Genomic DNA, 144,179 nt, shown 5'->3' with positions numbered 1-144,179 from the left:
GAGGTATCACCTCACACCTAGCAGATTGGCTAACATAACAGCTGTGGAAAGCAATGAATGCTGGAGGAGATGTGGCAAAGTGGGGACACTAATTCATTGCTGGTGGAGTTGTGAACTGATCCAATCATTCTGGAGGGCAATTTGGAACTATGCCCAAAGGGCGACAAAAGACTGTCTGCCCTTTGATCCAGCCATAGCACTGCTGGGTCTGTACCCCAAAGAGATAATAAGGGAAAAGACTTGTGCAAGAATATTCATAGCTGCGCTCTTTGTGGTGGAAAATGAGGGGATGCCCATCAATTGGGGAATGGCTGAACAAATTGTGGTCTATGTTGGTGATGGAATACTATTGTGCTAAAAGGAATAATAAAGTGGAGGAATTCCATGGAGACTGGAACGACCTCCAGGAAGTGATGCAGAGCGAGAGGAGCAGAACCAGGAGAACATTGTACACAGAGACTAATACACTGTGGTATAATCGAACATAATGGACTTCTCCATTAGTGGCAGTGTAATGTCCCTGAACAATCTTCAGGGATCTAGGAGAAAAAACACTATTCATAAGCAGAGGATAAACTGTGGCAGTAGAAACACCGAGGAAAAACAACTGCCTGACTAGAGCAGTTGAGGGGACATGACAGAGGAGAGACTCTAAATGAACACTCTAATGCAAATATTAACAACATGGCAATGGGTTCGAATCAAGAACACATGTGATACCCAGTGGAATCACGTGTAGGCTATGGGGGGTGGGGGGGAGGAAAAGAAAATGACCTTTGTCTTTAATAAATAATGCTTGGAAATGATCAAATAAAATATTATAAAATTAAAAAAAAAGAAATAAGCAAATGTAATTAATTTTTCCCACCCAAGTTCATGGATTCCCTGAAATCAATGCACAAATCCTTTCTGGGTCCATGGACCCCAGTTTAAGAACCTCAGCTCTGTAGATAAAGTTCATTATAGGAAGCTTGTTCTATTCATGGGACTCGACTCATTGTAAATAGGTTTTTCCATCTGTTTAGTGGTCATCTTCCCTGCTACATCTTAGAATCCCTAGATCTCTTTAAAGGAAGTACCTCCTATTTTAGACCTTTCCTGACTCCTTCAGTTGTTGGGGTTCTCCCACCTCATTGCTTTGCCTTTACTTTATATAATTTTTGGTATTACTTCTCTGTATAAATGTTTCCATATTGTTTCTTTCTAGTAGAATGCAAGCTCCTTGATCACAAGGTTTTGTTTTGTTTTTTTCATTTTTGTCTTTGATTCCCAGTACCTAGCATGGCATATAGGAGGTTCTTTAAAATGTTTGTATGTTGTGTTTTCCTCTTTCAAATGAAATGGAAGTGATTTTCTAGGTGGGAAGAATTAAAGTGTGTATGGTTGAGAATTTGGGGATAGACTTTGCTAAGCTCAGTGGTAGAACTAATTTCATTCAGTCTCTCAACTGGTCTTGGATTCCACAATCACTGATAATTCTTAAGACTGATGTAAAGGTTTCAATCAGCAAATGAAACTATATTCCATGGCTCATGTGTTTCCAAGACTAACGACTTTCCTGATTCTGACTTGTGATAAGAGCTATCTTAGACAGAGAACTGGAAGAAGAAAAAAGAAACTGCCCATAGCTCTCTCTAATATCATTGGACAAAAAGGGGTCCTTTGCAATGCTGTGATTCTGATACTAAATCAACTGAGTAGGCAGGATGACAGGGCACCTAGCAATTACCAAGACCTACATAGCCCAGGTAAGAATGAGTCACCTATGTCTGAGGGAGGAATGCTACTGAAAGGACCTCTCAGCTTCCAGTAATTGCTTTGCAAGCATCCTAGGCTTAGGTAAATATGTACTTCTCTCTATAGGGTTTTCTAAAGAGCTCCTCACTCAAACAAGGCCCATTGTAGCCGACTGAAAGCCTGAATTCCCTATAAGGGGACTCCTGTGTTATAGGAACAATGATTAGGATTCAAAGGGCTGAATGGGTCAACAAAACTTAGGCAAGAAGTCATTCCAGGACTGAAGAGATTATGGAAGCAAGAAATTAAGAGAGAAATGGAGACTTCCATTCATATTCCTTTTTCTTTCCCTCAGTGCCCTCACTCTCTTTCCTTTTCCAATCAGTTGCAAAGTCCTACTGATTCTATTTCAATGTTTATCACTTGTTTCTCTTCCCTCTTTTCCATTCCCTTTGCAACTACTCTAGTCTAGGACCTCATCTCTTCTTGCCTAGATGATTACAGTGGCTTCCTAATTGTTTTGTGTTTTGTTTTGCCTCTGTTTCAGCCATTCTTTAGCCCATCCTTCATCACATCATTCTTCTATTCAAAACTCTTTGGAGGCTCAAATTCCCTGCCCAAGGAAGTGCACATTCTTCCTCCTGGTAAGAGAAAAACAACAACAACAAAAACAGCTGTTGTCAAGATTGGTTTGGGTGGGGGCGCCAATGCCTTGTTCCCCAATGTCTCCCTTTAATAACATCATAATGAGATGAGAGATGAGTCTCACACTGGAGGTGAATTCTCTAAGCTTTTCATGGAATGAGGTAATGGTGCCCTATAATCCAAGAAAAGCTCGGATGGCAACAAAGGAATGGATGAAAAATAGGAAAAGAAACAAGCAGTTAGCTCACATGCTATAAAAACAGTATCCTAAATGGGAGGAATACCTTTCTCCTAAAATCAGGGAACCTGGACTCAAAGCCTATCTCTGATGCAACCTTTTGGGTGTTGGATAAACCACTAACCTCTTTGTGCTTCTGTAAATTGAGGGGTGAGACTAGATGGGCCTCTGGGCTCCAACTCTCAGCTCTACATCTGTGACCTTGGTCGTTCCCTCCCTCCACCCCTCCAGTATTAAATTCTTTGTGGAAATTATACAGTGAATGCTTCCAACTTCCTCATATAGCAGGGAGGGGGCAGGGATTATGTGAAACGAGGAAACAGTGACAGAGAAGTTTGCTGACATGCCTGAAGTGGCAGACACAGAGGCAGGTTGCCTAACTTTTAGCCTACTAGAGCATCCTAGCTATAACCAGTCAATGAGGTCAGCACCCTGGGTTCCATGAGTGTGGGAAGAGACATCCACCACTGAGGGTGTTTGAATGACCTATTACACTTCAGGACAGCTCTAATTGATAGGAAAGTTCTTGTTATCAAGCCTAAATTTTCTCTTTGAATTTCTATTCAATGCTATTTTCTATCCAATCTTAAATTACTCTCTGCCCCTTAGTAGCCAAAAAGAACAAGTCTAATCCCTCTTCCACATGGTAGTCCTTGACCACATATCTAAGCCTGGGTCTTCTCTTCTTTAATTTAGACATTCCCATTTCCTTCAGAGAAACTTCTGATGGCATGGATTCAAGGCTCTTCATCCCACTGATGGTTCTCTTCCAGATGCTCTCTAAATTACCATCCCCTTCATTTTACAATTGAGGAAACTCAAGCAAAGGAAAGTGAACTGCTAAGGTTTCACAACTGATAATCAAACTCAATCCTCTAATACTTCTCATTCTCTTGTATCATAATTATTTGTCCTTTTTGTTCCCCCTTTCCCCTTTAGGTTGTAAAGTCCTCAAAAGCTAGGTTTATGGAATATCTACTAGATCTCTGTTTTCCCCAGGACTGAGAACAATGTCTTGGCACTTAACAATATTTGATGAAATGAATTTAACTATGTGTCTCATTGCCTTCCTACAATATTGTTGTTTTCCATTCCTAATTCTCAATTGTGACCTATAGTTCTTCCTAATATTCCTTTTTTAAAACCCTTACCTTCTGCCTTAGAATCAATACTGAGTTCTAAAGCTGGAGTGTTAAGATAATGGGGTTTAAGTGACTTGCCCAGGGTCACACAGCTAAGAAGTATCTGAGGCCAAATTTGAACCCAGGACCTCCCTTCCCTGAGCCACCTAGCCTGCCATCATTAAGTTTTGAAACTAATGCATCCCTCTGATTACCTCAGGATTCCTCTGGATAGATAGATGATAGCTAGCTAGACATCTAGGCAGCTTGGTGGCACAGTGGATAGAGTGCCAGCCCCAGAATCAGGAAGACTAATTTTCCTGAATTCAAATCTGGCCTCAGGTACTTACTAGCTGTGTGACCCTAGGCAAGTCACTTCATCCCATTTGTCTCAGTTCCTTATCTGTAAAAGGAGCTGGAAAAAAAATGACAAAACAAACCACTCCAGTATTTGTGCCCAAAAGAACCCAAATAGGGTGATGAAGAGTTAGACACAACTGAAAAATGACTGAACCAAGCTAGCTAACTAGAAAGATAGAGCATTTATTTATTAAGTGTTTAGTATATGCCAGTTATTCTGGTAAGTGCTACATACAATGAAGCAAGATTGTCTCTGGCCTCAAGGAGCTTACATCCTAAAGGTGGTGGTGGTGGTGGTGGAGGAGGAGGAGCAGGAGGTTTGGGAGGAGGAGGAAGAGGAGGAAGAGAAGATAGAGATAACGCATAAAGGGGAGCTAGAAAGGATTGGAGGACATCCAGATGATGAACAGGGAGCAAGCAATGTAATATGGAGATAGCCAGGAGTTGGTTTGGAGTCTCACCTAAGATTTAGAGTGGAGTCTAAGCTTTATAAGTCAGAGAAGTAGGTAGATGATGGCCAGAGAACAAGCCACATAATACAGAAATGGAGATCTTGTTTTAAATAGTATCCTAAGCACATTTCACAGGATGAATCATAAAAATCTTAGAGCTAGAAAGGACCTCAAAGGTTTCTAATTAAACTTTTTCCTTTTAGAGGTAAGGAAACAACCTTGAGGGGTTGAAGAGGCTTGCTTTAAGGTAACACAGTGAGTAAAATAGTGGACCTAGAATACAAATCTTTTGTGATTCCTGAGTCTAATTCATTCTTCACTACCCTAGAAGTAAATTTTAGGATCATTTTCAGCTGTTATAGGTACCATGAGTTCTCACTGTTTCTGCTTGTGGTCCTCTAAAACACTCTTGCTGAACAGTCTCTTTTGTAAACATTCCTTAAGAAATCTGAACACAACAAAAGCCTAAATACAGGTTTTTGGGGTAAGAAATCATTATTTGGTAAAAATTATTGGGACAACTGGGAAGAAGTTTGGCAGAAAGTAGGCATAGACCAATATCTTAAATCATTCACTAAGATAAGATCAAAATGTATACATGATCTAGACTTAAAAGGAGATATAATTAAACAGAAAACATATTACCTATCAGATTTATGGATAGGAGAAGAATTTAAGAGTCAACAAGACATGGAGAGTATTGTGGGATATAAAATGAATAATTTTGAGTATATTAAATTGATGGTGTTTTACAAATAAAACAAGATCAAAAGGAAAGCAGAAAACTGGGGCGAAATTTTATAGACAACGTCTTGGATAGAGGTCTTATACCTAAAACATATAGAGAACTTTGTGAAATTTATAAAAACAAGAGCTATTCCCAATTGATAAATGGGCTAAAATACGAATAGACAATTTTCATATAGGTATATGAAAATATACTCTAAGTCATTACTGGCTAGAGAAATGCAAACCAAAACAATTCTGAGATATCATATCACACCCATCAGATTGACCAATATGACAAATGTTGGAGGGGTGTGGAAAAATGGGGACACTAATACACTGTTGGTGGAGCTGTGAACTGATCTGATCATTTTGGAGAACAATTTGGAATTACACCCAGAGTTATAAAACTGAATATCTTTAGACTCAACTGAGTCTGTTTCTTGAGGAGATCAGGGAAAAAAGGAAAAGAACCTAAATGTCTCCAAATATTTATAGTAGTTCTCTTTGTGTTGGTAAAGAACAGGAAACTGATATGTTCATCAATTGGGGAATAACTAAACAAATTGTGGTATATGATTGTGATGGAATACTACTGCACCACAAGAAACAATGAGCAGATTGAATTTTTTTAAACTTGGAAAGAGGAGGCAGCTGGGTAGCTCAGTGGATTGAGAGCTAGCCCTAGAGACTGGAGGTCCTAGGTTCAAATCTGGCCTCAGACACTTCCCAGCTGTGTGTCCCTGGGCAAGTCACTTGACCCCCATTGCCTAGCCCTTACCATTCTTCTGCCTTGGAGCCAATACACAGTATTGACTCCAAGATGGAAGGTAAGGGTTTAAAAAAAAAACTTGGAAGGAACTACATGGATTAAAACCAAGAGAACATTATATACAATTACAAATGTAATACTTGAAAAATAATTTGTGAATGTTACTTTCAAAGAATGAACTGAAAAATGGAAACATGAAAGATATATAAATATGTATATATGTGTGTGTGTGTGTGTAAGCATCTGATGATGCTTTCTATGATGCAGGGATGAGACGGAGGGACTGAGACATGTAAAAAAAAAAGAAATCGGGACACCATGGGACAGTTATTTTTGATGATATATTTCTTACCAATGATAAAATTGATGTCAATGAATTTAATGAATTTTAACCTCATATTGGCCACAGCAAAATTTTCTTCAAAGATTTCCAGTGGTTGCTGGTCATTTTTAGTATCGTAGCAAATCTATAATCTGAAAAAGATGCTGGAAGTTGTAGATGAATTGACTTATCCTGACACTCCAGGGTCAGTTCTTTTAGCTTGATTATATACTCAGAAACCAGTGGGCAACCTTGTATTTTTCAAGACCCCTGTGAAAAGACAGGACTACAGTAAGCACTAGGTTTGCAGGCTTTGATGTTGATTTTAATAAAACTGTGCAGAAATCTATGTGTCTGTGGCTCATCCTTTGGGTAGTGGAAAATGAACATTTGGATCAGTGGTCAAAAGACTACTATGACTGTAACCTCTGAACCTCAATGCATCTGTAATCTGGATCACCTCTGAGGTCTCTTACATCTGTCTACATCTATGTCCCTATATACTGACTTCATTTTACATTCAAATATAAATTTAATATAAGCTCCGTGAGGGCAGGGACTGTTGTCTTTGTAGCCTAAGTACCTAGAATATTTTCTTGTGTGTTTTTGGTCCAAGTCTATGATTTTATTGGTTTAAAGAACTTTTGGTGTAGATTTTCCTTCCATCCATGCAGACCAACATCCTGTCTGCAACTGCAAGTCTCAGAGCCTCTTTGGGAATTGAGAGTTAAGAGAATTACAATGGACATGTAACTAGCATAGGCAGCACTTGCATCCAAATTTTCTTGATTCCAATGCCAACCAGGCTACCCTTCATTTTATAAACCAAGTAGGTGCTTAGAAAATGATTATTATATTGAAGCCATGGTTTCTGTACAGGTGACTCCCTGCCTTATCTACCCTAAATTTTCAGTGTGAACATTTTATACACCAGAAATCAACAAAGCTATAAATGAGGGCTTGATCTGTTGTTTTGTTTGCCTATTGTCTAGATTTAAGAAAGTGTCAGTAATGCAGATTAAACTGAAAAGCTCATCTGGGCTACTTCCTCCACACTCCTCCCCCCACCCCTTCAGGGAGCTAGTTGTTAAACATTTACCATTCCATTTCTGGAGTCAGAGAATTCACCATGGAGCAATGCCAGTTACTGAAAAACTTAAGTGAGACCACAATTGAATTTGTGGGATCTTAAACATGAAGGTTGATTCTTTTAGTATTTTCCCCCCCTGAAATATAAAATAATCTGGGGTAAATTTTATCTTAGTTAACTACTGCCTATTTAGTTTATCACCACTTTATAGTTACCAAGCAATTTTCTTCCCTGGTGCTCCAGGTACTTTATAGATATTTATCTCATTTCTTCTTATAATGGCATCCCTATTAGGTAAGAAGAGAGAAAGGCACTATTTTCCCCATCTTACAGATAAACCAAGGCATAGGTGGGTGGTGCTGAGTGGAACTGAGACTAGAACATCAGCCTGATTCTCTGCACCTTGCAATAATAATCTGGAGCCCAAGTTATCACCCAAATAAAATGCAAGAATAATTTTAAACAGCTATTTCTAAGACCTCAAATATTAAGGATAAAAAGACATTCCTTAGGCTTGATCTAGGGGAGCAATGGTATAGACCCAAGAAACAATCAAAGGTAAAACTGATCAAGGGACATCCTTTAGCAGGAGCAGATTAGAAGGGATCTAAGTAATATCTGGAAAGATCTCCTAGCACCCAAAAGGATTCCTCTGCTTTCTCTAATTGTACAGACTTGAAGAAACAACAGAGTTAGACCCAATAGGCACTGGGGTGGGGGGGTGGGGCCTGGGAAGGATGGGAGAGACCCACAAATATCTTTTTGTCCAGTCTCTCATTCGACACCTGGGGTGTGTCCATATTCTTTATATTACTCTAATGAAGGGTTGGGCTATTGGCGGTATTTTTTTTTTTTATGAGCTGCTGATTTGCATAGATAAATACCATGATTGTAATGTGGGAACCAAATGGTAGTATATTATGCAAAAAAGCATCAGGAGAGATGAGATTATGAAATGGATCGTTGCTTCAGGCCTGCTGCATCAGCATGGGAACTAGGCTGCCTCTGAGTGTCAAGGATCACTAACCTGGGCCAGGAGGCTCATGACTGTACCTACGTGTTCATCTAATGACAGTACGTCTTCATACAAGAAATGCTTGTTGGACTCTTTTCTTGTTTTCCATCCAGAATCTCCATAGGAAGTCAGATTGACGGCGGGGTTTCACTCTGTGCTGCCCTCCCCAGCCCTTCCCTTTCTCATGGGGTACAACCACATCGGTGGTGGTCTTCATGGTGCCTTTCCCGCTTCTGCTCAAAAGCTACTGAGTGTTCCTGCTGCTGCTGCTGCAGCTTCGGGCGGAGGTCCTGCCTCTGGGTTTGACTGGGTCGAATACAAATTTATGTTATCCAATCTCAACGGACAGTCAGCATGGCACAGTGAGCGTGCCTCCGCCGGAGCCTGGCGTTGAATCCTAGGCAAGTCCCAGGGACCCCCTGATCCACAGTTTTGCTTTCTGAGATTTCAATTATCCGGGGTTAGCCTCAAAGTCCTGGAGGTCCACCTCTGAGAAGGCAGTCTGCCCCACTCCCCCCATCCTAGGACTTTCTTCTGTTTTTATTTTCCTTTTTAACTTTCACTTTCACAGGGCTTTTTGTTGGCTGCTTGGTTGGTTGGTTGGTTGGTTGGTTGGTTGGTTGGTTGGTTGGTTGGTTGGTTGGGTTTTTTGGGAGAGCGGTGGGAGGCTGTGGTGCACTAAAGCCCAGGTGTAAGAGCCAAGAGAGAAGATATAGAGGGTCAGTAGGTATTGACTTATACTGCTTTCAGCCATCTGCATTAGGGCTTGGAAACTATCCCCCACAGACCCTACTGTGCATTAGAAAACTGGGGAAGCTAGGTGCTATAGTGAAAAGAGCCTTAAGTCTAGAGTCAGGAAGATGGGGGTTCAAATCTGACTTTAGATACTTACTGGCTGTTGCCCTGGACAAGACAGTCAAAACTGTTTGCCTCAGTTTCTTTCATTGTAAAAAGAGCTGGAGAAGGAAATGGCAAACTCTAAGAAAACTCCAGATGGAATCATGAAGAGTCAGATGTCACTGAATAACAACAACTCTAGAAAACTATCTAAGATGATATTATTATATTACTAATAAGTATTCCCCCACTAATAAAATAATGTTATAAATAAACACATATTATAATATTACTATAAAGAATATGTTATATAGTAATCCCCACTAATATTATAGTTAATGTTTATATGTTTATATATTAACAAACCTATATGCCAATCACTATACTAAGTCCTTTATAATTATTTTATTTAATTTATAATTATTATCTTAGAGGCCAGTGCTTTATTTTTTCCTGAAAAAGAGGCAATCTCCTTTGAGATCCCTATTTTCCCTTCCATTTTATCTCAAAACTCTTGAAATCAACTCATGTTCTTTCTTCCTTTACTCCAATCTCTGATAAAGTAGTGTCTCTGTTCCTCACCAAAGGCAACCTTTCTAAATATACACTTGATTCCATTTATTCTTTCCCATCTACACCAACATGTTGTGCCAAAAATCTTCACCTCTCTTACCTTTGATCTCTCCCTGCCTATTAGCTCCTTCCCTGCTGCCTATATCACACTCAGGTCTCCCCATTCCTTTAAAAAATCCTTCACTTAGGAATTAAAGTAGGCAATGAGGAGACTAAACTATCACTCTTTGCAGATGATATGATGATATACTTAGAGAATCCTAGAAAATAAACTAAGAATCTAGTGGAAATAATTATTTGCAAAGTTGTAGGATACAAAATAAACCCACACCAATCCTCAGCATTTCTGTATATTTCCAACAAAAATCAGGAGCAATAATTAGGAAGAGAAATTCCATTTAAAATCACTCTAGACAATATAAAATATTTGAGACTCTATCTGCCCAGACAAACACAGGAATTAGATGAACACAATTACAAAACACAATCCACACAAATAAAACTATATCTAAACAATTGGAAAAACATTAATTGCTCATGGGTAGGATGAGCTAATATAATAAAAATTACAATTCTACCTAAATTAATTTACTTATTCAGTGCCATTCCTATCAAACTACCAAAAAACTATCTTACAGTTAGAAAAAATAATAACAAAGTTCATTTGGAAGAACAAAAGATCAAGAATATAAAGTGAAGGGGGCAGCTGGGTAGCTCAGTGGTTTGAGAGCCAGGTCTAGAGATGGGAGGTCTTAGGTTCAAATCTGGCCTCAGACACTCCCTATCTGTGTGACCCTGGGCAAGTCACTTAACCCCCATTGCCTAGCCGTTACCACTCTTCTGTCTTGGGACCAATATATAGTATTGGTCCCAAGACAGAAGGTAAAGGATTATTAAAAAAAAAAAAGAATATAAAGTGAATTAATGGGAAAAAAAAACATGAAGCATGGTGGTCTAGCAGTACCAGACCTTAAACTGTACTATAAAGCAGTGGTCATCAAAACAATCTGGTACTGACTAAGAAATAGAAGGGTAGATCAATGGAATAGTCCAGGGGTAAATAACCTCAGCAATCCTGTGTTCAAAATAAACCCAAAGATCCCAGCTTTGGGGATAAGAACCCACTATTTGACAAAACCTGCTGGGAAAATTGGAAAACAGTATAGCAAAAATTTGGCTTAAATCAGGATCTCACACCGTATACCATGATAAGTTCAAAATGGATATATGATTTAAACATAAAAAGTGATATTATAAGTAAATTAGGTGAACAAGGAATAGTATGGCCATCAGATCTTTGCAGAAGGAAAGAATTTAAGACCAAGCAAGAGATAGAGGACATTACAAGATATAAAATAAATAATTTTGATCATATTAAATAAAAAGGTTTGGTCTAAACAAAACCAATGCAACTGAAATTAGGAGGGAAGAAACAAACCAGAAAAAAAAATTTTTTTTAACAGAATTTTCTGACAAAGGTCTAATTTCTCAAATATTCAAAGAATGAAGTCAAATTTATAAGAAATCAATTCATTCCCCAACTGACAAAGGGACAAGGGATATGAATAGGTAGTTTTCAGATAAATAAATCAAAACTATCAATCATATGAAAAAATATTCTAAATCTCTCCTGATTAGAGAAATGCAAATCAAAACCACTCTGTGGTACCACTTTAAACCTAGCAGAATGGCTAATGTTACAATAAAGGAAAATAATAAGTGTTTCTAGGAGATTGGCAAAATGGGGACAGTAATGCATTACTGGTGGAGTTGTGAATTGACTCAACCATTCTGGAAGGCAATTTGGAATCAAGCTCAAAAGGTTTTAAAGAATATATGTCCTTTGATGCAGCAATACCACTACTAGATTTGTATCCCAAAGAGATTTAAAAAATGCGAAAGGTTCTGTTTGTACAAAAATATTTATATCTGCACTTTTCATGGTGGCAAAAATTGGAAAATGAGGGGATGTCCCTCAATTGGGGAATGCTTGAACAAATTGTGGTGTATGTTGGTGATGGAATACTACTGTGCTATAAGGAATAATGAATTGATGGATTTCTATAAAAACTGGAAAGACCTCCATGAACTGATGCAGAGTGAAATAAGCAGAACCAAGAGAACATTATACACAGTAACTGTAACATTGTGGGATGATCAAATGTAATTGATTTTGCCACTAAAAGCAATGATCCAGGACAACTCTGAGAGACTTATGAGAAAGAATGCTATCCACATCTAGAGAAAGAACTATGGGAGTAGAAATCCAGAAGAAAACATATGATTTATCACTAGTTTATATGGGTTATATAATTTGGGGTTTGGGGTTTTAAAAGATTACTCCATTACAAAAATGAATAATGTAGAAATAGGATCTAATTGATAATATATATATATAACTCAGTGGAATTGCTTGTCAATTCTGGGAGAGGGGAAGTGAAAAGGGGAGGGAGATAAGAATCATGTAACCATGTAAAAAAATTAAAAACAAAAATTAAAAAAAATCCTTCACTTCATTTTACTATGCTTTTCAAACTAATTATATATTTTCTCCCTTTCAAAACCCAAAGTCCTTGAAAAAGTAGATAACATACATTTGCATTGTTCATTTCCTCTCCTCTCTCTCATTCACTTTTCTCTTCCTTCCTTCCTATCAACATTATGTATTGATTCTAAGGGAGAAGAGCTCTAAGGGCTTGGCAATGAGAGTTAAATTGACTAGCTTAGCATCACACAGCTAAGAAGTATCTGAGATCAGATTTGAACCCAGAACCTCCTGTCTCTAGGCCTGATTCTCAATCCATTGAGCCACCTAGCTACCCTTTATTCACTCACTTTTCAATTTCTTATTATGGCATCTTCATCATTCAACAGAAATTGCTCTCTTCAAAGTTACCGATCATGTCTTAATTTATCATATTCAAATACTCTTTCTCAGTCTTCAACTTTCTTCACTTCTCTGAAGCATTTGACACCATTAACCACCCTCTCCTCCAATGTATACTTTCTTCTTTGTGTTTACGTGATACAATATGTATATTGTATCCACTATAACACAACATATATATATATATGTTTGTTTCTAAAAAGCACTGAGCTAGGCAAAATCAAGAAATGAAAACCACAGGGTATATGAGGAAAATGGGGTTAGGGATGCAATCCTCAAAAACTTTGTCAGTGACACACATAAAAAAATGCTAACCTTATAAAAATGGTAGCACAGTTTTATAGATGTTAAATGACACTGTGTTAAGAAACAGAGAAAAACTATAGTAAGGAATGGCTTAGCTAGGGGTAAGAGGGTGATTTTGGAAGGCCACAATTCTGTCATAAAGGGATGGAAGCATAGTGCATCTGATGTGAACCAGTCCCGCTTTGCCCATAGTTCCTAATGTGCCAGAAGATAAGACAATAAATATGGCATTTTACCTTGAAAAAGACCTGAAATTTTTTTTTGTAGAAGTGGATATCAGAAGAATAGCACCACGTAAGTTTTGGGGAAGTGGTACTGTTTTCTGCATTCTTATGATAAAATCCAACATAAGCAGATTCAAAAATCTGAGTTATGCACAAATTGTTCCCTAGTATATCAAGCACATTAGAACACGCATTTTAAAACAAGCATTCTTGCAAAACTGACTTTACTTCTCTTTCTTGGTTCTCCTCTTGTATGGCTGCTCCTTCCCAGTCTTCTTTATGAGATCATCATCCATGTCCTACCATCCACATATGCATGGGTATGCCCCAAGACTGTCTTGGTTTCTCTCTTTACACTTTGTCTTAGGGATCTTATCAGCTTCTGTTGATTCTTCTTTTATCTCTTTGCTGATAATTCCCAGAGAGGAGATTAATAATTCTGCTCTTTCCTGAACTCTATTGCTACATCCCCAATTTGATGCCCCAAAGGCACCTCAACCTCAACATATCCAAAATAGAAGTCCATCTCTTTCTTCTAATACTCATTTCCAAAATACCCTTTTTTTTCCTTTTCTTTTTTTAAATTTTATTTAATTAGTCAATTTAGAACATTATTCCTTGGTTACAAGAATCATATTCATTCCCTCCCTTTTCCCACTCCTTCCCATAGCAGACACAATTCCACTGGGTATTTACATGTGTCCTTGATCAGAACCTATTTCCATGTTGTTGATGTTTGCACTAGGGGCGATCATTTAGAGTCTACATCCCCAAATATCCCCCTCAACCCATGTAGTCAAACAGTTGTTTTTCTTTGGTGTTTCTACTCCCACAGGGTTTCCTCTGAATGTGGATAGTGTTCTTTCTTGTAAATCCCTCCAAGTTGTTCAGGATCACTGCACTGCTACTAATGGAGAAGTCCATTACATTGGATTGCACAACAGTGTATCCGTCTCTGTGTACAATGTTCTCCTGGTTCTGCTCCTCTCACTCTGCATCAATTCCTGGAGGTCATTCCAGTTCACATGGAATTCCTCCAGTTCATTATTTCTTTGAGCAAAATAGTATTCCATCACCAACATATACCACAATTTGTTTAGCCATTCCCCAATTGGAGAGGATCCCCTCATTTTCCAATTTTTTGCCACCACAAAGATCACAGCTATAAATATTTTTGTACAAGTCTTTTTCCTTATTTTCTCTTTGGGGTATAAACCCAGCAGTGCTATGGCCAGATCAAAGGGCAGGCAGCCTTTTAGTGCCCTTTGGGCATAGTTCCAAATTGCCCTTCAGAATGGTAGGATCAATTCACAACTCCAGCAGCAATGCATTAATGTACCAACTTTGCCACATCCCCATCAGCATTCATTACTTTCCTTTGTTGTCATGTGTAAATCTTGAAATTTCTCAGACTTGTGAATGTTAAAAATTTTCCCCAATGGGGAATTCTCAATTGGAACAATTCCCTACTGGGAACATTCCCCATTTTGACTGTGAGAACTCACCAGGATCAGAAATGGGAGGACCTCTACTCCACCTGTACTTAAGACTGCTTTAGGGGAGAAAACTTCTTGCTAAACAATGAAAGTACTTAGAACCATACTTATAATGAGGCAAGGAGTTCTTTGAGCCATGCCTGTTTTTAGAATTGATACAATGGGATGCTAGGAACCTATAAAGGTCAGGCAACTTGTAAACTTGCCAGGAGCAAAGAGGTGAAAACTTATTCAGAGGTTTTTCTCTTGAGGGGATTAGTCGACTCAGCTGTGTTTTCTCTGGTTCAGACTTACTCAGAGGTTTTCTCCTAAAGGGATTAGTTTACCCAGCAGTGTTTTTAGAATGGGTTCTCCTTTGGAAAACTGTGATTGGTAGATGGAAGAACTTAGGGGACATGACATAGGAGAAAACCCCCTATATAAGAAAGAGATTCTCTTGAGAAGGGATCTCTGATGAGGATTGCTTGGGAAGAATCTCTTGAGAGAGGCTCTGGAGAAGGGAAGCTCTTGGAGGACAATCTCTAAGGAGGTGTAGCTGGAGCTCCTCTGAGGGGACTCTGTCCCTCTGGAGGCTCTGGAGAGAGGCCCTTTGGAACAGTCTCTGGCTGGATCTCTCTTTGAGGAGGACTCTGGCTGGAACTCTCTCTCTGGTGAAATCAGCTGAATTGGAGCTGGCCTGGTGTCACTAGAATCCTTGCTTAGACAGACCTTGTGGTGAGTGATAAAAGACTGACTGACTGATCTCTCTCTCTTAAGACTCAGGTCTAGGCCATGTTGGCTTAAGGCCCTTCATACTTTTTTTTTTCTCTCTCTCTCTTTCTTTGATTACTCATTGTATTATTAATTAAATTCTCTATAAAACCCCCCAAAAACGGTCACTATTTTACTCACTACAGTTTACAACCTCAACTCTTTTAACTGCCACAGTTTATGGCATACAACTATTTAAAATGTTACACGTTAGCCAATCTGCTAGGTCTGAGGTGATACCTCAGAGTTGTTTTGATTTGCATTTCTCTGATTATAAGAGATTTAGAACACTTTTTCATGTGCTTATTAATAGTTTTCATTTCTTTATCTGAAAACTGCCTATTCATGTCCCTTACCCATTTATTAATTGGGGAATGGCTTGATTTTTTTTTTTGTATAATTGATTTAGTTCTTTATAAATTTGAGTAATTAGACCTTTGTCAGAGGTTTTTGTTATGAAGATTTCCCCCCAATTTGTTGTTTCCCTTATAATTTTGGTTGCATTGGTTTTGTTTGTACAAAACCTTTTTAATTTAATGTAATCAAAATTATTTATTTTACATTTTGTTATTTTTTCTAACTCTTGCTTGGTCTTAACATTTTTCCTTTCCCATAGATCTGACATGTATACTATTCTGTGTTCACCTAATTTATTATAGTTTCCTTCTTTATATTCAAGTCATTCACCCATTCTGAGTTTATCTTGGTGTAGGGTATGAGATGTTGATCCAAACCTAATCTCTCCCATACTGCCTTCCAATTTTCCCAGCAGTTTTTATCAAATAGTGGATTTTTGTCCCCAAAGCTGGGGTCTTTGGATTTATCATAGATTGTCTTGCTGAGGTCACTTACCCCAAGACTATTCTACTGATCTTCTTTTCTGTCTCTTAGCCAGTACCATATTGTTTTGATGACCACTGCTTTATAGTACAGTTTGAGATCTGGAACTACAAGGCCCCCTTCCTTCACATTTGTTTTTTATGATTTTCCTGGTTATCCTTGATGTTTTGTTCTTCCAAATGAACTTTGTTATGGTTTTTTCTAATTCAGTAAAAAATGGTTTTTGGTAGTTCAATGGGTATGACACTAAATAAGTAAATAAGTTTGGATAGGATGGTAATTTTTATTATGTTAGCTCATCCTACCCATGAGCAGTTAATGTTTTTCCAATTGTTTAGATCTAGTTTTAATTGTGTGGAAAGTGTTTTGTAGTTGTGTTCATATAGTTCCTGTGTTTGTCTTGGCAGATAGATTCCTAAGTATTTTATATTGTCTAGGCCAAAATACCCTTTTTCTTTAGAGGGTACTTCCACATCTTTTCTGTCAGTTGCTAAAAAGCATAAATGTGACCATGCCATCAAGCAGCTCTCATTGGCTCTCGTATAAAAAACATTTCAAGCTCTTTACAATCTGGCTTCAACTCATGCTTTCCCCCCAGGTTTATTATATACATCACTGCCTTCCATACATTCTTTAGGTTAGCCAAATAGCCCAATTTAGCTTACTTGTTAATTCTTATACATGATGTTCCATCTCCAGTTATGCTTCTGGCTCTTTGGGGTCATTCTCCTAACTCAAATTTGCAGTTGGAGATTGGGGTCTACAGAAGGGCAGTTACTATTTCCTTTCAAGGTTTTTGGACTAATCCTGAAAGGCTAGGTTTCTAGGACTATCATCCATAAGCCCCTATCAATGTGCTGCCTACCAGCGATCAGCCAGTAGACAATTGGTTTTTAGCAGAGGCATTTAGCAAGGTGGTATAGTGAGGATCATGGGTATAAATATTATCTCTGCAAGGCTGGAGCATATTCTTCTATAAAAATAAGGCACAGGCATATGGAAAAAATAGTGTACTATAAATATTTTTATACAAGTAGTTCCTTTCCTCTTTTTTATTGTCTCTGTGGTATACAGATCACTAGAGGTATTACTGAATCAAAGGATAAGCAGTTTTATTGTCCTTTGGGGAGAGTTCCAAGTTGCTCCCCCACCCGCAGAATGGTTGTCAGTTCAGAGTTGTGAACCTCCAACAATGCCTTAATGTCCTAATTTTGTCATATCCCCTCCATCATTTACCACTTTCCTTTACTGCCACATTGGCCAATCTGATAGGTGTGAGGTAGTAACTCAGTATTGTTTTTAATTTACATTCAAATGTAAATTAAATTAAATTAAATTAAGAGTGATTTGGAACATTTTTATATGATTATGGCTTTTATTTCTTCATCTGAAAATTGCTTGTTCATATCTTTTGACCATTTGTCAATTTGATTCTGTTTTTTAAAAAAATTCTTTTCTTCTTTAGATTTATGTGCCTCTTTTCCCAGATGACCAATTATGCTTTTTAAAGCTATTTTCTGTTTGTATTATTTTAATTTCTTTTCCCCATTTTTCTTAAACCTCTCTTATTTGATTTTTTAATTTCTTTTTGAGTTCCTCTGGCACCTGAGACCAATTCCCATTTTATTTTGAAGTTTTGCATGTAGTTGCTTGGATTTCAGCATCCCTTATTGACTCTGTGCCTTTTCCTTTGTCTCCATAGAAATTTTCTGTGGTTAGGTGTATCTTTTGCTATTTGTTCATTTTCCCAGCCTTTTTTTTTTGCCTGTGGACTGGGAGTTCTGAAAGCTGCTGATTCTGTCTCCTCTGTTGATGGCTTGTTTTGCCCTGGAGCTAAGGACTTCACCACAGAGCAGGCTTGAAAGAGTCAAGCACTGGGGGGGGGGGGGGGGGAAGGGACTTCCAGGCCTCACTGTGAACTGGTGCCAGTGCTTGGAACTTTAAGGGGGGGGATATGAGGTGCTTTATTGTTGGTATAGGCAGGGTCCCAGGATCCTGAGGTTGGCATATAACCAGGCTTGGAACCTGGTGCAGTAGGAAGGAGGGTGGTCTACCAGCACTCCTTTGTGTGCAGTTTTGCTTCTGGTTTCCCCTTATCCTGTGAAAAAAATCTCTCTCTGTCCACATTTTATGTTGTGTTCAGCAGGAGAAACTCCATACTCCATCTTGCTGGTCATTTTTTACTTCTGTTGTTTTGAGGAGCTTTTTAAAGATTGGTTTGGAAGGATTCTCAGAGTGGTTTTAGCTTTTGCTGCTATGAAATCTTGGCTCTGCCCCCATATCTCCTTTATACTTGGAATACTCTTCCTCCTTATTTCTCCATCTTAGAATACCTAGCTTCCTTCTAAATCTAGCTTAAGTACCACTTCCTACATGACCCCTTTCCTGGTCCCCTGAGAGGCTATTTCTTGTCCCTGAATAAAGGACAACTGGGGGCTCAGTGGATAGAGTGCTGCATCTGAAATCAGGAAGACCCAAGTTTAAATCCACAGTTGTGTAGCCCTTGAAAAGTAATTTAATCTCTGTTTGCCTCAATTTCTTCTTCTGTAAAATGAAGATAATGAGAACACCTTCCTCCCAGGGTTGTTGTGAAGATCAAATGAGATGATAATCATAAAATTATTGTAATGTAAAATTGTAAAAAAAATAATCACATAGTAAATATAATATAAATGTTTAGTCCCTTCCCTTTCCTTCCCATATATTCACATCATATCATGACAATACACACACACACACACACACACACACACACACACACACTTTTTATCTTGATAGAATGTCAGTTCTTTGAAAGCAGGACTAGTTCATTTTCTTTTAAATTCCTAAGTGCTGAGCTCCAAAGAACCTTAATCTGTCAAGTTTATTACAGTTAAGGAAACCAAGGCACAGAGAGAGGTTAACTTGTAAGGGTTATGACACACCTAGTAAGTGTGTGTATCTAAAGCTGGGGTTTGAACCTAGTTCTTCCTAACTCCAAGTATAGTACCTTTTCTACATTACCATTTATTGAGAGTAAAATTGCAATAGTTAACTGTTAAATATTAACTGTCCACAAAATAAACAGTTTTGGATTCTCTGGGAAAGACACAATGGCTCTGGAACCAGGCAAAGAGATCAAAGGGAAACCTAGGCTTCTGCATAGGAAACAGTTTAAAGAGAGAAAATTCAGCAAAAAGTTAGGTACCAAGAAAAATCTGTTTGGACAATGGCTTGGGGATCTGAGAGGTAGCATAAAGTAATGGACGTGACTGAACTTGGAGTCAGAAAGACTGCTTCAAGACCTGATTCTATCTGACTGCTTAACCCTGAAAAAAAAATAAATCACTTAACCTTTTAATGCCCCAGGCAACTCTTTAAGACTATCTCTATCAATTGCAGAACAATCTAGCTAAATTGGAAGGGGGAAATTCTTCCAGGAATTCTCTCTGTCAATGAAATCATTGGTCCAGACAAAAATGAATAATGACTGTTATCTTTGCCTGGAGGTAGAGACTTCTTCAGGAGCCAGAGCAGGAGGACCTGGGTAAAATAAACTGGATTGAAGTTTTTAGGCAGAAGGATCCCTAAGGCTCATTTCCTAAGCTGGACTCTGTGTCTACTCTAGGAATCAGTCACAGTATTTATTATTAATTATTACATTAATTGCTATGTGCTGATAAATGCCTCTCTCTACATATATATGTATATATAATGTACTATGTAGATATATATACACTTATATATAATTTCCATCAGACAGATATTTGCTAAAAATTTTAAAGCCCCTTTCCTTAAGAGCTTATATTCTGGAATTTTTGTCATTTTCCTTAAATCACTTTAGTTTACCCCTCTCCCCAGATTACATGTCAATACAATTTTTAATAATTACTTTTTTACAGTTTGTGATCAATGTTCTGTCCCTCCTTCCCTACCCTAAGACATCAGGTAATATGATATAGCTTGAACACGTGTTATCATAAAATATAATATTTCCATGTTTTTCATATTGTGAGAAGACTTCACTTACACTGAAGAAAAATGCATGGCGGATATAAAATGAAGAATGGTATTTTTAGTTTGCATTCAGATTCTGTCAGTTGTTTCTATAGCTTTTTTGTCATAAGTTCTTTAGGGTTGTCCTGGATCTTTGGATTGCTGATAATAGTTGTCATTCCAAATTGATCATCATTTGTTATTGCTTTTACTGTGTACAATGTTCTCCTGGTTCTGTTCACCATATTTGTTTTCATTATAGTCAAGAAAATTGGCTTGAATATTTATGATTGTTGACCTGTGGTTACATCCATTCTACAATTCGGTTGTCTTAAAGGGTTGGAACCCAGGTTCCTTCTGACTTCAAGGTGTGCCCTCTGCCCTCTCTATAGCATTGTCTCAAAGTTGATGGCTCTGACATAAGTAGACACTAACCTCCTAGGCTAACCTTCCACAAGGAAGAGCCAACCCTAAGCCCTTGGGTGGTGGTAGCAGCCAAGGTGGGGAACCTGTTGGGTCTCTCTATAACCAAATTTAAATCCAGCAGAAAGAGATGATTAATTCTTCCTTTCCTGAATGGTCATTCTGTTCACCATTCTCTGCATTTGATTTGCATCTTCCTGCTGATGGGTAATTGGCTGATACCATCCCATGAAGCATTGAACCAGATTCCCATCACTACCCACTCCTACCTCCTTCCCCCTTCTTTTTTGGCAGGGAGGCAAGAATAACTGGTCCTGAAAATCAGTACTTCTGTTTTTTCCTCATTTTTTTCCTCCCTTCCTCTTTAAAGCCTGTGACAATGTGACAAAGTGGTTATAAAACTAGCTTCAGAAACAGGATTACCTGTTTTACAAGTCCTGCCACTGACACATATTGGCTTTGTGACCCTGGGCAAGTCTCTTAACCTGTTGTGCCTTAGGCAAGTCTTTAAGACCAGAAGTGTCAAACACTCCACCCACAACCCTCAGCATGCAACAGCCAGGAACCAGGATAAAATGTAGTTCACATTTGATTTTAATGTGTCATTATAGTAATAAAAATATATCTATAACCATGTGGTTTCCTTTTTTAACTGTTACCTTCTATCTTATTTATTTTATCTCTTACCTATCTAATATTATAGCGTATTGATTAAAAGGTAGAAGGGCAGTAAGGGCTAGGCGATGGGGATTAAGTGCCTCCCTAAGGGTCACACACCTAAGAAATGTCTGAGTCCAAATTTGAATCCAAGACCTTTCTCCAGGCATGGTTCTCCATCCTCACTGCCTCCCACCCTACGTATAATTTAGTGGCTCCTCTGTTTCTATTTAAGTTTGACAGCATTGTCTAAGACCATAAATTACAGGGAAGGTGCTGGCATGCCTCAGTGGAAGGCATTTCCACATTTGGGAGATTCTTGTATTAACAGATCCATTCTCTCTATCCCTAATCTCTTTATAGAAAATGTATAGATTTTTATCTGAATCCCTCCAGCCATCTCCACTTCCCTCTTCTTTATCCTCCTGTAGCTCTACAGGAACCCCTAGAAAGCACGACTCTGCTGCAGCAGCACCACAGGGACAGTCAGCTTGGTTTCTGGTGGTCAGTTGGTGTTAGCTGCCATCTGACAACAGCCAAAGGCTACACAGAGAACTGTGATTCGTACTTTGTCCACATCCTCTAACTCAAGGGCTTCCCCCCCTCCCCTGCTTAGTCAGTGCCAGGTCACAAGACTAAATGAGGCACAGAATTTGGTTAACTGAACTCAATGCCTCCACGCCTCCTCCCCTTCCACTGGGATGAGGGTGAGGGCTGGCTGAATCCTTTCTGTGACCTTGTTTTCTCAAGGGCCAGACAGGAACATCTCCTTGGTCATTGCCCATGAACATTAAGTAGTATAGCAAATTGGCCAAGTGATGCAACTCAATTAAGCTGAGCTGTTAAAAGAGTCAAAGTCTTTTCTCTCTCTCAAAATTATAGAAGGGTGGTGAGGTAGCCTAAAGAATAGGGCTCTGGTCTTGGAGTCAGGAAGACCGGAGTTCAACATCCAGCTTCAGACACTAGCTATGATCCTGGATAAGTCACTTTAACCTCTTTCTGCCTCAGTTTCCCCATATGTAAAATGGAGATAATATCTATTTCTTAGGGTTGTGATTAGGATCAAATGAGAGGATATTTATGAATCACTATATAAATGATGATGATGTCTTGAACTTTTTAAAAAATTTAATTTCTTCCTAATTACATATAAAAACAATTTCCAATGTGATCTCCATTTTCTCCCTCCCTTCCCCCTCTACCAAATTATACCCCATGCCTCCTGCCCGAGATGGTAAGCAATCTCATATAGATTTTATATGTGCAATTAGTAAAACATTTTTCCATATTAATGCTTTTACAGAAAGAAATTCAGGCAAAAAAATTAAGAAAGAAAGTGAAAAAAGTTTGGTCTGGATTCAGGCTCCATCAGTTCTTTCTCTGGAAGCAAAAGGCATTTTTTTTTTTATCATGAGTCTTTTGGGATTATTTTGGATCATTGTATTGCTGAGCATAGCTAAGTTATTCACAGTTTCTTGTTGTATAGTATTCCTGTCACCATGTACAGTGTCCTTCTGTTTCTGCTTATTTCATTCTTCTTGTTTATGAAGGTTTTTCTAGGGTTTTTTTGAACTCCTTTGCTTTCTTACAACCCAATCATATTCCGTTACAATCATATACTATAACTTACTCAGTCATTCCCCAATTGATGGCTATCCCCTCACTTTCTAGTTCTTTGCCCTTACAAAAAGAACTGCTTTAAATATTTTTGTACATAAAGGTCCCCCCCCCCTTTTTTTTAAAATCTCTTTGGGATACAAAACTAGTAATGGTATTGCTGCGTCAAAGGGTATGTACTGTTTTATAGTCCTTTGGACATAGGTTCAACTTGCTCTCCAGAATGATTGAGTCAATTTACAATTCCCCCAGTAGTGCATCAGTGTTTCAATTTCCCTACATCCCCTCCGAGTTTTGTCATTTTCCTTTTCTGTCATAAGAGCCAATCCTGGGCTTTGTTACACAATAAATTTCACATGATTCCTTCGTGGAAGAAACACATAAATCCCATTTGTCCAGCTCTTTAAATGATTTGACTTTAAATTCATCCATTAAACCCTTTTCCAAAGAGTCTGTGACAATGAACCAATCTAGGATTATATTTTGCCCTTTTTCTTTATTTATATTTCTTGGCAGAAAAGAAATAATATCTCTGTTGTATTTTGACAGCTAAGAACTCAAAAGCAACCAAATTCCAGTCCTCAGAGCATCTCGTCAGCTCTCCATATGACTATGAGTAGTGCCTACTAAGCTAAAATTTTCCTCATTCTATTCCTCCATCTTTCTCTTCTCTTTCTTCTTTTCTCTCCCTCTCTCCCTCTCTCTTTCCATTTCCTCATCCTCGTAAATGTCTTGATGTCAGTGTTAAGGAGATATCAGGTAGGCTTTTCCTTTGGTACTTGTCTAGTTATGCTTTAGGACCTAACAGCTGGTTTATGCAAGTCAGTTAGAGATTATATATAGGATAGTTGGTTGCCAGATGAGGCTTTTAAGTATGTGGGAACTGTTTTGTCTTTGGGCCTTTAAGAAGAAGGGAAATCCATACCTTTTGACCTAGTGATCCCACAGCAGGGCATATAAACCAAGGAGATCAAAGACCGATCCCATATATACCAAAATATTTATAGCAGCACTTTTTGTGGTAAGAAAGAAAACTGGAAACAAAGTAGGTCCCATTAACTGAGGAATGGATAAACAAATTGTGGTACTTGAACGTAATGGAATACTCTTATTCCCTAAGAAAGGACAAAAATGAATTCAGAGAAATATGGGAAAATATGCAGATTGAATCAAAGCTAAATAAACTGCAATAGGGTTTAGTGCAGTATGACTGCAGTAACATAATTGAAAACAAGGCAGCAAATCTCCAATTAATCAGTGACCAGTCTGGGTCTTGGAGAGTAGATGATGAAACAACTCGGGAGAGGGGCAGGAGACTACTGGTAGAGAATGTTGCTACCCATCCATTTGGGGTTGTTTTCCTTAACCATTTTCTCTGTTACAGGGGGAAGGTTCCATGGCTGCGGCTGTAGAGTTTGATAGCATAGAAAAGACTGTGGTATTAAAAACCAAAAGCTGTTTGTTCCTCCTTCAGTCCCCTTTCTCCCCCAGTAGAATGTAAACTACTTCAGGACAGAACCAAGAGAACAGGACTATTGAAAACTATTTATAGCTGCTCTAAATTTGTATACAGAAAAACCGGAAACGACCTATATATCCTATGACTGGGGAATGCTTGAATAAACTATGATATTTTGATTGATAGGATTTGTGTGCTATAAAAATAGCCTCCTTCCTCCTCATCAAGAATACAAAGCAACCCATTAAAAAAAAAAGAAATTGCAAGTAAGGGAAATAGAACAATAATCAACATTGACTGCCACCATGTAATAAAACACATACATATTTAGATGAGGACAGAAGAGCAAATATATTATTATTGCTCTTATTTTGTTAGAATGTGTATTATGACCAGAAGTCTGGAAGCCCTGGGTACAAATTCGATTTCAGACACTCTATAACCCTGGTTTAGTCGCTTAACCTTGTTTGCCTCAGTTTTCTTATCTGTAAAAAACAATAATCATAATACTCACCTCACAGGTTTATTGTGAGGATCAAATGAGGTAGTAATTATAAAGTGCTTAGTACTGTATACGTTTTAAGTATTATTAATCAAAATGTAAAAGGTTTCAATGTTAGGGCTTGGATATTTTCTTAATCTTTGACTCAATTATTTATTAGTGCTTTTTCAGAGTAATTATGCCAAGGATCTGTGATTCATTGGTGTGGGAACTTCCTTCATTTGACCTTAGTCTCCTAAGGGTCATATAGTGTAAAAAATAGACTCGAATCCAGAACTTCAATCCCCAGAACTCCTTGCTCCACTTCCCCAGAATGCTTTATAATATCACTGAATTCTCACCTGGGCCTAGAGCAAGATGGGGTATTTAAACCTGGTTGTAAATAGGCTCAGGCTCTTTTGGACTTCTGTTTTGGAGCAGACACATCTCTTCCATGATGTGAGGTTATCCTGTCTAGGCCTCTCTGGCCTAGGCATGTGCTTTCTTATTCTGTGTTTTCTTTAATCCTTAACTTTTAATAAACCTCATAAAAATATAATACTCCTTGCAGAGAGAAACTAATTTCTACCTGCCTCAGTCTCCCCTAAATTTTTAACTGTTACAATAGCTAATAAGTATCAAAGGTAGAACTTGAACTCAATTCTTTTTTTCTTTAAAAAAAATAAATCTATTTTAGAATATGAACTCAATTCTTTCTAAGTCCAACACTAAATATTATAATACCACACTGCTCCTCATATTTTTTGTTATGCCTAATAACATCTTTTTTAAAGAATAGATTGCATACCTACTCTTGGATGAAGTCATTTATCTTATTTCACTTCTTTTCTGACTGGAAAGTATTCTCTCCATTCTTACCTGCTTTTGCTGGGTTTACCCCATCCAAATTAATCTCTTGAAAGTATTTAGTGACAGGGAGCCATGGCTTTTCTAGTTATTAACAATACTGGACAGGCAGAAACTCAGGGTTCATTGTCAGAGCAAGTTTAGCATTTGGGAATAGGCATAGTTGCCCTTGAGGCTAGATGGTAAATTGTTAATAGGAGAACTGAAATGAGAGTTAAAAGGCCTAGATTCAAGTCCCATCTCTGAGGAATGGGACTATTTTATCATTAATCCTGCTGCATATCAGGTATAAACCCCTCTGAATCATACCTCCAGTTTCTAAGTATAATAAATCCACTTGGTTTTCTAGCTCTCTCTTTGGGGCCCAGTTATCTTGATGGGTGAATAAAAGATTGCCAATTCACTGTGGCCTATTATATCTATTTTTTGAAAATGAAAATTCTATGTAAACAAGAAGTAGTTGTCCCTTATATGTTTGTTAGAGTCCATTTGTAAGTCTATCTGGACCTGGTATAAAAAATAACAACAAAAACAAGTTAATTGATCATATTTAAGTTATTTTTATGAGACTGGATTATTTAAATTCTCTGTATCTTATTCTTAGTTTGCATTTTTATATTTGTATAAGAATTCATACATTTATCACTTTTAATTTGGACATGTAATTTCTAAAAATGTCCCTTTTTAATCTTCTTCTGTTATGAAATTTTTAGCAGTTTTTTTCTTTTTCCTCAATCAAATTAGCTATTTTTTAATTTTTTATTAGTTTTTTTAAATAAGTCCTAGTTTTAGCTATTCAAATTTATCATACTTTTGACTTTTAGAATTTCTATTTTTTGACATTAATGAGTATTTAAGATTTTGTTGCTTTTCTAGCTTTTTTTTAATCACTCAATTCTCTGATACATTCTTTCTTACAGATTTGAATTTTCCTTAAGAATCACTTTGGCTGACTCTCAATAGTTCTGGTATGTTCTCTAATTATTGCCATTTTGTTTGATAAAATTATCTCTCATTTCTATAATTCATACTTTGACTCACATATCCTTTAAAATTATATTATTTAGTCTCCATTTCAGTTTGAATCTTTTTTTCAAATTCTTATTGATTAAATTGTTAATTTTGTTGCACTGAGAAAAGCAAGTGTTTAATATTCCTGCTTTTCTGCATTTATTTATGAGTTTTTAACGTCTCAGTGCAGGATTAATTTGTAAAGGTACCAGAGAAAGCTGAGCAATATATACATTCCATCATCATACTCTATTCTATCTAATATTTCTGAAATCCTATTTAGATATTTAAGTTCTTTCTTATGTAAGGGAGTGGCATTCCATCCCTCCTCTCCCTACCTTCAATTAATAAGATGCTCTTTATCATCTTCATCAGGTGAGAATATTTCTTTGAGATACAGAAACAATTAATCAATTAATGGACATGATATATAAACAAGATTGTCTATACCTTGAGATGTGATTCTCTTTGATTGACTCAAGAATAGGAAAAAAAGCAATGTTGGCTAACCAAACAAGTAAACCACAACTCTTGGGATTTTAAATAGTAAAACAGTTTACTCAGGTTCCCCAGGCCAAAGGCGCTTGAAAGATTTTAAGTCAGGAATTGAGGATTTTAGCTCAAACAACTGCCAGAACACTTTCTTGGTGGAGAAAATAGTTTATCTTTTTCTGTCTCTATCTCATGTCCATCCATTGCATCTCCTTGCCTGCAATTTTCTTTAGTTCCCTAAAGTTTGTTTTGTTCCCATATAAGATTATACTCATCTTTGCTGGATAAGTTATTTTTGGTTGTAAACGGTTTTCTTTTTTTTTTCCTTTTGATATGGTGTACACTATGATTTACTTTCCTTAATTTTTTTCTTTTTCTTTATCATAGCTTCAGAATATCCTTATGTGATCCTGATTTTTTCTGGGTTCCTGAGTTCTTGAACTCTTTCTTTCTGATTGTAATTTTTTATCTAGAAGTTCTGGATTTTGTCTGTGGCATTTCTAAGTGTTTTAAATTAAGATTTCCCTTAGGAGGAGAACAGTGGGTTATATTTTCAATTTGCACTCTGGTTATAATGGACACGAGCAGTTTTTTTTTTTTAATGTTTTCTTGAAATATGATATCCAACTTTTTTTTGTTTAATCATAGTTGTCAGGTTACTGGATTTGACTGGAATATTTGCTGGAAGTCTAGGACACTATATCTAATGGGTCCTAGACCAGATCATACTTTGTATTCTACATAGTCTTCTACCTGGGTCATCTTACTATCTCTCTGCTGATTCATGTATATTCTCTACTCTCTCCCTTCCATCTCTTGCTCTGGCCACCATAATCAAATCACTATTAATATTGCTTCTGGAAAGGGAATTAGTTGACTATCCTTTGGAGCAAATCACCACTCTGGTGACTGCTTAACTAAAAATTTTTCCTGACTGCCTCTTTCCTATATATTGTTGACTTTTCTTATTAGAAGGTAAGCTCCTTGAGGGCAGGCACTGTTTCACTTTTGTAACTATATTCCCAGAACTCTGGCACATAGTAAATACATATTAAGTGCTTTTTTTTTTCATTCATTAAGTCATTCACTTGTTTATCTTTAATTTGAATAGCCTCAGCTCCTACTGAAAATGAAGCAGATCAGGGACAGCTACGTGGCTCAATGGATGGAACATCAGGCCTAGAGTTGGAAGGACCTGGGTTCAAAGCTGGCCTCAGATACTTCCTAGCTGGGTGACCCTGGGCAAGTCACTTAACTCCATTTGCCTAGCCCTTACTGCTGTTCTGCCTTGGAGCTGATAATCAGTATTGATTCCAGGATAGAAGACAAGTTTTGTTTTGTTTTTTAAATGATGCTTTTGGCATTTTGAAGAGATGGGAAGTACTCAGTAAGGGATCTGAGGAGAAAGATCACGATCCTACCAATTTTTGTTGTTGTGATTTTTTTGGTTATGTCTGAAAATTTTGGTGATGATGAAGAAGATGTGAATTATACCTTACATACCTGAAGTTCCCAACTACCACCTAACAGGAGGGAGAAAAGACCTCTGACTTGATGTTAGAACTGAATGAGTTGCTCCAGTGGGTCATGATCATGGTCCATAGAGTGCATGGACCATGCTAGATTGGCTCAGAATTGCAAGGGTATTTTACATCTTGCTGTTGATGGAATCATGGCTACATAAAAGGAACAATCACTATTATCCCTAAAACATACTCCCTGAACTCCCACCGCAAAATAGGAAGACTGATCAGGAAGAGAAAGGAGTCTCTGAGCTAAAGAAAGAGAAAGCTGCCTCATTGGGGTCCAAGACATATTAGCAGGTGTGGACCACCAAGGCCAAGTCAAGATTTCTTACATGACCCAATCCAGTTGACTGAATTGGATAGTCTTGGTCACTGCTGCAGCAGCTGGGGACTGAGAAAGGTTTATGAGGAGATGATCTAATGGGCAAATTCCTGGAAGTAGAAAGGAAGCTGGGAGCAGAGATCACAGAAGACACTCTCAGAAATTAGGAGCAGAGTCAGATGACAAAGTCAGGTCACCATCTATTACAACTGTGGCCCGGGTAGATGCATGAGTAATATGTGCACCTGAGAAAGGAATGTAGTGTTGGTGCAAGAAAACTCAAATTCAAAGGAACTAGCATTGGGAAATGGAGGTGGAGCCTGGTATTGGAGGTCACTCGGGACCCTGAAAATGGGCAAGGTTGATCTCACACCATTATCAGTTGATTATGAACTCATCTAGTGAGGAATTGATCCACATTTAACAACCAGATTTCTGGGGTGGGGGGAATTTTGTATGGCCCATTTTTAAAAGTTTAAACTACAATATTAACACGTCCTTCATCACTTTCTTAAGTCTAGACAATCAATAAAACTATAATAAAAATAAAATAAATATAATAAAAAAACTATAACACTTTGATTAGTCATGTTTGTTATTTTCTCCGGTACAAAAGCTTATACTGAAAATTTAACAATCATTTCTCAGGAGCCAGTTTAGCTGACTCCATTATGTCCTGAGCCCATTCCCTCTGAACTTGTAGGAACCCACACAGAAGTGAGAGTGAAAATGGGTAATATGAGATTCATTGCACGACTAGACAGTGGATCCCAAGTGAACATTGTATTTCAGACCTTTTAGGAAAAACATTCGGCAGTGATTCTATAGAAACATATGAAAGGACTCAATGGACTAAGTGAAAGGACTATCTTTACATGGGCTATGTCAGAGTGAGTCTGGAGTTTTCAAAAGGGGATTGGTTGTTGGCAAGAAAATGAAAACTTTGGCTCTTATACACAGAACTGGAAAATACTTTCTGTCTTGTTAGCATTGATTGGGATGATTTCCAGCTTACCCAAGATACTAGAGGCTTGCAGAAAGCAGCAAGCTGAGCCTCAGTATCTGAACATTTCGACTATCCATACAAGTCTATAAGAAGATAAAAAGAATAGCCCAGAGCATCCATTTTTCCAACTCAGGAACAGAACTGGAAATATTTTACTTTAGTAACTCTCTGGTGCCTGAAGAATGGAAGAAATGGTTGAAAGAGGAGCTCCAGAGTTGGATGAAAATGTTTTTTGTGCAAGAGGAGGATGTGAGAAGGGCCCAAGGAGCAATTTAGTTTACTGGCTCCTCCTTTTTTGGGAGGGTTAATTCATAGGAAGTTTTCCTTAGGTACAATGGAAGATCTCAGAAACAATTTGAAAGAATTATTGCTCACTACTATCACTATAGAATCCAGCAGTCTATAGCCATCTTTTAGAGATAAACTCTTGGACTTGGAATAAGAGAACAAAATGGAACCAGTATACCATGTATATGTGTACAATATGCCTTGGATCTGGGGAACAAGTATTATTACATAGTAGATATCAGACTCTGGAGTAAGGTAAAGAAATGACTTTTTTTTTCTATCCAGGGGCATTTCTCCAGTTTGAAATGTGTCCCCAAGGCGTCTCAGGAGCTCCTGACTAGTTTGGGGCAAAGATCAGAGATATGAGCTACATGAAAGTATAGGTGATCAATTTTATTATTGAGTCATTTCAATTGTGTTTGACTCTTCATGACCCCATTTGGAGTTTTTTGGAAAAAGATACTAGAATGGTTTCCTATTCCCTTCTCCAGCTCATTTCACAGATGAGAAAACTGAGGCAAACAAGGTTAAGTGATTTGCCCAGGGTCACATAGCTAGGAAGTATCTGAGGCCACATTTAAAATGAGGTCTTCTTGACTTGCAGGACTGCACTCAATCCACTATGTCACCTAACTGCCATTTTCTGACCCTAGATGACAGCAAATGTTTATGTGAAGTGTGCAACCTGTGCTTGATGGAAAGCGCTACCAATATGTACTGAAAAGCCACTGGTTCTGGGTCTATTGACCCAGTTTAATAACTCTGCTGTGGAAAGTGCTAGGGGGCATAAGATATCTCCAGGAACATCTTCCCAAGTTCAAATTCTTATTAGCTATATGACCCTGGGCAAATCACTTAATCATTTTACCTTAATTTCCTCATCGGTCAAATGAGCCAGAGAGAAAAATGGCAAATCACTCCAGTATTTTGACCAAGAAATAGGGTCATGAGAAAGTAGACCTGACTAAAACAACTGAACAACAAGAAATGATGGAAACTTAAGGGGGATGGGGAGGTACCCTCCTATTGGGAATGGCTAAATGAATTATGGAATATTAATGAAACAGAATATTATTAAGTTATAAGATGTGATGAAATAGCCAGCTTCAGAGGAAACTAAGAAGGCCTTAATGAACTGATGCCTAGTGAAATGAGCAAAGCTAAGAGAATGATTTATACAATGACAAAAATATCATAGAGAAAAACAACTTTGAAAAACTTTGGAACTCTGGTCAATGCAATGATAATTCATGATTCCAGAGGATAGAGGATGAAACATGTTGCCTACCTCCTGACAAAAGAAGTGATGGGCTGTTAACATACAGAATAAGACTAGAGTAGGTGTTTCATTTGAATGTTTTTAGATATAGCCAATGTGGGGATTTTATGCATATTTGTTTTGGGATGGTGTTATTTTTCTTAAACTATATTTAAGAGAGAGCAGAAGGGATAGCTAGGTGGCTTAGTGGACTGAAAGCCAGGTCTGAAGTTAGGGGAAGCCTGAATTCAAACCAGACACTTTCTAGCTGTGTAACCCTGGGAAAGTCACTTCACTCTGTTTGCCTCAGTTTCCTCGTCTGTAAAATGAGCTGGCAAAAGAAATGGCAAACCACTTCAGTATTTTTGTGAAGAAAACCCCAAATGGGGTAATAAAAAATCAGACATGGATGCTCTAATGGAAATAGGCATATTTTAAAAATCAAGAGAGCCAGGTCCAGTTTTCATATCAACATTTAGGAGAATGGCTCACTCTTTCTTTCTTTCTTTCTTTCTTTCTTTCTTTCTTTCTTTCTTTCTTTCTTTCTTTCTTTCTTTCTTTCTTTCTTTCTTTCTTTCTTTCTTTCTTTCTTTCTTTCTTTCTTTCTTTCTTTCTTTCTTTCTCCTCATCTGATTTTAAGAGTGCCCATCTTTCACAACCACCTTGGATTCTAGACAAACCCATCCCTTTCACATCAACATTACAGCCTGAGATTGGTGTAAATTGCAATGTGCACATGCACTGGGGCATTCATTTCCCTGGGCTTTTTGCAGCTGAATCTGCCCTGGGCTCCTGGTACCCACTTTCCATGAACTAATACTTACCTGGAGTATAATAACCTCCAGGGGTGTGGAACCAACCAGGAAGAAAGCTCCCAACTTGAGTATCCACACACCACCACCTGGTGGCCTTAGGAGGCTCTCGTAGGTGGCAAGGAGAGCAAGGATTTTAAGAAAGGTTTAAGTGCCTTCTTCTCAATCAGCAGGTCCTTTTCTCTCCCTCAGGAACTGATCCACTGACTATTCTGTTTCTAGGGCAAATCCTTTACCAGCTGAAGCCTCCTGCTCCTTCCACTTTTCTTGCTGAGTCAGCCAGATGTCTCTAATTGTCACCAGCTGTGTTACCCACAAGCTTGCCCTCTTAAAAAAAATAATAAAAGCTGCCCGTTATGGGAAGCATCAGAACCCACGTATGTCTGTAGGTTTGCATAGGAATTTGTGCTCCCTAACAGCAGCTGGAGAGACAAAGGCTGTGGAGGGCGTCTAAGAGCAAGATTTTGCCTAGTGGAATAAGGGCAAGGTGGAAGGAGAGATTGAGTCCTGAGACTGGAAGTGGAGAGGAACTTAATATGCTCATTTTAATCGTTGGGCCAGCCAGACCAAAAAAAAAAAAAGTCCTGGACAACCTACAGTAATTGGGGAAGGAAATCTCAAAGAGACTAATTTCAGTTGAGGGCAGGGGTGTTCTGGTAAATATTTAACAACTGGCTCCCTAAGTGGGGTATATATGATGTCCACAATACACATTTAAGTGTAAATTGCATTACTAATACTTAAGGCTAGACAATCTAGTACAATAAATCCAGCTTTGATTTGTAGTGTTCAGAGATTTCTGAGGTATAAATGCTCACTGAAATTTAACAATGGGCTTCCTTCAGCATGTTTGAGCTGGCTCCAGTATAGGCCTGGTTGAGAGCAAACTGTTCACCAAACACCTCACTTTTCTTCTGGGGATTTTTTTGGATTGCTTCAGATTGCAAAAATCATAGAAGGTCATACTGATATGGAGTATTTGAGACATATTTTGACCTTAGAACCACCCTATGAAGAAGGTGCCATAATTCTCATTTCACAGATAAAAAGGTCTCAGAAGTTAAGGATCTTGTGTAGAGTCACACAGTTATTCAATACCTGAGAGAGAATTTGAACCCTGGTCTTCTGACCTTCAAGCCGAGTACTGATTCTTGAGATTCCCTTACTTTTTTCTGTTTCTCAATAGTCCCACTCCATCCCCTATGTATCCCTCCCACATTTACCCATAGGAATGCCCTTATGGCCCCTGTGGGTTCCAGGACAAACTCTAAGGCATACATCTATCCCCTTTTATCTCTTTGATGTCTGTATAAAGCATACCCATAGCTTAGGGTGTGCACTCCCCCAATCCTGACTTTCTAGGTTTGACTTAGATTCAAACGTGAGAGCTAGCTGTTGATCTAAACTTGATTTCATTTTATCCAACATCAACCCCTAGTTTCAGAGAGGACAGGGAGCTATAACCGCACTGCCATTTTGCATTCATACTCCTATTCTCATTTAACCATCCAAATGAGGTTTGAAGCTAAGCAGGTATCTGAAATAAAATATGCCAGAGGGGCAGCAAGAAAAAGAAAGAAAGAAAGAAAGAAAGAAAGAAAGAAAGAAAGAAAGAAAGAAAGAAAGAAAGAAAGAAAGAAAGAAAGAGAGAGGAAGGAAGGAAGAAAGAAAGAAAGAGAGAGGAAGGAAGGAAGAAAGAAAGAAAGAGAGGAAGGAAGGAAGAAAGAAAGGAAGAAAGGAAGAGAGAAAGAAAGAGAGAGAAAGGAAGGAAGAAACATACAAAGAAGAAAAAGAAAAGGGAAAAAGAAAGGAAGGAAGAATGACAGAGAGAAAGAGAGAGAAAGAAAGAGAGAGAAAGGAAGGAAGAAAGGAAGAAACATACAAAGAAGAAAAAGAAAAGAGAAAAAGAAAGAGAGGAAGGAAGGAAGGAAGAGAGAAAGAGTGAGAGAATGAGAGAAAGGAAGGAAGGAAGAAACATACAAAGAAGAAAAAGAAAGAAAGGAAGAATGACAGAAAGAAAGAAAGAGAGAGAGAAAGAAAGAAAGAGAGAGAGAAAGAAAGAAAGAAAGAGAGAGAGAAAGGAAGGAAGGAAGGAACATACAAAGAAGAAAAAGAAAAGAGAAAAAGAAAGAAAGAAAGAGGAAGGAAGAAAGAAAGAAAGAAAGAAAGAAAGAAAGAAAGAAAGAAAGAAAGAAAGAAAGAAAGAAAGAGGAAGGAAGGAAGAAATAGAAAGAAAGAAAGAAAGAAAGAAAGAAAGAAAGAAAGAAAGAAAGAAAGGGAGGAAGGAAGAAAGAAAGAAAGAAAGAGGAAGGAAGGAAGAAAGAAAGAAAGAGGAAGGAAGAAAGAAAGAAAGAAAGAAAGAAAGGGAGGAAGAAAGAAAGAAAGAAAGAAAGAAAGAAAGAAAGAAAGAAAGAAAGAAAGAAAGAAAGGAAGGAAGGAAGAAAGGAAGGAAGGAAGGAAGGAAGGAAGGAAGGAAGGAAGGAAGGAAGGAAGGAAGGAAGGAAGGAAGGAAGGGAGTCCTTCCCCTCCTCCCCTTGCTTTTCAGGAGAAGAGTAGGAAGGGTGACAGTGTGAGACTTGAGATGTTTAAGCATTTCGGAGCTCTTTAGGAGAAGGAGGCTACTAGAGGACACAGGCTGTTTCTTGTAAGGAGGGTGACTAATGCTCATTATTATGATTCAGCCTCAGCCTGGAAAACACTAAAGGGGGGTGGGGGTGGAGAGACGACAAATCTTGAGGCAAATGTTCTTAGACTCGGAGGGACAGCCAGCCAATATGCCTTAAGCCCTTGAGTTGATTAAGTTGCTGGGAAGGCTTAGGGGGACTCTTCCCCCTTCCTTCCCGGGAGCTACATTCTCTTCTTTCAAGTCCTTAAGACCCTGGGAGGAAGAGAGAAAGTGAAAAGTGCACATGCCCTGGTTAAAAGGGCTCCAGGCTGGGGTTTGGTTGCTCACTGAACTAGAGTTTCTGGAGGCAGGCCGTAAACAGGAAATGGTTAAGTAAGAGCAGGTGGAGGGGCTCCCTGAGCTTTGGAGCACAGCAGGAAATAGCTGAGTGTCTGAATGGATTCAAAAGAATGTTTGGGCCCTTCCTCCCCCAGCCTCTGGCCCGGGCAGCTTAGCCGCCCACACTCCTCCAGAGCTCCCCTCCCTGCCTCTGCCCCTGCCAGCCACCCCTTCTCCCCCCACCCTCTGATGGAGTGAGTAGTGCCCTGGCCCGTGGGATCTTCCCTCCCCAGGAGGGGCACAGCCTGTTAGGAAAAAGCCTGTGAAAAAAGAGGAAGAAATGACTCAAAGGGGAAATAGGATATAAAATTCCTAGCCTTCCAGGGATAGGAGTCAAGATTATCTATACAACAGGAGACCCTGGGGGGCAAAGTTGCCTTAGGGACTGTAACTAGGTTCTCAAAGAATTCTTTTTTTTCCCCCCTCCTTCCCCAAAGGTCCCTTTACTGTGACCTGCGGCAGGAGAGAGCTGTTCATAGTTCTCTGGAGTTTACTCCAGGGTTCCAGCATTTGGAGCCATAGATCTAGACTTGGAAAGATCTAGAGGCCATTTAGTCCAATGCTATCATTTTACAGACCCAAGAAGATTCAGAGGCAAGTCTAAGGTCACAAAGATAGTGTCACAGGAGGGAGTCCCCTGACTCAAGATGCTGTGCTCTCTGCATCTCAGAGGCCCAGAGAATTTATCCTAAAGAGATTGTTTTTAAAAAATCACCAGGTGAAGCAGATAATTTAGATCCTATAATTTTATTTGAAAAACTTAATTTATTATATGTAATTGGTAAATAAAAATATATATAAACACACAAACACCCAAACTACTAGGGGCAGTTAGGTGGACAGAGAGCCAGGCCTGGTGGTCCTGGGTTCAAATTTGGCCTCAGATACTTCCTAGCTGTGTGACCTTGGGCAAGTCACTTAAGCCCCATTGCCCACTTTGGAACAGATAGTATGGATTCTAAGACAGAAGGTGAAAGTTTAAAAAACAACAACAACAACAACCAGCCAGCCACCCATAACTTTACACACATATGCCTTTTGTGTAATAAAAGCAGTGATGATATCCTTGTACCTTTGTCAGCAGGGGCTAATCAGAGGTTTCCCAGCTTCTCAGCAGCCAATTTATAAAACATACTCTCTTTTTGCTAGTTGATTTCCTTTGGTTCACAGCGCTCTGCAGGGTGTCTGTCATTGATCCTTGGGAGGCAGCCAGGTGGGAGCTCCCCAGCTGAGGACCCATTAGGCCTGAGCTGCTTGGAGTCTCTCATGTTTGCACAGCATGGGTCTCTCCCTAGCAGACCTGGAGCAGGTAGCAGGAATGCTTCAGCCAGTAAAGGAGGACTCTCACCATATAGGCATGACAGGCAGAACAGGGCCAAGAAAATGATGGGAGTGGTTCTGCAGCCTACCTTGGTAGGGCTCTCATGAGCATGGTCAGGATGGTCTTGTACTCTGTATGTTAGATCCTGAGCACTTGGAATCTCATTCCTTTTCTTCACAACAAAAGGTCCCAGGAGTATTCTTGATACCATCTATGATGGCTTAAACCACAACTGGGATTCCAGATTCTGTGACCTAGAACAGAGAAGAATGAGTGGGATATCTTGGAGGACCTATATGCCCTCTGCCTTTCAGGGAGGAATTCCTGATATTTGGAATCTCTGTAAACTGACCTGGGTTCATAATTTATCAACAATGCCTTAGTTCGACCAACATTTATTTACTAATGTATGTGCCAGGTACTATGTTAGACACTTAAGGGTACAAAAATGAATAAAGATGAATACACTGCTAGTGGAGTTGTGAATTGATCCAATCATTCTGAAAGACAATTTGGAATTATGCCCAAAGGGCTTTAAAAGAATGCATGCCTTTTGATCCACCAAGGTTTGTACCCTAAAGAGATAATAATGAAAAATGTATGTACAAAAATATTTATAGCTGCATTTTTTGTGGTGGCAAAAAATTGGAAAATAAGGGGGTGTTCCTTGATTGAGGAATGGCTGAACAATTGTGGTATGTGATGGTGATGGAATACTCTTGTGCAATAAGGAATGATGAACTGCTTGATTTCCATATAAGCTGGAAGACCTCCACAAACTTACGCAGAGTGAAAAGAGCAGAACCAGGAGAACATTGTACACAGAAACTGAAATACTTTGGGATGATCATATGTAATAGACTTTGCTACTGATAGCAATGCAGTCTTCCAAGACAATCCCAAGGGATTTATGAGAAAGATGCTATCACATTGAGAGAAAGAACTGTGGGAGCAGAAATGCAGGAGGAAACATTTGATTTTTAATTTGTTTTTATGGGTATTGGATGTGGGGTTTTGGTTTTTAAAACATTATTACAAAAATGAATAACATGGAAATAGGTATTGAGTGATAATATATGTATAAAGCCCAGTAGAAATGCTTGTCAGTTCTTGGAGGGGGGAGGAGAAGGGAAAAGGGGAGGGAAAGAATATGAATCATGTAACCATGGAAAAATACATAAATTTCAATTTGTTTTAAAAAATGAATAAAGATGGAATCCTTGCCTTCAAGGAGCTTCTATTTACTAAGGAAGATAAAACAGGGATCCAAATCACTATACCAGTTAATACAAATTTGCCTTTGTTAATTATAAGTTGCTTGTACAAGATTGTATAAAATTCTCTTCTGGCTGAGAGGATGAGGAAAGGGGGAGATATTTTCTTCCTGTAGGAAATGACACTAGGAATGGACCATGAAATATGGGAAGAATTTCTTCCTTTTTTCTTATTTAAAAAAAAAATCCTTAGAACTAATATTGTATATTGGTGCTAAGGCAGAAGAGCAATAAGGGCTAGGCAATGGGGATTAAGTGACTTGCCCAGGGTCACACCACCAGGATGTATCACTTGACCAGGTGTTCTTGGCTTCCTGGCTTCAGTTCTCTCTCCATTACACCATGCTGCCTCTTGGGGGAAAATATATAGGCTTCTTGATTTAGAAAAGAAGAGTTGAGCTTGACCTTCTTATTCAGAGGCAAGTTTATCTGCCAAGAGTAAGAGTGAGAGGAAGGGTAGAGTTTCACATTACTTGAAGGATAAGGCTGTCTTGGACAAGTGCCTGGCTAAGGCCACTGAATGACCCAAGAAAGGGAAGAGAATGGGTGAAATATGGGTCAGATAACTCCTCTAACTTCTTCATTGGGGAAAGACAGGAATTGGTATCCTCCCCCTCCTAACCTTTGGATAGTCACTGGACCCTGAAGTGAAGGTCTGTCATTACCTCCTTGTCCAGCAGACCAAACAGAAAGATAAATTCCTGTTAGGGGGATTGCCTTAGACAAATAATATGTAGCTAGGGCAGAGGGCTGGGAATGAGAGAAAAACTAACTTTGTCATTCTGTTCCCAATTTGCTATCCTGTCCCTGCCTTCTGATTCTCATTCATTCTCATAATTCCTGACATGTTATTTGCCTACTCTTACTATAATGAAAAATGTGCTTATATACATGTTACATATCCACAAAACAAACACATATGTAAAATGCATACACATTGGTATAAAAATTTATATATTCATATTCATATTCAGTTTGTTATCTGAGCTGTTTATCCAGTTCATATAGAACCTGGCAGCTCTTCCTCCACTCCTACTGTTGGTGAGTTTGGTGAGATTAGGTCAGGCTCTGTAGTCAATTTAACCTCTTTAGGTGATCATTCTTTAAGAGGCAGCAACCAGGCAATGGTGACAGTCCATAGCTGCACACTCTAATGTAGGGGAAACTTGTCAACCTGCAGACTTTGAAACAGAGAGAATGACTAACTGTACTTACATACCCACTTAGGAGATTGGCAAATGCAATCTGAGAGGCATCAGAAGGTTTTTCCTCTAAATCGCTCCCTCTTTGATATAGTTTTCAAAGCTATTAAAGTTTAAAACAGCACTAAGACTTTATTGACATTACAATTTGCTTACACCCACAATTCCCCTCTACAGGACTTGGACCCTAGCAAACAGTCCCAAGTGTGCTTGTATGGAAGATAGAGATGGTATTAGAATTATGATGGGTTAAAGCAGCTAAATGAAACTATCTACACACACATACACACAATACACAACACATTAATAGATGTATATATCTATATCTACCTATCTATATCTATCCATATATTATCTGTACCTACATATATATATGGAGAGAGAGACACAGAGAAAGGGAGAGAGAGAAAGAGGGAGAAAGAGAGAAGGAGGGAGGGAAGGAAAAAGGAAGGTAGGGAGAGAGACAGAGAGATCCGAGCTAGAAATGATACATTGGACATTGAAGGGTAAGGCAGCTGAAGGAAGGGATGATACCAAAGGTATGAGAAAGAAAATCAGGCTTCACTAAGCTTTATTACAAGCTTTAAAAAAAAAAAGGAAATCAATTCATCTTCAGTCTTGCTGACATAAAACAATATTGGTAAATTATTAGTATTGAAAGAATGGTCATTTGATTTCATGGGACCGTAAAAGAGCTTTGAGATTTCCTAGAAGCAATACAGACTACTTACTCTCTCTTATTTAATTCTGGGTACAGGTGCCTGTCAATCTATAATATCTGTACTAGATATGCATACTATTGGATAAGCTCCGGAGTATTCATCTAAATATGTGTTGGAATTTGAGCATTAGACATTCTTCATCCACTTTGTTTTTCTTGTCTCGATGGACAAGCCAAACTCTTCTTCAAACAGATCTCTTCCAGGAAGCTTTTCAGGAGTCGGGTATAATCAGTATAATGTCATCTGCAAACTGGAACATCTGGAGGACCTTACCATCCACAAATTATCCAATCCCTCTTCAACCTAAATTTGGCACTGGATCTCTGGAATGGCATATAATTTTGGTATGTATTTATCTCCCTGTTTTGTGCTTCAGCTAATATTAGTTATCAGGAGGTTACTAAACAGGATTGTTTTTGCTACATCTTCCAAGGAATCTTGAATGATTGTGATTTATGAATGAAACTGGTAAAAAATTCTGTAAAGGCAATGTTTTGTTTTAATAAATTGAATACCCTTTCATAATCAACAAGCCATAAGCAAAATGGGAGTTTATATTTTCTACATCTTTCAGTTAATTTGTGAGATGGCAAAAATGTGGTCTGTTAAAAAAAAACTTACTTGTGAAAACCTGCTTGTAACTTAAAACTCTCCAAGAAAAATGTCTTCAATATAGAGATGACTAAAGAAATTTGTAATCAATGGGAGAAGAGTTGTTTGGATCAATAGTTCCTGATGTCTCATTTTGTTTTCGTTTTTGGGAATAACACTTAATAAAGACTAAGATCCCCCCTCTCCATACCATTAATATCATCTCCTCCTTAAAATGCCTTTTCCTTCAGTATCCTCACAATTGTCATTTCTAGTACAGATCCCTTTTTATATACTTGGTTCAATCTGGCTGCTTTTCCCCATCTTCATTTTATGTAGACCATTTCTACCTTTGAGCACAACTGGAATAGTCATGTTAGGGTCTAATTATGGTGAGTCTGTTGTTCTTGATAGAAAAAATAGTTTGCTAAAATGGTTCTTGAAAATCTTTTCCATGTTTCTTTTGCTTGTAGACCTCCTTCCATTGATATCTTTGATAGAGATGACTTGGCTTAGTGGATATCCTACCAAAATTTCTTTAAATTAGATTTATTCATCAGTTCTTTTTGCTTTATGACATGATCTTCCTCATAATCATTCATTGTCTTTTTTTGTAAGCTTTTACAAACAAGCATATATTTGAACTTTGTGTTGTCTTTGGCAGGGAGTTTGCCAAGTCAGATGTTTTCTGGGCTCTCTTGGCCTCCTTTTTGTGGCAATTAATTTCGTTCCTAAGCACAATTCTAATGATGTTACTCCCCTGTTCAAAAGCCTTCAGGGACTCTCCAATGTCTAAGGAGTCTAGAATAAATTCCAGTAGCCTGTCTTTCTTTTTGTCTTTGTTTACATCATCCCCTCATAGCTATAGTATGAGCTGTAGAAGGTCTTCCCTTACTTCAAGGCCCAAACTTCATGCAACTTTTTTCAAGAAGTTTCTTTAAGTCCCTTGGTAGGAAGTGCTCCCTCTTTCCTTAGATTATTTGATTGAGACCTGTCTTCTGTGTTGTATTGTCCTTATTTGTGTATAGGTCTTATCTTTCCTATTGAACTATAAACTACCTGAAGGCAGAGATTAGCTATTATTTCTTTTCAGCATCTATAGAATATCTTTCACTTGGTAGGGCTTAATAAATATTTATTAAATTGAATAGGGTCTGAGGTCTTTTTTTCAGCCTTCAGGAAACATTTATTAAATTCAAACTTTCTTAGTAAGGGTAATAGCTTACCCTATCAGTTAATGCTTTTGTAGGAATAATTTTTTTAATCCATAGCAAGTGTCAAGAGGAATGAGAAATAGAGTACCTGAAAAGGATTCTCATCTTCCCCAGAACTTCTCTTTCTTCTTGCTGGAGAGTCCTAACGGCAGACCTCAGGTCCTCCTCAAGAAACAGAGACCAGGCTTTTGACCAATTGCAAGACTTGGTATTTGGGGAACTGGTGACAAAGAGGGGAGGGCTATGGGAGAAGTATGGTAGACAAGCAGAAGAAAAGAGAACCCTAAAAAGAGGAAAGGGAAGACAAATGTTGCCTACTTTACAATTCTTCCTAGGGTCAACCCTACCCACTCACCGCTGAGCCTGGCCAATTAACATGGACCATGATCTGGATGGGAAGGGTCCTTGGACTACATCCATGATTTGGATCACACTGGCCAGATCTTCCCCCAGATTCTGCCTTTGGGTCCAGAGCATGACCCTCCTGCCACTCTCCTTGCCAGTGACACCGGGGGTCTCCTGCTTAATCTGTAGTGCTCCCCATTGTTAGCCAAGAGCATTCTCTTCTTGCAAACTGCAGCCTACTCTCCTCCCCTTCCCCTGGCACCTTGTTCTCCAGCCTCCCAATTATCTAATTCCCTTTACAAATTGCCCAGACAGATTTGGGGGATTATTTCTTTATGGAAAATGAACACAAAAGACAAAGAGATCATCACCCAGTGTGTTTCCAAATCCTTGGGCCTTTATGTAACTTACATTCCTCAGGCTTTTGCTGACATACAAACAAACAAATAAATAGATAAGTAAATGAATAAAAAAATCAAATAAACAAATAAACAAACAAATAAATCAATACAGTTCCCCCTCCCCCCAGAATCTAGGCTACAAGAAGGGACCAAAGCACCCTGAGTTAACATAGGAGGATTTCCTTTGTAATCTTTTGTATTTTAGTTTGTACATGTAAAAATATTAGTATGGGAAGGAGTCTAGGGACTTCAGATTGCCAACAGGGTCCACATCACAGAAAAAGATTAGGAACCCCCCAGCTGCTCCTTATCTGATCTCTCTCCACTCAGAGGGTTAGAAGAGTTTAGAAAACAACAAAAGACACTGGAGGAAATTGAGCACTGGGTCTCACCCCTCCATTCTAGTCTCTTCTTGCTTCTCAGATTGCAAGCCCTTAAGAGCCCAAGGTGGCCACAGTGGATGGAGTGCCAGGTCTGGAGTCAGGAAGACTCCTCTTCAAAAGTTCAAATCTGGCCTCAGATTTGGCCTAGCTGTATGACTCTGGGCAAGTCACTTAACCCTGTTTACCTCAGTTTCCCCATCTGTCAAATGAGCTAGAGAAGGAAATGTCAAACCACTCCAGTATCTTTTCCAAGAAAATCCTAAATGTGGTCACAAAGAGTCAGACGTGACTGGGGAAAAAAAAAAGAACAACAACAAGTGGCCCTTCCATGCTGGTCAAGGAGATCACTGGTCAGAAGTCACCATGATCACTATGACTGAAATACTTTACTCTGCTGTGAGATGGAAAATGGCATCAATTGGTGATAGTCATCCCAAAGGAAGTACAAGCAAGCCTTTAGGACTGAGATTTATCCAAGTGGGGCCAAGCTGCCTTAAACAGATTTGATAAAAATAACACCAGAAAGAATTCAGTAGGTGGGAGGAAAGAGTCTAAAGTGATTGCTTCTGTGGTCACTTCCCTCTCTCCATGCCCAATCTAGCTAATCACAGAATTACACCCATGCACGTATGTACAGACACACACATGTTTATGGGAGATCCTGACTATTCGAGTGTCCTTCTTGTGGGGCTATTTTGTGTACGTGCCCATGGAAAGGTCTCATTCTGACTCATGACATCGGATGTCTAGCAAGCTGTTTCAATTTGTCTCTCAGACAGTGGTAAATAGTGTGCTGTATGTTAAGCCAACAGTAGACCAACATTCTTGGGTCCACAAAATCATTCGTCAGTCTCTGTTGTCTATTAAGCCAAAGGAAATAATTAATGAATAACACACCATATTGTGTAACAGCCCAGGCGATGGTGAGTGGGTGTGTGCGTGTGTGTATGTGTGTGTGTATGTGTGTGTGTGATTCATTTGTAAGGGACCCAGAGTCAAACCAGCATTATTCCTTGTAATGTCAGCCTCTGCCCCAGCCCAGACATCACTTGCACACCTGCCTCAGTGTTACCAAATCAGAAATTTGGGCTACGGGGTGAGGAGAAATGTGACCTTATTGGAACTATGGAGGAGACCCAGTTAAAAGAAAGACATTGTCTAGGAGATTAAATGACCAAAGTCTCGGGTTTACAGAAGGGCTAGGCCAAACAAAGGGGGAGGAGGAGCGGTCCAGGTGAGAGGGAGTGAATATTGTGTCAACAGAGTGAAAGGAGATGAGTGTTTTGGTTGAGGCCACAAAATGCTGGGAGGGAAAAGATACAAAACGTGATTCTGGCTGTAGATTAGATTTCTCTTCTCTCCTCTCCTCCCCCCAAAGAGCTGAGACAGAGGAGAAGAGAAACCAGGAAATGAGACCCAAGATAAAGACAACCTTTGAAAAGGCCAATGCTAGGTTTCTAAATTTCAGCTCCTTTAAGCGTGTCCTAGCACACCATGGAAGGCTAAAGTAAGGCAGCACACAGGGAGCTAGCTTCTGGGGCCAGATAAGTCAACTAGGGGAAGGTGTAGTTAAGTTCTGAGCATACAGTGAAGTGAATCCATCTGACTTCCTTAGAACCTCCAAGTCAGTAAGTATCCATGGAAAAGTTAAATGGTGGGGATTTAATACTAGAGGAATCGCCTTGAGGTTCAGGGACTATGTTTTAGGCTTCTTTATAGTATTGGCACTTACCATTGTGTCTTGCTCAAACTAAGTGGCTCGGTAAAGAGTTTTCATGGGCATCAAATGTCCTCAGTTTCTTCATCTGTAAAATAAGATAAAAAAAAATTGGACTAGGTGATCTCTAAGGTCCCTTCTAGGACTAAGATTATGTGTTATACTGTGAAAAAGATACATACAAAAATACTGCATAACTAGAAAATAGTTCAGTATCTCTTCAGACAAATTATAAATCTAGAATTGTAAACTCATTAGGTTTGGCCTAATTCACAAATCTTATTTATAACATCCTCAATAAGAGGCCATTTAACCTCTCTTGGAAGACTTCATAACTTCAGGACATGTCTAATTTTGGATACTTTGAGTAGTGAGAAAGGTTTTCCTTCTATTGAACTGCCTTTCTGTAACTTCCTATATCTACCCTTTGGAGTCAGGAAGAACAAGTTAAAACTCTCTTCCGCATGACAACCCTTCAAATATTTAACTACTGCTATCCCATGCCACCTAAATTGTCTCTTTTCTAAAGGTAACTAAGGAAGTGATGGTAAGGAGAAAAGATCAGCCAATGGTATGAACAAACATTTCTCAAAAGAATTAACAACCATATGAAAGATTACTCCAAATCCCCAATAAGAGAAAGTCGTTTGGAAAACAACTGTAAGCTTTTTACTGGACCCCTAGCAAACTGACAAGGATGACAAAAAATGCAAATAATGTTGGAGGAAGAAAGAAAGATAGACACACACATATATACTGCCAGCCTGGCAAATGGTTTGCAATTGTGCTAAAAATGTGTCTAAAATGCTCACACCCCTCAACTCAGAGATCCCACTGCTAGGCATGTATGTACCCCAAAGAGGTCAAAGACAAAAAGAAATGTCCCAAAATATTTTCAGGATCCCTTCTTGTCATAGCAAAGAACTGGAAATAAAGCCCATTGATGAGGGAATGGGTTATTGGGGAAAAGGGAATTGTGGTACATGAATGTAATAGAATATTATTATATTATAAGAAATGACAAAAATGAAGAATTCAGAGAAGCGAGGAAAGGCATATATGAATTGACACAGAGGAAGATAACCAGAACCAGGGAAACAATACCTACAAAATGTCTACAACAGTGTAAATAGGAACTGCAACAACTAAAATATTGTCTAAGTACAAGAAGCATACTTGACCCTAGCGAGGAATTAAGGAAAATACAAGGCATGGTGCCATGGGCTGGGGGAGGAGGGGGGGGAATCCTGAGAAATGAAGGTGATATAAAGTTAAAAAAAATAAGAAAAAGAGAGAGAAAATAGACTAAGCTAATTATAGGAAGTAATTTATTAACCCTTGGAAGAGAATAACTGGGGCCTTGTAGTTGACTTAATGTCTTTACTAGATATGTATCTTTGTTCATACTAAGTATTTACCTTTATGCTTAAAACCTAAGAATTTAAGCAAATCCCTAGATCCCTAAAAACAACAAAACAAAACCAAAAACCAGAGGGTGATGATTGACTTCTAAATGGATTTACTATTAGATTTCTTAAGGTAACAAGACTTTCCCAGTGAATTTAAAATAAATTTGTAAAATTTGTGATCCAATTTGTAAAAATTGGGTTGTGAGATTAGTATTTAAAGTATACTATTAGTAGAAGTAGGCAATTATTTCATGTGGTGATAAATAATAGATACTGGTTTCTGTTTCCATTTTTCTCCTTATGTAGCTATAATATGTCTCTTTTTCCTATTTTCTTCTGTGGTCCCACCATATAGTAGGAAGAGGCTTATACTGGAGTCATCTCCATCTTGGATAAGTCATTGGCCTCCATTTCCTCAGATATATTGAGGGGGTTGGACTCAAAGACTTTTAAAGATGTTTCGAACTCTAAATCTATGGTTTAGTCCTATGATCTGTAGTTCTTATAAACTCTAGAGTCCTATATCTCCCAACCCAATAGCAATGCCAAATTGAGTTGCCAGAGGGCAACTATATCACTCAGGATTCTGTGGGTATCCCTGAGGGGTTGGGAGGATTTGTATGGTGTTACTGGCAAAAGATTCCATTTCAATGTATTACCTCAATATCAATTACTAGTTAATAGTTCCTCAGAATCATTGATATGAGTGATTAATATCCTCACTATCAAGTTAACCTCTTGTTTTCTCCTCAATATTAACTCACTAATTAGCCCTAATTAGCTTTTACAAAGGGATATTTATGGAAAAGTTATAGTAAGAATCCAAATCTAAAAACATCCCCTCAAATGGGAGAGGGTTGCATTTTCTGCTCTACCACTTCAGTCCTTTGGGAGAGAAAGTCATATGTTAAGTGGTTTCTATAAAGCATCCCCCCCCCCCAAATTAACTTCTAAATGCAGTCACACTGATAGACAAGTGACTTCCTTGCTATAGCACAGAATGTCAGCTAATGGATTGAGGCCAGGCTGGGATGGCACTTCATCTGGCTTGGCTACTGGCAAACTTCTAACTTTTCAATATTTCACTAGGCTAAATGACAAAGGAGAAAAGATAGAAATAGGACAATTCCATCCTAGAAACAAGCTTGCCTAGGAGGCTATGTAGCCACTGAAGTTTTAATTTTTTTTAAATTTTATTTATTATTTAAAATTTTTTTGTTTTAAAATATTTTTCCATGTTCATATGATTCATTTTCTTTTCTTCCTCTTTTCCCTCCCCCTTTCCAGAGTCAACAAGCAATTCCACTGGGTTGTACAAATGTTATCACTTGATACCTATTTCCATATTATTCGTTTTTGCTATAGAGCGATTTTTTAAAGCCTAAACCCCAAATCACATACTCATATATACATGTGATAAGTGATACCATATAGTTCATCTTTTGCATTTCTACTTCCATAGTTCTTTCTCTGTATGTGGTTAGCTTTCTTTCCCTTAAGTCCTTCAGAAATGTCCTGACTTGTTGCATTGCTACCAGTAGCAAAATCCACTACATTGGATTGTTCCACAATGTTTTATTTTCTGTGTACAGTGTTCTCCTGGTTCTGCTTATTTCACTATGCATCAGTTCATTGAAGTTCTCCCATTTTATATAGAACTCCTCTAGATCATCAATCCTTTCAGCACAATAGTATTCTATCACCATCATATACCACAATTTGTTCAGCCATTCCCCAACCAAGGGATACCCCTTCATTTTCTAATTTTTTGATACCACAAAGAATGTGGCTATAAATATTTTCCTACAAGTCTTTTTCCTTATTATCTCTTTGGGGTACAAATCCAGCAATAGTATGGCTGGATCAAAAGTTATGCATTCTTTTAAAGCCCTTTGTGCCTAACTCCAAATTGCCATCCAGAATGGCTAGATTAATTTACAACTCCACCAGCAATGCATTAGTGTCCCAATTTTGCCACAATCTCTCCAACATTTATTATTTTTCTTTACTGTCATATTGGCCAATCTGTTAGATATGAGGTGGTACTTCAGTGTTGTTTTCATTTTCATTTTTCTAATTATGAGAGATTTAGAACACTTTTTCATGTATTTATTGATAGTTTTGGTTTCTTTATCTGAAAACTGCGTATTCATGTCCTTTGACCATTTGTTAATTGGGGAATTAGTCACTGAAGTTCTGAGAGACATCCTTACATCTCATGGCCATCTGGAAAGAGAACAATTTTCTCTTATTGTTGTTCAGTAATTTTTCACTCATGTTTGACTCTTAGTGACCCTATTTTCTTGGAAAAGATATTGGAGTGGCTTGCCATTTCCTTCTCCAACTCATTTATATGAGGAAATGGAAGCAAATGGGCTTAAGTGACTTGCCCAGTGATAAACAGCTAATAAGTGTCTGAGACCAAATTTGAACTCAGGAATATGAGTTTTCCTGACTCTAAGAGCCATACTCTATCCATTGCACCACCTTTCCATTCGATCTTTTTGTGTGTTCTCTCAGTTCTGGTTCAGCAATTGATCAAGAGGCCTTTTCTATAACTTCTCCTTTACCCCATATCCTCTACCTTTCAACCCCAGTAAATGGATAGTAAATAGTCAGAGAATCTCCAAAGTGGAGAGCTGGATCCTTAGATTCCATGTCATCATAGACTTCCAGAAATGGTCTCACCAAACATCAGCATTGGTTCTCTGTATATATTTTTAGGTCTGGGTCTTTTTTGCCCTTTATAGATCTATGACCTTAGAAGTTGTGGTACTTCCTTACAGAAACAAATTCCTTTATAGAAGCAGTTAGAAAGATTAGAATCTTCCAGGATGAAATGGACTAAAGCAGTGGGAGTTATATCAGATATAATTTTTCAAATCTCAGCCAAGGGCTAACGCACTTCAGCAGGAAGTTGAAATAATGAACTTGCTTGCAGTTCTAGTAAGCTGGCTATTTGGAAGAGACTTTAAGGGTCACCTAGCATGACCTCTCCCACCCAGCACAGGAATCTTTACAACTTTCTTGATAAGTTGTCTTTTTTCCTCTGCTTGGTAACTTCCAGTGCAATAGAACTCTTATCTCACAAGGCATCCTATTCCATTTTTAACAGGATAATTAGGAATTGTCTCCTTTTATTATGTTTTAATTTGCTTCCTTGCTACTTCCAAGGGTTCTGCCCCTTGGAGTCTTCCAGAATAACAAATTCCATGTTTGGGGGAGCAAATCCCATGATTTCAGTGAAGTAGGTAAATCCTGATAAGAGAACTCTCATACCAAAGCAAATTTGTACATGCCCTGTCTTGTAAAGTCACCTGGGTCACCAGAAGGTTAAGGGACTTGCCTGGAGACACAGAGCCATTAAGCATCAGAGGCTTTATGCTTTATTTTTAACCAATGATTTTTTTATTTCAAGGCCAGCTCCCTATATGTTATCCACTATGGCACAACTGTTTCTTCCAATCTCTTTTCCATAGGTCACTTCTTCATCTATTTGAAAACTGTTATCATATATGCTTTGTATTCTTTCCTCCAGACTGAACATCATCTATTTTTATCAACAGGTTCTCCTATGATATGGTTCAAGTCCTCTCACCATTTTGCTTTCCCTTTACTTTTGGCATCCCACCCAAAGAAAGTCTGAGGAGGCGAGCAATGAGATTTGAATCTCCTTTTTCATATTATCTGTCTTCACCCCAGGGTCTTCTCTAGTGATCTAGAGGTGACTTCTCAACCAAATTCACTTCATTGGCCACCTCTTATCTAGTGATTGAACTTGAGCCTGGTGTGAGGTACAGACTCCAACATCACAATCTTCCATAAGGCTGGACCTCAAGTGATATAATCATCTGGCTTCTTCAACTCTAAACAATGACACTCTGATTCATTCATTGATAGCTAGCATTTACTCTCTCTAGCCTAATGATTCTAGACTTGTGGATTCCAAAGTACAGTTGCCATTCCCCATCCCCAGCTTCTTGTTCCTTTACAAGAACTTCCTCCTCAGTCAAATCCCTATAATGTTCTACTCTAGATCCTATTGTTCTTTTCAATTCAAGGTTCTCCTGAATGCCTGCTCCATAATGAATAAACTTATTTTGTCTTAAACCATATCTTTCTCACTCCTTCCATCTATCTTCAGATATTCACTGGTTTGCTCCTGATGACATTATCATGCTTGGCTACCTTTTCTAATACTGTTTGTACTTTCACGGATGCCCCTAATTCACTGGTCATAGTAGGGGAGTTGAAAAACTATTTGCTCTTGAGAGACTTTCAGACTTTCATTCTATCATCATCTCTCAGCTACCTCTCCTCCTTTGTGTTTCATACAATCCATATCCAGATGGCCATTATCTATAGCTTTCTAGAACATTCTCCTTTTTCAGTGACTTCATTATCTAGCTCACAGTCTTTCTCTCCATTACAATCTTTCCTTGTGATAGAGAACTTCAACAAGCACAAAGATGCTTTTTCAAACAACTTAACTTTCTAGTTTCTCCATTTATTAAATTCCCGTGCTCCATCCATGTCATGTTCCATTCCACCTCAGATATATAATTTACACTCTTAATCTTTCCAGTTGTCCACTTCTTTGTTCATAAATTCTAAAGTTCCTTTATCTTATCATAATTTTTATCATTCCATTTCCCCCTTTGTCTTATGACTTCAAATTATGTTTTTTGCCCTCCCCATGACCTCCAATTCCTTTGTTCTTTCCCAGGCTATCACCCCTGAACTGACTCTCTTCCCTTCCCTTTCTCAACTCTTTGAGTATCTATCTGTTCAACTCTATTTTATCCTTACATTCTAATCCTTGTTTGCACCTTGGCAAACTGCAGCCTTGGTTTACATTAACCATTGGCCTCTTTTACTCCTAGTCATGTACTGCTGAATAGAGCTAAAGAAAATCATAAAGCCATGTTGAGTAGGTCCACTTTAAATTTGTGTTACAAAATTTCCAGTGGGCCCTCACTGGAACAAGGTAATTCCTAACTCACAACAATGTTCTTTAAATTTTTTTTTTGCTTTTTCCCCCAATTACATATAAAAACAATTTTTAACATTCATTTTTTTTTATTTCATGTTCCAAATTTTCTTCCTTTCTTCCTCTGTCCCATCTCTACCTGCATTCCTGAGATGGTAAGAAATCTGATATAGATTTTACATGTGCAATCATGTAAAATTTTTGCATATATTAGTCATTTGATGAGAGAATTCAGCAACAAAAATAACCAATTAAGAAATGAAGAAAGAAAATAAAATGCAGACTGCTTTGGTCTGCATTTAGACTCCATCCACTCTGGGGGTGGATGGCATTTTTTCATCATAAGTTCTTAGAGGTTATCTTAGATCACTGTATTGCTGAGAATAGCTAAGTCATTCACAATTGTTCATCACACAATATTGCTCTTACTGTGTATTATGTTTTGCTCGCTTCAACAGTTGTAAATCTTTTCATCTTTTTCTAAGTCTACCAGGATACTTCCCTTTCCATATTCTATCTCAGAAGAGGACCATCTCATATTTTACTTGGAAAAAAACCAACCAAACAAAAGAACTGAGGCCATTTGCTGAGAGCTTCCTTTTCTTCGTTCCTTATCTTACATCACTCAGATATCTTTCTCCACTATCTCTTCCTTAACCCTTCTCTCACTTGAAGTGATGGTCATTCTCCTTGACAAAACAAAACCCTTTGTATATAACCTTGATCTTATCACTTCTTCTCATTTTCTTCAGTAGACCCTTCCCTCTCTCATTACTCTCTAATCTCCAGTCTTTCTCTATCTGCTGACTACTTCCTTGCTGTTGACATTCTTTTTTTATTTTAATTTTTAAAAACATTTTTCTACATTTACATGATCCATTTTCTTTCCCTCACCTATTTCCTCCCCCCTCCCAAAGCCAACAAGCAATTACACTGGGTTAGTTAGACAAATGTTATCACTTGATATCTATTTCTATATTATTCATTTTTGCAATAGAGCAATCTCTTAACACCAAAACCCCAAATCATATACTCATATAAACATGTGATAGGTCATATGTTTTCTTTCTGGGTTACTACTCCCACAGTTCTTTCTCTCAATATGGATATCATGCTTTCTCATTGCTACTAGTAGTTAAGACATTGGATCATTCCACAATGTTTCACTTTCTGTGTACAGTGTTCTCTTAGTTCTGCTCATTTCACTCTGCATCAGTTCATGGAGATTCTTCCAGTTCATATAGAAATCCTCTAGTTCATCATTCCTTATAGCACAACAGTATTCCATCACCATCATATACCATAATTTGTTCAGCCATTTCCCAATTGATGGAAAACCCGTCATTTTTTTTTGCCACCACAAAGAATACAGCTAATGAATATTTTTGTACAACATTTTTTTATTATCTCTTTGGGGTACAAAACTATGCCTACAAACATTCTTGTTTTTCCTCCATTCTTAAAAATACCCTCACTTGGATGTCCCTTGATTGGGGAATAACAGAAAAATTTGTGGTGTATGATGGTGCTGGAATACTATTGTGGTATGAGGAATGATGAAATACTTGATTTCTATAAAAACTGGAAAGACCTACATGAACTGTTGTGGAGTGAAATAAGCAGAACCAGGAGAATATTATAAACAGTAACTGAAACATTGTAAGACAATCAAATGTAACTAACTTTGCTACTAAAAGCAATGCAAGGATCCAGGACAACTCTGAGAGACTTATGAAAACGATGCTATCCACATTTAGAGAAAGAACTGTTGGAGTAGAAATCCAGAAGAAAACATATAATTTATCACTTGTTTTATGGGTATATGATTTGTGGTTTTGGTTTTAAAAGATTACTCTATTACAGAAATTAATAATATAGATATAGAATTTGAGTGATAATATATGTATAACCCAGTGAAATTGCTTGTCAACTGTGGGAGGAGAGAGGAAAGAGGGAAGGGAGACAACAAGAATCATGTAAAAAAATTTTAAAAAATACCCTCACTTAATTGGAACATCCCTGGAAGCCATCATCCGATATACCTACTCTCCTTCTAGGTTAAACTAATTTTAAAAAGTCATCTACATCTAGGTGTATCCACTTCTTTCACTCCCTTCTAAATCCTCTGCGCGCTTCAAAATTAGCAAGGATCTCTAAATTGCTAAAGCTAACAGTCTTTTCTCAATCCTAATCCTTCTTGACCTTTTTGTTTTAAGACTGGATCTCCCTTTCTTGCTCATGCTGGAAGTGATGCAGCCATTCATAGACCTGATCTCATTGCTGATCATCATGAAAACTTTAATCGGTTTTGTTTCTAATTTGGGCTGACTTGACCCTCCCCAGGCATCCTGTTGCCCTCTAACTTTCAGGATATCACCATATTGGTGCCAGATTTAGTGCAGACACTCCAATGCTTTAGTCTTATTACAGCTCAGAATCCCTGAGCTCAGTCTCCTCAATACAGTCCCAAAAACTGCAGGCTTGTGCCATGAGTTTCTGTAATCTTTGAGTGGGGTAGGGAGAAAGGGAGAGAGAGAAAGAAAGAAGGAAAAAAAGGAGAGGACAGAGAGAGAAAGAAGCTGACTCTAAGATCAAATCATTTTTCTAACTCTTTGTTTGCTCACTTTGCCAGACTCTGAAATAATACTCCCCAAGCCTTTCTTCCTTCTTTAAAAACAAACAAAAAACCCCCCTCACCTTCCATCTTAGACGCAATACTATGTATTGGTTCCAAGAAAGAAGAGCAGTAAGTGCTAGGCAAAGGGGATTTAATGGCTTGTGACTTGCCCAGAATCACATAGCTAGGAAGTATATGAAACTAGATTTGAACCCAGGACCTCCTATCTCTAGGGTTGGCTCTTAATTCACTGAACCATCTAGCTGCCCTCTCTTCCTTCTTCCCCCTCACTCCCATGGCAAGTTCTTCTCTTCAATAAGAACATAGCCCTTGATGCTGAAATTCATTGATCTTCATCAGACTTCTAGTTCCTGGCCTCCAGAAGGATGGGTCTAGACTGCCACAGGCTCTTCTATGATTGGTAGCATTTACATAGCATTTTAAGATTAGCAAAACAGTATACAATGATCTACAAGAACTTAAAAAGGACCAATCCTTGATGAAAAAATGCTATCCACTGCCAAAGAATCAGTTCTTTCTCAGAATTGTCCTGGCTCATTGCATTGCTGTGAAGAGAAGTCCATTACATTCAATTGTGCCACAGTGTATCCCTCTCTGTGTTAATGTTCTCCTGGTTCTGCTCCTCTCACTCTGCATCACTTCCTGGAGGTCCTTCCAGGTCACGTGGAATCCCTCCAGTTCATTATTCCTTTCAGCACAATATATTCCATCACCAGCATATACCACAATTTGTTCAGCCATTCCCCAATTGAAGGGCATCCCCTCGTTTTCCAATTTTTTGCCACCACAAAGAGCGCAGGTATGAATATTCTTGTACAAGTCTTTTTCCTTATTATCTCTTTGGGGTAAAAACCCAGCCGTGGTATGGCTGGATCAAAGGGCAGACAGTCTTTTATCATCCTTTGGGCATAGTTCCAAATTGCCCTCCAGAATGGTTGGATCCATTCACAACTCCACCAACAATGCATTAATGTCCTAGCTTTGCCACACCCCCTCCATAGTAGCTTCTATTTTTTTTTAAACATTATTTTATTTGGTCATTTTCATTCATTGTTCATTGGAAACAGATCATTTTCTTTTCCTTCCCCCAAACCCCCCCACCCCTTCCCTAGCCGACAGCGCGATTCCTCTGGGTATCACATGTGTCCTTGCTCCGAACCCATTTCTTTGTTGTTGGTATTTGCATTAGGGTGCTCATTTAGCATCTCTCCTCGATCATGTCCCCTCAACCTCTGTAGTCAAGGAGTTGCTTTTCCTCGGTGTTTTTACTCCCTCAGTTTGTCCTTTGCTTGAGGATAGTTTTTTTTTTTCTCATAGGTCGCTGCCGGTTGTTCAGGGACATTGTAAAGCCATTATTGGAGAAGTTCATTATGTTCTCTTGTACCACAATGTGTCAGTTTTGTGTACAATGTTCTCCTGATTCTGCTCCTCTCACTCTGCATCACTTCCTGGAGGTTGTTCCAGTCTCCATGGAATTCCTCCACTTTATTATTCCTTTTAGCACAATAGTATTCCATCACCAACATATACCACAATTTGTTCAGACATTCCCCAATTGAAGGGCATCCCCTCATTTTCCAATTTTTGGCTACCACAAAGAGGGCAGCTATGAATATTCTTGCACATGTCTTTTTCCTTATTATCTCTTTGGGATACAAACCCAGCAGTGCTATGGCTGGATCAAAGGGCAGACAGTCTTTTGTCGCCCTTTGGGCATAGTTCCAAATTGCCCTCCAGAATGGTTGGATCAATTCACAACTCCACCAGCAATGCATTAATGTCCCTACTTTGCCACATCCCCTCCAGCATTCATTACTTTCCTTTGCTGTCATGTTGAACAATCTGCTAGGTGTGAGGTGATGCATCAGAGTTGTTTTGATTTGCATCTCTTTGATTATAAGAGATCTAGAACACTTTTTCATGTGCTTATTAATAGTCTTGATTTCTTTAACTGAAAATTGCCTATTGATGTCCCTTGCCCATTTTTCAATTGGAGAATGGCTTAACTTTTTGTACAACTGGTTTAGCTCTAAAAAATTTGAGTAATTAAACCTTTGCTAGAGGTTTTGTTATGAAGATTGTTTCCCAATTGGCTGCTTCCCTTCTAATTTTGGATGCATTAGTTTTGTTTGTACAAAAACTTTTTAATTTGATGCAATCAAAATTATTGATTTTACATTTGGTGGTTTATTTTCCTAGCTCTTGCTTGGTTATAAAGTCTTTCCTTTCCCAAAGATCTGACAATTATACTATTCTGTGTTCGCCTAATTTGCTTATAATTTCCTTCTTTATATTCAGGTCATTCACCCATTCTGAGTTAATCTTGGTGTAGGGTGTGAGATGTTGATCCAAACCCAATCTCTCCCATACTGTCTTCCAATTTTCCCAGCAGTTTTTACCAAAAAGTGGGTTTTGGTTCCAAAAACTGGGATCTTTGGGTTTATCATAGACTGTCTTGCTGAGGTCATTTACCCCAAGTCTATTTGACTGATCCTCTTTTCTGTCTCTTAGCCAGTACCAAATTGTTTTGATAACCACTGATTTATAGTATAGTTTGAGATCTGGGACTGCAAGTCGTCCTTCCTTTGTATTTTTTTTTCATGATTTCCCTGGATATCCTTGATCTTTTGTCCTTCCAAATGAACTTTGTTATGTTTTTTTCTAATCCAGTAAAAAAGTTTTTTGGTAGTTCAATGGGTATGGCACTAAATAAATAGATTAATTTGGGTAGGATTGTCATTTTTATTATGTTGGCTCATACCCCCCATAAGCAATCAGTGTTTTTCCAGTTGTTCAGATCTAGTTTTAATTGTGTGGAGAGTGTTTTGTAGTTGTGTTTGTATAGTTCCTGTGTTTGTCTTGGCAGATAGATTCCTAAGTATTTTATTTTGTCTAGGGTGATGTTAGATGGAATTTCTCTTTCTAATTCTTGCTGCTGAAATGGGTTGAAGATATATAGAAATGCTGATGACTTATGTGGGTTTATTTTGTATCCTGCAACTTTGCTAAAATTGTTGATTGTTTCGACTAGCTTTTTGGTTGATTCTCTAGGATTGTTTAAGTAAATCATCATATCATCCGCAAAGAGTGATAGTTTGGTCTCCTCACTGCCAATTTTAATACCTTCAATTTCTTTTTCTTCTCTAATTGCTACTGCTAGTGTTTCTACTACAATGTTAAATAATAGAGGTGATAATGGGCATCCTTGTTTTACTCTTGATCTTATTTGGAAGGTTTCTAGTTTATCCCCATTGCAGATGATGTTTGCTGATGGTTTTAGATATATACTGTTTATTATTTTTAGGAAAGGTCCTTCTACTCCTATACTTTCTAGTATTTTCAATAGGAATGGGTGTTGTATTTTGTCAAAGGCTTTTTCTGCATCTGTTGAGATAATCATGTGATTTTTGTGGGTTTGCTTGTTAATATGGTCAATTATGTGGATGGTTTTCCTGATATTGAACCATCCTTGAATTCCTGGTATGAATCCCACCTGATCATAGTGAGTAATCCTCCTAATCACTTGCTGGAGTCTTTTTGCTAGTATCCTATTTAAAATCTTTGCATCTATATTCATTAGGGAGATTGGCCTATGGTTTTCTTTCTCTGTTTTTAACCTGCCTGGCTTTGGGATCAGTACCATGTTTGTGTCGTAAAAAGAATTTGGAAGAACTCCTACTTGGCTTATTCTGTCAAATAGTTTATATAATATTGGGATTAGTTGTTCTTTGAATGTTTGATAGAATTCATTTTTGAATCTATCTGGACCTGGAGATTTTTTTTAGGGAGTTCTATGATGGCTTGTTCAGTTTCTTTTTCTGATATGGGTTTGTTTAGGTAATTTATTTCTTCCTCTGTTAGTCTAGGCAATTTATATTTTTCTAAGTATTCATCCATATCACCTAGATTGTCATATTTTTTTGCCATATAATTGGGCATAGTAATTTTTAATGATTGCTTTAATTTCCTCTTCATTTGAGGTGAGCTCTCCCTTTTCATCTTGGATACTGTCAATTTGGTTTTTTTCTTTCCTTTTTTTTAAAGTACCAGCTTCTAGTCTTATTTATTAAATCAATAGTTCTTTGACTTTCAATTTTATTAATTTCTCCTTTGATTTTTTGGATCTCTAATTTAGTCTTCATCTGAGGATTTTTAATTTGTTCACTTTCTAGTTTTTTAATTTGCATGCCCAATTCATTGACCTCTGTCCTTCTTAATTTGTTAATATATGAACTCAAGGATATACATTTCCCCTTGAGTACTGCTTTGGCTGCATCCCATAGGTTTTCAAAGGATGTCTCATCATTGTCTTTTTTTTCAATGAAGTTATTATTTGTTTCTACAATTTGTTCTTTAACCGGTTTTGGAGAATCATATTGTTTAATTTCCAATTAATTTTTGATTTACCTCTCCATGTACCCTTACTAATTATTATTTTCATTGCATTATGACCCGAGAAGATTGCATTTATTATTTCTGCTCTTTTGCACTTGTTTGCAATGTTTTTATGCCCTAATACATGGTCAATTTTTGTGAATGTACCATGTGCTGCTGAAAAGAAGGTATATTCGTTTTTGTCCCTATTTATTTTTCTCCATATGTCTACTAACTCTAATTTTTCTAGATTTCATTCACTTAACTTACCTCTTTCTTGTTTATTTTTTGGTTTGATTTATCTAGTTCAGATAGAGGAAGGTTCAGGTCTCCCACTAATATAGTTTTTCTATGTATTTCATCCTTGAGCTCCACTAGTTTCTTCTTTAGAAATTTGTATGCTATGCCATTTAGTGCCTACATGTTGAGTATGGATATTTTCTCATTGTCTATACTGCCTTTTATCAGGATGTAATTACCTTCTCTATCTCTTTTAACTAGATTTATTTTTACTTTGGCTTTGTCAGATATCATGATTGCAACTCCTGCCTTCCTTTTATCAGTTGATGCCCAATAGATTTGGCTCCAACCTTTTACTTTCACCCTATGTGTATCTACCTTCCTCATGTGTGTTTCTTGTAGACAGAATATGGTAGGGTTTTGGATTCTAATCCACTCTGCTATTCACTTGCATTTTATGTGTGAGTTCATTCCATTCACATTCAGAGTTATGATTACTAGCTGTGTATTTCCCAGCATTTTGATTTCTACTCCTGATCCTGCCTTTTCTTCTTTCACTATTTTCTTCTACACCAATGTTTGTTTTTAATCACTCTCCCTAGTTCCTACCCTTATTTTACTTCCCTTTCTACCTCCCTCCCTTCTTACTCCCCCCCTCTTATTTTCCCTGTCGTCTTTCTAAAATTACTCCCCCACCCTCTCCCTCCCTTGTACTGCTTCCCTCCCACCAGTCTATTTATTACCCTTCTACTTCCCTATAGGGAGCAAATCTATTCTCTGCCCCAATGGATTGGATTGTTCTTCCCTCTTTGGGTCAATTTCTTTTTTTTTCCTTCATAAAAATATAATATCATCTTTTATTGTTTTGTTAAATATTTTCCAATTACATTTTAATCTCCTTTTTTTTACATTTTAAACATTATTTTATTTGGTCATTTCCCAACATTATTCACTGGAAACAAAGATCATTTTCTTTTCCTCCCTGTCCCCTCTCCCACCACCTTTCCCTCTCCCATAGCCGACGCACGATTCCACTGGTTATCACATGTGTTCTTGACTCGAACCCATTTCCCTGTTTTTGGTATTTGCATTAGAGTGTTCATTTAGAGTCTCTCCTCAGTCATATACCCTCAACCCCTGTAGTCAAGCAGTTGCTTTTCATCGGTGTTTTTACTCCCACAGTTTATCCTCTGCTTGTGGATAGTATTTTTTAGATCCCTGCAGATTGTTCAGGGACATTGCATTGCCACTAATGGAGAAGTCCATCACCTTCAATTGTACCACAATGTATCAGTCTCTGTGTACAATGTTTTCCTGGTTCTGCTCCTTTCGCTCTGCATCACTTCCTGGAGGTTGTTCCAGTCTCCATGGAATTTCTCTACTTTATTATTCCTTTTAGCACAATAGTATTCCATCACCAACATATACCACAATTTGTTCAGCCATTCCCCAATTGATGGGCATCCCCTCGTTTTCCAATTTTTGGCCACCACAAAGAGCGCAGGTATGAATATTCTTGTACAAATCTTTTTCCTTATTATCTCTTTGGGGTACAAACCCAGCAGTGCTATAGCTGGATCAAAGGGCAGACAGTCTTTTATCACCCTTTGGGCATAGTTCCAAATTGCCCTCCAGAATGGCTGGATCTATTCACAACTCCACCAGCAAAGATTTAGTGTCCCCACTTTGCCACATCCCCTCCAGCAATCATTACTTTCCATAGCTGTCATGTTAGCCAATCTTCTAGGTGTGAGGTGATGCATCAGAGTTGTTTTGATTTGCATCTCTCTGATTATAAGGGATGTAGAGCACTTTTTCATGTGCTTATTAATAGTTTTGATTTCTTTGGCTGAGAACTGCCTGTTCATGTCCCTTTCCCATTTATCAATTGGAGAATGGCTTGATTTTTTGTACAATTGATTTAGTTCTTTGTAAATTTGAGTAATTAAACCTTTGTCAGAGGTTTTTATGAAGATTGTTTCCCAATTTGTTGCTACCCTTCTGATTTTGGTTACCTTGGTTTTGTTTGTACAAAAACTTTTTAATTTTATGTATTCCAGATTACTTATTTTGCATTTTGTAACTCTTTCTAATTCTTGCTTGGTTTTGAAGTATTTCCCTTCCCAAAGGTCTGACATGTATGCTATTCTGTGTTCACCTAATTTTCTTATAGTTTCCTTCTTTATGTTCAAGTCATTCACCCATTTTGAATTTATCTTGGTGTAGGGTGTGAGGTGTTGATCTAAACCTAATCTTTCCCACACTGTCCTCCAATTTTCCCAGCAGTTTTTATGAAATAGTGGATTTTTTGTCCCAAAAGCTGGGATCTTTGAGTTTGTCATATACTGTCTTGCTGAGGTTGCTTGCCCCCAGTCTATTCTACTGATCCTCCTTTCTGTCTCTTAGCCAGTACCAAATTGTTTTGATGACTGCTCCTTTATAATATAGTCTGAGATCTGGGACTGCAAGGCCCCCTTCCTTTGTATTTTTTTTCATTATTTCCCTGGATATCCTTGATTTTTTGGGGGTCAATTTCAAAGCACATGAGAGTTGAGTATTTCCTCTCTCCAACCTCCTTACCCTTCCAGTGTATTGATGTTCTCTTCCCTTCTGCCATGAGTTTCTTGGTGACATATGAATTTACCCCCATTTGTTTCTTTTCCCATTTCTTTTAGTGTTAACCTCTCTTTTTTGGCTCTAGTTGTATATATATATATATATATATATATATATATATATATACACACACACATGCATATCTATTTATGCATGCATATATCTATATACCTATTTATGTCTTGTCCTTTCATCCTATACAGTTTGTCACTGTTCCCTCTAAGTGTAATTCTTCTAGCTTCTCAGGTGATAACAACAGTTTTTAAGAGTTACCAATGACCTTTTTTCTCATAGGGATACATATTATTTTAACTTATTGAGTCTCTTAAAATTTTTGTTTTGTTTTTCTTTTTTCCCTCTTTTTTAATTACCTTTTGATGATTCTCTTGAGTTCTGTGCTTGGACATCAATTTTCTGTTCAGGTCTGGTCTTTTCTTTGCAAATTCTTGGAATTCTATTTTGTTGAATGACCATACTTTCCCCTTTAAGAATATAGTCAGTTTTGATGGATATTTTATTCTTGATTGTAGACCTAGTTCCCTTGCTTTCCGGAATATCATATTCCATGCCTTTCGGTCCTTCAGTATGGATGCAGCCAGATGCAATTTTCTTGGATAATGTCCTGTAGTATGATGTCCAGGCTTTTCCTTTTGTCATGGTCTTCTGGTAGACCAATGATTCTTAAATTGCCTCTCCTCCAATGTTTTTCTAAATCCTCTGTTTTGTGAATGAGATGCTTCATATTTTCCTCCATTTTTTCATTCTTTTGGTTGTTTTATAGTGTCCTGCTGCCTTGTGAGGTCACTTAATTTAAAAACTGGATTTCATCCCTGGTTTTTTGGTCATCCTTCTCTTTCTGGTCTGATTTTCTTTAGAGGCCATCTTTCATCCTCTTTACCTCGTGTTTCATCTCCTTTGCCTCATCTTTCATCTCCTTTGCCTCATTTTTCAGCTGATTAATTTTGGCTTTCAAGATCTGTTTTCTGTTTCCAGATGACTTATATTGCTGTTAAAGTTGTTTTCAGACTCTCTTAATTTTTTTTGAATTTCATTTTGAGTTCTTCCAAAGCCTGTATCCAATTCGCTGGGATTTCTGATTTATCACTTGCTGATCCCTCCCCCTCTGTACCTTTTGCTGTATAGAAGCTATCTATTGTAATTTCTTTCTTCTTTTTCTGTTGTTTGCTCATATCCACTCCTTCTTTGTTCCCCATATTTGTCTGTTCTCTTGCTCCTCTCAATTTTTTGGTTTTTGGGGCTTCTGTCAGTCTCCACTCTTGGAGCTTTGACAGAAGATCTCTCGGTGCAGTCTCTAGGGAAGGGTTGTTGGGGGTTTGAACTTCTCTGTCCTCTGGAGGCTATTCATTGGATTAAATTCCAGCAGTCAATGAAGGAGGGGTGTGCAGCCTGGATTTCCCTGAGTTCTGAAGACTTTTGATGAGATTAAGTTCAGCTTGGTTGGCCTGGTGCGCTCTGAGGTCAATACCTCCTGTAAGGTTAGAGTAAATATGGAGAATCTCCAGAGCTCTGGCCAGGCTGCCAGATCTATGCTCCCTCTCTAGCTCCTTCCCTATCATCTGTATTCGACACTCTGAGCTTGGCACAGCCCTGCCCGCAAGGTACACCCTCCAGACCAGCACCTTTTACTGCCCAGAAGCTCCTGCTCTAGGTGGGTAGGGGGAGGGGTCCTGGGACCTTCCTTCTGCCTTTCCCTTAAACCTGAGTGTTCTCAGATTCAGGCTTTGGGGGGGGGGAATAGCTTTTGAACTGAGTCCAGTAGGAGGGTTGCTTGGCTCTGTCTTGTTGTTAGGTTTGATTTTCAGTCCCCTAGGATCATTCAGTTTGTGATCAGTAAGGAAGGGTATTCAGAGGTCTGGACTTCTGCTCCTTCTAGGTCACCATCTTGACCTCATTTGATCTTAAGAACAATCCTGTACTATTATTATCCTTTTTATTGTTGAGGAAACTGAAGTAGACAGGAATTAAATGACTTTCACAGCTAATGAGTATCAGGGACTGGCTTACACTTAGGTCCTTTTGACTCCAGTGAAAGTCAACAAACAGTTATTAAACACCTACTATGTGCCAAGCATCATGCTAAGTGCTGAGGGTAAAATAAAGATGGTCACTGATCTCAAGGAGCTTACAGTCTACAATGGGGGAAAGACAACACAGAGAAGGAGAACAAAAGGCACAAGTTGGGAGGAACCCAAGGGGACTAGCATGATAGCATGATACTCATAGAGTTGAAAGCAAGTAGAACAACTGATTAGAGAATAAGAAATTATCTGGAAAGTTCTGAACTGTCTATAAAGGAAAGATTTAAAAGGAGTTAATGTCCTACTCTCTAGCCCCTTATTCAAAGGGGAGAGATAACTGAGAGTGATGAAAAAGTATTGAGTATCAAAGTTTAATGAATTCTCCATGATGATGACATTTCAGGTGATAAACTCATTCTGGAGAAGCTAGGATGTTTGTGGAGTCAAAACCAAGCAGATGGAGTAGCTGATGGAATTTGAGGGCTCTATTCAATGATCTAACTAGCTGCTTAATATCATTTCCATTGACAAGCCCATATCTGTCTCTGATTTTGAACAATTTGACAGAGCCACTTAACAGTTTGGTGTTAAGAATTTTCTTTGCCAGATCTTAGGTAGCTGTGACTGTTTAGGAGATGAGGGCTGTAACATCTATAAAAGGATTGCTCCACTAAGAATTGGCTGTAGTGGCTGGGTTGGAAGCAGAGGTCTGAGAATCTTAATTATGCCAGAGTTAGTGGTCTGGGAGGGCCTGCCATTCCCTGGGCTCTTGGGCTCTGGGTCCTGAGCTGTTCCTACTGGAGCCTAAAGGGAGGTCATAGTGGAGTGATGATGTTTGTGGTTTGACTCTCCTGGTACATGTCTCCTCCTATTTCTCCCTGCTGGTGCCTTGTTCTGCTTTCTTCCCTGCTCATCACTAACCCTGCCCCTTCTCAGTTCCCTTTGCACTTGATCAGCAAGTGGTGAAAAAAGGTCTTGGAATCAAAAGACTTGAATTTTGTTCCCAGTGCTGACTCATTAGATGTGTGACCCTGCTGCGTAAGTCACTAAGCTTCCATGACACAGTTTCCTCATTTATAATATTTACTTAGCCTACCTCAAGCATTATTGTAGAATTTTAAAAAGAAAAGTACTTCTCAAAGTGCTATCTATGTAAATGTGAATTATCATTATTATTAGTGGTGGCAGTAATAAGTGGAGGTAAGGGTAGTAATAGAAACAGCTATCTTTGAGATGGTAAATATTAACATAATATACACATTGCCTAGCTTAATACATGCTAGTCAACTGAATGACTGCCCATAAATCTCTGCCACTGGACATTCCCAGTCAGCCTAATTCCCATCAAGTTAGCCTAAACTAATAGTCTCCATCAGGACTTCCCCAAGGTCACTCTTCAGGTTTGCAGATTAGTAGACCTATGAGTGAATAGCTTCCACATGTGTCCCATCATTTGGTGGGTCAATGGGGATATGATTGGGGATGTAGACTCTAAAAGATCATCCTAGTGAAAATATCAATAATATGGAAATAGGTCTTGATCAATGAAACATGTAAAACCCAGTGGAATTGTGCATTGGCTATGGGAGGGGGGTGGAGGAAAAGAACATGAATCTTGTGACCATGAAAAAATATTACAAATCAATTAATTAAATAAAAATTTCCAAAAAATAAAAATAAAATAAAACAAACAAAAATAGATCATGCTGGGGCAGGAGGACCAGGCCTTAAATCTGGTCTCAAATACTTTCTAGCTGTGAGATTCTGGTCAAGTTATATAACCCGGATCATCCAGCCCTTGTCACTCTTTTGTCTTAGAATCTCTAATATAGAAGATAAGGATTTGGGAAAAAAAAAAGCAAAATAGAGGATGCCAGTTGTTGTTCCACAGGCCCCTTTCAAACGGACAATCTTAAGAAGCAAAACATTCTATTATGTGATCCCCCCCCCCCATGTTTCTCCTTTTCAAGAAACCAGTATTGTTGACTCATATCTCCTTATGCTAGAAGTGCATAACAGTAAGGGAAAGGAGAAAGGTCTATAAAAGGTGAGGGGGGGGGGAATAAAGTCCTTGAGATCACAGTAGGAAGGTCACAAAAGAACTCACATTCAAACCCTGGAGGGGAAGGGTCAATAAGAGACCAGCACACAAGCAAAGACCTATGCTAGATTAAAGGCAAGGCAAAACAAGGCATTCCACAAATCAAGAAATTGCCCCTTCTGAAGGATAAAACTTGCTTTAGTAAGAGAGGCTCTGTGATATAGAGGAAAAAGTCCTAGACAGGATGAGGAGATCCAAATTCCATTCCTGGCTCCACCATTATTAGCTAACTGTGTAATGTTAGGAAGATTCACAATCTTGAACTTCCAGCTATGCTTAGCAATCTTGCATGCTGACCAGAGGCTCACATTTCATCTAGAACATTTTTATTTTATGCAAATAATACAATCTCAAATGATGAGTCACACTTTATACCATAACTGCTGATGTTTGGGTCAGAACTCTGCCTACCCCTTGATGTGTCTTGGAGTCTAAGAGATGGAGAGGGAGAGAATCACAGCCAACAAGTAAGTCTACTAGCTGAGAAATTAACTAATGAAGTCCTACTTCTGATTCAAAAAAATTTCAAAGGAATAATCAATACTGCAATGCTTGAATTTAGGGTCAAGATTTTCAGAGAAACAAATGATAAGGTTCTTAAATACCCACTGTGAGGAATCTTGGTATACCAGGAATAACACATCAGTTGGATCAGGAGAAAGGTACTTTATATCAGGGGAAGAGACTCTTTGCCTCTTCCCCCCCTCCCATTATTTCCCTTGAGATCCTTGTCTGTTTATTCCTTCAGATGAACCTTATTATTTTTTTCTAGTTCTACAATACTTTGGTAGCTTGATTAGTATGACACTGAATAAAGAAATCAATTTAGTTATAATTTTTATTATATTGGCTCAGATAATCCATAAGAAATAAATATTTCTCCAATAATTTAGGTCTGCCTCTGTTTCCAAAAAGTATATTATATTTGTATTCTTAGAATTCCTGTGTCAGTCCTGATAGACTCCCAAATATTTACTATGTTCTGTGGTTATTTTGAATAGAATTTCTCTCTCTGCTGGGTTTTATTAATACTATACAGAAATGCTAATGATTTTATGGATATTTTTATCTGCTGAAACTGCAGAATTTATAATTGTTCCAATTAATGTTTTAGCTGGTTTCCTTGAATTCTCTAAGCAAACTATTTTATATAGTTCACAAAGAAACAAAGTTCTCAAATAAAGGTGACACAACCTTTGGTGGAAGTCCCAGACTCTTGGATGACATATATGACATAGGTCTATTCCATGCATGCCACAGATCACCTTCACTGCCTTTATGTGGAGGCAGGTGTGGAGGCAAGAAGAGGGGAAGACCATGTAACTCTACATTGTTTTTCTTAATGCGAATTACTCAAATTTTTTCTTTTTTTTAAAAGATATTTTATTTTCCCAATTATACTGTAATGAATCACTCAGTTTCACCCAGAGTGAAGAAACATGTTTTCCTTTTTGTCCTGTCTTTTCCACTCTAGTCCTAGCTTCTAACTAATAATAGAAGACAGTTTTTATAGTAGGCTAGTCAAAGATAAATCTCCTCAGTAAGGCTGAAACATAAGATAAGCACACTGACAAAGCTCATGCAAATGGAAACTAGATATTCTTCCTGAGGCTTATAAAAGACTCCTTTAAACTTGGTAAGCCTTCCTATGGCCTCAAGGTAGTCTAAATTTTCTGAACTACAAAATGAAAAGACTTTACTGACCTCTCTTCAAGTATTTAATGTATGATTTACCCTATCAGTTCCACCACAGCTTTGGACCCATGGATCCTAGAGGGCAGATCATTGGAATTCACATTTGTCTTTCCTGAATTATTGTAGGAGCCAAACTCACTGTTGGCTAGAGCTGCCTTGAATCTTCAACAGGTGACATCTTAATTCTGAAAATGTAAATCAGTGGATTATTGTCAGTAGGTATTTGAAATAGAGCTCCATGCCCATTGTTTCTGAAATTCATTCTGCTTCTAATCCAAGAGCTCCAATTTGCTTATGAAATAATGAGTCTCACTGCTAGTTAAGTCTTCGGTTGGCAAATGCAATGGGCTTCTGGTTTCCATCATTCTTCAGTTGGATTCCAGGCTTCCAAATCTTGTGATAGAATATAGCACCAAAGATTTCCTTAAAACTACAGAAGCCAGTTCTGGTATGTGTACAAAAGTCAACTTATCAAGTCTTTAAAAGTTTGTTCATACTGGTCCCAGTTCTCTCCAAAGAGTGTTGAAGGAATATGGTGAAGCTACCCTTTCCTCACAAGTGACAATGGTTACTGGAGATTCACTGTCCAATGTAGATTCATACTTTAAACCTTCAATTCTCACTTATCATCTCCCTTCTATGTGTTAGCCTCCATTATGATATAAGCTCCTTTGAAAGTAGGAACAGTCTTTTTCTGCTTGTATTTTTATTTCTAGCACATAGCCCTGGGTCAGGCACATAGTAAATACTCAATACATTCTCATGAATTGTTCTTGAGGTCAAGCTTAGGGTCTTCAAGTTTCAGAGATGACCTTTACCCCTGACCTTACCACTGGTTCCTAAGAGTGTGTTGGTAGACAATGATTTTTACAGAACCCTGTCTGCCATCTCGTTAAGTTTGGCCAAATATATCCATCCATCTTGACAACTGTTATACCAGAAAATAACAGTATTTTCAGGTGTGTTGTCCTTTTGCTGGTCTTGCTTTTGGCTTATGTGTCTGGCCTCTCAAATCCTTTATCTACCAAGAATAGTAGTTCTAACCATTGTTCCATTGAACATGAACTCCTTACCATGAACTCCTGAGTGGAATCTAGTATACTAGGTCTTTAAGATTTTTTTTAAATTAGTAACTTATTTTAAAAATTCATAGCATAATTCTATATTAGACATGTTTTTTAAAGCAAAAAAAGGTGAAAAAATTATGTTTCAATTGTATTCAGATTGAAATTCTTTCTCTGGAAGTAGATAGAATTTTTCATCATGAGTCCTTCAGAATTATCTTGGATTCTTGTATTGCTGATAATAGCTAAGTCATTCACAGTGGATCATTGCACAATATTGTTGTTACTGTGTACAATATTCTCTTGGTTCCATTTACTTCACATCAGTTCATATAATCTTCCTAGTTTTTTTCTGAAACCATCCTGCTTATCACGTCTTATAGCACAATAGTCTTCCATCACAGTCATACACTAAAATTTGGTCTATACTGGGTTTTCATGGAGGACTAGCACCTCTGATGTGAGGACTTGCTGAGTCCTTTTTAGGACTGTTCATCTTTGGTATCTACCTTTCACCCAATTCTCATTTGTAATCCCAAGAAGCTATAGCATGGGCAGTGGCATGTCCTGGTTTAAATCATTTTGGCAGATGAACCAAACCAGGCTGAGAGTAACTGACAGGTCTCACATTCATTAGTAACTTAAGGGGATGCATACCCTGATGCATTTGAAGATTTCCCTCAATGGTAGGAGCAGATGAGAATAATTTTTTTCCTTTGGCTATGAAGATAGCTTGTAGCAGGTATTGTGGAATGCTTAGAACTTGGTCAGAGATTGAAGATGCCAAGGTCATCCACTGTATCCTAAGCCATCACAAGTCAACCTGCCTTTTATCTTGCCACTGGACTTTGATTGACTCAGGAAGAGAGAATGAAGCTGGAGACTTTGTACAACTCTGCCTCATTTAAATTGAACAGCAATAACAAAATCACAACTTGTTCAGCCATTCCCCAATCGATGGGCATCCCTTCATTTCTAATTCTTTGGCACCACAAAAACAGCTACTATGAATATTTTTAACATATATGTCTTTTTCATGTATCTTTGATATATTTGGAATCCAGATCTAGTAATATTGACGAATTAAAGAGTATGTACAGTTCTATAGCCCATTGTACAGTTGCAAATTGCTCTCCAGAATGGTTGTACCAGTTTACAGCTTCACCAACAATGCATTAGTCTTATTTTTTTCCACATCCCCTCTGATATTTGTCCTTTTTTGTCATGTTAGCCAGTCTGATAGGTGTGAAGTGGAACTTCAGAATTGTTTTAATTTTTAAATTAAGCATCCTATCTAGATGAGAATCTTTTATCTGATAAAGTCTTGGGTGTTGTTTTCCTGAACAAGCAGTCAACTTTTTGCTCAAATAGCAGTATTGCATTCAGCTACTCATACACAATTAAAACAAATAAACAAACATTTCGATTCCATCAAATATTCTTGCATCCAACTACCAGTTGCCAGTTAGTCCATTGCTCATAGGGACAACCTGACACAAGTTAAGCCTTCTGGGCTTCACTGCTTCCTTGTTATACCAGTTTCCAAAGTAGTCTCTCAATGTACAGCATGAATGCTAAGGGATCTTCTTCTTTCATAATGATGATTGTTGACAAATGTAGAATAAGCTTTCTGTGGGTTTTCTGCAACTCCAAATTGCTTCACCGGTTTTTGCGTACCATACTATTGTGAACCTGGAATTTTCAGCTGTTAGCACATCAGATCAAAAAGTGATCCTGTGAATACCCAGTGGAATTGTGCATCAGCTATGGGAAGGGTGGAGGGAGGGGAGGGAGGGAAAGAATATGATTTTTGTAACCAAGGAATAATGTTTGAAATTGAGAAAATAAAATTAAAAAAAAAAAGTGATCCTGTGAGACTGTTTAATGGTGTCCTCCTTTTCTTGACTTTTGTCACCTGCTGCTGCTGCAATGTCTCTGTGGCAGATTATATCCAGGACTTGAATCTTCTAATACTAGCTAAAGGTAGCAACTCAGAGGAAAACAAATAGAATTTGACAGAGCCTTGCTCTGGCTAGTATCCATCTTGACTTACACCTCCAGATGTAAACTTTTCCTCAAAAATTTATTAGACATCTTCAGATAGCCTTTCTTTTTAAAAAAGAGGCTTACATTTGTTTCTCTCCCCCTTCCTTATGGAGCAAGATGATACTGGTTTCCAGGTACTCTTTCTAGCTCTAATATCTCTTGACGTGCTAGAATGTTGGTATCCTGTCGATTATGCCTCCCTGTCACATTTAACAAGTATTTCATCTTTCCCTAAATCATTCACCGCCCCATTCAATGATTCCTCCATAACTTTTATCTTTAGGCTCATGAAATTCTCCTTATTTCAAAAATCCTTTGTGGAGCTTTAATTTAGAAGACTCTTACCACACTTACTGGGCACTGAGGCTTTAATCTCAAAGTATACACCAATACCACTAGCAACATTGCTTAAGTCCAAGTAAGGAAATGATGTAACTCTACCCTAAGAGAATTGCATCTTCCTGATTAGCATAAATCCAAGAATAAGGAAACATAGCATAGGAAAATTACACATATTAGTAGCACAAGATTACGGTATTTGCATAAATCCAGGTGCAACAAAACAACCAGAGTCTCATTTGCAAGGAGATTTCCAGTAGGAAAAGAAAACAGAGAAAAACATTTTTTTCCTTAAAATAAAAAAAGTCACAACATTTTCTTCAGAATAAGATTCTAGGGAAATCTGTAAAATTCCAGGAAGATGTGTATGCTTACCTTAAGCAATTCAGGGAAGAAAAAAAATATCCACACATGCAACAAGATAGTCTCAAAGGGAACCCGTTGGTTTTTGAAAAAACAACAAAGGGAACAACCTAGGAGGCTGTCACAGCTCATAATGACTGAGGTTTCTTGGAGCTTTAGCAGAGTTGTAACTAGGGTGGGGTATCAAGGGAATTACCCTTAAAGGCCAGAATTTGGTGGGTTTCTAGAGCCCTATCTCTACCCCAGCAGCTGCAACTTAAGTGAGTTTCTTCAAATACTGGCCCACCCTAAAATGTGCTGGTTTAGTGAATGGGATAAAGTATACTCTTTGAAATGCAGAAGCAACTAGATCTCTTTTGATATGCAGCTCAGAAACTGGGCTCTAATCTTTCAACTTTATTGGTGATGGAAAAAAGGAAGAGGGAGAGAGGAAGCCTTGGGTATAACTTGAAAAGAATGGAATTGGTGCTGGGAAGATAAATTAAAGAAAAGGTAGAATGGGGTCTGGGAAAAGCATTCCCCTTATTTAAATCCCTGTCCCCCATCTAAACAGAGTTTTTAAGAGGGCCAGGAGACTCATCTTGCAATGTGGTTGGTTGGGGCGGGCAGTTGCCTTGGTTACAGGAGGAAAAAGCCAAGGGCTGTTGGCAATATCCTGAAAGAAGCTTAAAATTAAAGGGAATATGTGTCCTATTCATTGTGTAGATTGTTATTTCAGAGGCATGGGGGCTGTCGTCTTATATTCAAAGAGTCATCTATCCTGTGTCAGTCCTGTATATCCTAACCTTAACATTTGTTCACTGGTCCTTAAGCTCCATTAAAAACATCTGGTCAGCAAGGCACCCTGGTGTGACTTGGTGAAGAGAATAATAGTTTGAAGACCCCAAGGCTAAGTATGAGGAGTCAGAGAGGGGAGGGGAGGGGATGGCATGGAATCTGGAGAGAGGAGAAAACAAGTATCACAACTGTAAGAAAACATACAATAAGTTCCGAATATTAATATTTTGAGTAAGAAAACTGAAGGATGAGGCAAGAAAGGGAAACTGAGGCTAGTTGAGGCTTCCAGTAAATGGATTCCTTGAGTGTCACACAGATGGTTAGAGGTAGAAGAGAGCTGTGTTCAGCTCTTTCATGTCACAGATGAAGAAACTGAGGGCTAGAGAAGTCAATTGCCCAAGACCACAAAATAATCTTTACCTGTAATAATTGAGGTTTCTTGGAGTTTTCAGAAGAGCTATAATCAGGGTAGGGTGACAAGTGCTTTGCCTTATAGGCAAATTCAGAATTTGCTAACAGAACCATCCCAAGCTGTGTTTCCTATCCCAGTGTGGCCACACTTCAGATGAGTTCCTCCTTAAGTACACCTGCCTTAGTGATGATGGTAGGTAGTATCATTCTGGGCATACTTTTATCCCAATGCCCTCACTTTTTTTTTGTCTCTCTAGTCAGTTATCTTATGGTTACCCTGAGTGCCCTTCCTTCTGGCAGACAAAACCTGACCAAGATTTTGCTCACCTTCTAATTTCCACCTCCCACCAAATGTCCTAAGCCCATCAAATTTCTAGTTAGATTGAAAAATCTAATGGCCAGGGAGGAGGGGGGCTGGGACTGACTATAGAGAATGTTAGTTCATTCACTATAGCGATGCTTGAGACAATGATGATGTTGTCCAATTCACTCAAGATAAAGTCCAATATTTTTTTAAAATGCTGTATCATTTCAAACAAAAACAAACACTAACTCCTTTGTTGTCCATAGCATCCCTGGCTAGTCTTAGCTCATTCAGAGCCATGACATTTCAGACAATATTTTAATAGGACCATGCTCTGTTGCTTGGCTCTGTTTCTGTTTTGTATTTTTATCTTTTTAATCTAATTTAATTGGTGAGTTTACTTGTGAGATCCATATTGGTCTCTTCAGACAAATTCCATTTTTTTCTTCTCATTGGAATTATTTGCCTTTGGGCCTTTACAAGAAGGCAAGAATTTCATTCTTGAGCACTTCCCATTTCTCTTGTGCTGACTTTCCCTGAAGCATTTTAGTCCTTATACTACTATCTTTCCTCTGGAACTTTTGAAAAATTTTTCCCTCCAAAAATACATTTATGCTATATGCCTATCCTCTCTATTATAGCTAAACTGAGGGATAGAGACAGGCAGTCTACTCTCTCCTAGAAATATTTTTAATTTAAAGCATTTTTGATGAAATTGGCATCTCATTTAGGAAATGAAATGCAAATGAAAATATATTCTTCCCAGCTTTTGTTAGGTACTCTTCATCTCTGACCACAAAACTGTCATCCCTATATCAAAAATTATAGTCCAGAATTCCTAATCCCATTCTCAGATACTTCCTTCTTAAGCAGTTATTTACTTCCCAAATTATTTTTTCTCTTTTGCGTAACCCATGTGCCCCTATAAGTTTTGGTTTCTTGTCTAAGACTAAGTAACTGTTGGTAATATTTTCTAGGTAACATACCCATGTATTCCCCAGAAGTATCCATTTTGTTAAGTTTTAGGAGGTTCTCTGTTGTGTCTTGGATATATTCCCAAGAAAGACAATAGGCCCCTCTATTGTTTTTTAGTTAACAAATAGATACCTCATTACTCCTGAGAAAGAAATTACCAACAGTCACTATTCTTCTTAGTTTGACACTTAAATTTCTCACCTGATATTTTATATTGCTGCATAAACTATCCTTCCTCCATGCTGTGATTCCCCAGTGCCTAGACAATTTCTAGCATATATTAGGCACTTAATAATTGATTACTGATTGATGAATTGATTTAGGAACTACTCAAGGCAGCAGTGAAACTAGAAGTAGAGCCTAGCATTGGCTTTATCGCCCATCCTTGCTCTAACCATTAGATCACATTCTATCAAGGTTTATTTACAAGGTAAATTTCTAAACTCTCCATTATTCTAATGGTGACTGTCCTTGAAAGTTCCTAAACCCAATCTTCTGAGTAACAATAATTCAGGTGAATCTAGAGAAGCTCCATCTCCAATAGCCATTAAATACATTCAAGCAGGCTTTGATTAAAGTTATCAATTCATTGCCCAAGCATTATACATTTTACAGATTCTTTGGCCTTTTCTAATTTCTTGGATATTTGTGTTGGGCTGTTTGTTCCCAACTAGGTGGTGCAGTGGATAGAGTGCAAGAAGACTCATCTTCCTGAGTTCAAATCTGGCTTTAGACCCTTACTAGCTGTGTGACCCTGAACAAATTGCTTAATCCTGTTTGCTTCAGTTCCTCATCTGTAAAATGAACTGGAGAAGGAAATGGCCAACCATTCCAGTACCCTTTCTAAGAAAACTCCAAATGGGGTCATGAAGAGTGGGAAACTACTGAACAAAAATAAGCCTCTTCTTTTTCTCTCTGCTGAAAGAAGAGTGGTAATACTAACTTTAGTGTCTCCTATCAGGTCTTCTCCTTTTCTCTAAACTCTTTACTTGAGAGCAAGGGTTTATAAATTAATTCTTGTTATGTTGTCTTTATTCCAAAAATCTAGAGTACAAGAACTTGAGATTTAGCACATAAATATCTGCTGGGGGTGGTGTCAGAATGGGCCCCACAAGAAAGAAGTCCTATAGGGCAGATGTGATCCTCTGAAATCAGGAAAGACTAGCATGAACATTAGTACCCTCAACTATGCTAGTGCTAAAGTGCCCTCAGCAAAAACTCCACCAATCCCCTCCCAGAACATACACTCGGTTATTGGCTCATGTCCACATACCTTTCTCTCTCTCTAAGTTAAAAGAGAGAAGCCTAGGATCTGATCTGAATACACACACACACACACACACACACACACACACACACACACACAAATATTATTAAAATAGCAGAAACTCTCTTTCATTGGCTCAGCAAACCCTGTCCCAGTTTTCACTGAGTTTCCCTGTTAAGCTTGGCTCCCTTCTTTCAATCCTGTTCCTGCTCCATACATTTATAGGCAGACAAACTCAAAGAAACCCAAATAAGCAATGAAAAGTAATGAATCTTTATGGCCTATAGCCAAGAGAAGATGAATATCTTCCCTGGCCCCATATCTCTGTCTTATGAGTCAGAGACAAGGAGAGTAGGAGAAGAGAGATGTGGTGAAATAGATTTCAGTGTGGTTCTCACCATCCATGTAGTGTTTCTTCTTAATCGGCTCTTAGTGCCTCAACTTAATTGTCCCAGACCATCCACTCCTGTCTATTTCTATCTCAGCTCCAGTCACAGTTTAGGTTTCCATCATCGTCTACTTATGTCAATCAAGTAACCCATACAGCCTTTTGACAGCACTACTGATTGGGTGTTTCACAATGGAGTCCTCTATGCTGTCTTCCATTTATACTGCATGTCCACTTCCATTTCTTCACCAAAATCTCTCAAACTCACAAGGAACTGTAAAGACCCATGGTTTCTGCACTGACCAGTACCCTGGAGCTTGGTCCTCCCATATCTCTGCTGTCCTCTTGGGGAGGGGGAAATTACAAATAAAATAATCTACTTTAATCTCCTTTAAACATTGTTATGCCAATATGGTCCATTCCTAAAAGTTTAGGTCTAGTACTTGTTGCTATTTCCCTTAGGGGAAACCAGAAAGCAGCAGACCCTATGATCTTTCTCATCTCTCCCTCCTCACATTTCACCCCATCAATTCTACCATCCTATGCTTCCTAGTACCCTTTGGGTGAGGAGTTGACAAGGAGAGAGGTGAAGTACCTGATATTAACTGAATTTCAGAGAATCTTTGTGGGGAGTGATTTTTAGGTCACTTTTACTTAATCACTTCTCTTTTGCCCTTGCTTTGGGAGTGAGGGCAGAGAGAACTGATGAACCTTGCAATGAGATTCAATGAGTTATAATGGAAAAATAATTGTATTCAGGATCTATAGATGAGAGACTCAACTTTTTTTGTATGCTGTGGATCCCTTTGTCCATCCAGTCTTTTTTCACAATAATGTTTGAAGACATATTGTTGTTGTTGAGTCTTTTCACTCATGATCCCATTTGGGGTTTTCTTGGAAAAGATACTGGAGAGGTTTGGCAGTTCCTTCTCCAGTTCATTTTACAGATGAGAAAACTGAGGTCACACAGATAGCAAGTCTCTAAGGCCAGATTTTGAATTCAGAAAGATGAGTCTTCTTGACTTCAAGACTTGTCATCTCTCCATTGTGCCACCTAACTGCCCTTGAAGTGACTGGAAATTCATTATATTGGAATATAGTTATGAAAATAAAAAAAAATAAAACAAGAATTCACAGACCCAAGTTTAAAATTTAAAATTCTGCCTGGTTTGATTACTAGTTCTGTTATTTGCTACCTAATGACTTTTTGGCTATAATTTCTTTATCTGTAAAATGAGAGTGTTGAAGGAAATGATCTCTAAGGTTCTTCCCAGTTCTGAATCTTTTTTTTTTTTTAAGACCAGGTGAGAAGAACAATCTAGATGGCATAGTAGATAAAGTCTTCTCAGACCTGGAGCCAGGAAGTCTTGTGTTCAAATCTCACTTCAGACACGAATAAACTGTGAACCCTGGACAAGTCACTTTATATTTGTCTGCCTTAGTTTCCTCCACTATAGGGATCATAGCTGTACCTACTTTACAGGGTTGTTGTGAGGATCAAAGGAGATTTTATTTGCAAAAAGCACTTAGCACTGTGCCTAAACATAGTAGGAACTTAGTAAATACTTAATCCTTAACCCTATTCCTTTTTCTAAGTTGGGAAGTTGGCGAATTGGACTTGGTGAATGGGGGAGAGCCTGTTCAGTGTTTGGAACCCTACAAAAGTGAATTAACAACCAGAGGCCAGACGAAACAGAAATGTGGTCTCTGAAGAGGCTCCTGAGAGAAAGTTGAATGAAAAAGGAACAGGGTAGGAGGCAGGTGGAGCATCAACAGAGAAAGGAAGGATATAAAAAGTCAGACTATTCTGGTTGTGGAGAATTGCCAAAATGAATCCCAGGTAAATAGAGGGGAAATCAAATTCATGCTGCCAAGGAGTTGATGGGGTGAGATCTGTGAGAGTGACTTGTGTGGATGTGTAAAAAAAAATGAGTCTTTAAAGGTAGGTCTATGTCATTGACTCTTGTAACCCTCTGAACATATTATTCCATATTATTCTTTCTAAGATGCTTTCTCATCATTCTAAAGCATCCCCCTTTGTTCTTGTCTCTACTTGCATGCTTTATACTAGCTTCCCCCCTCCCTCAAAGCAACTGTAAAAACACCTGCATTTTATTAAAGCTGTGTGTCTTTGCACCGAGTCCCACTCCTCCCTTCTCCTCCCCCTCACACTCAATGAAATTGTACCATTGCCAGTGTTAACCCTCTGTGGCTGGGTATCCTGCTGGAGGTTTTGGTTATTCGTTCTTCCTCTGTAAAACCAATTCCAAAGAGACGGAGATCTAGGCATTCTTGCTGAGAAATTTTGGTTCAACAAAAGAAAGAATTTTTACCAGTAAAAAGCTGCCCTCAAGTAGAAATGAGTTGCCTCAACAGATAATGAGTTCCTGATTCTTAGAGGTCTCCAAAAGGAGGCTAAATGGCCACTTGTCAAGGATGTTGTAGAATGGGCTAACTGTTCATATATGAACTGGACTAAATTATCTGTGAGGCCCCTTTGAACCCTGAGACCATGATTCCGATTTCTTGCTGTGCCTTTAATTTCCTTCCTATGACCATTCTCTGCACCTCTTTCCCCACCACTGTCTACGCCTTTTATTCCTTCCCCTCCCCCCACAAAACAGAGATGATAATAATAATAATAATAATGCCTGAGAGTGTCTTTGAAGAGAAATACTTGTCAACCTCTTTGAAAATTTTCAATGCTAAGGCCAAGTCTAGCAGTTTAGTCAGAAGCTGAAGCTCCTTTAGTCCATCCCCTGCTTTTGGGTAGGAGAGGGACAAGGAATGAACTTTCAATGCTGTTGATATAGAGAACTCCTAGGTGAGGAAAATTCCTGTACAATGTCAATACCAGCTAATATCTTATCTGCAGGCAAGATATGCCTACCACTTTCTCAAATTTTCATCTGGAGTTATATTTTTTTGGAGTTAATATAGCATCTGCCAAGAGGCACAACATTATTTTTCACTCTTTAGATTTTAAAGTTTGTGTGCATGTTGCTTCTTCCTAGTAGAATGAAAACCCCTTCAAGCCAGGGTCTCTTTCAATGGTTATTTTTGTATCCCTAGCACCTAGCACAGTTCCAGACATTCATTATATCAAATTTAATTGAGTTGAACTCCTTTTGAGTTGAATCGCACCTTATGAAAGGAGCAGAAGAAACCTTCCCTTCCCATTCCTTTATCTCCTATCTCAAGACAAAATTGCCTCCTACAGGAGTATTTATCCTTCTCTTGAAAATTTCCAGGGAAGAAGAGCCCCAACCTCACTTGGCAACCGGTATCAGTATCTTGCAACCACCAGTCACGAAATTCCTCCAACCTAAATTCTTCTTGCTGAATCTTAAATTCATTTTCCTTTAGCCTGTGCTCAGCAGGGATGGAAAACAGCTGGACACTTTCCTCTGTCCAATACCCTTTCACATACTGGAAGACTTATGGGATCCTTCATCCTCATCATCTGAAGATAGCACGCAACATGCATAGTGGTTGTTGATTAATAGAATTTGAAGAGTGTGGGGCAGGGAATTGCTTTCCTAATGGCCTACTAACATTATTAATAAACATTACTGGGCTTTGACTCTTTAGTCATTCAGTCAATAGGCATGTTTTAAGTGCTTCTTGTATACCAGGCACCATTTCTAGTGACTAGGGATATGAAGAAAGGCAAAAACATAGTCCCTGCCTATTAGGAGTTCACCTTCAGTTTCAAATTTTTCAGCAGTGTACATAACTATAATACAATGAGCCCGAGTTACTTTTTTCTAGGTGAGGAAGTCTATGAGCACACCTCTTACCTCTAAAATGCTATAAACTTAGGTTTGAGGCACTCTAGGACTGAAAAGGAAGTAACTAGTTTTTAGATCCACATCTGACCTTAAAGGCTAGGGCTTCTTGGAGGCAGGGGCAAAAAACAAAAGAAAAAGAAAAAGAATTGATTTTATTGCATATTACAAAAGAGAAGAGGGTTAAGTTGGCAGATCATTTCAGTACCACCCCTCACTCTCCCTTGACAAGACAGCTTGATCTATTAAACAATGTCTGCCTAAAAGATATGTCTGGCAGTCATACCTCCAGCAGTCTGGAAACTATCGAAGCTTTTGGGGTTTTGACATTAAAGAGGTAACAAGAAAAGAACAACGAGAAACAAGAGAAAGGTCTGCTGACCCAGGTGCCCTTCAACCACAGACTGGAAAAACTGACACATCTGAGCTTCTTTGGTGCTTCTTTGGTCAAAGCATGTAGGAAACAGTCGCTTTCAACCCTAAGACAACGGCAGTCTTGCCCCCGTAGCAAGGGCAACAGGAAGAGGGAGGAGAGAGAGAGAGAGAGAGACAGAGACAGAGACAGAGATAGAGAGAGAGAGAGAGAGAGAGAGAGCCTGTATACTGATATAGCCTTCCCCACAACAAGTGACTCAGGTAAGAGTTTACCACAAAGGGAAATCTAGCACAAGAGTTGGGTCCTCCACCAGTACCTAACTACAGATTCAAAGGATAACAACTTCTATGTTTGTAGATATGATAGTCAATCAACAATTGGCAACCAGCTGAATTGTTCCTATGTTGTCATTTCTCTTATCAGTTTACCCAAAACACATTAGGAGTTCTGCTTTGTTTGTTTTTTTATTGTTTTGTTTAAAAAATAGCTTTGGGTATAAAAGAGGGAGTTCAAGAAAAGTTTATCATTATTTATCATTTATCACTATTTTGATGAACAAATAGCCCTTAATGAAGACAGTAGTCAGCAGGTGAATTTTAAAAGGACTTAATTCTGAAGGTTCCTTTATTATATGTAGAGATGATCAGGAATGACAAATTCTTGCCAAGTCAAAAATTAGCTTTTTCTTTTGGATGCTACAGGAATTTTTAATTCCTTCTGATCTGCTATCCCATAGTGCAATATGGTTAAGAATAGGTATGTCAACAGAAGCTTGATACAGTAATTTGATATTGATAATTGGATATTCGCTATTAGTCTAGACTATGTGGATATTTATGGATTTCAAAGTCAAAAATTCTCTCTTAGGTTTTCATTATCTCTAGGTTGACAAGGGAAACTTTTCTTATGCTCTGAGTGTTTTCATAATGTTTATATTTACATAAACCTTTTCTTTAAAAAATCCTAAAAGTTTCAATCTTTTCTATATAGGTTTATCTTAGATGAATGGTGTTAAACTCAAGTAGAAAATGATCCCTGAAGGGCCTATGTTGACTCAGAAAACCATAAATAAACAGTACCTATATTGTATTAAAAACATTTTAAAGACATTTCCCAATTGAATTTTAATGTAGTTCAGGTCTCACTCAGGAGTTTTGTGGGGAGTCAGTTCAATACCTCTGCCTTAGATTATCCCATTAAGAAAACTAGAAAGTTAGTAAATGCCACAATTTAACATCAGGAAGTGATTCATGTCAATTTCTCAAATACGATATTACTGCTTTACAAGGTGTTTGAAACTTATTGCTTTCATAATCGATTAGACTTGAAATCAGTAATGAATGGTTGTAGTCTGTGCTTTAACCAATATTTCTCTGGTGCTCTTCAGTTTATGGTCTACAGAGTACCCTCCAGCTTCATTAACCCAACGTAAATACTCAGGTTGGGGATCATTCACAAAGTCTAGATGAGTCACTTGGTGGTGTTGACTTCCAGCACAAATTGTTGGCAGACAACACCTACCCTCTTTCTCTTTGTTAGGATAGTTGGAATCCAAACAGTGGTTTTCTGTGTAGACTCATTTGCCTCCGATTATACTGAATTTAAACTCTAGAAGAGCAGCAATGTGGAAACTTACATTTATCAATGAGCATTTTAAGCTCACTGAGATTAACGGTAAATGTGTGTGACCATGGCTCCGAGGCCACTGTGCTCTACTTCTTGACACTGATGTTGGTTGGAGGGGCAGCAGGGATTTTGCTGGGAAGTTGCCTTTAATTCTAAAGGTTCCCTTATCATTTAAGAGGAGAAGTGATGAGGAATGATAAGTTCTTGCCAAGTCAAAACTAGTTTCATTACTTAGATGCCACAGAAGCTTTGTGTTTTGCATATATTCCTGCTTGACTGCCATCTTGAGCTGTTATACCATAAAAAAAGATGGTTCAAATAGCCCTTTCTATTAGGAAGCTGACTTCATGGGAATAGAATTAAATTTATCTAATTCCTAGAGTAAGAAACATTGGTGGGGGAAAACCCAAGTCACCGAATAGTTAGCTGAAATTCCACAGCACATTGTAGCATCAGAGAAATATTTCAACCCTTCCAGTTTCCAGATAAATGTTCTGTATTGTAGAAGACGTTGATTCTTTTCTAAGGTACCATTTAAGTTGCCTTAGGCATCAATTACTGCTTCTGGGGTTTGAAGGCAAATGGTCTACATGTGGAGACAGGGTCTGATAGTGCCATCAAAGCTTCCATATTTTATTTTGTCAATCAAATGGTAAGCAATGGATAGAGGATTTATTTTGCCTGGGTCACCAAGAAAATTTAAAATCTATTTCTGGATAGAAATCTGTTTTTGTTAAATATGGTAGTGATGGTTCTTAATATGGTACTAAGGGATGCCTTAGTTAAAATGAATCAAATAGATTGGTTGTGCAACTTGGCGAAATCTCAGCAGAACTGTTTGACCAAAGGAGCCTAGAAATGAGAAGTTTCTTTTACTGATCACAGGGCCATAAAACCAGAGTCTTAGAGCTTAGAAAAGACTCAAATGTCTTGACTTTGAACCCAAGAAAAAAGACAGAAATGTCATTTAACATAATGGTAGTCATCTGATCCAATCCCCTTCATTTTACAGATGAGGGAACTGATGCCCAAAGAGACCTGAATTCAGGGACCTAAATAAGGCCACACAGAGAGTAAGTAGCAGAGCTTAGAGTTAAATGCAGGTCATCTGACTCCATTGCTCCACATCACTTCCAAGGAAAGCTAGTTTCTTTTATGCCCTTGGTTCAGAGAGACAGAGGACAGAGAATATGAGGCTCAAGTGTTTTAGTCTAGGCTTGCTCACATTTTTGTGTATGGTTAACTATAGGTAACTTTTTATCCACCTTCCTCTAGAAGAGTTGAAAAATGATTCCTAAAAACTATTGTTAAGGCTGTCATTAATTCCAGAATGAATCCACCTGGTCAAAGAGTCCTTTCCCTTGATTTTTCATTCTTCACCAGTCACACTGTTAGCAAAATTAGGGAAGAAGGGAAAGGTGAGCTGTAAGGACAGGAAGGCAGCAACTTTTTTTCTCCCCTTTAACACTTAATATGAGTTCTAAAAAGAGAATTGTGAAGTTCAGTGACTTGCCTACGGTAATACAGCTAAGTAGCATCTGAGGCTAGACTTGAACTCAGGTCCTCCTGACACCAAGCCTGGTGTCCATTTTGCTACCTTGTTGCCCAGTAGGCTGATAGTCTACTAAAGCTGTTGGAAGTCAGCATTCCAAAGCAGACCTTTGGATTAGCATTCCTACAAAGTGAAGTCCACTGAAAGGAGGAAAAATAATTGAGCTAGTTAAGGACTGATTGTCTCTAGGAAGCCTAGTTACCTGAGAAGCTTTTCCTATGGGCTTGATTTTTCCTTATGTTATATTTGTCCCTGGGGAAAATCTCATCCATTAGAATGTTATCCTTTTAAGATATTTGAGATCTTAGACACATTGAAAAACAAAAACAAAAACAAAATCCCTCCAAAGAGTTGTGCAGTGATGACTGTTTTATGAGGTCAGGAACTCATCCTTGACCACACCTTCAGTGCCTTTCCATTATCTTTGGATTTTGCTGTGTCTGAAGTCATGGAACCCTGGCAGTCAAGGGTAGGACCCCAATCATTTTACCCTCAAAGCTTTCATATTTCACTATGCCACTGAGATGGCAAGTAATAGACACAGGATTTACTCTGCCAGTGTGGACAAGGAAATTTAAAATTTATTTCCTGGAATTCCAAAGGATAGTAGGGGGGGATTTTGGAAGTCTGAAGGAAGAGACAACTCTTCTTCTCCTTCCCTACCTACCACCTCCCATCCAACTCCTGAGACTAGTGCAGACTGCCTCTGGCATCCTCTGACCCAGATAACTTGCCCTTAAAAAATAATTCTCTCAATATTGAATGGGTCTGATTGTACTTCTAGTAAGAATTTGTTTCCCAAAGGACTTTGTGTCCTCTGTACTAGTCTCCATCTACTGTCCTTCTAGCCTACCTATTTCTAGGTGCCAGGTCTCTAGGGTTTCCAAGACAAAGGGTATCTACTAGGCTTGATTCTTTCACAATGTACTTACTTTTATGAAGGGCCTGAAGACCATTCAGAGTTTCTCTTCTCTCCCCTTCCCCCTTTAAAGAGAAGTTAGGGAGGGGACAGAGAGAGAGGAGATCTCTGAGAAATTGTCTGTTTCTTTTTATTTTCCCACTCTGGGGCTGATAACTTCTTTTTATTTTTTACTTTTCTCTTTTACAGTATATTTTGGCAGGCTTCATTTTTTTTTCTGTCAGAAAAAAATAACAGGCATATTTTAGGTGATTACTCAACTGGGGTCCTTTGTGACAGGAAATACAGCTGCGTGACTAATGGAGCTGACTTTCTCCTGGCTTCCTTCCCCTTTCAGAGCCCTTGTTTACTGCCCTATACCCTCACACCCCCAACTCCCCCAAATGCCATAAGCTACAAGTTTTTAGGGGGGGGAAATGCCTTGTGAGATACTCAAAAGCAATAAATCCCTCAGATATTCCAGAGCTGTGCTCTCCTCCTGCTACTTTCAAATTTTCAATCTATTGACTCACATCATGTGAACCTCCTTCCCCCACCCCCACATCCCTGCTTCCTTTAGAACATATGTTCAGCAGATCTGTGTGCATCTGTATTTAGGATGGGGGAGGGGACGGTGGTAGGGAGCCATATTTACAGTGCTTAATTCAGCAATTGCTAAAGGAAGGAATAATGACTTCCAGGGACTCAGATCTCAGTGCATTGTTCCTCCCCTCCCCCCAAGGCCTTTGTGTTTCCATAATTTATAACAATTTTGTGGTATAAGCAAAAGTTATTACAAAACAGAGAACTAGATTACTGGGGAAGAACATATTCTAAATTGGGAAGGGCTGTCTCTTTAACTGGGAAATCCAAATGAACTGACTTTGGAATTCAGAAAGCTTTGGGCTAAAAAGCCCAAAGTAGAGTGACTTATGGCAAAGTGGGAATGTGTTTTTAGAGATCTTTCTTCAGATCAAGATAGTACCTTTGAATTTTAAAAGAGAATCTTTCTGGAGATGGGGATGGTTAACTAGCAAGCAAGTTGGGAAGGGAATGAGGAGTGCCCAATGGATTGATTTATCTGAGTAACCTACTTAACTTGCTAGGTAATGTGGAGTGGTGAAAAGAATTTGGATGCTAAAAACATTGGGGGCATAAAACATACTTTTTATGTATTAGAACAAGCTTTGCAATAAATGAGAGGACATTATAGACCAGACTCTGGTCTAAACGTTGTTGGGTTTTTTCCCCATTCATTGGGAGAGAGATTTTCACAGTGAGACTAGATGAATTCAGCACTGCCTCCAATAATGTTCTTTTCCTCCCTTCAGTTCTCAGAACCATCTTCCATTATCATCTTCCATGTAATCAGCATTTTGATTATATCCCTTCTCTGATCAAAACTAAAGTGATTCCCAACCATCTCTTATATCATTCAGATTTTTGACCCTTTACCTATGTTGGCTTCCATTCTCTCCTCAATCTTTCTTTGAAGACTATTAATTCTAGCTGAATAAACCTAATTCCTATTCATACAACTTGCTGAATACTCCTTCTCTCCATTTTCACTGAGTTCTCCTCACAAAAAAGGTGATGAATGACATCTTTTCTCCTACTCTTCTACTCCAAAGCATATCTATCACTTCCTGAAAAAATATTACCCAAAATTTGTCTCCTAGGTGAAGTCTTCTCTGACTAATGTCACCTACTTCAGTTATTCCCAATGAGGGCAGAACACTGGATTGCAGAAATAGGACTTGGGTTGGATCCTGGCTTTGCTACTCGCTATTTGTGTGACCCTGGCTAAGTCACTTCATTTTTTGAAGTTTCAATTTCTTCATTTGCAAAATGAGGGAAGGCCTTTTTCAGATGTAAATCCTCTACTTCCACCAATCCATAGGATCCATACTTTCCTGTCATTATTCTATAATTCCTCTTTTGTTCCAAATTTGTATGGTTAATTCTCAGGAATTAGATTCAGAGCCAGAAAGGACTTTAGAGTTCATTTATTTCAATTGTCTTATTTTACAGGAAATTAAGGCTCAGAAAGGTTATGTGACAACTATTTGATTCTATCTTTTAAAAAAAGATACACTTGGATAGAAGCTCTTCATCCCTTTTAAAGTGGATTAAATTTGCTTTGCAAAGTTGAAGTGCTATATAACTATAACTATATAACATGTAAGATCCTCAAGGGCAGGGTCCAGATTTAATTGTTTTCCTTTTATCCTTCAAAAACTCCAAATATAGTCTTGGGCATGCAAGGAGCCCTTAGTAACCGACCTGACAGTAGGGCAAACTGAAACATACAGAGGGTGTTTGACTTCCTGGAGCTAATGGTAGACCCAGAAACAGAGTAAAAGGCCTTCATTCTAACTTGCCTCAACTTCAGATTAGACATTTTAGCTTTAAGTAATGGAAGACACAAACCAGAATATCTTTCTCCCAGGCTGACTGACTGGCTGTTAAGGGATGGGCGGCAAGGGTTATTTTTTTGCTTTGACTTAACTCCTAAAAAACCCCAAACACCCCAACTCTCTAAAACCAGCTTAAGAAAATCTATTCCTCATTATGTCAATTGCTTGCCAAGTTTAAAACTAGTAGATTACATCATGAATGCCCTCAGGCCTCTCTCTCAGCTTATACCAACACTCAGGTATCTGAATTCAGTTCAGAAATCACAGTCTTTATTGAAGGAAACAGATCATTAAGTCGCTGCCCTGGACTGTAGCCTTCAACAATGTTTATTTGGAGAAGCTGAGCATTAACTAATATTCTATTGCTCTGTGTGGACCTGAAATAGCCAGTGTTATTTAACAAAGGAATGTGAACATCACAATGGGAAACATGTTGGAATTAACAGGAAAAAAGAAAGAAGTTTGCCTCCTTCATTTGAATTCATAGAGGAAAGAGATTTGAAATCATTTAGTAGCCAGTTTGTCCTGTTTTGAGGCCAGCTCTAGCAAGAAGACCAAATCCTGGAGTGGTAGTCTTTTATAGAAAAAAAATGCAACTGGGGTATGTGTGTGTATGTGTGGGCAGCTATTCAGGATCAGGGAAGCCATGGTACCCATAAGCAGGTCAGGCACTTATGGTTGTATTCAGTTCAGTTCAATAAAAAATTTTGAGAGCAAAATGTCAGAGATACAAATACAAAAAACTGCTAACCAGTTCCTGCCCTTGAGGAGTTTGCATTTATGGGGGAAACAACATATATAGGTAATGATGGAGAGGGGTGAAGAGGATTGACTGCAGGAGAGGTGTCTACTCTCTCTGTGTGGACCCTACACATTTCCAACTTCTTTCAGGTGTAATTCTTCCTAGATTTTGCTTCAGTCTCTACCCTATCTATGGAGGAGAGAATTCTTTGAGTCTGCCTTAGGAAATGCAACAGTATGGAGGGGATGTCTGAAGCAACTGCCTCAGAGGGGAATTGTGAGGCCTCCTTTTTGCTAATACCACCAAGAGCTCTTTCTCAGCCCAGGGGAATCTATGAATGCCTTGGATTCACTTTTAATCGCTGCTATTAGGGAGTTTAATAATATGCTTTCAAGAAAAATCTCTTTGATTTGTTTGAACCCCCAGCTATACATTCCATTGAACTGGAAAGAGTATTTTCTTCTCTCTTCCACTCCCTTTCTCCCTTCTTCTCCCTGCACCTTCTTTCACCCCCAACTCTTTCAGTTGCCTTTAAGCAAAAGAAATCTATACAAGCCAATAATGTTATTGGCTTAAGCACAGTTTTGTCTTTATACCAGCTTTTAGAGAGTAGGTGAGCAGTTAAAAAAAAAGACTAAAGAAACAGAGAGGTTTGGGAATAGGTGAACACTCTTATCTGGGAAGGAGAAGGACACAAGAAGAGGAGCAACCACAGATAGCTTTATTTAGTCTCTCTTACACTGGTCCTGGGTGGCTTCTACATGGTTTAGTTCCAACAGTAGCAGGAGCAATGGAGGCAGGGGCTAGTTCCCAGGAACTCTGCCCAACTCTCTTGTTCTTTAGCTAGCAATTGCTATGTAGTTTAAGCCATAGAGTTTAGAGGCATCAGCCTTCCTTGCCTCCCCCCTCTTTGATTACAGCAGCCATATGATCCCAGGGTTTCTCCCAATTCCTCCAGGGTGCTTGAGTGCCACATCCTGTACTCCCATCTCTCAGATCAAGATCCCTCCTTGCCTGGAGCCCTTGGAGCTTCTGCTCCTCACCTCACTCTTAGGTAGGAGAGGAGCTGCTTAGTGCTTTAGGCAGACTACTACTGCCATGGTGAGTCCTAGGGTCAGAAACTTTTCAGTCTCTTGCAAAATCAGTCACAGTGCACGTTCTGTCTACAATGACATAGAACAATAGTAAGAGAGCTTTGCTACATGTATCCTAAATCCCTGTGGAGAGAAATCCAAATGGTCTGGGAAGTTTATTATATAGACGAGGTTTCCTTCCAGGATAGGAAGCTGGTTTTCTTTAACTTTGCTTTTTTTTTTTAATTTCCTACAGAAGCAAATAGAAAAATGCTCTTTTGATATTCAAAGCCCTTCATACTTAGCCCCCTCCAATCTTTCCAGTCTTCTTATATCTTATTACCCAACTTTGGCCTAATGACATTGGCTTTCTAGTTGTTCCACAAACAAGACACTCTGTCTCTCAGATCTGGACATTCTCCTCAACTATCCCCCATGCCTGCTCTTTCCTCCACTCCAACTACTGACCTCTCTGTCTTCCTTTAAGTCCCAAGTAAAATCCCATCTTCTATAAGAAGACTCTCCAACTCCTCTTAATTCTAGTGCTTTCAGGGGGCAGCTGGGTGGCTCAGTGGATTGAGAGCCAGGCCAAGTGATGGGAACTTCAAATCTGGCCTCAGACACTCCCTATCTGTGTGACCCTGGGCAAGTCACTTAACCCCCATTGCCTAGCTCTTAACTCTCTTCTGCCTTGGAACCAATACACAGTATTAATTCTAAGATGGAAGGTAAAGGTTTTAAAAAACAATCTAAAAATCTAGTGTTTTTCCTCTTTTAATTATTTCCTATTTATCTGTACATAGCTTGCTTTATAAATATTAGTTTGCATGTTGTCTCTCCCACTACATTGCAAAGTTCTTGAGGGCAGGGACTATCTTTTGCCTCTTTTTGTATCATCAACACTTAGCATAGTGTCTGGGACACAGAAGGCACTTAATAAATATTTATTGATTAATTGATTTTGTGTTAAGGAAAGCCATTCAAGCACCAAATCAAGTATTTGTAGAGTACCAAGCCATAATCCTTGGTAAATTTTGTGAAACTTTTCTTGTTTATTGAATCTAGAAAATGTTGCATTTAAACATGATTATGATTTTTGCCTCATATATGTAGGAATGCATGACTTGTGCCACATTGATTGTTTTGAGACTTTGTTCCTCTATGGCACTGGGGAAGCAAGTGAAAGGACAATTCTTATGCTTCCCTAGAGACAACAGAGGATTATTCTGGATTGGAGACATGGTTAATGTGTTCAAAATGCACCCTGCCTATTTGCTGAGGACAGCAAAATTTTTAAATACGAGGGAGAGTGTAATGGGGGTCTAGCACATATGCAAACTTTATTAGCTTGCTTGGCATTAGCCTCCTTGTGGAAGATACTGAGGAGTTGCTTCTGGGAGAGTAGTGCCTAGAAGAAACTGTGTCACATGCATGGAATTCTATAATTGGTTCCATTTGGCTAACCGCATGGTTGGGAAGAAATTTTCTTTGATTGGCCATGTAGGTTGGCACTTCTGGCATCTTTAGAAAGGCCCAAGTCAGTCTTGGCTAATCTTTGCTCCATTTTCATCTGGGGGAGCTTGTCGACTCTTTCACAGTATCCAGTGAGAGACCATGTGGTAAAGAGAAAAGCTTTTGGGCTTTCTTTCTCCAAGGCCATATGTCCTCCAAGAAATAGGCTTCCATCTTTGGCTTTTTTGTTTCTCCTCCATTTTAAGAACAGTGAGTGGAATCTCATGACCTGGGGAGTATGAAAGGTCATTGCAAAGGCTGGTAATCTGGTATTCTGGAGTCAAAATCTAGACCAGGCATAGCAATCAGTGTAGCATCAACCCAACTGAACAGAATTCACTTGGAAGTGATGATGCCACCTTTGGGTATGGACTTAATGGGACTAACGTGCTCCTTTTCAAAAATTGTGACCTAAATTTTGAGCCTTTGTCCCTTTGAGGACAAGGTGGTATAGGGGAAAGTACAGTCCTGAGATATTAGGGGAAATGTTTGTATGTTTGTTCTTGTGATATATATGAAGTAAATATCTCTTTATAAAAATATTTTTAAAATACTAGGTATTAAGGAATTAAATGGAACTAGGGTGCTCATTTGTTGTGGTTGTTCAGTTGTGTCTGGCACTTTGTGAATTTCTTCTCTAGATCATTTAAAGATGAAGAAACTTAGGCAAACCAGGTGCTCAGGGTCACACAATTGATAAGTGTCTGAGGCCAAATTTAAACTCAGAAAGAGTCTTCCTTAACTCCAGGCCTGGCACTCTATGTACTGTGCCACCTAGTTGCCGTAGGGTGCTAGTTATTGGTTTCTAATTAAATAAAGCTACCACAGCTGTTTTGAGCTTTAAGTTAAGTATAGCAGAGAAATACTGCAACTCCTTAGGGTGCCCCTCTGGGACCTTGAGGGGTGAAACAGCAGGTCTGACCCTGAAAGGAGGGTGCCAGAGCATACATGTTACACTGGCATCATAATGAATACTAACATTTAGCAGAGCAAGGACAAACATCCCGATGTCTCAAATAATTATCTAGGACCATGTTGGTGAACCTATGGTACCTGTGCCTGAGCTCCTTTCCCCCTATACATGCATACCTAAGGACATTTCTTACATCACTCACCCCTCTGCCCAGTAACCCAATGGGAGTGCTTTCTTCCTCCCTGTCTGGAGTAAGACTGTGGGGGGGGGTGAAGATGGAGGGGTGTCTCATATGTGGCATGAGGGTTATAGTTTGGGCACTCAGTCTCTAAAAGGTTCACCATCACTGATCTAGGGGGTCCTTTATAGCAAAGATATAACAGCAATGCATGCAATAGATACAGCACAGTGTAAACTATTGCTTGGCAGGCTGCTTCAGTTACTACAGGTCTAAATTACACTCAAGACATATCGCATACACAGGTCAGACCAATACATGCATATCCAAAGAACACAAGAAAATGAACACAAAAACAAAGCAAAAGTAAAATAATAATTTACCAGCAAAATATGCCAAATAGCAAACAGGTAGCCAAATTACACAAAATCCTAGTAATAAGCTAACACATCTATGGTACCCAGAAGCAAATAAATATAAACAAGAAAAATATTAAAAGAGAAGAATTCTCAAAACATTCAGAAGTTAACGTATACATAAACGAGCAATTACCCACAGAATATACACAATATTAAACATTGTCATCTGGCTTTGTGTAGAACTATTTCTCCATTTCCTCATTCTAGTGACATGATATCATAGGTTAGTTTATTCACTGGTCAAAAAGGTCTAGTTCTCCTGTGACCTGCTGACTTGTCTTCTCCTCTATCTGAGCTGTGAATGGTATGGGCTCATCAGAGGATTCATAAGGATTACAATCACATCTCCAAATCTGACCTTAAAGAAAGTCCAGGTTAGTTAGCAGTCATATTATGCTCTGTGGCATGCCTACAGTCTAGGAGTCTCTTTGGCTGAAATACAAGGCAAAAAAGGTTCTGCTCTTGGATCCCAGTCCTCTCATCTTATTTGGACACGTTGTTAGGGGTATGGTATAGTCTTCACTTGAAATTTGTTTTAGATGTCATCTGGCTCAGACACTTTTTGTATGACTGGCAGGTCTCTCTTGGTTGAAGTCTATTAAACTAAATATTCCTTAGTCTAACCTACTCATCATGGAGTCCAACCAATTTACTTATGTCAATCTTGGGCTACTCTGAAAATAGGCAAGTTGTCCAATCTCTTCAGAGTTAGGCAGAGAATATTTTTCTACTGGTCTGAAAAACTATGTTACATAAATACCAGGTTTTCTCAGGAACCCTCTGTCTCCTTCCTTGTTGAAGATCTTGATCATATATATGTGCATTCTGTACTTTCATTTGTTTCTCTCTGTGTGCTTCTAAGTGAAGTTATAGCTAAGTGGAAAACTAATCTCATCTGAGAGGTATACTAGTTGTGTCTGTAGTCTCTTTATCCTTAGAAACTCCAAAGCACACATTAATCGGTAAGCATGGTTCTCATGCAAACATCAGGTAGGGTATAAGATTGGTGCCTCATTCTTGGTAGAATTGTATATGCACAACAGCAATATTATGGATGTATTTCACTAAAATTTTTGTCTTGGTCTTAGTGTCCCTAACACGTTCTTGTTGGTGGCAAGTTTAAGTTGCAGACTTATTGATGCCAAGCAAAGCTAATATCTGCTTTTAAAATCTCTGCCTTGTGGGGTAGCTGGGTAGCTCAGTAGATTGAGATCCATAGAGATGGGAGGTCCTGAGTTCAAATGTGACCTCAGACACTTCCTAGCTGTGTGACCCTGGGCAAATCACTTGACCCCCATTGCCTACCTGTTACCACTCTTCTGCCTTGGAACCAATACACAGTATTGATTTTAAGGCAGAAGGTAAGGGTTTTAAAAAAAATACATAAATAAAAATAAAATCCCTGCCTTGGTCTGAATGTATCCTGGCAGGAAGGAAGACCATATGCTGAGAAAGAGTTCTTCCACTTCCCTCTAACAAAAATGGAAATTTTCTGGATTCTGGATAGATATTGCAGGAATTATTATTGTCATGTATGCTAGACTAATTTTTTTCTTTTTCTTGTTTTTAAATTCTCTAGTTGTATTTAGTAATTTTTTAAATTAAACATTTTTATTTTAAATTCCACATTCTCTTCCTCCTATTTCCACCCATTGAGAGGGCAAGAAATACAATGCCCATTATGCATATGAAGTCATTCAAAACATATTTTTGCATTAGCCATATTTCAGAGAAAGAAAAAGAATGAAAAAAATATGCTTCAGTCTACTAGTTCTCAATCTGGAGGTAGAATAGCATTTTATATCATTAGTCTTTTGGAGTTGTGATAGATCATTGTATTGATCAGAATTACTAAGTCTTTCATAATTGATTTTCCTTCTAATAATGCTATTACTGTGTGAATTGTTCTCCAGGCTCTGATAATTTCATTTTGAATCAGTTTATATTGGTTTTCCCAGGGTTTTTTTTAAACCCTTACCTTCCACCTTAGAATCAATACAATGTATTGGTTCCAAGGCAGAAGAGTGGTAAGGGCTAGGCAATAGGGGTTAAGTGACTTGCCCAGGGTCACACAGCTAGGAAGTGTTTGAGGCCAGATTTGAACCTAGGACTTCCTGTCTCTAGACCTGACTCTCAATCCACTAAGCTACTCAGCTGTCCCATTTCCTAGGTTTTCCTGAAACTATTCTCTTTGTTCTTTCTTATAGTACGGGAGTATTCTATCACATTCATATACCATAACCTTGTTCAACCTTCCACAATTGATAGACATCCTTCAGTTTCCAAATATTTGCTACCCAAAAATAGCTGCCGTAAATATTTTTGTACATGTGAGTCCTTTTCCTTTTCCTTTGATCTCTTCAGGGTATAGACTGAGAAGCAGTATTACTAAGTCAAAGAGTATACACAGTTTTATAGCATTTTGAATATAGTTCTAAATTGTTCTCTAGAATGGTTGAATTCATTCACAGCTCCATGAACAGTGCCTTGGCATACATATTTTCCCACATCTCCCCCTGAATTTGCCAGTTTCCTTTTAATTAACTTTAATTAGCCAATCTGATGGGTGTGAGGTGGACCTCAGAGTTGTTTTAATTTTCATTTCTAAGTTCATTTTTTTCACGAAAGATACAACTTAGACACTTAATTTGTTCAGTTGATTAGCCTCAGACCATTATTGGAATAGCTTCCTGGTGACCTAAGTACAAAGTCAGCTTTTAAGGAGAGCAACAAGAATTTGCTCTCCTCCCTCAGGTTTCTGTCCAGTGGACCAGCATAGCCAACATAGAAATAGAGAAATTCCCAACTGCATTATTGAATGCTACATCTTTCCCCCATACTATGGTGACCTAAATCAACCTTCATTTGTTAATGGATAGATGGCTTTCAAGACCATTTAATTCTAATTTTGAGTCAGGCCCAGCCTGAAACATTGTTGTTGAATTTTCCCAGTTTTTCCATTTGGAAATGATAATGTTCTTTGGTCCTATCAGTTCTGATAGGTTTAGTCCATCACTAAAGACTAAAATTTTGGGACTGTCTAAGAACTCTTCTAAAAGAACTGCTGCTAGAGTTTTATATGGCAGATGGGAGGCATAATGGGATCTGTGCTATTTGGACTTTGTTAGAACAAGGACATGGAAAGAGAAACGAAAGAAACTCATACTAGAGGAGTATGTTGCTGCTCTCTCCTGGTTCTCCTTCTACATGTCTGACTACTCTCTGTCAATCTCTTTTGCTAAATCTTCATCCAGGCCATGCCCTGGATGGGTATGGTGGGTATCTCCCAGGGTTCTTTCCCCTGAGCCTTCTTCTCTTCTTCCTCTATACTGTTTCACTTGGTGATTTCTGTTCCTATAGATTCATTTATCACCGTTATGCTGATGATGCTAAAATCGTAGCCAGTATAACTTTTCTCCTGACCTCAAGTCTTCTATCTCCAACTGCTTGCTAAGCTCTCAAAACAGAAGTCCTGTAGATATCTTTATTTTTATTTATTTTTATTTTATTTTTTCCTGTAGATATCTTAAATGCAGCATGTTAGAAACTGAGCTAATTATCTTTCTCTCTTTATATTCCCCCTTTCCAAACTTCCGTATTAACGTTTAGGACTCCATCATATTTCTAGTCAGCCAGGTTTGATACCTAGGTATTATCTTTGATTCTTCATTTACTCTTATCCCATCTCCATATCTAAATGGTTGCCAAGTCATGTTGATTTTTATCTTTGTAACATCTCTCACATATGCCCTTTTTTCTCTTACGACATTGCCCATCACCCTAATACAGACCTTTATCACCTCACTCCTATATAATTAAAAAAAAACAAAACAACCCTTACCTTTCATCTTAGAACCAATACTGTGTATTGGTTCCAAGGCAGAAGAGCAGCAAGGGCTAGGCAAAGGGAGTTAAATGACTTGTCCAAGGTTATATATCTAGGAAGTTTCTGAGGGCAGATTTGAACCCAGGACCTCACATCTCTAGGCCTGGCACTCAGTCCACTGAGCTATCTAGCTACCCCTACTCTAGTACTACTTTAATAGCCTGCTGGTTGGCCTCTTTGCCTCAGGTCTTTCCCATTATTATTGACTGTCAAACTAATCTTCCCAAGGCACAGTTCTGACATGTATCCCCCTACTCAATAAACTAATGGTTCTCTATTGCTTCCAAGATCATAAACATTGTTTAGCATTCAAAGTTCTTCGCTGCACCCTTCATACACTCTCTGAGATCTAGTGATGTTGGTCTTCTTGTTGTTTCTCATATAAGACTTCCATTCCCTGACTCTAGGCATTTTCAGTGGCTATCCCCCATGCCTGGAATGCCTCTTGGCTTCCTTGCCTTCCTATAAGTTCTTGCTAAAATCCCACTTTCAATGAGAAGTCTTTCCCAATCACCTTAATTCTAGTGCTTTTTCTTCTGACCATTATCTGGTTTATCTTGGCTAAATCATGTTTGCGCAATTGTTTTCATCGTATCCCCTCCATCAGCGTGTGCTCATCAGGAACAGGGGACTGTATTTTGCCTTTCTCTGTAGTCTTCAGTACCAACCTTTAGCACAGTGCCTGGAACATGGTAGGTGCTTAATTATTGACTGATTGACAATGCTTGAGTTTCTCTAGGAGCACAGAGGCTTCTCTGGAATTAGTGACACTGACAAGAATACTTAAATTCACCCACATTAGTGGGTATGTCATGGATGAAGAATGTACAAAGGAAGTACAAACGGAGTGGCCAGATTGGTGAAAAAAATATACCCAGGAGAGAGCAGTATCATGAAAACCTACAGAGAATATTGAGAAGAGGTTGACTGATAGTATCCCAGGTTGCAGAGAGGTCAGGAAGTTTAAGGATTAAGAAAAGATGATCAGATTTAGTAGTTAGGAAATCCTTATAACTTGATAAAAATCCTGCTGAGCAGATTAAAAAAAAACTCCTTCTTTTTCTCTGACATAAGAATCTAGTAGTAGGTGCTGCATAAATCCATTACTGAGAACCAGTTATCACCTAATAGACATAGTTCAGGGCATTTTGAACTCTTGGCATGGTGGATTATTGGTCCTCATGGGTTCTTTTGTTCAAAATTGAATATTATATACACATTTTGTTCTTTGGCACCAATGCTATATATGGGTTCTGGGACTTTACGATTGTGCCATTGACTTGCAGATTCTTGAGATGGTCTCTGAAGTCATCCATTGCAACTGAAGGAATTTTTCTAAATTATTTCTGGAATTGTTAGGGTTCAGTGAGCTGGATCCTGTGGGTTGCTCCTCAGGTACATCCCACATACCACTCATTCAGTGAAAACATATTTATTTTCTTGCTGAGCTTTTGGGTGAACAATTCCTTCCTTTATTTTGGAATTGGGGAGTCACCAAAATAAAATTTCTTGAGATTCTGTTCTGAAGTTGTGAAGCCAGTATTACTGTGATGCTGACTGCCACCATTTACCTCTGCAAGGTTAAATGGAAGATCAAAGAATGAAGCTTGCTGTTCATGGTATCCTGCTAATATCTTAGACTAAGTCTTTATCCCACATGGATATAAAAGAAGCTAGACACTGGCAGCTGGGTTACTATCATTAACAAGGGACTACAATAGGCTCCCTAGTGGGGGATCCCTGTACCTGTGACAAGTGGAGCAGGGAGCAATTTAGAGGACAGAACATTGAAGGAAGGGGCATTATGAACTAATGGGAGTCTATACCAATGAAGGCCCTTCACACATCTATGCCATTTATTGTGATTGGGACCAAATGGAAACTCTTGCAGTTATTCAAGTCATGTCATGAAGTTAATAAAGTTAATAAACACTAAATTATATAGGGTAGTGGCGGTGGTGATGAAGATGAAGGAAGCTGGAGTATGATGCCCTTATCATAATCCTGCAGGAAATCAGGTAGTTCTTGGTAGCTTATAATTATTATGAATAAAAATTAATGTTGGAAACTTTATACTAAAATTTTAAGTGTATTTATTAATAAAGAGAAAGAAAGAGAGAAAATAATGTTTCCAGACTTCCTAGCTTAAAGTAAGAGCAGGTCTCTTATTCCAACCCAGTGCCCAGAGATGGCTACCTAGATAAATTACACTAGGACAGCTCAAGAGAGAGTTGGAGCTTCACACACTGGATCTCCAAGTTCCCTCTATGCCCTTCTTCTGGATCCTTTGAGATACTTCCATTGGCCAATGGTCTCTGCCATAACCTCTGCGACCTCCCCACCATGCTGGCCGACCTAGAGGCACGACTCTATGACTCCTGTGACTATTTACAGTGGTGAGTTCTGGGATTGGAATGGGCTGGAGGAGTCCCAGATATTTACTTTGTACACAGTGGACCCCAGCTTTTATGCCCAACACTAGACTTTCTTGACTTCATAAATATGGTCAACCTGGTGGTCTAAACATGTGGTAAGTAGTACAGGATCACCAACCTTGCAAATACTTTTTTCTCTATTCTAGTGTCTAAGACTGCTTAGGAACAATTTGCCTTTACTGGAGGATCCCTGCCTGAACTGTCCTTCAAACTACCACGATCTGGTGGGCAGACCTGAAAGAAGCTTCCCTTCTTGAGGACACTGATATAAAACACTACAGTTATGATATGATATTGACTTGGCTGAAGGAGGTCACAGTGCTGAGGCCATAGATCACGTGGGAGTCCATATGAAGGATATGAAATCAGCTCTATAAAAATCCAGGGTCCAGTTCTATCAACTCTACTTGCTCAATGGATTCATACTTGTGAGGACTTGGCTCTTGAGGGATGCCATCTTGCCTATTTTACTGTTGGTTCCTCTTGGGTAGCAAGAGGTATCTGGAAAATAGAGGCCCTGCCAAATTCTTTCAGGGTGACATATTTTATGAGAAAGGCTTAATCTTCTCCCCTCATTTTAAATATAGATATTTCTAATGCTTGTCACAGTAAAGTAGGAAAAATTCTGCTTAAAGGAATAGAAAGAATTAAAGAAGAATTTAAATTCCCAGATAGAGAAAAGAAAAAAAATATTTTTAAAAATTTATCTTCAAAAGAACTGAGCTTATAACAAAGGTTAAAGTTGAAAGTATTTTGTATAACAAGGCAACTGCTTACTTCTTTCTAGTTCCTTTCTTCATCTAGATGGAACCACTCTTTCATAACTCCTCTCTTTAGGCTTGAGTTTCTGTAGGGCCCACCTTGCTTTCCACCCCATGGAGGAAAGTTTTCCTGGAATCATCTGAAAGAATGGGACAACAGGAAAGAGATATATGCCTGCGGAGACTGAGGCAAAATGTCTCAGAGAAAGGACTCATCTCTCTACTTAACAAGTTTATTTTCTGTTAACAACACCTTTATCTCATTCTTTGTCCAAAGGAATTCATTAATACCTGAATTCATTTTCAATATATATCTTGGAAATTTAATAATATGTTTTCAATTTTAAATAATTAAAATAAATAATTTCATTTTATATGTATTTATTATCTGTATCTCTATTATACCCTTCCTATCACCCCCAAACTATGAAAAAATCTTGAAAAAAGACCCCACATGGCTATTTTATTTTCTCTCTCTCTCTCTCTCTCTCTCTCTCTGACAGAAGGTGAGTGGTGTGTTTCATCTTAGTCTTCTAGACTCATTATTTTTTAAATTTAACAGTTCTAAATGGTTTCAAAATTGTTTTTCTCTATAATGTCCTAGTCATTGTATAAATTTGTTCTCTTGGTTCTGCTTAGTTCACTTTGCATCAATTCACAAAGATCTTCCCAATTTCCTTGGAACTATCATTTTCATAATTTCTTATAACAATAATATTTTATGCCACATTTTGCCATATGCCATAATTTGTTTAACCATACTCCAATTGGACCCTTTTAGTTTTCTTTTTTTATTATTACTACAAAAATAAGCTACTATAAATACTTATGTTCATGTAAATACTTTTTCTTCTACCTTTTTGGCATATAGGTCTCAATCTCCTCTTGTTCCCCCATAGTGGTAATAGAGCAGGGGTTATGTCTGGTCCCTAAGACCATTTGTTTTTTAGTTTCTGTTCAATCAGTAGTTGAAGCCAGCCATTGGACACAGAGGTATACAATATATGGACATGCAATGGCCCTGTCCCTTGTCTCTACTGCCATAAGCAATACTGACTTTTCTCCACCACAGTGTTTACTATTACCTGGGGATCCTTGTCATCACTTTTAGTACCTTGCTTTTCTTTCTCTTCTTTGACACTTTCCCTCTCAAAAGGTATTTCCTTTCTCCCTTTTTGGGAAGGGAAGGTGCATACCCTTTTATAGCCCTTTGGGCAATTTTCCAAATTACACTCCAAAATGGTTGGATCAGCTTACAGCTCTGCCAGCAATGCATTAGGGTCCCAATTTTGCCACATTCCTTCCAATATTTATTGCTTTCTACTGTCATATTAACTAATCTGATAGGTTTGAGGTGGTATTTCAGAGTTGTTCTAATTTACATTTCTCTAATCAAGAGAGATTTAGAACATTTTTTATATGATTATTGATAGTTTTGATTTCTTCATCAGAAAACTGCTTATTCATATCCTTTGACCATTTGTCATTTGGGGAATGACTTTTATTCTTAAAATTTTGATTAGTTTTTAATATATTTTGGAAATGAGATTTATATTAGAGAAATTTATTATAAAATTTTTTTCCACAGTTTGTTGTTTCCCTCAATCTTGGTAACATTGGTTTTGTTTGTATAGAAACTTTTAAATTTAATAAAATTAAAATTATTCATTTTACATCTTGTAATGTTCTCTATCTCTAGTTTGATCATAAATTCTTCCATTCTCCACAGATCTGATGGGCAAACTATTTAGTGTTCCTCTAATTTATTTATACTATCACCCTTTATGTCTAAATCATATACCCATTTTGACTTTATCTTGGCATAGGTCGTGAGATAATGATCTATACCTAATTTTTACTATACTGTTTTCCAATTTTCCCAGCAGTTTTCGTCAAATAGTGAATTTGTATCCCAAAAGCTGGGATCAGGTTTATGAAACACTTGGTTGCTGAGGTCATTTACCTCTACCCCATTCTATTGATCTACACATCTATTTCTTATCCAGTACCACATTGTTTTGATGATTACTGCTTTATAGTACAGTTTTAGATCTGGTACTGCTAGGCCACCATCCCTCACATTTTTTTTTTCATTAATTCTCTTGGTATTCTTGACCTTTTGTTCTTCCAATTGAATTTTGTCATTATTTTTTTCTAATTCTATAAAATAGTTTTTTTTAGTAGTTTGATCAGTATGGCACTGAATAAATAAATTAATTTGGGTGGGATAGTCATTTGTGTGGAGGATTTTAAAAAGGAAACAAAGAAATGTGTCTTTGCTCATAGAGGCAATAGAGAATCACTGGAGATTTGTAAGCAAGACATAATATGGTGGTAACTGCACAGAGGAGAGATATTTGAGGCAGAACAATTAGGAAGCTTTTGAAATAGTTGAGGAAAGGGGAGTTAAAGGCCTGAATTAGGTCAGTGATCCTGTGAGAAGAGAGAGGGAGATGCATATGAGAATTTTTCTGGAGGCAGAATCAAGAAATGCTGACAAATGATTAGGTATGGTGAGTGAGGGAGAATGAAAAGTCAAGAATAACTCTGGGCTTATGAATGTGGCACTTAGAGGGTTGGTGATATTCTCAACAGAATTAAGAAAGTTGAGAGGGGGCATTTGGGTGTATTAAGTATTAAGGTCAGGCCTAGAGACTGGAGGTCCTGGGTTCAAATCTGGCCTCAGACACTTCCCAGCTGTGTGACCCTGGACAACTCACTTGACCCTCATTGCCTAGCTCTTACAACTCTTCTGCCTTGGAACCAATACACAGTATTGATTCCAAGATGGAAAATAAGGGTTTAAAAAAATAAAGTTGGGGAAACAGGGTGGTTTGGGGAGAAAAGAGTGAGTTCTTTTTGGATATGTTGAATTTAAAGTGTTGATAGAGCTTTGGTTGGCAGTGAGGAAGTGGATAAAGTACAGAAGAGAGATTAAGATTGACTAGATAGGTCTGACAATTCTTTGCATAGAAATGATCATTGAATTCTTGGGAGTTGATATGATCTTGGAGAGAGACATAGACAAGAGAAGAAAAAGGAGCTCAGGGTAGAACTTTGGAGGTACATCCACATTCAGGGTCTGGGACATGATGATGACCAAATAAAGGAGATGAAAAAGAGTAGTAAGGAAGAGAAGCAAGAAAAGAGTGTCATAGAAACCCAGAGAGGAGAGGGTATCCAGGAGGAGAGAGGATAACAGAGAAGTAATTCAAGAAGAAAGAGCACCGAGAAAAGGCCATGAGGTTTCAAAAGAGATTATTGGTTGCTTAACCCAGACTACAAGAGGAAGCATTTGGGTCTAGCCTCCTGAGTCTCTACATGGAATCCTTCAGCCATTGAGTGGACTTCTGGGCAGAAGTGGCTTTTCAAACCCCATTTAAGTTTCTTGTTAAGGACATGACAAGAAGAAAATTTCTGTTCTTCCCTTTAGGACTCTCCTGTACTTTTAACTCTGACTCCCTCACTCAAGGACCTATCACCATCTGTCAAGTCACTCAGCCAAGCCCTGGAATCCCGCATGGATTTCCTTTGGAAGAGGCCCAGCTCCTGGAGTGGCCTCAGCAATAGCAGTACCCACATGTGGCTTAGAACCCAAGCATCCAATCCCAACTAAGCAAAGGTTGGCCCTGGTCATGTAAGTTAAAATAACACAATGACTTCATAAGAGAGAGTGATGCTGATGGCAGCGTAGCTAATCTCCCCTGGCTACCTTTCTGGGGCTGAGGCTTCTGGTCTATTTTTATTTCTCCCACTTTGACTTGAAATCCATAAATCTAAAAAACCCTCTCCCTGAAACTTCCTCTTACAAGCCCTTGCCACTGTCCTCAGTGCCCAGTCCCATCATCAGACTATTCAGAATTACCATCAGTCATGGTTGTCCAAAGTGACAGGCAGGGAAACTGAGGCACAGCATGCCATAGTGACTTGTCCAGCCTCCTGCAGTGAAGCAAGCAATGCAGCTGTGAGTAAGATTCAGGAATCCAGCCAGCATTTTAACTATTAGATGACTTAGCCACAGCCAAGAGAAATGGCCCCAAAGTCACATAAATTGGAACTCTGCTAAGAGGGCTACATGTTCCTCGACTATATTTCAAATAATGAGGATGGGGCATTTGGGACCTGTTCCTATGGGAATATAAATTATGTTAGAGGCTTTCTGAAGCCGTGCTTTGTCAGTTATAAAATCTTCTTGCTTCCCATTCAACACTTTCTTCACATCCATGGTAGCTCTGGGCTGAGTCGCTGGAAAAGTGGGAGAGGAGGCCAGATTGGAGGGGATTTGTCCAGTCCAAAGCAGCTGAAGCATTTGCCTAACCAGAGACACTCCAATTCCTTTGCTTGGCTTGGTACATAGCTTTTCTCTGGTCCCTGGACTAAGTGTCTTTGAGATGGAAGCAGGGGAGGGAGGGATTGGGTTTGAATTTCAGACCATCACTTTCTAGGTGCCTCCAGGGACCTACATATTTCCTATGTAAAGTTCAATCTGTTTGCAATTAAGCTTCTCTTCTTTGCTTATTTCCGGAGAGATTAAAAATAGCAAAATCAGCTTAATCTAGGGCTGTTTGGGATAAACAAGGCCACTGTTTCCAACAGAATGAGAATATCAAGCTGTCCCTCCCTTATGGATGGGTATGTGGATGGGCCATTTAAACTCTGAATTGATTTGAAGGTGCAATCAAACTCTGAGCTCTTAAGATGCTCTTTCTGGACCTGGTAAGGACTTCCTTTTTTTTTTTTAGCTTCTAGTCAAGACAGTACAGAGCCTGAAATCCCTTTTCTTACCTTCTAAATATTGCTCAAAACTCACCTTCTTCATGAAACTCTCCCAGATAACCCATATGTGAATCCAGTCATATGAATTCCTTTAGAATATGTTTAAACATTTGTACATAGGCAAAACTCACCACCAGTTGTTTCTTTCCCAGTAGTGTGAATAGATTTCCCTGTCATCCATATTCTCAGACTTGGCTCCATTCATTCATTCATTCATTCATTCATTCATTCATTCATTCATTTATTCATTCATTCATCCATGCATTCATTTACTTTCTAAACCCTTACCTTCTGTCTTAGAATCAATACTGTGCATTGGTTCCAAGGCAGAAGAGTGGTAAGGGCTAGGCAATGGGGGTTAAATGACTTGCCCAGGGTCACACAGCTAGGAAGTATTTGAGGCCAGATTTGAACCTAGGACCTCCCATCTCTAGGCCTGGCTCTCAATCCACTGAGCCACCCAGCTGCCCCCTTGGTTCCATTTATGATCCAAAGCATCCATCAATAGGATAGACAGGTTCAGAGGTACAATCTGTGACCATGGCAGAGAAGACATGGCAATGAACTACGAGCAATGAAATGGAATGAGAACTAGCAGAGCATCCTAACCAAATGACCTAACCATCTATAAACACCAAAATAGCTGATATGTTTGCTATATCACTTTACAATTCATTAAGTTCTTTCCTCAAAATGACATGAAGCAAGTAGTGTAATGACTAATATCCCCATTTTCATAAAATTTCAGCGTTGGAATCAACTTTATAAGATAGCAGAATTCATTTTACAATATACCTACTAAGGAACCTATTACCTATCAGATTTATGGAGAGAAGAATCTGAATAAACAAGAGATGGAAAGCTTTGTGAAATATAACATGGATAATTTTGAATACATTAAATTAAAATATTTTATACAAATGAAATTAATGTTGCATAGAAGATTAGAAGGAGAGTAGTACTTTGGGGGGAGAAATTATAAACAGTTTCTCAAATAGAGGTCTCATATCTAAAATGTATAAAGAACTTTGTCCAATATATAAAAATATGAGACATTCCCCATTTGATAAAAGATCAAAATATATAAACAATTTTTGGATGAAGAAATCAAAACTATATATAACTATATGAAAAATGCTCTAAGTCAAATGAAATCTAAATCTAACTCTGAGATGTCGTCTCACATCTATTAGATTGACTAAAATAATTAAAGGGGGAAATGACCATTGTTAGAGATGATGTGGGAAAATGGGGCATTAATACACTATTGATAGAACTGTGAACCAGTCTAACCATTTTAGAGAACAATCTGGAATTATGCCCAAAGAATTTTAAAACTGTGTATATTTTTTGACCCAGCAATATTACTGTTAGGTTTATTTGCTAAAGTGATTGAGGAAAAGTTAAATTCTAAAATATTTGTCACAGTTCTCCTTGTGGTGGCAAAGAACTGGAAATTGAAGTGATGCCTATCCATTGGTGAATATCTAAACAAATTGTGGCATAAGATTGTGATGGAATACTACTGAACTATAAGAAATGAGAAGCAGGCTAATTTTAGAAAAACATGGAAAGATTTACATAAAGTTATGAAGAGTGGAATGAGAACAAAGAGAACATTATATATAACAACAGAATTAATGTTTGCAGAATGACTTGTGTATGTTCACCTCCAAAGAAAGAAACAAGCAAGACATAGTGTTTGTTATATGATGATACCTGTGAATTTTAATGTAACAGACAAATAAATAAATTCAAATTATATATATATATTTCCAAGGTAGTCCATTCCATTTGTGGGAAACTCTATTATTATGAAGGTTTTTCTTTCACCAAGCCTAAATTTGTCTCTTTGGAACATCATCTTATATTTATCATTTTTCATCTTTCATCCATCACTCCTAATTTTGCCTTCTATAGCAAGTAAAACAAGCATGAAAAGCTCTTTTCAGTTAGGATAGGAAAATGTTCCATTTCTAGGGTTTTAGACGTTTTTTAAAAACTGATTTCTAACCTTTTCCCCCTTTGAATAGCTATAGTTCAATAGCTAAGACTGAACAGAGATAATTTTATCAATGTTTTAATTCTGTTGTCAATGATTAACAGGTTAAAAACCTTACATAAGAAGATTCTAGTTCATTCTGAGGGTAGCGTGTGGCTTGTTTCAGGGCTGGACACAATAGATAATGGGAAGAGGCATAATTCTAGATTCCATGTTTTGTTGATGGAAGAATCATGGCACAGATTGGTTTTACATGTCATAAAATTGATTCATTGATAATAAAAAAAACCCACAGAAACACAGGGCAGCCTTTAGATATTTGGAGACATTTATTATGCCCTCACTGAGTCCTTCCTTTTCCAGACCAAATATTCTTCTTCAATGAATTCCACATGGCATGATCTAAAAGCCCTTTAGTGCTGTAGTTGTTCTCTTCTGAATGCTCTTAATTTTCTCAATTTTTTTTTCCTCAAATGGGATGTTCAGAACTGAATACAATAGTATGATACAGTCTGATGTGAGCTGAATACAATAGAACCGAAGATGGCGGCTTAGAAGCTGCAAAAGTTCAGACCTCAGAAACCCTTCCTTACCAATCACAAACTGAGAGCTCCTAGGACACCGAAATTCAAGCTGAACAACAGGACAGACCCGGGGAACCCTCCTCCTGGACCTGGATCAAAAGGTATGGCCTCCCAAAAGCCAAAACTCTAGATCACTCGGATCTAAGGGGCAGGCAGAAGGAAGGTCCCAGGACCCATCCCCCCAACCCAGAGTGCTGAGCCCACTGCAGCAGCAGGAATTTCAGGGTCGGCAAAAGGGCCCCAGGACTGGCTATTTTGAAGGACTCACCTTGAAAGCAACCTGAGCCAGTCTCTGGGACGCCCAACACAGATGGCAGGGAAACATAGAGAGAAGGGGGAAGCCTGTAGCCCCCTGGCAGGGTCCTTCCAACTGAGTCTCAAGGGAGGTCCCAGCTTTAGGGCACCAGCTGAACCCAATCCCATCAGGAGCCCTCAGAGCTACTGAAAGGAGAGAGACCTTAGGGCCAGCAAAGGGGTTGCTCCAAAGAGCTTGCCTTGAAAGTAACCTGGGCCAGTCTCCGGGCATTAAACACAAATTGTGGAGGAGGAGGTTGGTTTTTTTTCTCTTTCTTTCTTTCTTTCTTTCTTTCTTTCTTTCTTTCTTTCTTTCTTTCTTTCTTTCTTTCTTTCTTTCTTTCTTTCTTTCTTTCTTTCTTTCTTTCTTTCTTTCTTTCTTTCTTTCTTTCTTTCTTTCTTTCTTTCTTTCTTTCTTTCTTTCTCTCTTTCTCTCTTTCTCTCTCTCTTTCTCTCTCTTTCTCTCTTTCTCTCTCTCTCTCTCTTTCTCTCTTTCTTTCTCTCTTTCTCTCTCTCTCTCTTTCTCTCTCTCTCTCTTTCTTTCTCTCTCTCTCTCTCTCTCTCTCTCTCTCTCTCTCTCTCTCTCTCTCTCTCTCTCTCTCTCTTTTGGCTCAGGGATCATTTGGCCCACACCAGCTGAACCTAATCCCATCAGGAGCCCTCAGAGCCCAGGGAGGCCATCACCCCTCCCCCCTTAGAGAGCAGAGTCTTCTGAAAGAACCAGCTGAATCTAATCCCATCAAAAGTCTCCAGAACGCAGGGAAGCCCAGGCTCCCCACCCATCCTCATTGGATAGACTTTAAGCCATCCTCATGCTGGACTTTAAGCCAATCAAAAGCCTCCAGAGGACAGGGAAGCTCAAACCCCCAACAACCCTCCCCCAGAGACTACACCAAGAGATCTTCTGTTAAAGCTCCAAGAGGGGAGACTGATAGAAGTCCCCCCCAAAACAAAGAAAATGAGAGGAACAAGAGCACAGACAAATATGGGGAGCAAAGAAGGGGTGAATTTGAACAAACAACAGAAAAAGAAGAAAGAAACTACAATAGACAGCTACTACTCAGCAAATGGAACAGAGGGGGAGAGATCAGCAAACAATAAACCAGAAATCCCAGCGAATTGGATACAGGCTGTGGAAGAACTCAAAACACAACTAAGAGAGGCTGAAGACAATTGGGAAAAGAACTTAAAAATTAAGATAAGTCATCTGGAAACAGAGGCATTTGAACTAAAACAAGAAAATAGTGTCTTGAAAGCCAAAATCAACCACCTGGAAAATGAGGCAAAGGAGATGAAAGATGAGGTAAAAAGGATGAAAGATGATCTTCAAAGAAAATCAGACCAGAAGGAAAAAGACGACCAAAAAGCCAGAGATGAAATCCAATCTTTAAGAATCAGAATATAACAACTAGAATTAAGTGACCTCACAAGGCAGCAGGACACTATAAAACAAAACAAAAAGAATGAAAAAATTGAGGAAAATGTGAAGCATCTCATTCACAAATCAGACGATTTAGAAAATTGTTCAAGAAGAGACAATTTAAGAATAATTGGACTACCAGAAGACCACAACAAAAGAAAAAGCCTGGACATAATACTAGAGGAAATTATTCAGGAAAACTGTCCCGAGATCCTAGAACAAGAGCGGAAAGTGGAGATTGAAAGAATCCACAGATCACCCCCTGTATTTAATCCCCAACTGACAACACCAAGAAATGTTATAGCCAAATTCAAAAACAATCAGATGAAAGAAAAGATATTACAAGCTGCCAAGAAGAAGCCATTCAGATACCATGGAAACATGGTGAGGTTAACACAGGATCTGGCTGCATCCACACTGAAGGACCGAAAGGCATGGAATACGATATTCCGGAAAGCAAGGGAACTAGGTCTACAACCAAGAATAAAATACCCATCAAAACTGACTATATTCTTACAGGGGAAAGTATGGTCATTCAACACAACAGAAGAGTTCCAAGCATTCATAAATAAAAGACCAAACCTGAACAGAAAATTTGATGTCCAACCACAGAATTCAAGAGAATCATCAAAAGGTAATTAAAAAAGAGGGGAAAAAACCAAACAAAACAACAACAAAAATTTTATAAGAGACTCAATAAGTTAAAATGATATGTATCCCTATAAGAAAAAAGGTCATTGGTAACTCTTAAAAACTGTTGCTATCACCTGAGCAGCTAGAAGAATTATACTCAGAGGGAACAGTGACAAACTGTATAGGATGAAAGGACAAGACATAAATAGTATAGATATATGCATACATAAATACATATACATGTGTATGCATACACACACACACACACACACACATATATATATACATGACTAGAGCTAAAAAAGAAAAGAGGTTATGACTAAAAGAAATGGGGAAAAAACAAATGGGGGTAAATTTATACGTCACAAAGACTCTCATGGCTGGAGGGGGGAGAACATCAATACACTGGAAGGGTAAAGTGGTTGGAGACAGGAAATACTCAACTCTTACGTACTTTGAAACTGACCCAAAGAGGGAAGAACAACCCAATCCATTGGGGAAGAGAATAGATTTGTGCCCTATAGGGGAGTAGAAGGGTAAAAAATGGACTGGTGGGGAGGGAAGCAGTACAAGGGAGGGAGAGGGTGGGGGGAAAATTTTAAAAAGACTACAGGGGAAAATAAGGAAAGGAAAAAGAAGGGAGGGGGGTAGAAAGGGAAGTAAAATAAGGGAGGGAACGGGGGGGGAAGGGGCTGACTATAAACAAACATTGGTATAGAAGTAAATAGTAAAAGAAGAAAAGGCAGGACCAGGAGTAGAAATCAAAATGTTGGTAAATACACAACTAATAATCATAACTTTGAATGTGAATGGAATGAACTAACCCATAAAATGCAAGCGAATAGCAGAGTGGATTAGAATCCAAAACCCTACCATATGCTGTCTGCAAGAAACACACATGAGGAAGGTAGACACACATAGGGTGAAAGTAAGAGGATGGAGCCAAACCTATTGGGCATCAAATGATAAAAAGAAGGCAGGAGTAGCAATCATGATATCGGACAAAGCCAAAGTAAAAATAAATCTAGTTAAAAGAGATAGGGAAGGTAATTACATCCTGATAAAAGGCAGTATAGACAATGAGGAAATATCTGTACTCAATATGTATGCACCAAATGACAGAGCATCCAAATTTTTAAAGGAGAAACTAGAAGAGCTCAAGGATGAAATAGATAGAAAAACTATACGAGTGGGAGATCTGAACCTTCCCCTATCCGAACTAGATAAATCAAATAAAAAAAATAAATAAGAAAGAGGTGAGAGAAGCAAATGAAATCTTAGAAAAATTAGAGTTAGTAGACATATGGAGAAAAATAAACGGGGACAAAAAGGAATACACCTTCTTTTCAGCAGTACATGGTACATTCACAAAAATTGACCATGTTCTAGGGCACAAAATCATTGCAAACAAGTGCAAAAGGGCAGAAATAATAAATGCAACCTTCTCAGACCACAGTGCAATAAAAATAATAATTAGTAAGGGTACATGGATAGATAAATCAAAAATAAATTGGAAATTAAACAATATGATTCTCCAAAACTAGCTAGTTAAAGAACAAATTGTAGAAAAATTAATAACTTCATTGAAGAAAAGGACAATGGTGAGACATCCTTTCAAAACCTATGGGATGCAGCCAAAGCAGTACTCAGGGGGAAATTTATATCCTTGAGTTCATATATAAACAAATTAAGAAGGGCAGAGGTCAATGAATTGGGCATGTAAATTAAAAAACTAGAAAGTGAACAAATTAAAAATCCTCAGATGAAGACTAAATTAGAGATCCTAAAAATCAAAGGAGAAATTAATAAAATTGAAAGTCAAAGAACTATTGATTTAATAAATAAGACTAGAAGCTGGCACTTTGAAAAAACAAATAAAATGGACAAAGTACTAGTCAGTCCAATTAAAAAAAGGAAAGAAAAAAACCAAATTGACAGTATCTAAGATGAAAAGAGCTCACCTCTAATGAAGAGGAAATCAAGGCAATCTTAAAAACTACTATGCCCAATTATATGGCAAAAAATATGGCAATCTAAGTGATATGGATGAATACTTAAAAAAATATAAATTGCCTAGACTAAAAGAAAAGAAATAAATTACCTAAACAACCCCATATCAGAAAAAGAAATTGAACAAGCCATCAAAGAACTCCCTAAGAAAAAATCCCCAGGTCCAGATGGATTCACAAATGAATTCTATCAAACATTCAAAGAACAGCTAACCCCAATACTATACAAACTATTTGACAGAATAAGCCAAGAAGGGGTTCTACCAAATTCAATTTACAACACAAACATGGTACTGATCCCAAAGCCAGGCAGATTAAAAACAGAGAAAGAAAACTATAGGCCAATCTCCCTAATGAATATAGATGCAAAAATTTTAAATAGGATACTAGCAAAAAGACTCCAGCAAGTCATCACAAGGGTTATCCACTACGATCAGGTAGGATTCATTCCAGGAATGCAAGGATGGTTCAATATTAGGAAAACCATCCACATAATTGACCATATAAACAAACAAACCGACAAAAATCACATGATTATTTCAATAGATGCAGAAAAAGCCTTTGACAAAATACAACACCCATTCCTATTGAAAACACTAGAAAGTATAGGAATAGAAGGGCCTTTCCTAAAAATAATAAACAGTATATACCTAAAACCATCAGCAAACATCATCTGCAATGGGAAAAAATGCAAAGCCTTCCCAATAAGATCAGGAGTCAAACAAGGATGCCCATTATCACCGCTATTATTTAATATTGTACTAGAAACACTAGCAGTAGCAATTAGAGAAGAAAAAGAAATTGAAGGTATTAAAATTGGCAACGAGGAGACCAAGCTGTCACTCTTTGCAGATGATATGATGATTTACTTAAAGAATCCCAGGGAATCAACCAAAAAGCTAATTGAAATAATCAACAACTTTAGCAAAGTTGCAGGATACAAAATAAACCCACATAAGTCATCAGCATTTCTATATATCTCCAACCTAGTTCAGCTGCAAGAATTAGAAAGAGAAATTCCATTTAAAGTCACCCAAGACAATATAAAATACTTAGGAATCTATCTGCCGAGACAAACACAGGAACTACATGAACACAACTACAAAACACTCTCCACACAATTAAAACTAGATCTAAACAATTAGAAAAACATTGATTGCTCATGGGTGGGATGAGCTAACATAATAAAAATGACCATCCTACCCAAACTTATCTATCTATTTAGTGCCATACCCATTGAACTACCAAAAAACTATTTTACTGAACTAGAGAAAACCATAACAAAGTTCATTTAGAAGAATAAAGGATCAAGGATATCCAGGGAAATAATGAAAAAAAATACAAAGGAAGGTGGCTTTGCAGTCCCAGATCTCAAACTATATTACAAAGCAGCGGTCATCAAAACAATTTGGTACTGGCTAAGAGACAGAAAGGAGGATCAGTGGAATAGACTTGGGGTAAATGACCTCAGTAAGACAGTCTTTGACAAACCCAAAGACCCCAACTTTTGGGACAAAAATCCAGTATTTGATAAAAACTGCTGGGAAAATTGGAAGACAGTGTGGGAGAGATTAGGTTTGGATCAACACCTCACACCCTACACCAAGATAAACTCAGAATGAACGAATGACTTGAATATAAAGAAGCAAACTATAAGTAAATTAGGTGAACACAGAATAGTATACATGTCAGAACTTTGGGAAGGGAAAGATTTTAAAACCAAGCAAGACTTAGAGTCACAAAATGAAAAATAAATAATTTTGACTACATCAAATTAAAAAGGTTTTCTACAAACAAAACCAATGTAACTAAAATCAGAAGGGAAACAACAAACTGGGAAAAAATCTTCATAGAAACCTCTGACAAAGGTCTAATTACTCAAATCTATAAAGAGCTAAACCAGTTGTACAAAAAATCAAGCCATTCTCCAATTGAAAACTGGGTAAGGGACATGAATAGGCAATTTTCAGTTAAAGAAATCAAGACTATTAATAAGCACATGAAAAAGTGTTCTAGATCTCTTATAATCAGAGAGATGCAAATCAAAACAACTCTGAGATATCACCTCACACCTAGCAGATTGTTCAACATTACAGCAAAGGAAATGAATGCTGGAGGTGATGTGGCAAAGTAGGGACATTAATGCATTGCTGGTGGAGTTGTGAATTGATCCAACCATTCTGAAGGGCAATTTGGTACTATGCCCAAAGGGCGATAAAAGACTGTCTGCCCTTCGATCCAGCCATAGCAATGCTGGGTTTGTAACCCAAAGTGATAATAAGGAAAAAGACCTGTGCAAGAATATTCATAGCTGTGCTCTTTGTGGTAGCCAAAAATTGGAAAATGAGGGGATGCCCATCAATTGGAGAATGGCTGAACAAATTGTGGTATATGTTGGTGATGGAATACTATTGTGCTAAAAGAAATAATAAAGAAGAGGAATTCCATGGAGACTGGAACAACTTCCAGGAAGTGATGCAGAGTGAGAGGAGCAGAACCAGGAGAACATTGTACACAGAGACTGACACATTGTGGTACAAGAGAACGTAATGGACTTCTCCAGTAATGGCTTTACAATGTCCCTGAACAACCGGCAGCGATCTATGAGAAAAAACAAAATAAAAAAACTATCCTCAAGCAGAGGACAAACTGAGGGAGTAAAAACACCAAGGAAAAGCAACTGCTTGACTACAGAGGTTGAGGGGACATGATCGAGGAGAGATGCTAAATGAGCGCCCTAATGCAAATACCAACAACAAGGAAATGGGTTCATTGCAAGGACACATGTGATACCCAGACAAATCACGCGTCGGCTAGGGAAGGGGGGGGGTTAGGGGGGAGGAAAAGAAAATGATCTGTTTCCAATGAACAATGTATGAAAATGACCAAATAAAATAATGTTAAAAAAAAGAATACAATAGAACCATTACTCTTCCAGTTCCAGACATCATGCTTTTTATTAATATTGACTAAGCTCACATTAGTTATTTTTGTGACAAACACTGTTAACTCACATTGAACTAGCATGTGTATTAACCCCATCTTTTTTAGATACATTTCTATCTAATTATACCTCCCCTATCTTGGATTTCTTATGTTGACTTTTTTAACCTATGTCTAAGACTCTACATTTGTCTCTATTAAATTTCATCTTCTTAGATCTGACTCAACATAATAGGAGTGGCTGGGCAGTACAATGGACAGAGTACTGGATCTGGTGTCAAGAGGACTCATCTTCCTGAGTTCAAATGTGGCTTAAATACTAACTGTGTGACCCTAGGCAAGTCACTTTGTTTGCCTCAGTTTCCTCATTTATAAAATGAACTGCAGAAAGAAAATGCAAACTACTCCAGTACCTTTGCCAAGAAAAACCCAACTAGGGATGGGATGTGGCAAAATTGGGACACTAATGCATTGCTGGTGGAGTTGTGAATTGATCCAACCATTCTGGATGCCAATTTGTAACTCTGCCCAAAGGGCACTAAAAGACTGCTTTCCCCTTGATCCAGTCATAGCACTGCTGGGTTTGTACCCCAAAGAGATAATAAGGAAAAATACTTGTACCAAAATATTCATAGCTGTGTTTTGTGGTGGCAAAAAATTGGAAAGTGAGGGGATGCCCTCTAATTGGGAAATGGCTGAACAAATTGTGGTATATGTTGGTGATGGAATACTATTGTGCTATGAGGAATAATGAACTGGAGGAATTCCATGTGAACTGGAATGACCTCCAAGAATTGATGCAGAGTGAAAGGAGCAGAACCAGGAGAACATTGTACACAGAAACCGATACACTGTGGTGCAATGTAATGTAATGGACTTCTCTACTGGCAGCAATGCAATGATCCAGGACAATTCTGAGAGACCTATGAGAAAGAATGCTATCCACATTCAGAGGAAGAACTGTGGGAATAGAAATACAGAAGAAAAACAACTGCTTGATTACATGGGTCAATGGGGATATGACTGCAGATGTAGACTCTAAATGATCACCCCAGTGCAAATATCAATAATATGGAAATAGGCCTTGATCAATGACACATGTAGAATCCAGTAGAATTGCGCATCAGCTACAAGAAGGGGTGGGAGGAGGGGAGGGAAAGAACATGAATCTCATAACCATGGAAAAATATTCTAAATTAATTAACAAAATAAAATTTTCTAAAACTTAAAAAAAAGAAAAGAAAACCCAACTAGGGTTGGACATGCCTGAAAATGACTGAACCACAACACCCAACCTATTCCTCTTGGATTTCTCAGGCTTAGCTTTATTTGGGTTGCCTCAATTTGGGAGTCACTGAGAGACAATGAGCCCATGTTTACAGGAGAACAGGAATACTGAGATGCTCCCCATTTCTCCTCATTTCTCTGCTTAAGAACTACATCTTTTGCATATCAGGAAAAAAATTATTTACTTGCTTACCTATACTTCAAGTACTTCCTTACTCCTGGAATAATCCTCATGTAAAACAAAGGATATAATGGCACAGGAGGTGGTGGCACAAAGGCCTTGTGTTTCAGAGAGGGAGGTAGTCAGGATGACAAGACCCCACAGATCCTGAGATGCCTTAATTCAAGTGTCTGGTATCTAGATGAATAGGAAATTTGGGCTTGTGGATTAAATCTCATAAATGAGACCGGGGAGTGAGGGTCTGTGTTCTCTCAGAGCTTTACTCAGTGGGATTTTTTTTGGACTTTGCCTTCTACAGGGGAGGATAGTCAATCCAATTGGATTAGAGAGAGGGGGGAATGGGCCACAATACAAATCCCAATAGCTTTATAAGGAGAGGATCTGTGAGGAGACTGTCCCTAGGCTACTCCTCAAAATAATAGAGAGCAAATAAGATAATATTTGTAAAGCTCTTTGTAAACCTTAAAGTACTATATAAATCCTAGCTATTATTATTATTGTTATGATGTTGTGTTGTTATGATGACGATGATAGAAATAAATAGCCAAGAAATGAAAGCAGAGAGGAAGAATGAGACAAGCTTAGTTAACTGTAAGTCTGTGAGATTTCTCCCCCAACTTTCTGTGGAGTTAGGGCTATCAGAGCTAAACCTGAAGATTTGTATTTATATATAAATCTTCAGGTACATATATATATATATATATATATATATGAATAATATATAATAATGAGAGGCAGAAAAAGGTAAGTGGGGGGAAGATGGAAGCAGGGCACCATGTAAAACCCCTCACAGGTACTCTGGTGAGGCAACTGGGTAGTCCTTGGCAGATTGGGTCCAGCCATGTAAGATAGGCACCAGACTTGGATGAGGGACACCAAGAAATTAGACCACTACAGTTAAAATTCCAATGGCAGCCAGGGAAGAAGCTTCTTCATTGGCTTCTTTGACTGTTGTATGACACTAAAAATCAAATTAATCTGACTGAGAACAAGTTTAAGCACTTGGGAGCATTAAGGATGAACCCTTTGTTGCAATTGTTGATGTAACTAATTACCTTAATGGGGCCCCAATGTGGGGACCCTATCTTGTACCAGTAGGATTTTAAAAGAGCGACTTTATAGTGTTTTACCTAGGATATCACAAAATAAATGTCTTCAAACAAAATAGACCTTCTTATTAAGAGAAGATAAAATTCAACTCTAGAAACCTACACATGTAAAAGGAAACAAATAATTTGGTTTGGAATGGAAATATCTTTCCAGAAACAAAATACTCAGATGAGCAAAAAAAGTAATTAAAGAAATATATTGTAAAATAATTTCATGTACTGGAAACCAAGCCATATTTCCTCTCATGTTGGACAGAATTTCTACCAGAAGCACTGGCAATACTGAATACCAGAGCCATTCCTCTCAGTGGATATTTCCCTCTCAGCCTGGGGATGAGGGAGTAGAAGAGGGGTACTCAATAGACACATAACAGGAACAAATAAGGAGCATGCACTAGAGAGATAACTCAAAGGTCTTTGTGTACTTCATTATCTGGTAGGGGGGAGATTTCCTGAGAAATATGTAAGAGCAACCCTACCTATCTCTCATTATCTTCTCAGATCTGATAAAACCCCCAGGTCCATGTAAGCCATCTCTATCTGTGGTTATAATATATCTTCACAAAGGAACAAGAAAATTGTGGGAAGCTATGCTCTCCCTATGAATCTTTGAATTGATGTCCAAGAAGCAGATTCTTTGTTGCCCACTAAAGCAACCACTTGCTTGCATATCTGCATTTTTGAGTGTTTTATTACTTGAGATCTAATCATCTCCTAAAAAAGTAATAACCTCAAAATACATTCATATATGAAAAATAATATTTTGGCATCTACAATAACAAAGATTGATGGGTACAACTTTTGTTGTTATTCTTTAAAGTTGGGATATGAGTGCCTTTCCCTAGTAGGAATCAAGTAGATTCTTATACCTTTATCCCTGAAATCACCATTTACTTTTCCACTCAACAATTTTTAATATTTCTCCTCAGATGTGTTTATTCTAGCTGCCACCAGAAAGAGGTCTAACACCTTCACTAGTTCTTTGTAGTTATAGAAGAGCTATGAGGATGGATTTTTCTTTCTTGGTTCTGGCAGAGTAATATTTCCATGTCATACAGCTTACCAATGAGAAATCTGACCAGAATTAAAAGAGCAAAAACAATTCAGAAGCTCAGATAGAAATCAGTGAACTGATTTCTATCCTTAGCCTCTACCGTGGAGTTCATGATTTTGTTTTCTATCTGGCCAACGTTTTTCATGAGAATAGAGGTAGCAGAAGATTGAAAGGATTTCCAATAGTATTATCTAGTTGGTATACCTTGTGGACCTATAAGGGGCTCACTTTTCATTGGCATCCTCCATCCTGAAAATGTATCCCCAGGTCCTAGTTCAGTACCTGGCACATAGTAGGTACTTAAATGTTTGGAATGATTGATTATAAATACATGGATTAACAATCTGGAATTATATAGCTAACACAAAACTTTAATGCCTATAGAAATGTCCTTCTTTGTCTAAATCAAGGGATACCCGGAATAAAGAGGTCTAATGAGACATTTTTTGGGGAGGGCAAAGAACTAGATGAGGAAGATCCTAATTTATGGAACATTAATGTAAGCAGCAGCAGGGAAAGGATTGCAGGAAGGGTTAAACAGGGGTACGTAGGTAGATACTGGATAGTAAGGTCTTAAGGGACTCAGAAGTCTGAGAGATCAGCTGAAGTGTTTCAGAAAAGCTTATCTTATACATACTTGGGATGTATAGCCAAAAGACTTAGTCACTCATTTTCATGTTCAACTCACCAGAAGAAAGTCAGGAAAACCCCCTGAGGGTTCATGCAGGAGTAAGAGGCAAAGGGTTAAAAAAATGAGCTGACATGCTCAATAGCTAAGTTCTTGGGTAATGGATTCTGGGATGAAGAAGGAGAAGTTGGGATAATTACAATTTGTGACACAAGTATAGGATGTGCCTATTTGGTGAGTATCCTGTGTGGCAGATTGGGCACTGAAGTATAACTACCCATAATTACTCATGTGCTGCCTATAGGCAGATTGAGTATCAATTAATTAATTAATAGTTTTTAATCTATTATTATATTTATTATTTAATATATTATTTTAATTTGCTTAATAATGAATTAATTATTCATTGAAGGAGTATCATTTACCCATCAGTGGCACTATACTCAAGTACCAGCCCAGTGTTTTTGTCAAGGTCTCTTTGACACATGTCTCAGAGGTTCCTCTTTCCTTCTGCTCCATTAGGCTGTGTGATTAAGCAAGCTTTAGGAAAAAAAGCTTGCTTGGCTGGGTTAAAGATTTATCCGAGGAATAAAAAACAATATTATTCAAAATATCAAAAAATAGGGTATCTATGTTGTTAGGAACCACTCCGCCCTCTCCCCTCCCGCCCTAGCTTGCTCAACCATGTAGTCCACTATGGCAAAGTAGGAGGATAATCTCTTGGGCATGTGCCAGAGAGACCTTGGTAAGACCCCTGGACTGGTGGCTTTAGTATAGTGCCACCCAGTGGTCGAATTGTGTGTCTTACCCCCCCACCCCCCTTCCCCAAGTCTGATCTTGTCTCTGGGCACTGATCCCTGATTGTCTGCTCTCCAGACCTAGCTTGTCTTTGCCTTCTGCTCCAGGGCATTGAGTGGCTTTGGGGCATGCTGGTCTTTTGCTTGACTCCCTGTCATCTGATTGGGACCACCAGCAGATGGAGTCTCTGCAATCAGCAGCCACTTGACCATGTGCCAGGAAGGGAACTACAGTCCACCTGCAGCAGCTTTTTGCACCCTGCACCCCATATGGTGGAAGGGAAGTGTCTCTCAGGAGAAAATGAAAGGCAAAAAAGATCTCACTCTCCTCCCATAGTGTGTCTTCCTGTTCCAAAGCAGGCTCCCCCCTCCCAAGCAGAAACCACTTCTTGCCTGGCTTTTTGACTGCTGTTCTTTGCATTCCCCTGACTTTTAATGCGAGGGGAAAGGCATAGTGATCTTCCTGCTGGACCCCAAATTACCATCGCCATGGGCCCTGGTGTAAATAATAATCTGAAGATAAGAGGGCACAGCATGAGCCCTGGTTAAAAATTCAATATAATGTAAAATATAAACAAAATAGAGCAGGCTGTAGTTTCCTTTGGCAGCCAACGGGATGTCTTGGGAAGATGAAAGGTTGAACTGTTTTCTCCCTGCTGTATCCCTCTATACTGGATTGATTTCCATCTTTGGCAGAAGCCAGATCTTCATCACCACTCCCACCCCCCACCCCACTGCCCAGGAAGCCTCCTTTTGTCTTTCAGGGAAGTGCACTAAAAATATCAGGTCCCAATGTGAGACCTTTGTCCTTTAGTTTTAGCATTTGGAATAAGTTGGGAAATCTTCTGAGTTCTGTTTTGGTAGGGACTATTTTTCCATTAGTCTTTAGGGAGTGAGGGACAGTTAACAATTACTACCTGTCCTTTTTTATATAGAACAGGCATCAATCAATAGCTCTTGATGAGTGGAAGGCAAACTGTCAGTTCTTCTAGAGGAGACATTAAAGGGAGAAAAGATAAAAGGTAACATTTGAATAGAAATCTTCGATTATATTTACAAATAACAATATCAGCCATGTTCCATATCTAGCAATGCAAATAAACAACAAAGATTTATAAAATGTCTATTATGAGCAAGGCACTGTTCCAAGTCTAAAAATATAAATAGAGATCTGGCATGGGCTCTACTCTTAAGGAGGTTATAACTTAGAACTTGATGGGTGGCAGTGGTGGTTATGGGAGTGGTTCCAGGTTCTGGAGAGATGGTTATAGATGGAAGGACAAGTACCTCAAAACCCAAACACACTACAGAGAATGAGGTATGTGCCAATGAGGAATCCAGGGAAATTTGAGACCAGAGAGATCAATTTTACCTGAAAGAATTTAAGAGAAGACAGTAAAATATTGTTATAAGAGGCAGTGTGGTATAGTAGAAATAGAATTAGGAGAACTGGATTTGAATCCTGTCTTCAACATTTGCAAACTGTGTAACCATAGGTATCTCATTCTATTTTCTTGAATCTTAGTTTTCTTATCTTTAAGGAAATGTAGCCCAATACTTACCTTATAGGAGAGGTTATGAATGGTTAAATAAACATTATTTCTTACCATTAATAATGATAACAAAAATGATGATACTTTTATATAAAACTTCTATAAAAATTCCCCTGTTGAAGTAGGTTTCTCATTAATTGTCAAGAACTCCTTTTCACTATGATTATATATGGAAAATTTTTCAAATGAGTCTGGCAATATTCCAGAAAAGTATCATCTTGAATTTGACTAAGCACTCTTTTGGAGAATTTGAAGCTGATAAAACTTGTCTCTTAAGATCATTAGGTCTAAGTTTTACTATAATATGACAGTAGGCAGGATTTATAATATTAGCCATCTTCTTGACCTGCTTCATGCCAATAGTAATATTTAGGTATTTTTCTTACTATTAAAATCTCTTCACTGTCCAGTTACATCAATAATGGCTTTTTAATGTGTTTCTTTTGAATAACAAACCATAAAAATAGATATAACCATATAAAGTGGAATAATTGAAATTGACCACCATTTTGGTAATTGGTACTTGTAAGTCAAAAAGTTCTACTTTCAGGAATCCTTGTCTTTGGTAACCCCCTGAAACATATATTTTTAAAAACTCTTAATTTTATTGATATATTTTGTTTTTATTTCACTTTGCTGTCTGAATATATCCCATCTGCATCCCTTGCCCAGAGAAATCATCTCTTGTAACAAAGGAAAACTAACACATTAACCATCAGACAAAATGCAGGGATTCATACTCATGGTCCCTCACCTCTTCAAAGAAGGAAAGGAATTGCATCATTTTCTCATGTCTCCAGGGACAAACTTGGTCATTATACTTACAGTTTTCAGTTTGGCTCTTGTTTCCATTTGCATTGCTGTGGTCTTTGTGTTTCTGGTTCTGCTTACATTATTCTGCCTCAGTTCATGTTTTCCTAGTCTTTTCTGAATTCTCTAAGCACATTTTTAGCAAATGAGAAGAAGAATGGGAGACAACTGGAGTGTTATGAAAAGAGCCCTGGGTACAAGACCCTAGTTCAAGTATATTTTTAAAATATACTTGAAATATCCTCACTGTATCCCTATTGGACAGTTCACTGAATGAAAATAGAAATTTTCTCACTTGTAAAATGGGAGGTGAAGCAATCAGGGTCCCAAATAATCATGCATTCAGCTCCCCAGAGTAATAATTAGCTGACTTCAATCTGCAAGCTCATAAGCTCACTTGGTTTATAAAGATCAAACAAAATAAATTGGGAGAAAGTGCTTTGTGAACTATAATGGTACTATGCAAATATAAAGCATTCTACTCATTACTCCAGAATCTATTTAGGACCTTTGTTTCAGTGAGCTCAGTGATGCAGATGTTATCTGCTTTCCTTCTAAATTCATGAAATAATATTACCCTAGAGACAAGGGTATGCTGAAATCAATCTCTGATCCAGAGTTAATTGTTAAATTTCCACTTTGCTCATTTAAACCTCAGAAATTGGTGAACACTACAGGGCTTGACTGATTGTTTTGTCCATTATCTAGACTTAAGAAAGTGTTAGAGAAACTTTCAATAATTGAGATTAAACTTATAAGTGTGTCAGATATGCATTTTTTTGGAGGATGCAGTTGTTAAAACATTTACCATCACTTTCTTAGACCATAGTTAAGATATGATTTAGCATTGAGTACTGGTGGTTCAGCTTAGTTCTTATGTTAATTGAATAAATGTCTCTAGAGTACATTAATTTTATTTATGTATTTTTTAGAATAAATTAATTTTAGAACAATGTCCTGGCCCACCGCAGTCTTTATATATTATTTCATTTAGGTCTGCCTCTCTACTAATGTGGGAAACACTTTCCTTATATCCTAAGCACAGCTTGTAGAAGGGAGAAAAGATCTTAGGATTAGAGTAAGAGCTGAACCATGTCAGTCAATCAGAGGTATGAACTAGGTATTATTAAAGTCTCTCTAGATCTAGATCTAAAAGATCTCTAGAGAATCAAACCAACCAATTAAAAAAATTTTCTACCAGCTGTGGAAAAGTCTTTGGTCAATTTGGAAAGAGGGAAGGACATTAGATGAAGTGAAAATGGTACTTCAAAGGAAGTATGTTGGGACTGACTGAAGAAACTCAGTTACACCTTATGGGTTTCATATTAAGTAGCTGACTATTTCAGAACTAAGGTGATTCCAATATTAAATGAAAAGAGAGCAGTTCTGGTCAAGTTCCTGAGGTTCTAGGGTTAGGGGGAGAAAGGGAAAGCAGAGGAGAACACTACCATCCAATTGACCAGAGGAGGATCTTGTGAACTTGGGAGGTCAGAAGCATTTGCCCTCAAAATGTCCCTGGAACAGCAGTCACTGGTAGCTATTTGCATAAGGTACTGAGGGCAAACTAGACACACTAAATAAAGACAACTTAAGTATTTTATAAGAAGCTGGCAGAAAAGCTATATTATGCCTAAAATGACCCATAAAGGGGAGTAAAGAACAACAACAATAAAAAACAATAATCAGGACCTGTGAGTTACCCTTCTGCTACATGTGCTTTCTTAGCTTGAGCCCACTTTCCCCTAAACTTTGTATGTTCTGGTAGAGTGTGTCACAGATTTTTGGAAGGATATTTTATTCCACATGTGCTTATTACAATTCCTTAGTGAATACCACTTCCTAATTAAGTCAGCCGGACTAACTTATTAATTAATAATCATTATAGAAGGAAAAAAACACATGAATGGGAGCCTGTGAGCTAAAGAATTATTAGAAAGTTGCTCTAAACCCTTCAGTGTTTCTCCTATAATTCTGAGAAGAGAAGCTTGCCTATGGGTATTGAAAGAGTATCTTGAGAGTCAGTGCTAAAATAGGATCATTGATTTGGAACTGAAAGGGACCCCTGAGCTCATCTAGTCCAACTCTCTCATTTTAAAGATGAAACTCACAGCAATCAAGTAATTTGTCCAAGGACACCGAGATAATATACAACAGAGAGCCAAGATTGAAAAACCGTGCCTTTTGATTCCAAAACTCATGCTTTTCCCATCAAACAATACTCCTGAGGAAGTGAACTCTATTAGAGTGGGTTATATTACTTTCTTTAAGTCTAGAAATGATTTAGATTTAGATTTAAAACTTGGGCTTCATCTAATCCAACTCCCTCATTTTTTTCCCTCAAATCACACAGGAGATAGAAAAAATTTGGGTTTTCTTCCCCCAAATTTAGGACGCTCTTACCACACCGTCTCTTAATCTTAGTACTAAAAATCCTTCATACCCTGACCCCTTCTACTTTGTTACAATATTCTTATACTCCTTATACCTTAGTTTGTTATAATATAGCAACACTGGTTTACTTGTTTTTTCTCAGCTGTGACACTTCATCTCCCATCTTCTATCTCTGGGCTTTTGCTCTTTACCTATGATGTCCTTATCAATTTCCTTGATTTCAGTAAAGCCTCAGATTAAATTCTACCTTCTGCAGCCCAAACTAATTGGGCCTTCCCTCTAAGATGATATGCTGTCATCTTTGCATATTTCTTGTATTGGCCTAGTTATTTTTTGCCCATTAAAATGTGAACTCAATTGATCCCCTTTCCTTACTTTCCTTCTTTTCTCTTTTGTGTTATATCCCCTTTGGGATCACAAGTTTGTTAAGGACAGGGACTTAAAAAATTTTTTTTTCAAAAATTAATTGTATACATCATATGTGCTTAATAAATGTTTATGGCTAAACATTGGGAAATGGGAGATTTGGGGTTCAAATCTGGCCTCAGATACTTCCTGGTTATATGATCCTGGGAAAAATACTTGAGCCTCATTGCCTAGCACCTGGTGCTCTTTTGCTTTGGAAGGAATACTTAGTACCTATTCTAATAAGAAGGTAAAAATAAGTAAACAAAAACTAATTAATTAGTTAGTTAAAAAGTAAATAAATAAAAAGTATGAATAAATAAATATTGGATTGAATTGAGGGCAGGGATTTTTTGGGCCTTTATTTGTATCCTCAGCCATTAGTGGTATCTGGCACTTAATAAAGTAGCTAGATGATGCAATAGATACAGTGCTGGGCCTGGAGGAATTCATCTTCCTGAGTTCAGATCTGGCCTTAGACTCTTATTAGCTGTGTGACCCTAGGAAAGTCATTTAACATTATTTGCCTTAGTTTCCTTATCTGTAAAATGAGCTAGAGGAGGAAATGTCATACCAATATCTTTGCCTAAAAACCCCCAAATGAAGTGTTAGATTTGACTGAAAACAACTAAACAACAATAACAAAACATTTAATAAGTATTTGCTAACTGATGGACACATACAAACTGGGCAAATCACTTTACTTCTGAATGCTCTGGGCAATTCTCTACAATTCACAAGGACTATAAGTTGAAGAGTAGGAACATATCTATATTGATAGAGGGATTTCCCACAGATTCTGTCCGAAAATGTATTAAAAGTGTCCAATTTGGGTCAAACACCATTCCTTTCATTTGGTAGGCAAAGGCTCATGACAGATGAGTTGTGACATCAAACTACTTGTTACATTCCGATAATGACTATGTTTAAACTTAAATTTAAATAATCTTTATGTTTATGTGGTAGCTTAAAATTCCATAATGTTTGCCACCCATCTTTTATTTTGTTAAGTAAAAAATTAATAAGCTACTTTTCCAAAAACTTTCAACTTTTAAGCCACTAAAAGAACCCAAGATAAGGTACAATCATTTGAGATGTTCAATATTTAAATTGTCTTAAATTCCTTATCTCTAATTTTAAAAAGTGAAATGATATCCCTATATAATAGATAAAACACATAACTAATTTGGAGAGGAATGTATTAGAACAGTTAAAATTAGTATTAATAAAGATAATAGAGACAGCTTAGAAGTAAAATGGAAGAAACACAAGGAAAAAGAGCCTATTTACATCAAGAAAATAGGATACACTATATTTATCATTTGGGATCCATGAGTACTATTAATAATGGAAAGGAAGGAGTATGGCTTGCTCTTCATGAATACTTCAACTGTAGATAGAATTAGATCTATTAAATTAAAGTTTTATTTTGAAAATATATAGAGAGAATATCTTGGCAAGGAAACATCTTTCTTAGAGAAAATTAGATTTTTTAATAAGCAAAACAAAAACCCTTATTTAAAAACTATGCCTGTGGCATTAAAAGGATTACTTATATCATGTAATATTATTTACATAATTGCTCAGCATATAAAAAATCCTCACTGGATGAGAGAAAAATGTATTGATATGACTAAAAAGTTGCTTGCCAAATCATATGAAAAGCAACCCTGAAGGATTCCCCTTGTAAATACAGTAATATAAGAATCATCCACTTTGTGATCAATTGCAACCTTCTCTTCTTCACTGGAAGTTGATAAACACTGTATTTAAATGATGTAGTTAAAGATGCTTATTTGATTATATGTTCCTTTTGGGAGGTTGAAACTAATATTCCAGTAGTTCTATCACTTTGTAACCCTATTGTTGCCCATGTTTCATCAAGATAGAATTTCAAGAGGGAGAAGTCAAGATGGTGGCGTAGAGGCAGCAAAAGTTCAAACCTCTGAAAACCCTTCCTTACCAATTACAAACTAAATACTCCTAGGGAACTGAAAATTAAACCTAACAAAAAGACAGAGCCAAGGAACCCTCCTGCTGGACTCAATTCAAAAGGTACACTCCCCAAAAGCTGGAATTCAAGAACACTCAGGTTTAAGGGGAAGGAAGAAGGAAGGTCCCAGGACCCCTCCCTCAGCTAGGGCAGGGCTGTGCCAGGCTCAGCGCTTCAAACACAGGAGGTAGGGAAGGAGCTGGAGATGGAGGGCAGAGTGGGCAGCCTGGTCATAGAAGTGTAGACCCTCCATACTGCTCCAGCCTTCAAGGAGGTTTTGGCCTCAGGGTACATCCAGAACAACCCAGCTGAACTTAATCCCATTAAAAAGTCTTCAGAGGTCAGGGAAGCTCAAGCTCCAACACCCCTCCCCCACAGACTGTTGGACTTTAATCCAATCAAAGCCACCAGAGGACAGGGAAGCTCAAGCTCCAATACTCCTCTCCTACAGACTGCACTGAGAGATCTCTTGACAAAGCTCCAAGAGGGGAGACTGACAGAAAACCCCAAAACCAAAAAAAAATGAGAGGAGCAAGAGTACAGACAACTGGAGGTAGCAAAAGAAGGGGTAAGTATGAGCAAACAACAGAAAAAGAAAGAAGAAATTACAATTGACAGCTTCTGTACAGGCAATAAACAAAGAGCAAATGGAACAGAGAAGGAGGAGGGAACATCAAGCAATAAAATAGAAATCCCAGCGAATTGGATTCAAGCTTTGGATCAAAATGCAATTCAAAACACAATTAAGAGAGGCTGAAGACAATTGGGAAAAGAACTTAAAAACTAAGATAAGTCATCTGGAAACAGAAAATAGTGTCTTGAAAGCCAAAATCAACCAGCTTGAAAATGAGGCAAAGGAGATGAAAGATGAGGTAAAGAGGATGAAAGATGAGGCAAAGGAGATGAGAGATGATGTAAAGAGAATGAAAGATGACCTTCAAAGAAAATCAGACCAGAAGGAGAAGGATGACCAAAAAGCCAGGGATGAAATCCAGTCTTTAAGAACCAGAATACAACAACTAGAATTAAGTGACTTCACAAGGCAGCAGGACACTATAAAACAAAATCAAAAGAATGAAAAAATTGAGGAAAATATAAAGCATCTCATTCACAAAACAGAAGATTTAGAAAATCATTCGAGGAGAGACAGCTTAAGAGTCATTGGTCTATCAGAAGACCATAACAAAAGAAAAAACCTGGACATCATACTAGAGGACATTATCCAAGAAAACTGCCCCAATATTCTAGAACAAGAGGGAAAAGTGGAGATTGAAAGAATCCACAGATCATCTCCTGTGCTTAATCCCCAACTGACAACACCCAGGAATTTTATAGCCAAATTCAAGAACTATCAGACCAAGGAAAAAATGCTACAAGCTGCCAAGAAGAAGTCATTCAGATACCATGGAACCACAGTGAGGATAACATAGGATCTGGCTGCATCTACACTGAAGGATGAAAAGGCATGATATTCTGGAAAGCAAGAGAATTAGGTATACAACCAAGAATCAACTACCCAGCAAAACTGACTATATTCTTACAGGGGAAAGTATGGTCATTCAACACAACAGAAGAGTTCCAAGCATTTGTAAAGAAAAGACCAGACCTGAACAGAAAATTTGATGCCCAAGCACAGAACTCAAGAGAATCATCAAAAGGTATTAAAAAAGAGGGGGAAAAGAAAAACAAAACAAAACAAAAAAATAATTAAAAAACTTTTTTTATTAAGAGACTCAATAAGTTAAAATGATATGTATCCCTATGAGAAAAGAGGTCATTGGTAACTCTTAAAAATTGTTATGATCACCTGGGCAGCTAAAGGAATTACATTTAGAGGGAACAGTGACAAACTGTGTAGGATGAAATGACAAGACATAAATATATATATATATACATATATGTATGTATAAATACATATACATGTGTGTATATATACATTTACATGATATATACATGTATATATATATATATACACAACTAGAGCTAAAATAAGAGGTTAATACTAAATGAAATGGGAAAAGAAACAAAAGGGGGTAAATTTATATCACAAAGAAGCTCATGGCAGGAGGGGGGAGAACGTCAATACGCTGGAAGTGTAAAGAGGTTGGAGACAGGAAATACTCAGCTCTTACATGCAATGAAATTGACCCAAAGAGGGGAGAACAATCCAATCCATCGGGGCAGAGAATAGATTTGCGCCCTATAGGGAAGTAGAAGGGTAACAAACAGACTTGTGGGGAGGGAAGCAATACAAGGGAGGGAGAAGGTGGTGGGATAGTTTTAAAAAGACTGCCAAGAAAATAAGGGGGGGGAATAAGAACGGAGGGGGGTCAAAAGGGAAGCAAAATAAGGGTGGGAACTAGGGTGACTGATTAAAAACAAACATTGGTGTAGAAGGAAATAGAGAAAGAAGAAAAGGCAGGACTAGAAGTAGAAATCAAAATGCTGGGAAATACACAGCCAGTAATCATAACTTTGAATGTGAATGGAATGAACTCACCCATAAAATGCAAGCAAATAACAGAGTGGATTAGAATCCAAAACCAGACCATATTCTGTCTACAAGAAACACACATGAGGAAGGTAGACATGCATAGGGTCAAAGTAAGAGGATGGAGCTAAATCTATTGGGCATAATCTGGTAAATAGAAGGCAGGAGTCACAATCATGATACCTGACAAAGCCAAAGTAAAAATACATCTGATTAAAAGGGATAGGGAAGGTAATTACATCCTGATAAAAGGCAGTATAGACAATGAGGAAATATCAGTACTCAACATGTATGCACCAAATGGCATAGCATCCAAATTTCTAAAGGAGAAGCTAGTGGAGCTCAAGGATGAAATAGATAATAGGAGACCTGAACCTTTCTCTATCTGAACTAGATAAATGAAACAAAAAAAATAAATAAGATGTAAGAGAAGTGAATGAAATCTTAGAACAATTAGAGTAAGTAGATACGTGGAGAAAAATAAATAGGGACAAAAAGGAATATACCTTCTTTTTAGAAGCACATGGTACATTCACAAAAATTGACCATGTATTAGGGCATAAGAACATTGCAAACAAGTGCAAAAGAGCAGAAATAATAAATGCAACCTTCTCAGGTCACAATGCAATGAAAATAATAATTAGTAAGGGTACATTGAGAGGTAAATGAAAAATTAATTGGAAATTAAAAAATACAATTCTCCAGAACCAGTTAAAGAACACATCATAGAAACAATTAATAATTTTATTGAAGAAAATGACAATGATGAGACATTCTTTCAAAACCTATGGGATGTAGATAAAGCAGTGCTCAGGGGGAAATTTATATCCTTGAGTTCATATATTAACAAACTAGAGAGGGCAGAGGTCAATGAATTGGGCATGCAAATTAAAAAACTAGACAGTGAATAAATTAAAAATCCTCACATGAAGACTAGAGATCCTAAAAATCAAAGGAGAAATTAATAAAATTGAAAGTCAAAGAACTATTGATTTAATAAATAAGACTAGAAGCTGGCACTTTGAAAAAACAAATAAAATAGACAAAGTACTGGTCAATCTAATTTAAAAAAGGAAAGAAGAAAACCAAATTGACAGTATCCATGATGAAAAGGGAGACCTCACCTCTAATGAAGAGGAAATTAAGGTAATCATTAAAAACTATAATGCCCAACTATATGGCAACAAATATAGCAACCTAAGTAATATGGATGAATATTTACAAAAATATAAATTGCCTAGACTAACAGAAGAAGAAATCAATTACCTAAATAACTTCATATTGGAAAAAGAAATTGAACAAGCCATCAAAGAACTCCCTAAGAAAAAAATTCCAGGTCCAGATGGATTCACAAATGAATTCTATCAAACTTTCAAAGAACAACTAATCCCAATATTATACAAACTATTTGACAGAATAAGCAAAGAAGGAGTTCTACCAAATTCATTTTATGACACAAATATGGTATTGATTCCAAAGCCAGGCAGGTCAAAAACACAGACAGAAAACTATAGACCAATCTCCTTAATGAATATAGATGTAAAAATCCTAAATAGGATACTAACAAAAACACTCCAGCAAGTCATCCCAAGGGTTATTCACTATGACAATGTAGGATTCATACCAGGAATGCAAGGATGGTTCAATATTAGGAAAACCATCCACATAATTGACCATATTAACAAGCAAACCCACAAAAATCACATGATTATCTCAACAGATGCAGAAAAAGCCTTTGACAAGATATAACACCCATTCCTATTGAAAACACTAGAAAGTATAGGAATAGAAGGGCATTTCCTAAAAATAATAAACAGTGTATATCTAAAACCATCAGCAAACATCTGCTTGGGGGTAATGCATGGGGATAATCTAGAAGCCTTCCCAATAAGATCAGGAGTGAAACAAGGATGCCCATTATCACCACTATTATTTAACATTTTACTAGAAACACTAGCTGTAGCGATTAGAGAAGAAAAAGAAATTGAAGGTATTAAACTAGGCAATGAGGAGACCAAGCTATCACTCTTTGCAGATGATATGATGGTCTACTTAGAGTCCTAGAGATTCAACTAAAAAGCTAATAGAAATAATCAACAAGTTTAGCAAAGTTGCAGGATACAAAATAAACCCACAAAAGTCATTAGCATTTCTATATATATCCAACCCATCCCAGCAACAAGAATTAGAAAGAGAAATTCCATTTAAAATCACCCCCAGACAATATAAAATACTTAGTAATCTATCTACTGAGACAAACACAGGAACTATATGAACACAACTACAAAACACTCCACACAATTAAAACTGAATCTATACAATTGGAAAAACATTGATTGCTCATGGGTACGATGAGCTAACAAAGTAAAAATGACAATGCTATCCAAATTAATCTACTTATTTAGTGCCATACCCATTGAACTACCAAAAAACTTTTTTACTGCATTAGAAAAAAATCATAACAAAGTTCATTTGGAAGATCAAAAAATCAAGGATATCCAGGGAAATCATGGGGGGAAAAAAAGCGAAGGAAGGTGGCCTTGCAGTACCAGATCTCAAACTATACTATAAAATAGTGATCATAAAAACAATTTGGTACTGGCTAAGAGACAGAAAGGAGAATCAGTAGAATAGTCTTGGGGTAAGTGGCCTCAGCAAGATAGTCTATGATAAGCCCAAAGATCCCAGCTTTTGGGACCAAAACCCACTATTTGATAAAAACCCACTATTTGCTGGGAAAATTGGAAGACAGTATGGGAGAGATTAGGTTTGGATCAACATCTCACACCCTACACCAAGATAAACTCAGAATGGGTGAATGACCTAAATATAAAGAAGGAAATAAGTAAATTAGGTGAACACAGAATAGTATACATGTCAGATCTTTGGGAAAGGAAAGACTTCAAAACCAAGTAAGAGCTAGAAAAAAATCACAAAATGTAAAATAAACAACTTCAATTACATCAAATTAAAAAGGTTTTGTACAAACAAAACAAATACATCCAAAATTAGACATAGATCATTTTCTTTTCCTCCCCCCCACCCCCCATAGCCGACGCGTAAGTCCACTGGGCATTAGATGTTTTCTTGATTTGAACCCATTGCTTTGTTGATAGTATTTGCATTAGAGTGTTCATTTAAAGTCTATCCTCTGTCATGTCCCCTCAACCTCTGTATTCAGGCAGTTGCTTTTTCTCGGTGTTTCCACTCCCATAGTTTATCCTTTGCTTATGAATTACATCCAAAATTAGAAAGGAAGCAACAAATTGGGAAGCAATCTTCATAACAAAAACTTCTGACAAAGGTCTAATTACTCAAATTTATAAAAACTAAACCAATTGTACATAAAAAAAAAAATCAAGCCATTCTCCAACTGATAAACAGGCAAGGGACATGAATAGGCAATTTTTTTGAGTTAAAGAAATCAAAACTATTAATAAGCAAATGAAAAAGTGTTCTAAATCTCTTATAATCAGAGAAATGCAAATCAAAACAACTCTGAGGTATCACCTCACACCTAGCAGATTGGCTAAAATGACAGCAAAGGAAAGTATATGAATGCTGGAGGGGGATGGGGCAAAGGCAGGACATTAATACATTGCTGCTGGAGTTGTGAATTGATCCAACCATTTTGGAGGGCAATTTGGAACTATGCCCAAAGGGCAATAAAAGACTGCCTGCCCTTTGATCCAGCCATAGCACTGCTGGGTTTGTACCCCAAAGGGATAATAAGGAAAAAGACTTGTACAAAAATATTCCTAGCTGCTCTCTTTGTGGTGGCAAAAAAATTGGAAAATGAGGGGATGCCCTTCAATTGGGGAATGGCTGAACAAATTGTGGTATATGTTGGTGATGGAATACTATTGTGTTCAAAGGAATAATAAAGTGGGGGAATTCCATGGGAACTGGAACAACCTGCAGGAATTGATGCAGAGTGAAAGGAGCAGAATCAGGAGAACATTGTACACAGAGACTGATACACTGTGGTACAATCGAATGTAATGGACTTCTCCATTAGGGGCAATGCAATGATCCTGAACAACTTGGAGGAATCTACGCGAAAAACCCCTATCCACATTCAGAGGAAAAACTGTGGGAGTAGAAACACAGAAGAAAAACAACTTCTTGAATACATGGGTGGGATGGATATGGTTGGGGATGTAGACTCTAAATGAACATCCTAATGCAAACACCAACAGCATGGAAATAGGTTATGATCAAGGACACAAGTAATACCCAAAGAAATTGTGCATCAGCTGCGGGAATGGTGGGTGGAGGGGAGGGAGGGAAATAATGTGATTATTGTAACCAAGGAATAGTGTTCTAAATTGACTAAATAAATTAATTCAAATTAAAAAATAATTAATTAAATTCATGAGATCACAAAAAAGATAGAATTTCAGTAAATACATGGATTTTAGAAATGAAAATTACATAATGTAGGAGAATTCAATCTCTGGATACAACTATAAGTCCTAGTTTAAAACATGACCCTTTGTACAATTTGAAAACTTAAATGACTTATACAGAGTGATGCAGCCAATATATATTAGAAAAGAGAACTCAACCCATGTCTTTCATGCTTTCTCCTTTTATATTATAAACATGAAAACTGTAAAAGATTTTTAACAATAAATATCTGTGTATATAATGGTTTTATTACATGTTTAAGATCTGATTGTGTTGTTATAAAATTGTAATACATTCTTAATTTTATTAGAATATAATATAAGCCAATAAAATTATTTGCATAGACTGTTTTATGAAGTGTGGCATGGTGTGAGAATTTTTGAAGAGGAAAAAAAGTATTGTTACCAACTAAAGTTTGGAAATTATGGCCTTAAGCCCTTCCTATGTACCCAGGAAACTTGTGAGGTACAAAGAGACCTTACATTATCTAGCATGAGGCGTTCTGTGCCCTGCCCTCAAGAAATTTATAAAATGAAGTAAAAGGTTCTTTGAATCCACAAGTGCCTAGTAGAATGTTAAATAGGTAAGAGGTATGTAATGTTGCTATCCTTCATACTTGAAAAGGACCAAAAAAACATCACTGGTGGTATCTTTTGACTCCTGCATAAATTGGATTTAAGTGAGGCAGAGTTGCATAAAGTTGTCAGTCTCACACTCTTTCAGTGTCATCCAAGTCTAGTGGCAAGACATAAAACAAGACCACTAGTGTTGGCTTGAGATGCAGTAGATGACATTGGCTTCTTTGATGTCTAACCAAGCTTTAAGCACTTCACCATGCCTGTTTCCACTATCTTTGTGGCCCATTGGAACAAATTTTTTTCATCCATCCCTTTTGCAGAGGGAAGTCTTCACATGCAAGGGGTAGATATTTCTCTAAGTCACTGATGGTTTTGAGGCCTGTTGGTTACCCTCAACCTGGTCTAGCCCATCTGAAACAACTTTATTGGGTGCCACTGGCCAGACTACAGCTTCTTGTGGTCACAGGTGAGAGCTTGGTAGCAGGTGGACACCAAATGAGGAAAGCAGCCCTGAAAATGAAAAAGACCTGGCAAGCCTTCTCACCAGAGGTACTAGTTTCTCTGAACACCCTTCTTTGTGCTTCATTCATCTTCCTGAATTCAAATTTTACCTTGGATAGTTCTTTTCATCAGTCAAATGAGCTGGAGTAGGAAATGGCAAACCACTCCAGTATCTTTGCCAAGAAAACCCCAAATGGAGTCATGAAGAGTCAGATACAACTGAACTGACCAACCCTTTAGTAAGTAAGGCTATGGACATTAACACCTTCTATCTTTCAGGGTATAGAAGTAATCATAATTCACATTTCTATAACTTTAAAGTTTGCAAACTATTTTCCTCATAAGAGCATTATAGGGTAGGCAGTGAAAGTATTATTAGTATTGTAATTACGAAGTATTAGTAGAAAGTATTATCTCATTTGAGAGATGGAAATTGAAGTTTGAAGAAGGAAGGGATTCAAACCCAGATCTCCTCCCTGCTAGTCAAATACCTTTTCTACTTTAACAGGTACTATTACAAATCCCTGTAGATAGATGTTCCCTTCTCTTTGTAAAACCATAGGTCACATAGGAATCATTTAGGAGGCATTTATGATTATTCTTTACTAAATTTCCCAACAGACGTTCCCAGTTTCCACTCAATGGCATACTCATCTTGGTGGAGGGCTACAAGGTTAGGTACACAAAGTAGGAGAGTGGGAGTTGAGCTGGCTTACCACAACATAGATTTCATGGTTTAGTAGATTGGAGTCTGCTTGGGGAAAGTCCCTTGGGCAAATGAGCTGGAGAATGACATAGAGGGAATATCTACTTAGCCAGAGTGCTAGTCTTGGACATTCTTTCTTCCTTTCAGATATATATATATATATAATATGTACATGTATATACATTTTTTGGTCAAATGATGCCATCTCTAGTGTAAGGACAGGAAAGAGGGAGAGAGATAATCTAAGAATTTTAATGTGACCAGCAAACAATAAATTAATTAATTAATAAAAGTAAAAATTATTTTGCAATACCGTGGTGAGGAAGGAATATGGGATTTGGAATTAGAACATCTGGGTTCAAATTTCATTTCCATGGGGCCTTCTTTCCAAGGGAAAAAAACAACCAAGTAGGTTAGGGCTACCTAGGACATTTCTGGCCAGGGAGTCCAGCTGACTGGCTCTCCTCTCACCTCTTCTGGGACTATAGTCTCAGATATTTACACTTGATCTTAGCCAAAAGCCTGAGAAGCGATAGCCTCAGATATTTAAAGCTGTTGATTTTTCTTTTCTCATCCTGCTATCCTCCCTATTTCTTCCTCCCTGTTTGTTCTCCTCCCCAACATTCTTTGTTCCTTGTTTATATGACTAAGAAAAACATCTCTGAAAGTAAATGGCCAATATAAAAGATCTTGGCAATGAACTTTTTTTATTTGCTTGGCTTGAAGTAGGAAACTAAAGATTTCAACCTTGTGCTTGTTTCTCTAGTATGACTCTCTCTTTCCCCAGCCCTCAGAGATCTGGGAAAATAGACCTGAATGCAGACAGACAAAATGAAGACCCAGTCATCCCCTACATTCCTTTGTGGGAGAAATTCTTTTTCCAGTGAAATATTCCCAGGAGAAAAAGCCTGTACATTATGTGTACATACAATAGATTTCTATATGTTATTTGTCTATCATCAGAGGGCTCATAGGTCATTCATCTGACCTCATCTATGCCTACCCCTTGTACTTACAACCCTATCTAGTCCCAGGTCAAGGTCAGACAAGAAGCAGTGGACTCTGGGATAGCTTATGGAGAAGCAACAACACCCGTTTTCTACTCTTCCCTCATCTCATTCCACTAATTCATTATCATATCTGATGTACCTTGGAGGACAAGGAAAGGGAACTTGATCCTGAAGGGTAGAAGAGGGAATGGGAGAAAGACTAGGACCCTTAATATTCAGTGGAGACTCTCAATGACTCTATTTTTTCCATCTATAAAGCTGAGTGGAAGTATCTTCATCTCCTTTGTCTTCATAGGTTGTCTCATTAATTTCCTATGTGTACAAAGTACATCGAATTATCAAATGAAAGAACCATTAAAATCATAGAACTTTAAATACAGAAGAGAGGCAGTTGGGTGGGTCAGTGGATTGAGAACCAGATCCATAGACAGGAGGTCCTGGATTCAAATATGGCCTCAGACATTTCCTAGCTATGTGATCCAGGGCAAGTCACTTAACCTCCATTGCCTAGTCCTTACCACTCTTCTGCCTTGGAGGTAAGGATTTCAAACAAAAAAAGATAGAAGGAGTTTTAGAAATCAACTAGTTGTGAAGGCCAAAGCCCAACTTAGAAGTGGCAGAGGTAGACATTGAATCCAGTTTCCTGGTTTACTGATAAGTCAAACTCAACTTAATTACTGAAGTAGGCTCAGTGATCGTTGACTATCACCAACTCTGAAGCTATCTTCAGAGACAGGAGAAAGGAATTTCCATGGAGTCTAAATAGAGGTACCAGGGACATAAAGAGGTCAATATTACAGAAGTTCAGTGAATTCCAGAAGACAGATTGGGCATCCTAGATTCAAGTCTATATTCTATAAGAATCTTAGCAAAAAGGGTAGGAAGAGAAGGATTCCTCTTCCTTGGTTTCCCTCATCTGTAAAATGGAGGGAAGAATATTAACAAATAGGGCTCAGAGGATTGAGAGCCAGGCCCGGAGATAGGAAGAAGTGAATTCAAATCTGGCCTCAGACACTTCCTTGTTGTGTGACCTTAGTCAAATCACTTGACTCCCATTGCCCAGCTCTTACTGCTCTTTTGTCTTGGAACCAATATACAATATTAATTCTAAGGTGTAAATTAAGGGATTTTTTAAAAAAAAGAATAGCAACTAATAATAGCAATATAGTGATGAGGCAATAAGGATAGGAAGATCCTCAGTTTTCCCCATCTATAAAATGTAGGGAAGAATATGAATTAATATTGGCAATATTTTTACATTTTTCCTAAAGCTCTCACATTTTAAAATTTCTAGTCTCAGTGCAACTCTATGATATAGGTATAGGATATAGTCATTCATCTAACAAACATTTATTAAGTGACTGCTGTGTATAAGGCACTATCCTGGATACTAGGTATGCAGAAACAGAAAATGAAATAGTCCTTAGATATTACTAATGTATGATTATTCCTATGTATGAGGGTAATGAAGAGAATACCTTATTTGCTGAAATGAGATCTCCGATGGAGCTGAGCTACAGGATATACCTATTTGACTAAGGAACAAACTGAAGACTAAAGAAGTAAAATGATTTGCTCAAGATCACACAGTAATGGAGGTAAAACTTGAATGTTCAGCTTTACCCAAACTAGGAAACACCAAAGCGTTCTGAGATTTCCAGGCTAAAAATATATTGAACAAAGTACAATCAACTGTTCCTTACTTTAAACCCAAGTTCCATCAAGTAAAGTGGGCATTCTCTTTTATAAAATTTTAGGTCAAGATTTGGGTTGGGATAAATTTGGATGGAGTGCTGGCTCTATCTCCAACAACCGGCCTTTAATATCTGGCTCTGATTTCTTCCAAAAATAGGATATAGGAAATCATAGTGTAATGGGGACTGGCACATGCCCAGAGTACCTCTAACAGTTTCTCATCATGTGGAAAGCCTGGGGAGAATCATGATGACATGTGATGGAAGCAGTGTGGGAAGACTTTGGAACATGTATCAACATTCCCTAACTGGTTCTGGTTGGCTAACCAGAAGCAACATTTTTGATTGGTTGCATAGTTGGAAAATGGACCTTTAAAGGTCTTTAGTTGGCTGTGGCTCATTCTCACCAACCATTTTCTTTTCAGCTGCCCCCAATTTTCACTTGATTGCTCTGCTCTTGGTTTGATACCTTTATTCATGACATCTAGGAAACAACAATGGTATGTATGAAGGGAGAGGCCTTGAACCATTCCAACAAAGACCAACATGTGGCTCTCTAGAAATGTCTTTGTCTTTTTGCCTTGACACTTCTTAAGCTGTAGGTGAAGAGTTTGGACATTCCATCCTTTTGAATTTCAAAAGTTTAAGAGCGCAAGCCTCCGGGCAACTCAATGCCCTTATATCTCAGTGTCTGTATTTTGCAGTTGGCTTAACATCAATGCTTTAAGGGGCAAAGAGTAACCTTTGGGAGTAATTTTTGGAGTTCAGTAGTAGCTAAGCCAAGGATTTATCTGATAGTAATGCCCCATCTGGACTTTGAACTTGGTAGCACCAATGCCACATAGAAACTGTATTGTGAGCTTATTTTCTCCAGAGACCAAGTTGGTTTAGGGGAGAGAGCTCCCCTGAGTTGTGTGTGTGTGTCTGTGTGAAAATGTTTACATATTTGCTTTTGTTTTATCTTCAAAGTAAATAATTCTTTTTAAGAAGTTAATTGATGTTGTCATTAAGTGGAATTGTGGCCCTATTCCCTGATAACTAACAGTGAGAGAAACACAGCTTGTGGGGACTTGAGATGCTACAGTTAGAGAAGAAACAGTCCAAACGTCTTAGGGACCCCAGAATCCTGAGGGGAAGATATAGCAGGTCTGGTTCAGGGGAGAGTAAGCCAGAGTATACTAGATACATACAAATAGGATCATCAATTTAGAGCTAGAAAGGTCCTTTAAGAGAGATAAGACAAAAGATTCCAACAGTTTTTAAGATCAGGCCCAGGCTAGACCCTTGGTCTTATGGACCCTATTTTCCTCTTATTTCTGGCTTTGGGGGAACACAGAACAGAACTCTAGTTGTTGTATGCCAGCCAGAGGCTGTAATGACTCCATTCCTCAGCAATCCTGGCTGGCTTGTGTCTGAGTGGCAAGAGTATAATTGGATTGAGATTGTTGTGTCAGAGGGGACTCTGCACCATACAAGACCTCAGCCAGTATTAAATAAATTTGCTATCTCTCCCTCTCCCCCTTGCCCTCTCCCAGAATCTATGCAGGTTTTCAATTTAGCCTACGTCCTCAGATGCTGTTCCCACTATCAGATGGTGAAAAAGGAGAGTCACCTTGAAGAAAGAAAGATGTTGACTCCCATCTCCTGGTCCCCAAGGCTCCCTCCTCACTTTACGCTTTCCCCCTCCCCCATGTGTTCCTGAAACCTGGGACCATTCCAAGTCCTGAATGTGCTGGAAAGCATATCCCTGAGCCAGCTGTGAACCTGCTCAGGCTGCCTTGGCAGAGGGTGAATCAGAAACCAACAGATAGCTGGGCAAACAATGTGGGTCTTGTTATGGCTTTGAGAGAGATTGCCATCAGTAGAACTCTCTCTCTCTCTCTCTCTCTCTCTCTCTCTCTCTCTCTCTCTCTCTCTCTCCCTCCCTTAGTCCCCCTTCTCCTCTCTCTCTTTCTCTTTCTCCCCCCTTTCTCCCCACTTTCTCTTTCTCCCCCCATCTTGCACACACGTGTGCATGTGTGCGCACACACACACACACAGTGTGCACCACCTATTTCAAGGTTTTAGAACAATATCAGAGGAAAATTGATATAATTAGGTGCTCTCATCTGATCAGTTAGGCTAGTGTAATTCCAAGTCACTTCTCTTCAACAACGTACTTTTTTTTTTTTTGGTAGGGCAGCAGAACATAAAGGGAGTGTGTGTGTGTGTATGTGTGTGAGGGAGAGAGAGAGAGAGAGAGAGAGAGAGAGAGAGAGAGAGAGAGAGAGAGAAACAGAAGGTAGTAGGAATTGAATGCCATAAAAATCAACTTGCAGATTGAAACAGGCACTAAAATGAGCTGCCTATGGAGCATTGCTATATTCTGCATTATGATGACAATTCACAATGCCTTATTATTTTAATTGACTAACTTGTTTTTGCTAATAGTGGTTCATTCACTAGTTATTCCTCAGATATTGAGCCTGTAGCTGTAGAGAATGCTCTCTTGGTTCTTCTCGTTTCACTCTTCATTATCTCATGTCGTTCTTTCCAAGTTTTAAAGAAATATGACTCACATTCTTGCACACATTGCCAGTGAGGCTAGAAAGGCTTCACCCAGACCTTGCCTAAAGCATCTAGGTAAGTGAGGGTAATGAACATTATCTTCCTACAAATACAGGTATCCCTTCCTCAGCATAACTTTCCCCACTGTGGCTTTTATATATCGCTGATTGCCATAAGAAATTAAATGGGAAATTTGGGAGAGTATTGTAGAAGCCACAGACCACGTGTGAAGGCTAGCAGATGACACAGAAAAGATTTAGAAACTAAGAAATGCATAAAATATAGGTAAAATATTGTAGGATACCAACATATTTTATCTTTTAATATAATAAATATACATGATTTCTTTTTTAAAGTTAAAATTTGCAAAAAAGAATGTCAGTCAGGCTAGAAACAGAGATATCTTAAAAAGTTTAATAACTCATAAATGCATCAAATGCATGTACTATTACATATAATATTACCTGTCTACTATATTCAGTTTTACTCTCCTCAGATTTGTTTCATTTCTTTAAAAATTTCATATTTAGTTCATATTTTTAAATTTTCTTTCATACAGGGTTTTTACTTTATATTGACCAAATGATTAACCTGATTTTTTTTACAATAAAGTACTATGAACACCCCATAAAAGGGGGAAAAAAGAAATCAGACTCCTCTGATATGAAGGGATGGTCAAAAAATTTAATGTGGATTTTTCCAGATTGAGGCAAAGGCATTCCATGGTCCTAACCTCCATGATTTGGAAGGGGTAACTCCACTGTTATGCATTTGTTTGGCACTTTTCCCCAAGTATCACAGTTGATCTTTATACTAACAAAGGTAGGGCAGTCATTGTTGTCTTCATCTTAAAGAGGAGTAAACCAATGGATGTTCAGAGAGGCTGTATCCTGCATAAAGTCACAGGGCTAATAAATGGCAGAGACAAGATTAGACTTCAGGCTTCTGATTCCTAGACCAGTGTTGTTCTGTGCCCACTCTGCCTCTCTGATTTAACTCTTGTTAAGAGTTAAATTAAATTAAAAGAAATTAAGCACACAGTCATGGGGCTAGAGAGCTGGACTTGGAGTCAGGAAGACCTGAGTTCAAATCCATGATCCTGGGCAACTCATTTAATATACGGTTTCCTCCACTGTAAAATGGGGTAAGAGTATCTCCTAGGGTTGTTGTGAGGATAAATGAGATAATAGTTGTAAAGTGATTTGCAAACATTTAAGCACTATATAAACATGATTGGTATTCCTAAAGCCATCATTATTTTATTTTTATAAAATGGGTCTCAATTTTCTTTTCGCACTCCAAAGTACTCTCCTCCTTCCCTTGGAGATTTCATGCCCTCCCATGGTTTCAATTAACGCTCCCAAATAACTCCCAAGTCAACCTCTCTAGCCCTGATTTCTCTCCCGACCTCAAGAATGACATTTCTAAATGCCTACTGGACATCTGGAGGTTACTCTGGAAACTCATCTTCAGAATGTTCCAAATGGAATGTATCGTCATTGAACCAAAACACGCTCCTACTTCACATTTCCCTATTTCTTGGATAGCAAGACTCCTCTCTCAATGACATGAGCTTGAAACCTCAGATAGCTTAAATTCTTCCCCTTTTCATCACTGCCCCTGATCAACCGTTCAAATCAGTAATTCTGTTGATTATTCCTCCATAGCCTCTCTTCTCATTACTCATATGGCTAACCCTTGTTCAGGCACTCATAGCCTTTCTCTAAGGAGAAATAGTAACTTTGTGTTCTCACTGATTCTGCCACTAATCTCTTCCCTCATAACTCCCTCCTTCACACAGTTGACAAATTAATTTTCTTTTTAAAAATCCTTACTTTCTGTCTTAGAGTCAGTACTGTGGTACCAAGGCAGAAGAATGGTAAGGGCTAGGCAATGGGGGTCAAGTGACTTGCCCAGGGTCACATAGCTAGGAAGTGTCTGAGGCCAGATTAGCATTTTAGTACTTTCTTTCTCCAGACCTGGCTCTCAATCCACTGAGCCACCTAACTGCCCTGAAAATTAATCTTAATTTTTGACAGTGGCATTATCCTGCTCAAAAACCTGTAATGACTCCCTATACTTCTAGGATAAAATACAAACTTCTTATTTTGATATTTAAAATCCTTCATGATCTGGATCCAACATACTTTATCAATCTTATTTTATATCATTCCCTTTGACACATTCAACTTTTTTTTTTAAACTCTCACCTTAGAATTAACCGTGTTTTGGTTCCAAGTCAGGAGAACAGTACTACGCAATTGGGGTTAAATGACTTGCTCAGGATATCACAGCTAGGAAGTATGTGAGGCCAGATTTGAATCTAGGTTCTCCTGACTCCAGGCCTGGCTCTCAGTCTACTGTACCACCTAGCTGCCCCCAAGACAGATATTTTAAATCTACACAAGAGGAATGCTAAACATGAGACTCTCATAGGCATGTATTAACAAAGACTTAAGCAGCAGTAGCATAACTATTACTATATTCTGTTAGAAAGCTGAAACTTGAAACCATCAATACATGAAATAATTTGTAGAGCCACTGAATCATCATTTTACTTTCACCTTGGCTCTGTGTTGGTTAAACAAAATCTTTTAGATTCTCTCTCTCTCTCTCTCTCTCTCTCTCTCTCTCTCTCTCTCTCTCTCTCTCTCTCTCTCTCTCCTTCTTCCCTTTCTCTCTCTCTCTCTCTCTCTTTTCTTCTTCCCTTTCTCTCTCTCTCTTTCCTTCTTCCCTTTCTCTCTCTCTCTCTCTCTCTCTCTCTCTCTCTCTCTCTCTCTCTCTCTCTCTCTTTCCTTCTTCCCTTTCTCTCTCTCTCTTTCCTTCTTCCCTTTCTCTCTCTCTCTCTTTCCTTCTTCCCTTTCTCTCTCTCTCTCTCCTCTCTCTCTCTCTCTCTCTCTCTCTCTTTCCTTCTTCCCTTTCTCTCTCTCTTTCCTTCTTCCCTTTCTCTCTCTCTCTCTCTCTCTCTCTCTCTCTCTCTCTCTCTCTCTCTCTCTCTCTCTCTCTCTCTCTCTCTCTCTCTCTCCCCCCACCCATCTCCTCCCTCTCTCTCTCCCCCACCCCTCTCAATCTTTGATTCAATTTTGATGGACCCCCTTTTGCTACTTTGCTACTATGTGTCTCCAGAAATGGCCAGGACTCAACATTCTATGAGAATTGATTAGGGAGCCTTCTGTTTATCAACGATTCTTTCCTATCCACTCCCTTCTTCCCCATTAAACAAGTATGGTAGACAATATGTGCAAATGCACACAGAAGAAAGATGAAGCATTGTATGAAAGGAAAAAAGAACACCAGTTTGAGGGAAATGTAGAATAGGGGAAAGGGAATGATGAAGACACAATAATCCTGGAAACATAGACCAGAACCAGATTGTCAAAAACTTTTTTTAAGACCTTACCTTCCTCTTCAGAATCAATATTGTGAGGCAAAAGAGTGATAAGGGCTAGGCAATGGGGGTTAAGTGACTTGACCAGGGTCTCATAGCTAGGAAGTATCTGCTATCTTCAGATCTGACTTTATATTCCTTGTGAAAAACTTTAAATACCAAACAGAGGAATTTATATTTAATCTTACAAGCAATAGGAATCACTGGAACTTTTTGAGCAGGAAAGACCTATGCTTTAGGACTATTGCTTTGGCAGCTGTTGGAAGGGTAGATTGGAGCAAAGAGAAACTTGAGGCAAGGAGACCATTTAAAATGCCATAGCAACAGCTAGGTGGCTCAGTAGATTGAGAGCCAGGACTGAAGTTCGGATTCAAATTTGACCTCAGACACTTCCTAGCTATGTGACCTTGGGTCAGTCATTCAACCCCCACTGCCTAGCATGTAGCGCTCTTCTGCCTTGGAGCCAATATTATAATATTAATTCTAAGATGAAAGGTACGACTTTAAAAAAGGGCCATGGAAAAAGTGAGAAGAGAGATATGATGGCCAGAAGTAGAGTGGTGTGACCCTGTAAATGGGGAAAAAAAAGGAGAGATATGAAAGATATTGAAGAGGTAAACTGACAAGACCCAGCAACTAGACAGGCATGTAGGATGAGGGAGAATGGTAGGTTTGAGGATAATGGCGACATTGTGAACTAAAAGTGTGACTAGAAGAAATACGCCCTTTTCAGAAATATTAAAGCTAATGAATTGGGCTTGGGATACACTGATTTTTCAATTCCTACAAGACATCTAATTGGAAATGTCCAATAGTCATTGATTCTATGGATTTGAACTCGGGAGGACTAGAGATAGATTTTGTAGACATCATGAAATCCCTAAGAGTTGATGCAATTGCCAAATTAAAAATCCTAGAGAGGAAACAGGAACCTAAGCAAAGATTTGAAGTATGACCAGGAGAATATTTTTTCATTTTTTCATTTTTTATTGTCATGTAAAACACACTCCCATATTGGTCATTGTTATAAGAGCAAACTCATATATAACCAAAGCCCTCAAATAAAACCAAAAATACACTTATGTGAAAGATGAATCCAACGATTCTTTCTCTGGAGGTGTATAGCATTCCCCATCATGTCTTTCAGGATTTTCCTAGATCATTGCAATACTGAGAGCAGTCAAATTTTCACAGATAATCATCATCCAATATTGCTGTTATTGTGTACAATATTCTCCCAGTTCTGCTTTCTTCTCTCTGCATCAGTTCTTGCAGATCTTTCCAGCTTTTTCGGAAATCACAGTGCTTATCATTTCTTATACAGGTCAATAGTATTCCATCACCAATAGATACCACAATTTGTTCAGCCATTCCCCAATTGATGGACATCCCCTTAATTTCTAATTCTTTGCCACCACAAAAAGAGCTGCTATATTTTTGTACAAGTAGGTCCTTTCTCCTTTTTTATTATCTTTTTGGAATACAGACCCAGTAGTGGTATTACTGGATCAAAGGATATACACAATTTTATAGCCCTTTGGGTATAGTTCCAAATTGCCCTCCAGAATGACAACCAGGAGAATATTAGTAAATGTTTAACAACTGGCTCTCCAGGTGGGAAAAATATGCTTGATACACTTTAAAATCTATATTATTAACATTTAATCGAGTAGACAAGGGTTTGGCAAAACTCCTGGGCCAAATCCAGCCTAGCCATTAAAAACAAACAAACAAACAACAAAAAAAAAACCGTAGTAAGCAATGGTTTGGGTATTTTTAAATAAAGCTGTATTTCAAAATGTAAAGAACATTCTTAATCCAGGGCCTTAAAAAACAGGCAATGGGTCAGGCTTGGCCAGGAGGATGTTGTTCGTCAAACCCTGATCTAAATAATTCACAAAGCAATACATTAATCCTTGATTTGTGGCACACTGAAAATTTAACAACCAACTCCCCTGAGCTGGTAACCACTGGCTCCAGTACATCTCAGGGTACACCTATGGTTAGGTGGTGGGATATGGATGATATTCAGGCTAAGAGAGCAGAAGAGGAATAGTCTGACAGGGCTTAAATCTTCAAGGAAAGAAGGGCAGATAAAAGAGAGAATGGGGATGATTTCAGGCTTAGTCTGCTAGAGGAGGCGGAAGGGTTAGGGATCAAAAGGACAAGGAGAGGGATTGATCTTGGTAAGGAGAAGAGTAGCCTCTTCCTCAGAGTCTGGAGATATAAATGGAGAATGGAAGAGAATATCAGAGTATACAGAAAAAAGCAATAAAAATCATGACAGGTTTGGAAAATAGAACCAATAAGAAATGACAGAAAGGATTTAAGATTACTTAAACTCAAGACAACTGATTGAGATGTGACCCAACAGATTTTTTCCCTAACAAATAGACAATAACTGACCAATTTACTGGTTAAAATAATTAGCTTAATTAATGTTTATTAAAACAGAGGGAGGAAGTAGATAAGTACCTCGGAAATCTTGGGTTCAAATTTAGCTTCAGACACTTCCTACCTGGGTGACCCTGGGCAAGTCACTTAAACCCACTGCTTACTCCTTGGAACCAATACTTAGCATTGGTTCTAAGACAGATAGTAAGGGCTTTAAAAA

At 38.1% G+C, this 144,179-nt stretch overlaps 1 long non-coding RNA gene across 2 annotated transcripts; it reads right to left on the bottom strand.

Moving 5' to 3' along the window:
* Positions 1–36,330: 36,330 nt before the first annotated feature.
* On the bottom strand, positions 36,331–98,369 carry LOC103092220 (uncharacterized). Of its 2 annotated transcripts, none has more exons than XR_008915007.1 (4): positions 98,228–98,369; positions 97,388–97,511; positions 44,775–44,847; positions 36,331–37,164 (listed from the first exon to the last, which is right to left on the bottom strand). It is a non-coding gene; the product is annotated as an uncharacterized LOC103092220 (long non-coding RNA). The 2 variants fall into 2 exon arrangements; XR_008915006.1 differs by lacking the exon at positions 36,331–37,164 and adding an exon at positions 41,793–42,196.
* Positions 98,370–144,179: the final 45,810 nt, after the last annotated feature.

Source organism: Monodelphis domestica, chromosome 1 (genome assembly GCF_027887165.1).
Source record: "Monodelphis domestica isolate mMonDom1 chromosome 1, mMonDom1.pri, whole genome shotgun sequence".
Taxonomy (NCBI): domain Eukaryota; kingdom Metazoa; phylum Chordata; class Mammalia; order Didelphimorphia; family Didelphidae; genus Monodelphis; species Monodelphis domestica.
The sequence above is the reverse complement of the archived record's forward strand: the minus strand, read 5'-3'. Positions and strand labels throughout refer to the sequence as shown.